The sequence below is a fragment of the Pseudoliparis swirei genome, chromosome 1, assembly GCF_029220125.1.
Source record: "Pseudoliparis swirei isolate HS2019 ecotype Mariana Trench chromosome 1, NWPU_hadal_v1, whole genome shotgun sequence".
Classification (NCBI taxonomy): domain Eukaryota; kingdom Metazoa; phylum Chordata; class Actinopteri; order Perciformes; family Liparidae; genus Pseudoliparis; species Pseudoliparis swirei.
The window spans coordinates 1,590,894-1,728,395 of NC_079388.1; the positions used below are offsets into that span (position 1 = coordinate 1,590,894).

Consider the following 137,502-nt stretch of genomic DNA (forward strand, 5'->3'; position numbering starts at 1 on the left):
GTGTTATGAGATTGACATTTTGTCCCGACGGGGCACTGGGGGAACCCTTTATTATGGTCCAACATGAATATTACAGCTCCGAGGAGGAGGACCGTGAACTAAATGTCAGAGCTGAAAGCTCTGAGATCAGATAAATATATCTGGGATGAATCTTCTGAGGACCATAAAAATCCAGTATTCACTCTGGGAATTTTTTGTTTTTTTAAATCAAAATGTAATATTTTTTTTTATATCAAGGCAATCCCTTCAAGAGTTGTATTTTAGTCTGGATGACGGCTGCAGCCCACAACATGTGGAGAGGGACTACACATATAATGTAGATGAATAAAGAGGTGAAGTAATATGTAAAGTAAACAGAAATTAAAAGTTAAGATGTTTTCTGAAGAGTCTGTGCACTATTTTAGCAATTATAGGGAAATAGATAGAAAGCTCTAAGACTTGTGTTTGATTTGGTTTGAATGTATCAGCAGTTTTAGATTTTCAGAGTATTTCCCTGACAAATAATCTCCGAAACAAACAAGAACAGTTCATAATTGACACTCATTTTGGTATATTGAGTATCATAAATCATAATGATACTCAATATGCAAATTAAAAGACTGTCTGTCTGGTCTTAACTTATTTTAACTGCATGAAAAAGTAACAGCTATTATCACATTAAAGCTGAACGCCTGGTTACGTGTACCGGTGTTTATAGCCGCAGCCTTTCCACTCGGATCACACCAATTCTGTTCACACAGAGAACATAAAAACAGTGAGAGACTAATTACAACTCAAGCATAATCCCGTTGCTCTGATCTACCCCCATTTTGGTTTAATATATACATAACAGGAAGGAATTATTCAAATAAAACTGCTCGGTGGACGGTGGTTCTGTACCTGCAGGCGTTTGGGAGGAGATACAAGGGAGATAACTGGGTGGCGGGGGGGGAGTATTGAAATGGCCTCCAAGCTTTCTTTCGCTCCCCAATATTTTCCTCTCTCTCTCTCTCTTCTTACTTTCTCCCCCTGTCTGCTCTCAGTCTCTCTGCCTTTCTGTTTCCCGCTGTTGGCGGACATCTTAGTGACGTTAGCTAGTATCCGAGCTAAGCCTTGTAATTGACTCTGGGCTGTTTGGGTTGATCACCTAAATCAGACGCTGGAGCCGAGACCTTCAGCTCGCACTCCGGCTTTGGAGTAATAACTGATGGGGCGGCCGATAGTCGGTCAGTGTGGGTTAGCATTCATCTGTGAGAGCGTTGAACATGGTGGAGGACTCGTGCATGTAAACAGAGATAAGTAGCTAAACATGCAGGTGTGTGTATTACACGGGGAGTCTGCCCCGACAGGGATACGAGCTAGTTTAATGTGTTATCACCCACACATACGCCCTATAATAATGTGCCATCTAACCTAAATCATATGCGTAGTCTATAGATCGGTATAATCCCTGATGTGCATGTGCAGGCTTTAGATGCTCTCATTTACTTAGCATAGCGACAGACTCTGTTTACGGTACCCGGAGACATCCGCCGCTCCCCAGTCCTTCAGAAGTCTGGCAGTGTGAGCCTCGGAGGAGGGGCGAGCTCGTGTGTCATGGCCCTCGTGCACCCGGACAAGAGGGTGACCCAAAAGTGACCTCACTAAGTTACCTAAGTTATTTAACTATTTCACTTTCATGAATTGAAAACACTGTGAAAGGGTTAAAGTTCTAAGGAGAACACACGGACGACGTCGTGACGACGACTTCAGTCTGTTTGACTCTAAATGACCATCATGTACTGAATGAACATCACGCTGTATTGAAGAAGACTTGAAAATAAAGATTGAGACATAAATGTTTACAATGTTTACTGAACTAATTTTATTGTATACTTCTATACAACCAGAGGAGTCGCCCCCTGGTGGTCAGTAGAGAGAATGCAGCTGTAACACATGAAGCATAGATTTCTATACAACCAGAACATTCACCCCCTGGTGGTCAGGTGAGAGAATGCAGTTTTAACACATGAAGCATAGACTTCTATGCAACCAGAGGAGTCGCCCCCTGGTGATCAGTAGAGAGAATGCAGTATTAACATATGAAGCATTGACTTCTATACAACCAGAGGGCCCCTGGTGATCCAGAGAGAGAATGCAACTTTAACACATGAAGCATAGACTTCTATACAACCAGAGGAGTCGCCCCCTGGTGGTCAGGAGACAGAATGCAGCTTTAACACATGAAGCATAGACTTCTATACAACCAGACTTATTTTTACAACCAGATGAGTTGCTCCTTGCTGGCCATTAGTAATATTGCAGGCTCAAGGCACTGCGTTGGTTTCACTTTTGATAACTGGAGATTTGTACAGACCAACAGTAACATGTTCACACACACACACACACAGCCACACACTGCTACTGCACACACAGATAATGACGTTGCTGTACAGAAGCTAACTGATCATTTAAAAGCAGCAGTCTGTTGGTGCAGCTGTGTGAACCTGGTGGAATGTTGATGCTGCTGGGTGCGTGAGGAGGATGCTGGCAGTCAGGTGCAGCACAGGGATGGTACAGCTGGAGAGGCCCGCATAATCCCTCCTGTGGAAAGCCCCGCCACTGGCAGCTCATTGTGCTTGTGCTACAGTCTAAATCATAAAACTGTCCCTCCAAAGCTGTTTATACCGGTTAGGCAAGTCACAACACATCCAGACCAGGCCAGGATTATTGCAACCTAGCTAACGGGAATGCTACAATCTTTTGATCATGTTTTATGTTGTTCAACTAGGTGAGCAGGTCTCAACATTTTTTCCGGTATTTCTTTTAAGTAATTCCTAGGGAAAGTGGTACACTTGATTTATTTAATAACTTGACATTATCTCAGTGTTTTATTATGGAATTCGTTTTTTTCAAACTACCTGAAAGCCACGTAAATCACTTTTCACATGTCTGACCTCAATGCCCCGGGTATTGTGGCTAACGCATTTCATTTAGCTCTGAATAAGTTTATCAGTTGCTTTTGTGAGTGAGAGCCACGTCTGGATTTAATCAGAGGCTCTTTCTCTTTTGTTGGGGGCTCTCTGCTTGAGTGGAAGTCTATGATTATGACTCGCAGCAGGACAGGAATGCAGTTGTGTTTGTCTCTCAGCCTTTATCACATGTGCAGCAACACAATTCAGTAATTGTGTAGTGCGTTGCATGAATATTTCATGAAACGAGGCATTTTCCCCTGAAAGAAAATTCAATTTAAACACTATAATTATTTATTGATTGCTAATGTAGTGCATGCTTTCCCTCAGACACATTTCACCTTTCTCCATGTGTAGCTGTGCAGGTTACTCTGGTAATTAACTGGAAATGATAAACTGAAGTTTAATTGTCTGTTTTCTACCAATTACATTCATACACAGTTCTTTCCAGTAAATCATATGTTTAGCATGTACCACTGAGGCTCAACCTGCAGCAATATTCCTGTGCATTGCGTGATAATAATGATTAATGTTTACAACATGTAGTTTGGATGATAATTGTTTCATAAGCCTTCCAAATAAATTGTATGGGTACCAACCTGAAGGCTAGCTGACGAGCTGGAGTATTTGGGCAGCACGGTGGCTCAGTGGTTAGCACTGTCACCTCACAGCAAGAAGGCCCTGGGTTCGAATCCCGGTCGTCCCGGTTGTTCCAGGTCCTTTCTGTGTGGAGTTTGCATGTTCTCCTCATGTTCTCCTCGTGTCTGCGTGGGTTTACTCCGGGTACTCCGGTTTCCCCCACCATCATAAAGACATGCACCGCAGCCTCACCCCGGTTTGTATGGATGTGAATGAATGTTGGTGGTGGGGGAGGGGCCGTAGGCGCTGATTGGCTGCCACGCTTCTGTCAGTCTGCCCCAGGGCAGCTGTGGCTACTGATGTAGCTTACCACCACCGGGATGACTGTGTGTGTGTGTGACTACTGGACTCTGGACTGTAAAGCGACTTCGGGTGTTTAGAGAAGCGCTATATAAAATTTAAGGATATTTTATTATTATTATTACTATGGGGAGCCCAGCTGCAGCTGGTGACGGTCCTCGTGGACCGGCGTAATGAGCAGGCAGGAACAATAGTCTCTATTGTTTGGCAGTGCTTTTTTAACTGGCACGCGTTCATGAAATCTTCCCATTGTCGGTTTCATTAGCTGCAGCCCTGACCGCGGACACGGCACCACCTCAACTGTATATCAACCCCAGATAACTGTTCATTCAGTGTGATAATTACTTTATTAATAACACTGCTGCTGCCATCTACAGCTGCGGCAACCAAGAGAAGAACTATCAGACGACTTTCACATGAACGGAGCACGATGTTACCAAAAGCGAGAGTTTACTCGCTTGACCGTTTGTGGCTTATTTGCTTCATTCGCGGCTCAGAGGGGGCGGGGCTTATCTCTGTGGCTTTACTCCGTGGAAACAGTTATTGTATATATGTATATATTTATACATGACATCACCCGTAGGCTCACACAGCTCGGTGACCTTCACCTCTAGTCTGAATGTCTCTTCAGCTCCACTAGAGCAGCAGTTAGATTAACCACCGGAGGAGCAGCTCAACACTTTTGCAACTCGGCGAAGTTTTTTAACAAAGTTTAACTATTTCATCTTGAGGTGAATGAGGTGCATTTTTCACACCTCGTAATTCGCGGAAAACGCCACCGCTCGTGTCAGGACGTAGACTGCCTTTAGGATCAACTGGTGCAGAAGATTCTCAACACTTTTGGTGTGAACGCAGCGTCACGTGTCACATCGCCCAGGAAGGAGGTGGCGGTCATGTGACTATTGAAGGGTGTGGATGGAAAGATGTAATTCACTGAAGTAATTAAGGTGATTTTAGAACCAATACAACAGAAACAGAAGGGGGTAAGTTGATTGCGAAGAAAAACAAGGAATTAACTTCCTTTGCAAAGAGCTGTCTCACTGTCAATAAATAAAGAGACAACAAAGCTGAGGCTCCACCTGCTGCCAGCGCTCGTCTTTACTCAAACAGCCAATTACTGGATTGTGGGCGAGTGATCAGCGGGGCCTGGCACCGCCACCACGTCCAGCTCTTCCATCCCAGAGCTGGCTCCATTCTGTCCGTCTCTCTTCACCTACTGGTCAAACTCCACTTCACACCCATTGGCCTTTTTATTTCAGGGCATATGCCGACGCTGCTGTTCTCATCGAGATCAACTCACCAGTCCTTTGTTACTTGAGCATGAATGAGCCCATGAAAGATACACATTGGAAAGGAAAACATTGCAAGTAGATTACAAATTAAAAGCAGGATGGGAGCCAAAGCCTTCAGGTATCAAGCTCCTCCTCTTTTATGGAACCAGCTCCACCTTCAGTCCTGGAGGCAGACACCGTCACCTCATGGAGACTGAAGACTTTCCTCTTGATGGTCTTATAGTTAGACCTGAACCAGGTTCACCTGGTCTAGACCTAGAGATGCTGCTATAGGCTGAGAGGCTGAGGGGGACGTTAGGATACACTGAGCTCCTCTCTCCTCTAGGATACACTGAGCACCTCTCTCCTCTAGGATACACTGAGCACCTCTCTCCTCTAGGATACACTGAGCTCCTCTCTCATCTAGGACAGGGGTCCACAACCCCCGGGCCGTGGAAAAAAAGTGAATAAATAAAGTTTAAAATTTTTTTTTTTTTCATCAGTCGGAAAAATATATTATTTTGAAAAAGGGCCGGATACCCGTGTGTACGTCTGAGCCGCGTTCAGGAGTGTTAAAGTTCGGGTTTATCGCTGCAGGCGAGTCTCACGCGCCGAACCCTCTGCTGGCGGCACAGTGACAAAGAATCTTAAAACATATTCAACCTGCTCAATGAATTCTGTCACTTCAGGGAAATGACAACTGTTTTCAAGTTGGCCGATAAAGTCGCTGCTGTGTGGGCGAGTGAACAGCGGAATATTCTACATGTTTCAGACGTTGACCGGGTGGAAGAGGCTTTTCAAAGAGTTTGAGCGGTACTCCAACCACAAAAGACCCGACTGCAACAGAATAGACCTGCAACCCATTTGTAAACAAACCCACCCGGTGAATCGAGCCCGTCCGAGCTAGAAGAACATGTGTTGGAGATGCAAATGACGGTGGCCTTAAGGGACATTTCACACAACTCTGCCGGTGTTCTAATGACAGCGACCAGAACTCGGTTAGGAGCAGCGGACCAATCACACGTCTGTGTCTCCGTCTCCATCAGCGGCTCGTTGCAGGTCAACAAGCACGGCTCACACTCATTCGGCGTCATGAGGAGTTGTAGTTTTGGCACTTTATGCCCTTCGTATAATTGTATGACGTCATATTTATTACGTCATTTATATTGCCGGTCCGTGAAATATAATTTCTGACACGGAACCGGTCCGTGGCTCAAAAATGGGTGGGGACCGCTGCTCTAGGATACACTGAGCTTGTCTCTCCTCTAGGATACACTGAGCTCCTCTCTCCTCTAGGAGACACTGAGCACCTCTCTCCTCTAGGATACACTGAGCTCCTCTCCTCTAGGATACACTGAGCTCCTCTCTCCTCTAGGATACACTGAGCACCTCTCTCCTCTAGGATACACTGAGCTCCTCTCTCCTCTAGGATACAGTGAACACCTCTCTCCTCTAGGATACACTGAGCTCCTCTCTCCTCTAGGATACACTGAGCACCTCTCTCCTCTAGGATACACTGAGCTCCTCTCTCCTCTAGGATACACTGAGCACCTCTCTCCTCTAGGATACACTGAGGTCCTCTCTCCTCTAGGATACACTGAGCTCCTCTCTCCTCTAGGATACAGTGAACACCTCTCTCCTCTAGGATACACTGAGCTCCTCTCCTCTAGGATACACTGAGCTCCTCTCTCCTCTAGGATACAGTGAACACCTCTCTCCTCTAGGATACACTGAGCTCCTCTCCTCTAGGATACACTGAGCACCTCTCTCCTCTAGGATACACTGAGCACCTCTCTCCTCTAGGATACACTGAGCACCTCTCCTCTAGGATACACTGAGCACCTCTCTCCTCTTCTCTCTCTTCTTATGGATGAATGTTCATCTCTCCATCACACATTACTAACTCTGCTTCCTCCCCGGAGTCCTTGTGACTCCACGTCTCATTGGGTCCATTGGACCTGCTGATGCATTTTGTAGAGATGCATGTGTCCTGTGCTAAGAAGCATGTGCAGCTCCAGCCCTGCTGGCTCACCTGAGGCCGGCCTGTTTTAAACAGGTTTCTGGATACGAGCACAAATGTTGCTGTTCAGAAAATAAATTTCGTCACACGTGATATGTTTCCTCCGTTTGGCCTCCTCTGCCTTGCTGGCTGCCGACCAGCCAGACCGCCTGCCGCAGAGGTCGGAGAGATTGCATCGAGAAGAGGGGGGAAGAGAGCCGGGATTAGAGCTGTGCATGCCCAGTTTGGATTTAAGGCTGTTCCACTACCCAGCATGCACCTGGCTGGTGTCCACTCGCAGGAAAGGGAGAGGGATGAAAAGGGACTGTGGGTCACAGACTGCTGGGTTCCAGGCCGACGGTGCACAGGACTCTGGGAGCTGGACTCTGTGTTTGCGTCGGGAAGACTTGGTGCTCAAACACAGATTATTCAGATTATTCCCCAGGGTTTGTGTTGCTGCTGTTTACATTCCTCCTGATGGAAAGGATTCTTTCAAATGCAATACAGGTATGCAGTACTGTACCTTTATTTCTTGTGTAGCATAAAATGACCATGATTGCATTTAGTTGTGGAACCCGTGTTTCATAATGACATTAAATGAACCCTGAACCTTGAATCATCAACACACAATGATAAACCACAGATTAGAGTCGTGTATGTACCACCTGATGATCAATATGCTCCTCCTGAAATATCTGGTTCTTTGCTATGTTCACCGGCTCGGCCCGGACTGTGTGTGTACTATGGGTTCATCAGAACTTCTACACTAAAAACAGCTCTGCTGCTGGAGGTGAGGTTGAGAGTGGAATTGAAGGCCTGAAAAACATTTTAAAAGGACTTTAATGTGTCTAAAAAGCTCCGGAGAGCTGAAAGGACATTGAGTTGTTGTTGTGTATTTTATTCAGTCAATCATTGCATTACAATACAATATTATTCCATGTAATATACAAAACAGAAAGAATGGAAAGGTATAGGTAGAAGCAAAAAAAATGCTTATATATTCCTATCCTAAATTATTATCAAATAAATCAGAAAATTAATATAAAATAAAGAAAAATGACAAAGAAAGTACAAAATTATATATATATATATATACATCCACATACATCTTCCATATAACCCTCAAGAATTGTTTTCTAAATAATTCCTTTGAAAACCAAAAATGAGTTGACCATTCTTATATCCACATTTAGTGACAAATCCTCGGGTTGACGTCTTGATTATCTGAGATGACATTTTTACAAATTTGTCAAGTTTTCATATTTGCACCTTTCATAAGAAATACACTTTGCTGAAGGGAAACTGAAACCAGGGCCGACCACGGAGGACACTGATCCTGAGCTGTGACCAGTGCGATGGTTCAGTTCCCCTCATCTGAGGAACTCGTGAGGTACCCGTTCAGGTCTAGCACATCCGGAGCAGGCCGGCTGTCTGGCTGCCGGTGTTGCTGATTGCAGCCGTGACTCGGGGCGTCGCCCGCTCAGAGCGCCGTGCCAGTTGGACGGCGTCCTCATCCGGAGCCCGTGAGGCCGCCTGAGGCGCTCTCCGCTCAATGTGTTGTGAAATCCAGGGAAGCGCTGCAGAGTTTTGTTTGTAAAGGTGAATTCAGCATCCAGCAGTGAAAAGGTAACCGCAGCCAATGAGCCACGGCGCTGAAGCCCCGCCCCCGCTCAGCTTAGTGTAGCTTATTCAAAGTCGGGTGATATATTTTAACGTATCGCTGTCATCAAGGCCACAATGTGGGGAGATGCAATTTACAAAGGATTTTATGATTTAAAAATAAATCAGCAGAGTTTCTCATGTTGGTGATGTTTGGGCATTTAGGAGTCATATTTTAAAATAAAGTAAATATTCTTCCTACAACTCAGCTCAGACAGGTTCAGTCTGTTTCTTCTGAGTTATGCTAAACATTTACGTATTGCTCAGGTAATGTGTCTTTCAAGGCAGCGACTCCTCTGGTTGTATAGAAGTATATGCTTCACGTCTTAAAGCTGCATTCTGTCTCCTGACCACCAGGGGGTGACTTCTCCGGTTGTATAGAAGTCTATGCTTCATGTGTTAAAGCTGCATTCTCTCTCCTGACCACCAGGGGGCGACTCCTCTGGTTGTATAGAAGTCTATGCTTCATGTGTTAAAGCTGCATTCTCTCTCCTGACCACCAGGGGGCTCTGGTTGTATAGAAGTCTATATAGTGACTCTACTTCTCTCTTGATGTATTCCCTCAGTAAACTTTGTAAACATGTGTTTATGTCTCAGTCTCTAGTTTCAAGTCTTCTTCTATACAGCATGATGTCATAATTTAGTACATTATGGTCATGGAGAGTCACACAGACCATGAAGCAGGGGATGCTTTAGGGGGCGGGGCTACTGTGATTGACAGGTCGCTGCCACTAGCAAAACCATATCCGGCGTCTCTTCTTCACGCCTATGCCTTCCAAATATGGTAAAATGTGTTCATCGGTTACTAATAGGCCCAGGTGGCGAGGGCCGTATTCCCACATTGCCGAACTCGTACCATACCTGCATGTGACAAACCAACCGGCGCCGTCACGATGAACACGTCCACCGGTCGGTCATGTTGGGTGAAAACCACAACGGCTTCAAGGCTCCTGGTCACAAGACAGCGAGATGGGGAGCGTCATCGGTGAGTCAGGCCGTGTGTCGGCAGCGTGAGGGAACCAAAAAGACTGAAGCTGCGTTCACAGCAAAAGCGAGGAGAATGTTTCACGTGCGTAGATCCCATCAGCAAAGTCAACGTACAGACGCCAATGGCGGCAAAAGACGCACATTTTCACCGGGCGGCGCTAATGACGTGACTCGCGCGAATTGAGCAAAGCGAAAAATTCTCCTCTTTCGCCTCAAGTTATATAATATTTAAATGTTGGCAAAAAATTGGCCCGACGGCGAGTTGTGAGAGCCAATGAGAGTTGAGCTGCTCCTCCGTTGGTGAATCTAACTGCTGCTCTAGTGGAGCTGAAGAGACATTCAGACTAGAGGGGAAGGTCACCGAACTGTGAGAGCCTACGGGTGATGTCATGTATTAATATATATATGTATATATATTAACATATATATATATTACGATATGTATATATATATTAATATATATATATATTACTATATATTAATATATATATTACTATATGTTTTATATTAATATATATATGTATATATATTAATATATATATATATATATATATTAAAACATACATAACTATATATATATATATATAGTTAGCGTTACATGTTCAGATGTTTGTGGGACGTCCTCAACAAGTATAAAGCAGAACTAGTGGTTAGTTCTTCATGGTGGATGAAGGAGATGATAACTGTTTCCACGGAGACAAGCCCCGCCCCCTTTAGTGAACGCAGCATCAGGGACCTAAAGAAGACTCCACCCACCTTGTGTGAGTTGGGAGCCGTTAGAGGAACAGGTTTCTGAGTATTGATTCAGCAGAGAGAGTTTCGCTCTGCTTGCCTCCACCTCTGTGTTCGCCGGTCGTGTCGCTGCCCCCTGCAGGCCATCTGGACACATGCATCACGCCACACACACACACACACACACACATGTAACCCTTGACCTTTCACAGCGACACAGCAGACACACAGATTAATAGATTAATAAAGCAATAGATTAATAAATAAATAGATCAATAAACCATTCAACAGAACCAGTAACTTCACTCACAACACTCTCATTTCAACTTCTTCACACAGACATGATAATTAATCACACGCTGCAACACGGCGCTCCCCGCGTGGCGCTCCTTGGGCCTCTAAATGGGCTAAATAACCCCGCCGCTCACCCGGCAGGGAGACATGTCGTCAAACAAATATGATCAAAACAAAACTAATGATGTGTAAATTGTTTATGATGTATTCTGGAACGAGCGAGCCCGGCGTGCCGCCTGGGAGTAATCATAGCCACGAGAAAGACGTAATCAGGAGGAAATGAGTAAGAACGCTGACGCTCGCCGCCGTGTGCCGGCCGGTCGGAGAGGAGCGCGATGTGAGGAGCGGCGTGGCCTCTGCCGGTCTGGGCGAGCCACGGAGACGGAGAGCGTTCCTCCGGTTCATCACAGAGCGATCACCAGACCGAGCGTTGTTGTGAGGGAGCGGCGTCTATTGAATTCCATGAACCGGCTGCTGTTGAAAAACTCATTCAGTAAATGATCTGCGAGGGCGTCATTACACCACGGCTCAATTAGCAACACAGGCCGCCACATGTCAATATTACAGGACGCAATGACGGCAGATCTAATGCATCATAATGGTTCTTTATTAAAGGAGCAATATATACACACGACATTCACAACATCAATATTGGAACAAACTACTTGTGTAACGACATCGTGGGAGAAGCTTCTCTATGTGTGTGTGTTGTAACCAGGGCTTCTCACGAGTCCATGTGAGTGCACGGGAGTGCACCTGCGTGCATGTGAGTGCATGTGTGTGCCTGTGAATTCATGTGAGTGCATGTGCGTGCATGTGAGTGCACGTGAGTGCATGTAAGTGCATGTGTGTGCATGTGAGTGCATGTGCGTGCACGTGAGTGCATGTGTGTGCATGTGAGTGCATGGGACTACATGTGTGTGTGTGCATGTGAGTGCACGTGCGTGCATGTGAGTGCACGTGAGTGCATGTGAGTGCATGGGACTACATGTGTGTGTGCACGTGAGTGCATGGGACTACATGTGTGCGTGCATGTGAGTGCATGTGAGTGCATGGGACTACATGTGTGAGTGCACGTGAGTGCACGTGAGTGCACGTGAGTGCATGGGACTACATGTGTGCATGCATGTGTGTGCATGTGAGTGCATGGGACTACATGTGTGAGTGCATGTGAGTGCACGTGAGTGCACGTGAGTGCATGGGACTACATGTGTGCGTGCATGTATGTGCACGTGAGTGCATGGGACTACATGTGTGATGTAAAGTATCATTGAGTACCTTGAAAAGCGCTATATACATTTAATAGATTAATTTGATTATATTTAACTGATAATATAAGGTTTCATTTTTTATTTTTTTAGAACCAACCAGTCAACAACTAACAAATAAGGAACACATTCATATTGAGCTGTGTTGTAAGGAGCTGTCCTCTGAGGTTCAGGTACCAGGACACTTCAAGTTGGGCAGGAGTTAAAGAAACTTGACCGGCTCACAAAAACAAAACAACAGTGATATGGCCAGTGATTTAACGTCACTTTATAATTTAAACATCTTCCTCCTGGCTGCAACGCGGTAACGACAATGTGCCACTGTAGAGACCTGTCACATATAGTCATGTTGTTATTTACCGCTGAGCCTCGATGGCCACCTCCCGCTGGCGATCGGCTTGAGTCCCAGTGGTTGGGTGGTCCTGGTCCATTGAAGTGGTCCTGGTCCATTGAAGTGGTCTTGGTCAAGGCCATAGACAGGAGTTTAGAAATAAGGAGTTCTGGAGTCCCCAATTAGAACCTGACCCAGAGAAAGTAATTGCAGAACGAAATTTTCGGATATCAGTCAGTCACGCGCAATTCCAGGATGCTTTATTTTCATTGGTTGCTGGATTAAATCTTACCCAGATACAACAGATACGGGGGGTTTTCTGATTGGCTATTGTGTAGCCCATTTCTTTTTTTTGATTGGCTGATAAGTGGCACCTCACAGCAGAACTCCAGGGGAGCGCTTGATTCCTCCACGGTGAGGGCAGCGCGGCCAGCTCATGTTTGCGCGCTGCGGCACATTAAAACATTAAATAGCCGAGAGTTTTTTTCAGCATGAGAAATACGATGTGTGGCGGGAGTGCGTGACTTAAGACCGAAATGCGTGAGTCTCACGCTCAATGCGTGACACTTGAGAGCCCTGTGTTACTGTGTTTTGATTTGTGTAAAATGATTCATTCTGGTCACATGACATCTATTGTTCTGTCCCTCCTGGAGAGGGATCCTCATCTGTTGCTCTCCTGAAGGTTTCTTACCTTTTTCCCCCTGAAGGGTTATTTGGGAGTTGTTCCTGATCCGATGTGAGGTCAAAGGTCAGGGATGTCTATATGTACAGATTGTAAAGCACTCTGAGGCAAATTTCTAATTTGTGAAAATGGGCTATACAAATAAACTGAATTGAATTAAATTAAATTGAATTAATCATAAATAGTAGGAATGTATATATATTTAAACATTAAGATATATTTTGTGTAGGTTCCTAAACTCCCTTCACAATGCCAGAAATATGATTCATCACATTTAATTTAGCTGACTATTTAATCCAAAAAGATTTACAATCATGTTACATTGATACACCGTAGACACAGCTACAGGGAGCAACTCAGTATGTATCATGATACAGGGATCACAATTCAATATATATTCGATATATTGCAATTTCTTTGACAATATTTTTGGGTGATTGGATTGACTTAATTCTGGAAACTGCGCCGACACTACCTCATCGTCAATATACCTTGAAACGCCGCACATCCTCCGAGGCCTCGAGTTCTCGTTGGGACATTCTCATAATTCTGTGATCACAACACGTCATTTTATTAACAATATTAAAATACACCCTTTTTAGAAAATGCTGAAGGAACACATTCATACCTGCAAACAACCTGCATGGGTTTGACCCAACACTGCATGGGATTATCTGTACTGGGAGATTTGTGGGTACCCGTAAAACTCGGATTATCTGTGCTGGAGAGACTTGTGGGTACCCGTAGAACTCGGATTATCTATACTGGGAGACTTGTGGGTACCCGTAGAACTCGGATTATCTGTACTGGGAGACTTCTGGGTACCCGTAGAACTCGGATTATCTGGACTGGGAGACTTCTGGGTACTCATAGAACTCGGATTATCTGGACTGGGGAGATTTGTGGGTAACCGTAGAACTCGGATTATCTGTACTGGGAGACTAGTGGGTACCCGTAGAACTCAGATTATCTGTAATGGACGATTTGTGAGTACCCGTAAAACTCAGATTATCTGTACTGGGAGATTTGTGGGCACCCGTAAAACTCGGATTGTCTGTACTGGGAGACTTGTGGGTACCCGTAGAACTCGGATTATTTTTGCTGGAGAGACTTGTGGGTACCCGTAGAACTCGGATTATCTGTGCTGGAGAGACTTGTGGGTACCCGTGGAACTCGTCAAAGGCCCCTTTAATTAAAAAAGGCTGTGCTAGTTTTCCCATTGATACATTGGAGCCTGTCACTGTCCCAGCATGCATTGCAAGGTTAGTGCCATTGGATGGTGAATGTCGTCTAGTTCAAATCAAGCCAGTTACAGCCTCTTAAAGACGTGGTTTGGATCGCTACGATCGGGTCTCACAGTTAAACGAATAGAACCTTTAGGGAAAAGTACTAAAATGCTGTCATTGCAAGAGTGAGAGAAGATCTACGTCATGTTCATGTTGGATTGTGGAGTCCAGAGCTGGAGTCGGAACGTGATCTCACAGAAACACCACCAGTGCTTTATGTGGTGGTGGCTGCTATTGGGTTAAAATGACGTTGGGCTTTCTTGGAGACGTTATATAGTTACTAATTCTGCTTCCTCCCGGAGTCCTTGTGGCTTCGGTCTCATAGGGTCCATTGGACCTGGTCCATGCTGACTACCAACTATTCATACACTCTGTCATACTCATTGAATGTGTTGTTACTCTGTAACGATTCCTTCTGGTCACATGACATCTATTGTTCATCTGGTCACATGACATCTTTTGTTCTGTCCATCCTGGAGAGGGATCCTCCTCTTTTGCTCTCCTGAAGGGTTCTTCACCTTTTTTCCCACTGGAAGGTTTTTTTTTTTATTTCTTGGGAGTTGTTCCTGATCCGATATGAGGTCAAAGGTCAGGGATGTCTATATGTACAGATTGTAAAGCCCAATGAGGGGAATTCGAAATTTGTGATATTGGGCTGTACACAATAAACTGAATTGAATGAGGTTATATTCATTGCTGGGCTTAAAGCCCGTGTGTAAACAGACGCATCAGTGTTCTGGTTGAAGGTCCTGTGTCCGTTGACCCATCAACACTCTTTGCACTACGTCAACATCTCTGTCCCATAGTGGAGCACATTGATAATAATAACTGTGGTTATATTTCTGTTTCCCAAATCCAGCAAACATGTTGCTTTCCTTCTCTTCTTCACGCCTACCTCTCTCTCCCCGGCCTGGAACAGGATGGCGGCCGTGTTTCTTAAAGGTTCTCAGACCCAACGCCGGTCTTCCTATTACATGATATGTGTGTGTGTTTCTTTCATCTCTCTATAATAGCACACCCTCCTTATTTCACAGGAAATATACATCACGCGCGGCGTCGCCAGGAGTTAATTTACCACGCCGCAGATCCCCCGCACCGCTCTACCTGTTTTGATATCGATGTAAATGGTTGTGTTCGAGGGCTTCGGGAAACATGACTTCTCCATACAATCTCTGGCTGTAACAGATGGATTTTCTCCTCCAGCAGCCGAGTGAAGAAAAAGGACATTCGATATGTAATTACCTTCCGTAGACATCGTCACGCTGTTGTCAGGGAATTCAATATGCAGCCACGACACAGGCGGTGCCACGCAGAGGAAATACATGTTGGTTTGGTTTGGTGGAGGCGGGGCCAAGGGCCACCTGGTCTGTTCATCACGAGGAGCCTCTGATCCTGGGAGATGTCTCACACACACACACATACAGCCCGCCAGCTACGTCTATGTAGTATTTGTAATGGTTGTGTGAGACTTGGCCGCGGTATGTTTTTTGATTCTTATTAACTGCGAGGGGGTGCAATTTATTTTTGCTCCGAGGCGATGGAGGTGGATGGAGTGAGGCGAACTCTGGTCAGAGCTGATAAGCTGCTCACACACACACACACACACACACACACGGCCTGCTGGAGGGAGCCCATGTACCAGGAAGACAATGTCCACCAGGTCAGACAGACACACACACACACTCATGTATATGTTTATACTTGTGAGGACGTACATTCCTATTTCAACGTCTCACCTTTCCCTTTAATAAAATTGGAGATACTTGGAGGAACTTGATTGGGTGAAAGTAAACAGAAGTTAGCATAACTGTATATGATTATTAAATTGCAGATGAAGGCCCAGTAACTTGGATTCGCTCCTTTTCTTTATTATTTGTATCTGTACGACTTTGAAATAGCAGTTTAATAACGTAAAGTACAACAGGCCTCACGCTACAGACTCATATAGGTGTAAACTTTGTTCTGTAAAAGTCTCCCAAAAACCCCAAAGCTTCAAGATTTAATTCAAAATATTGTCAGTGTTTCATATCTTTGTTTCGTCATTTGAATTGTCTCTACTTTTATTATGTTGGTTATTCTATTCACACATCATCGATCGCATGCCATGTCCTTCCAGGAAGAGGAATCGCTCCTCACTTCTCCTGAGGTTTCTTCCATCTTTCCCTGTTGGTGTTTTTGGGGAGAGCCCCCCCCCCTCTTCCTCCTTCTGTCTCATGGATCATGGAGGTCTGGATCGTGGTCCTACGACTCATCATTTCTGTCATATTCATTGAATGTTTATGTAACTCTGTTCATCTGGTCACATGACATCTATTGTTCTTCTGGTCACATGACATCTATTGTTCATCTGGTCACATGACATCTATTGTTCATTTGGTCACATTTCATCTATTGTTCATCTGGTCACATGACATCTATTGTTCATCTGGTCACATGACATCTATTGTTCATCTGGTCACATGACATCTATTGTTCATCTGGTCACATGACATCTAGTGTTCATCTGGTCACATGACATCTATTGTTCATCTGGTCACCTGACATCTATTGTTCATCTGGTCACATGACATCTATTGTCCTTCTGGTCACATGACATCTATTGTTTATCTGGTCACATGACATCTATTGTTCATCTGGTCACATGACATCTATTGTTCATCTGGTCACATGACATCTATTGTTCATCTGGTCACATGACATCTATTGTTCATCTGGTCACATGACATCTGTTGTTCATCTGGTCACATGACATCTATTGTTCTGTCCATCCTGGAGAGGGATCCTCCTCTGTTCTCTCCTGAAGGGTTCGTCACCTTTTTCCCCATGAAGGGTTTTTTCTATTTTATGGGAGTTTTTTCTGATTCAATGTTAAAGGTCAAAATGTGTCATTTGAGCTATTGGGCTATATGAAATAAACTGAATTGAATTGTAATTGAGTCTGTCTCTATTTGAATGGAGGTTATAGACTCAGGGGATGTACAGAGGGTAACGCCCCTGGAGGCTGATGTGTGATTTGTGACATTACGCTGTACAAGTAAAATTAACTTAGCTTTAATATTAACATCTGACTCAATCTGAAAACTACTGGGCTACTCTTGCAAATCAATTTTTAAAAAGGCATAAGAGACGGTTTGCTAAGCGGTGGCTAATGTGGCCACAAGTTGTAATTACGGTAATGAAGTGTAACAATAGCACAACGTTGAGTGGAGTCGCTATTGTCAGCCAAACAGCACAAATGACATAAGCAAACTTTAGATAGATATTCCAAGCATGAGTCGTGATGAGGTTCTGCTGAGGTCACGGCGTCAGAACCTCTGAATGTTTGTTTATGAGTTCAGAGGATGAATGTGTTCATTTATTCTCACTTTAAATGTGTGAGTGTGACACGCACACGCGTACATGTAATAATAAATATGATAGCAAACTACAGAATATGAAGTGCTTTCTCAAGGGCAGAGAATTAGCTGCCTACTGATGGCCCGGATGCACCGGTACCCCCTTCAGACTGTGTGTGTGTGGTGTGTTGAATCTTCAATCACACTTTTTTAATTTCCCAGGCAGTGTGATTCCTATCGGAGGGGTGGCGGTGGGGATTGATGGGATCGTCGCACCAAACGAGGCTTAATTATGTGCGACGTCTTCACGCGTTGGATCATATTTTAATTTGTTTTTCAGGATCAAAATGACCCATTGTCAGATATTCATGATGAATAAAGCGTTGGTAACCGAGGAGACCGGGTCACCCAGGTTCTACAGGGATACCAGCAGTACGGGTGATTTACATCCGCCGTTTCAAAATGACCGAAATGCATCCCCTCGATGTGAGGTCAAAGGTCAGGGAGGTCTATGTGTACAGATTGTAAAGCACTCTGAGGATAATTTGTAATTTGTGATAATGGGCTCTACAAAATAAACTGAATTGAATTGAACATACGACACGTGCACACCGCTCCCCGTGACATCACGAACATGGAAGTCATGAACGCGTCCGATGAGGTCAGGGAGTGACGATGACGATGACCGTACATGGCACATGAGCTCCATCACCGGAGTTCCACCCTCCCAGAGTCGTGATTATTCAGAAAGTGTGGCTTGTTTGTTTACTGGAGGAGGCCCAGAGAGATAAGGGAGAAGGGCCCCGGCTCAGAGTGCACCGCCAGGAGCACCGACACGTCTATAAAGTGGAAGAAGCGCCGCGCCGTCGGAAGATGACAGCCGATCCGTCAGGGAAATGGAGGCTGTGTCTAAAACGCTGAGGAGAGAGTGCCTGGAAGTTTTATTAATAGTCGCGCCTTTTAAAAGAAATTGGAAGTTGTCAGACATTTGCCATCTGCATTTTTTTCGGGAGAATATCTCCAATCGAGGCAGTCTTTAAACATGACTGAAGCGTCATAACACACAAAGTGGCAGAGCCGAGAGCCTCGATGGGAGCGATTGGATCTCCCGCTGCACTGAGAGCGGCCTATTCATGGCCCAGTAACACGTCAAGGGCTAATGAATAGAGCCTCCGTGACATCTATTAACCTTGCTTATACTTACGCCGTCTATGTGCTTCTGTGGCTGAGCGTGAACATCTATCTTCATGAGGACAGCTGACGGAAATCCTCGCCTCTGATTTTTCTTCTTAGAAGGGGTCCAGTTAACCTCACGGCCACACACGAGGTCGGGAGGTCTTTAACGTGGTTTGCAGAGTCTGATGAAGCCTGTTAGCTGTCTGGGACCGTAACACACGGCCAATGCACCGGGATTTGTGTTTCTCTTTTCTAGTCTACCGACCACTCAAAGTGCTTCACCACTACTTGTGATCAGTCACCCATTCACACCTTGATAACAAGAGCAAGGTGCCACCTCCAACTAACCAGTCATACCCGTTCATAGCAACGTTGTGCTCCAATCATATTGTCAGTTGGTACAGAGCCCTAGCCAGAAGGACCCTGTACCTCAATGGACCCCTGTGTCTGAGGGGGAAGGACCTTTTGTTAGGGTGGTCATAGATTGTGTGGGTTCTTTGCCTAAAAGTTTGATTCTTTTGTGGAAGAAAAGGAACGTTACTTCCCGTTTGAGAACCATTAAGGTTAGAACCATCATAGAGGTGCCAGTAGGATGAGAACCATTAAGGTTAGAACCATCATAGAGGTGCCAGTAGGATGAGAACCATGAAGGTCAGAACCATCATAGAGGTGCCAGTAGGATGAGAACCATTAAGGTCAGAACCATCATAGAGGTGCCAGTAGGATGAGAACCATTAAGGTTAGAACCATCATAGAGGTGCCAGTAGGATGAGAACCATTAAGGTTAGAACCATCATAGAGGTGCCAGTAGGATGAGAACCAATAAGGTTAGAACCATCATAGAGGTGCCAGTAGGATGAGAACCATTAAGGTTAGAACCATCATAGAGGTGCCAGTAGGATGTGTCGACATGGACCAGAGAAGCCAGGTATCGAACGGACGATCTTCTGATTATTTGCTTCGGTAACCCAAACAGAGAAAAGAAACCTACTGGCACCTCGATGATGGTTCTAACCTCAATGTTTCTCTAACGGGAAGGTGCGACCTCGAACTAACCATTCATACCCGTTCATAGCAATGTTGTGCTCCTATCACCATTGTCAGTTGATATGGAACCCTAGTCAGAAAGACCCTGTAGCTCAATGGAGCCCCCTGGGGTGGAAAGGTCTTTTATTAGAGTGGTCACAGATTGTGTGGGTCCTTTTGCTAAAACTAATACTTCCCGTTTGAGAAACATTGAGGTTAGAACCATCATCGAGGTGCAAGTAGGTTTCTTTTCTCTGTTTGGGTTACCGAAGCAAATAATCAGAAGATCGTCCGTTCGATACCTGGCTTCTCTGGTCCATGTCGACGCATCCTACTGGCACCTCTATGATGGTTCTAACCTTAATGGTTCTCATCCTACTGGCACCTCTATGATGGTTCTAACCTTAATGGTTCTCATCCTACTGGCACCTCTATGATGGTTCTAACCTGAATGGTTCTCATCCTACTGGCACCTCTATGATGGTTCTAACCTTAATGGTTCTCATCCTACTGGCACCTCTATGATGGTTCTAACCTTATTGGTTCTCAAACGGGAAGTAACGTTCAGTTTCCTCAACAAACGAATCAAAACTTTTCGTAGGTTTAGGCAAAGGCCCCACACAGTCTGTGACCACTCTAAGAAAAGGTCCTTCCACGCCGGGCACAGGGGTCCATTGAGCCACAGGGTCTTTCTAATTTGGTTCCATACCAACTGACAATGTGATAGGAGCACAACAATCGTTCCCATCTAAATGCCAATAAAAGTGTTTCCTGTTGCCTAATCGGCCCTCAAGTCGTCTCCTATTGGCCAAACAGAGCACTTACAATAACACGCTCAGTTCCATAATTAAATCACACAGAGAGCTTCTGACAACAACACTGCACCCTCTTCACATTCTGTTAATAACATTCGCTTATCTTTTTTAATGTTTCAAACCAGATTCAGCATATTGCACCATGTTACGTCATCCTTAGTATGACCAGTACTCAAACAGCCCTAGTCTTGTTTTAATCCAGGCCAAAGACGACCCACAGTTATCTCTGCTCTCTACACACAGAAATGAAAGTTATTAGTCGTGTCATTCTGTTTAGAGTAAATATGAGTCCGGACTAACTTTAAGAACATTTTAAAGTCAACGATAGTACAATCCCTTGAGGTGTCCCATCCATTGGGACTCCAGAAGCCCCCTGGAGGAGCCATATGAACTCTGAGCAACCACTGCATTAAAGATGAATACATTAAAACATGTCCTTTTATCTTCATCAAATTGCATGAACAGATTGATTTGACAACGATACTTCTTAAGATATCATTTGTTCAGCACGCATCAGAAGTCATGGCGTCAGCGTTTCATCGCCTCACATCGGCCTGCACCGCCAGCCGGCTGGAAACACGACTCACGTCCTCCAGATCTAGAAAGGAATGTAAAGGCAGCCTCATGAAAGATAAATGAAGAATATGGCGTCACATGATTTACACCGTACGAATAGATAGATATTCCAATTTAAATGCAAAATCCTGAAGTGGAGGGAGGCGGTACGTGTAGATCAACACAGACATTCTGGTACATTTTACCTTTAGTATTCATAAATAACATCCAATGCAATTACTCCTCTTCAAATGAGGTTTTAAACCTTCCTTGTCATGGTGCGTCCTTACAGTAATGTTTTTATTTCCTAAACCCAGTGTTATTCTTGCTCTCACTGTAATTGCTTCTGTCCTCTGGCTCATCGAGCTGACTGATATCTGTGTTGGGACACTTCCTCAGCTCTCTGCGCCGCCTTTTCTATCCCGCTCCTCTAAAGTTGCAACTATCTTAGTTTTATCGTCCGCCGCATTTCATCCTACCGCTTCAGCGTAATGGATCGAGGGCGATTCTCAACGTGTACTGTATGTGTGTGCAGCTCATTTGTCTCCTTTAAATGACTCCAGCCTCTCTGCGCTCTCAAACCACAAGATAGGAGATAAACAGTGGAGTCCATGTGTGATCATTCAGGATGGGATTTTCAAATTCAAACCCTTAAATACGTCTCCCTTCTGTTACCTTTAGGGTCAATTTGAACCCATTCAATGTTTAATGTCAGTGTTCTTTCGGGTCAATTTGACCCCAGGCTGTTTTTCACTGTGTCAAACATATAAGAAATATCAACTTTTTCATATATTTAAAGGGCTATTTAGGTAGTCAACAAACAAACATAAAGTACCTCACACTTAAACTTGGAAAACAATATTAATTCTAATAATTTTCTGGAGGTTTTAATTGCTGGGGTCAAATTGACCCCAAGGATAAAATATGTCAGTAAATATAAAGGCAACAGGAGGGTTAAACATTGAATGGGGTCAAATTGACCCTAAGGTAACAGGAGGGTTAAAACGTGATCGTATTGGCACGTCCTCACCAGTCTGTTCTTTCTGAACCAATGAGAGTGCAGCTTCATGGACCCCATTTCATTTTCATTTTGATATTTCATAACCACCTGTGATGCTGCGTTCACACCAAAAGCAACGTCAATGCACAGATGTGCGACGGGTTGCGATAGACGCAAATTTTCGGCGTGCGGAGCGAATGACGAGAATTGAGCGAAGCGAAAAATTCGCCTCATTCACAACAAGGGCAGCACGGTGGCTCAGTGGTTAGCACTGTCGCCTCACAGCAAGAAGGCCCTGGGTTCGAATCCCGGTCGTCCCAGGTCCTGTGTGGAGTTTGCATGTTCTCCTCGTGTCTGCGTGGGTTTACTCCGGGTCCTCCGGTTTCCCCCACCATCATAAAGACATGCTCCGCAGCCTCACCCCGGTCGTATGGATGTGAATGAATGTTGGTGGTGGTCGGAGGGGCCGTAGGCGCTGATTGGCTGCCACGCTTCCGTCAGTCTGCCCCAGGGCAGCTGTGGCTACTGATGTAGCTTACCACCACCGGTATGACTGTGTGTGTGTTTGACTACTGGACTCTGTAAAGCGACTTCGGGTGCCTTGAGAAGCGCTATATGAAATAAATGATTATTATTATTATTATTAAGTTGAAATATTTAAATTTTGGAGAAAAATTTGCCCGACGCTGAGTTGCGAAAGCTGCTGCTACTCTAAAACCACTGGAAGAGATGTCATTCAGACTAGAGGTGAAGGTCATCGAGCTGTGTGAGCCTACGGGTGATGTCATGTATATATATATTAGTGCTGTGAAAAATAACGCGTTAACTCAGTTAATTAAATTACAGGTTTAACTAGTTTTTTGTTTTTTACGCATTTAACGCATGTGCAGAATGAGCTTCCAATCCATCTGTTGTTGGTGGTCTCGAACCAGCAGCATGTCATTCTGTCTCTACGTGTCGCGTTAACACGACTCCGATCTCCGTCTCGCGCGCCGCAGAGCTCGGATGCCGGCGTGTGCGCGCACATCGGGACGGAAAAAAGTCACTTGCACCCCCCCGTCAACAACTCTTCTCGGAGCTCTTGCCTGTCTTGAGAGCCCTGTAAATGTATATACAGGACTGTCTCAGAAAATTAGAATATTGTGATGAAGTTCTTTATTTTCTGTAATGCAATTAAAAAAACAAAAATGTCATGCATTCTGGATTCATTACAAATCAACTGAAATATTGCAAGCCTTTTATTCTGATTTATTGCTGATTATGGCTTACAGCTTAAGAAAACTCAAATATCCTATCTCTAAATATTAGAATATCATGAAAAAGTATACTAGTAGGGTATTAAACAAATCACTTGAATTGTCTAATTAACTCGAAACACCTGCAAGGGTTTCCTGAGCCTTGACAAACACTCAGCTGTTATAAATCTTTTTTTTACTTGGTCTGAGGAAATATTAAAATTTTATGAGATAGGATTTTAGAGTTTTCTTAAGCTGTAAGCCATAATCAGCAATATTAAAAGAATAAAAGGCTTGCAATATTTCAGTTGATTTGTAATGAATCCAGAATGCATGACATTTTTGTTTTTTTAATTGCATTACAGAAAATAAAGAACTTTATCACAATATTCTAATTTTCTGAGACAGTCCTGTATGTGATTAATCATGATTAATCCACAGATACCTGTGATTAACCTGATTAAAAATGTTAATCGTTTCACAGCCCTAATATATATACATGACATCACCACGGCCTCCGTAGCATCATTACACTTAATTTGAGATTTTTGTTTTTTAAGCTGTAAACTATTTTTGCCGATATCTTTTCTTTATATATTTTCTTTTAATATTTTTGTGAACATCTATAATAAGTTACGTCCTAATGTTTGCTCATGTTTTAAGGTAATACGTGTATAAATGCTTTATGAGTTCTACCTAAACTCCATCTGTATTAGTAATTAGAGTAAGACTAATTTCATTTAACTTTAATTTTGTTGTTGCGCTGCGTTTACATTATATTTGTATTTTATTTGCATGAAAAACATGATAATCATCTCTCATCCAAAATGTTGGCATCTTTTATATATATATATAAATATATATATATATATATATTAATGTTATGAACCCAAACACGAGGGCGTTAGATGTTCAGACGCTTGTGGGACGTCCTCAACAAGTATGAAGCAGAACTCGTGGTTAGTTCTTCATGGTGGATGAAGGACATGATAACTGTTTCCACGGAGTAAAGCCAAAGAGATAAGCCCCGCCCCCTCTACGCCCCGCCCCCTCTAAGGCGAGAATGAAGCGAATAAACCACAAATCGTCCAGCGAGTGAAGCGGTGTGAACGCAGCACCAGAGGAGCTGCTGAGGGGATGTTTTCTCCTGGTTGATCTGGTTGACGCGCTTTTCTTTCAACCTCAACTTCCTCGATTTCAGACGTGATCCACCGATGTCCCACGTGGTATGAATGTGTGTTTATTGGTACATAATCCGGTCCCTTGGTTCAACAGAGCGATGGAGGCAGCTAACCCGCTCACTAAAGCCCTTTCTCTTTCCGTGGTCCAACACCTGATGTCAAGACTCATCGAATTGACTATACAGGCAAGCACGGGAGCCCAGAACAGCGCCACCCAGTGTAACACAATCTAATTACCACATTTGGCTCTTACACCATCCGTTTCACAGGATTTCAATTCCTCTAAACATGCACCACTTTTCTCCCCCTAACAAGTCTTTTATACACTGCAGACAAACACATTTACCATCTGTATTCTGGACAAAGATGTTTTCAGCCTAGCTCGGGGGTTTGAGAGGACAGCACATCAAATATAAGATGGAGGAGTACAAAGAGCAAAGTGTTGACACTGGAGTGGGAAAAATTATTCGTCCATTTACTGAAATCACAATAACAACTTCCTGTATGCTTTGGTAGTTATTGTACCGTCCACATTAAAGTGCCCAGACCACATACAAGGTAAACAGCAGCAGCAACAGACTATTCTCTGGGCACATAACATGGCCTAGAGAATAGTCTTATGACATGGCACAGAGAATAGTCTTATGACATGGCCTAGAGAATAGTCTTATGACATGGCACAGAGAATAGTCTTATGACATGGCCTAGAGAATAGTCTTATGACATGGCACAGAGAATAGTCTTATGACATGGCACAGAGAATAGTCTTATGACATGGCACAGAGAATAGTCTTATGACATGGCACAGAGAATAGTCTTATAACATGGCACAGAGAATAGTCTTATGACATGGCCTAGAGAATAGTCTTATAACATGGCACAGAGAATAGTCTTATGACATGGCCGAGAGAATAGTCTTATGACATGGCACAGAGAATAGTCTTATGACATGGCCTAGAGAATATTCTTATAACATGGCACAGAGAATAGTCTTATGACATGGCACAGAGAATAGTCTTATGACATGGCCTAGAGAATAGTCTTATGACATGGCCTCGAGAATAGTCTTATAACATGGCACAGAGAATAGTCTTATGACATGGCACAGCGAATAGTCTTATAACATGGCACAGAGAATAGTCTTATGACATGGCACAGAGAATAGTCTTATGACATGGCACAGCGAATAGTCTTATAACATGGCACAGAGAATAGTCTTATGACATGGCCTAGAGAATAGTCTTATGACATGGCACAGAGAATAGTCTTATGACATGGCCTAGAGAATAGTCTTATGACATGGCCTAGAGAATAGTCTTATGACATGGCCTAGAGAATAGTCTTATGACATGGCACAGAGAATAGTCTTATGACATGGCCTAGAGAATAGTCTTATGACATGGCCTAGAGAATAGTCTTATGACATGGCCTAGAGAATAGTCTTATAACATGGCACAGAGAATAGTCTTATGACATGGCCTAAAGAATAGTCTTATGACATGGCACAGAGAATAGTCTTATGACATGGCCTAGAGAATAGTCTTATGACATGGCCTAGAGAATAGTCTTATGACATGGCCTAGAGAATAGTCTTATGACATGGCCTAGAGAATAGTCTTATAACATGGCACAGAGAATAGTCTTATAACATGGCACAGAGAATAGTCTTATGACATGGCCTAGAGAATAGTCTTATGACATGGCCTAGAGAATAGTCTTACAACATGGCACAGAGAATAGTCTTATAACATGGCACAGAGAATAGTCTTATGACATGGCCTAGAGAATAGTCTTATGACATGGCCTAGAGAATAGTTTTATAACATGGCACAGAGAATAGTCTTATGACATGGCACAGAGAATAGTCTTATAACATGGCACAGAGAATAGTCTTATGACATGGCACAGAGAATAGTCTTATAACATGGCACAGAGAATAGTCTTATAACATGGCACAGAGAATAGTCTTATGACATGGCCTAGAGAATAGTCTTATGACATGGCACAGAGAATAGTCTTATGACATGGCACAGAGAATAGTCTTATGACATGGCACAGCGAATAGTCTTATAACATGGCACAGAGAATAGTCTTATGACATGGCACAGAGAATAGTCTTATGACATGGCACAGCGAATAGTCTTATAACATGGCACAGAGAATAGTCTTATGACATGGCACAGAGAATAGTCTTATAACATGGCACAGAGAATAGTCTTATGACATGGCACAGAGAATAGTCTTATGACATGGCCTAGAGAATAGTCTTATGACATGGCCTAGAGAATAGTCTTATAACATGGCACAGAGAATAGTCTTATGACATGACCCAGAGAATAGTCTTATGACATGGCCGACATTTCTGGTTCCACAAAGAACCTTTCAAACCAGGGTTCTGTAAAGAACCATGTCCTTAAATAGTTCTTTAAAGAACCTATAAAGGTGCCTCAAAGAACCTTAAATAAATAGTTCTTGAAGGAACCATTTCTGGTTCCATAAGGAACCTTTCAAACCAGGGTTCTTTAAAGAATCCTTCAAAACAAGGTTATTTAAAGAACCATTTCCTTAAAGAGTTCTTCGGATAACCTATGAAGGGTTCTCAAACAACCTTAAAAAAAAAGTTCTCTTAAGGCACCATTTCCTAAATGGTTCTTCAGTATTGATGGTTCTTAGTAGAACCACCAAGCCGTATAAAGAACCATGAAAGAACATCATGACATGTGGGTGTAAAGGTGTAATATCAGACCTCTATTTGTCACCTCGCTATCGGCTCATCACAGGCTCCGTGCTGAGGAAGTCAGCGCAGGACAGGAGACGATGAAAGCGCTGATAGCGATGATGACAACGATGGCCACCGTGATACGACCACCGTGTTATGACCACCGTGTTACCTCCAGCGCGGCGCAGAGACATTCGTCATCAAGCGAGAACGGCTGTAATCATCCCTTCTGCTCGCCTCCGCCATCTGTCTTCCCCTTTCCGTGTATCAGGATCAATCTACGCTCGTTTATTGTAATCGTCTCTTATTTGCTCAACGGCCAAAGTCAGTGGAGGGCAAAGGAAACAAAAGCTCATTGTTTTGAAAATGAGCTAAAGTACGTTTGTACGTTTAGTGCAGCGGCGTCCTTTAAAAGGAACGTTCCGGGTTCTTCCCGAGTACCCAAAGAAAGTGTGAATGCAGTGAGAGCGTGACTCCTCAATAGAAAGATTTTTGAAAGAAGAAAAAATTGCAGCAATTAAGGAAACTAATTCGGGGAAAATAATTATAGCCATTTTTGGCACTCAGGATAATCTAATAGAAGCAATTTAGGCAATTTTAGTGGCAAGCTGTTCCAAACATTCAAACAGAATCAAGGGGTCTGCTGTAGTCTCATGAATGTTACGCAATCGCATCGCAGACAACAAAACGAAAACACAATTCAAAACAGATATAGTTGCAATACAAAATTAGAAATTAAAATTAATAAATACACACCCCTATCCTCAAAACACCAAGTGAGGGCTATAGTCTGTGAGAATGCAGTTCACTCCTTCCAGAAGACTCTTACACACTTAATCCATGACGAGGAGCACTGAAGCTCTTCTGGTTTCCAGGTGGAAGAACCTGACTCAGACGCTTCAATTCAATTACGTTCATTTTATACAGACCAACATCACAAATTCTGAATTTACCTCAGAGGGCTTTACAATCTGTACACATAGACATCCTGACCTTTGACCTCACATTGGATCAGGAGCAACTCCCAAGAAATAGAAAAAAAACTTTCAGGTGGAAAAAAAGGTGAAGAACCCTTCAGGAGAGAACAGAGGAGGATCCCTCTCTAGGATGGACAGAACTATATATGTCATGTGACCAGAAGAAAATATTACAGAGTTACATAAACACTTACAGTGTACCTTCACGTCCAGGTCTAACTCCATCCACTGCATACATGATATACTTTTTTCTAAATGAATGAAATTTCACAAGATGAGTCCTAAACGGTCCCCTCTATGTCAGTATTGGCCTTTTAAGGTTCAGGGCTTACTTACAGCAGATAACACACATATGGCATGTGAAGCCATTTTCAACCCATGAAATGTGTATAGCTCAAACACATGTGTGTGTGTGTGTTAAATGAATTAGTTTCCTCTTGAAGGCTGGCTTCAGTTTACTGTCCACCATACCGTGAGCACACATAACAGAGATGTTCTTACGTCTCATGTAGAGCTGCAGCTCTATCAGCACTTTAAAATATAATCTCAAAAATCAGTTGAAAGCTGGTCAGCGGTGTGCTCATTGAGAGAGATTAATATGGCTCGTATTACTTACTTATAATGTTTTTTATTACTTACTTTTAATATTACTGTAGCTTTGCATTGTGTGTATTTTGTGTTCTTCTTACCACATATACTGTTGTAGTGTGTCTCATCCTGGACTGTTTGTTATTGTTTGATGTGTGCTATTGTTTTATGTTTATTATGGTCTGTCAAGGGACTACAGATGCCAATGAGCTGTAGCTACAATCTGGTACAGCGCATCACATGGTGACATTTATGTTTTAACTGTAAATGGCCCCTTTAAAATATATATATATATATATATATATATATATATAACATGTTTGGGTTTTGAATGCTTTATAAATGGTCTTAACTTGAGGTGTTATTGCAGTGTCACTGTTTGGGTTCAGCTCTGCTTATGCTGTGCATGTGTTTCCAAAAATAGAAAAAAGTACATGCATATATGGCAGACCGGCATTTCATCTCTAAAATCTTGGATTTATTCATTTGAGGTTTAAAAAAATAAAATAAAAATTCCTTTGGGCATCGTTCTGTCTTCATGTGTCCGTAACGTAACGGTCCTCCTCGCCTGTCCCGTAGGCTACGTATCCCCATGGCAACATCCTCCGGTCGGCATACGTCACAGCGGCTGTGTTTCCCATTGTCCACATAACATGCTGCTAAAAGGAGAGCCGCCTTGTTCCTTGTAGTAAAATAACGAACAACAAAGTGAGTGCTGCTTTCCCACGTTGTCGTTTCCCTCTGCGAGTCAGCGCGATGTCGTTTAGGTGGATTTAACAACGCGTTGTATCGCCTCGAACTCCTAATTATCAGCTAGCCGGCTAAGCTAGCTAGCCCAGCTGTGCTTTGTGACGAGCGCCCGGTGTTGCTAACGATGCTAACGCTAATTTTCTCTGCGCAGAGTTGTGCCTCTTCTCTCGGTGTTTCGTCGTCAGGCCGGTGGGACGCTCTCACACTTCTCGGTCATACTTGTGTCTGCGTGGAGCCCGATGGAGCGGTGTGTGTGTGACAATATATATCGTAATATGACGCGAGTGGCCGCAGCTAATGCTAGCCACCGTTTGCTCCTCCGCTTGGCAGACGAGAGGACGTGGTAGGCTCATACGCGCTCGCGCACCGGTTGTTGTCCGCGAGGCGTTGGTGTGCACGCGGGGACGAGAGAGAGAAGCTGCGTGGAGGACAGACGGCGCGTTGTGTGCTAACACCAAGCTAACAGGCTAACGCGCGGTGTGTGCGCGCGAGGTTCGTGGCACCGAGCGAACTTCTGTCGGAGCTGCTGGGCCGAACTCGACTCGCGCGTGTTCTGCTGTTCGCTGCTGTGACTTTAGAGGTGTGCAGAATGTCAACAAACACCCGTCGTTGGGCCTGTTTCCTCCACAGAAGGAGCAGAACCAGAACCCCCCCCCCCCCCACACACACACACACACACACACACACACCTGAAACGGGGACGTGACGTACCGGGAGCCCGTGTGGTTTTTAGTCAGCGAACCTGCTTCCTGAACAGGCGAACAAGGCGTTTTATTCAGCAGCTTCCGGTCCTTGTGGACCTAAAGACAAAGACAGAGTGATGCTCAGCCTTGTATTACTGTCATATGGATCATGGTCACTATTGGCGTGTGTCTTCCACTGACATGGCGCTCTGAAACAATACAGTATTTCCTGCTTTACTGGCAAATAGCACGTCCCACTGTCCAGGTACTGGTTCTGACTGACGTGTCGCTCCTGATGCGGGTCCAGCCCACTGTGGGCCACTCACGAATCGCACGCCACTCGTGTTCAGCTGGCCGTACTGAGGCCGTGCCTCTCTTGTTTTCGTGTGTGCGGCTCTGACACGTTTCCGATGGGGAGGACGTTAAAGAAAGACCGCTCCCTGCTTCCCGAACACGTCCATCTTCTCTAGAACCTCTCTACGTAAAAGACACGTCGGGCGAACCAGTAACTCAAAAAGTCCAATGGACGTCTGGACAAACGTGCACACGTGGTCGAGGTATTCCTTTTGTCACAGGACTGTGACGTGTCGTGTGTTAGGTTTTTCCATTCAGCCGGGACACACATCTGATATTCCTTTGAAAGTGTTTTGATATCACCACCCGATGGGGGCTGTATCTTCTCATAATGCGTTGTCGTCATCGTCTTAAGGCAACACTTTAATAACGGGTGTTATGGGGTTGACGTTTCTCCGACGACCGGCTCACTCAAACTCTGCCTCCGTGTGTTTCCGTCCCGTCTCCCAGTGGACCGCAGCCTGAAGCGCCGGCAGGTGAAGCGCCGGCAGGTGAAGCCCCTCGCCACCTCTCTCCTCGACGCCTTGGATTACGACAGCTCGGATGACAGCGACTTCGAAGTGGGAGATGCTTCAGGTAAGCTCGGGCCTAACGTCGGGCCGCCGTGTGTAATATCTCATCATCGAAGAGCCAAAAAGATTCTCACAGGTAGGATGTGTACTGGAGCTCCCATGATTGTGTCCAACCCCCCCCCCCCCCCAGGATCGGACGGCACGGGCAACAACAGCGACGAGGACGGGTCCAAAGCGAGCGCCGCGGGTTCGGGCAGCGACTCGGACAACGACGCCGGCTCTGCAGACGACGGCATCGACGAAGAGGAGGCCAAAGACCTGGCCGCCGACGACAGCGTCACCGGGGACGAAGGGAAGGCCAAGCGGCAGGCCTCCTCGGACAGCTCCGCCAAAGACACCGCCGCCGCCCCCCCGCCCAAGAGCCGACGCAGGAGCAAGAAGAGGGCGGCGCCCGAGCTGGAGGCGGAGCTAAAAACGGAGCCGAAGCTGGAGGCGGAGCCGGAGACGGCTGCAGGGGCCGGCGCCGACTCGACCTCGACGTCCGGGGACGGCGGTGCGAGCGCGGAGGAGTCTCAGGCCGAGCCCAAGAAATGGAACTTCCGGCGGAACCGCCCGCTTCTGGACTTCACCACGATGGAGGAGCTGAACGAGATGGACGACTACGACAGCGAGGACGACAACGACTGGAGGCCGACGGCGGGGAAGAAGAAAGGCAAAGCGGCGGCTCAGAAAAGGGGGCCCGAGGGGGAGGGGGGCAGCGCCAGCGAGGACGATGACGATAACGACGATGACGACAAGGAGGACAGCGACGGCGAGAAAAATAACAACAACAACAGCAACAACAGTAGCAGTGAAAGTGACAAAGATATGAAGAAGCTCAAGAAGAAGACGACGACGAAGAGCAGCAACGCCTTCGATGAAGAGCTGACCAACGACAGCATGTCCCAGGGGAAAGGCAACGAGGTGAGCGCCATTCTCCACGCCAGCTGAGGCTGTAGAGAGCGATGTTCAGCCCCGTGGGACGACTCCGATATCTCCCACGCTTTAGTTTAGGGCTCGACCGAAGAGTTGGAGGCTCCACTCATAACGTGGGCATTCCCATTATAAATCATTAGGATAGGACTCTATCACTTCTCTCGTCTTAGGATAGGACTCTATCACTTCTCTTATCTTAGGATAGGACTCTATCACTTCTCTTATCTTAGGATAGGACTCTATCACTTCTCTTCTTAGGATAGGACTCTATCACTTCTCTCGTCTTAGGATAGGACTCTATCACTTCTCTTATCTTAGGATAGGACTCTATCACTTCTCTTATCTTAGGATAGGACTCTATCACTTCTCTTGTCTTAGGATAGGACTCTCACTTCTCTTGTCTTAGGATAGGACTCTATCACTTCTCTTGTCTTAGGATAGGACTCTATCACTTCTCTTGTCTTAGGATAGGACTCCATCACTTCTCTTGTGTTAGGATAGGACTCTATCACTTCTCTTGACTTAGGATAGGACTCTATCACTTCTCTTGACTCTATCACTTCTCTTGCGTTAGGATAGGACTCTATCACTTCTCTTGCATTAGGATAGGACTATCTCTTTCAATTCAATTCAATTCAGTTTATTTGTATAGCCCAATTTCACAAATTACAAATTTGTTTCGGAGTGCTTTACAATCTGTACACATAGACATCCCTGCCCCAAAACCTCACATCGGACCAGGAAAAACTCCCAAATAACCCTTCAGGGGGAAAAAAGGGAAGAAACCTTCAGGAGAGCAACAGAGGAGGATCCCTCTCCAGGATGGACAGAACAATAGATGTAATGTGACCAGAAGGACAGATTTAGAGTTAAAATACATTCAATGAATATGACAGAGTGTATGAATAGTTCATAGTAGGCATATTCCACGATGGAGACCTCCACGATCCATCAGGCAGATGGCGGTGGGGAGGAGGAGTGGGCGGAGTCTCAACAGTGGGCGGAGTCTCAACAGGACAGTGGCGTAGTCAGGAGCAGGAATTCCACGACCCAGACCTCGATGATCCATCAGGCAGATAGGATCTATGCCGTCTCATAGGGTCCGATGACCCCATGAGACGTGAAGTCAAAAGGACTCCGGGGAGAAAGCAGAGTTGGTAATGTGTGATGGAGAGATGAAAATTCATCCTTAAGGAGAGAAAAAAGAGGAGATAGGTACTCAGTGCATCCTAAAACGTCCCCCGGCAGCTATAAGCCTATAGCAGCATATCAAGGGGCTGGACCAGGTGAACCTGATTCAGCCCTAACTATAAGCTCTGTCAAAGAGGAAGGTCTTAAGTCTACTCTTAAACGAGGTGACTGTGTCTGCCTCCCGGACTGAAATTGGAAGCTGGTTCCATAAAAGAGGAGCTTGATAACTAAAGGCTCTGGCTCCCATTCTACTTTTTAAGACTCTAGGAACTACAAGTAGTCCCGCATTTAGTGAGCGTAGCTCTCTAGTGGGCAATATGGTACTACAAGCTCCTTAAGATATGATGGTGCATCACCAATCAAGGCTTTGTACGTTAAGAGAAGAATTTTAAAAGTGATTCTTGATTTTACTGGGAGCCAGTGCAGAGCAGCTAGTGCAGGAGTGATGTGATCTCTTTTCTTAGTTTTAGTGAGAACACGAGCTGCAGCATTCTGGATCAACTGGAGGGACCTAAGAGATTTATTAGAGCAGCCTGATAATAAGGAGTTGCAGTAATCCAGTCTCAAGTAACGAACGCGTGAACCAATTTTTCTGCATCTTTTGAGACAAGATGTGCCTGATTTTTGAAATATTACGTAGATGAAAGAATGCAGTCCTTGAGATTTGCTTTACGTGGGAGTTAAAGGACAAGTCCCGATCAAAGATAACGCCAAGATTCTTTACAGTGGTGTTGGATGCCAGGGCAATGCCGTCTACAGAATCCACATCACCAGATAATTGATCTCTGAGGTGCTCAGGGCCGATTAAAATTACTTCGGTTTTGTCTGAGTTTAACATCAAGAAGTTGCAGGTCATCCATGTTTTTATGTCTTTAAGACATGCTTGAATTTCACCGAGTTGGTTGCTCTCCTCTGGTTTTATCGATAAATATAGTTGAGTATCATCTGCATAACAATGAAAGTTTATGGAGTGTTTCCTGATAATATTGCCCTTCTCTTGCGTTAGGATAGGACTATCACTTCTCTTGACTCTATCACTTCTCTTGACTTAGGATAGGACTCTATCACTTCTCTTGACTTAGGATAGGACTCTATCACTTCTCTTGACTCTATCACTTCTCTTGTGTTAGGATAGGACTATCACTTCTCTTGACTCTATCACTTCTCTTGCCTCGTCAGTTCGGTTCTTTAGCGCACATTTGTCTTTTTCTCTTTTTTATGTTTTGCGAAATATTTGCTTTTAACTATAGTATAAAAAAAAGTATTCCGAGCAGGATGACAATTTACATTTAAACTTTATTCAAATTAAGGATTTTGTTGGAAGATTTGAACTTGTTCTGGGGGTGGACCAACCGACTTGGTGCTGATGGAGAGCAGCTCTGCTGAGCATTGAAGCAGATGCAGTCTTCATTGTCCTGGTCCTGTAACCGCTGCGGTTGAGTTGGCACATTGCCTACTCTGTTTGTCTGGAGCTCTATAATACAAACAACAACTAGAACGGGCACTCGGTAGAGCGCATACCTTCGCATATCACAAGATTGGGCATTGAATTATGAACATTTTGGCATTAGGTATGGGCGTGATTGCAGGATCGTGTCTTTGTTCTCACGGCCTCAGCACCGTGTCCGTGAGCACGGTGTGTACGGATCTATGCTCCGATCGGAGGAGGACGACCCGGGACGCCGCTAAGTGGCTTTGCTGTGCCTCTGTTTCCCCATGACCCAGGATGCCTTGCTGGACCGGTCCCAGACCTGGAGCACGCAGCACATCCTCATCTGCTGCGTCTGCCTGGGAGACAACAGCGAGGACGCCGACGAGATCATCCAGTGTGACAACTGCGGGGTGACGGTGCACGAAGGTAGGCCGCTGAGTGTCCAGGTGTTGTCCCTGTCGACGCCTCTCTGTGATTGGTTCATCGGACCATGCGGGGTGGATCAACGTGACCCTGACCATCTCCAATGACCTCATTTATGACTTCACTTCCCCTTGTTGTGCCAATCTAAAGGCGCCAAGAGCCGCTGAACCAAACGCTGATTTTAAGCTCAACACGAATACGAATAAGACCAGATTAATTATACATTCTAATTAAATGTCCACTCGACAGGTAATGATTTGAATGATTATCAGTTAATGAAGACAAAAACAAAACAACAGTGCCAGACATCACTGAATCCAGCCTCTCAGAAGCTGTGAGCGTCTTTGAAAATATTAATAAAAGAATAACGCCACACACACACACACACACACACACACACACTGGACATGCATGCAGAAGGACATGGTAAAGGCATGTTGGTCCTAGGAAATGGGACGTGTCATTTGATGACGTACAGATTGCAAAATGTGTATATTCTTTTATTTTGAGCTCCATTAATGTGAGTATTCTGATTAGGGCTTGAGTCGTGAAAGCAGCGTCCTCGTTTTAGGTGAGGCGCTCATGCATCGCACACTTGTCTCATTGCACTGCGTCGCCATCTTTCCCGTCACTTTACTTTGAAAGGGTCTTTTCTGTTGAGTTTTTCTTCCTGATCCGACGTGATTCTGGCCTAAAAAAACGTGAAAACAAAGATTTTCAAATGTGATGAAATCGTGAGCACTGAATGATCCTTGGGTGACACGTGAGCCCATGTTCACACGCCTGTGACCTCATCCACACACGGAACACACGACATCACGGTCCACCATCACGGCGTCAGGGCTCAGGCAGCGGACACCTCTGAGGACTTGTTGGATGATCTCAGACACTCTAACGCACCCTCGTGTGTGTGTGTGTGTGTGTGTGTGGGTCAGCACACACACACACACACACACACACGTGTGCACACTGTTGTGTGGGAATCGCCCTAATCACACATTCTCCATAGGCAGACAGGAGATAATACTCGCAGTAGGTCTTAACTTTTATCTTGTTCTCTGGCGTGGTTGATATATTCTTCCTCTGAGACGCGTTTAATCTCCCTGGAAACGACCCGGAGGGGACACTAAGTGGTCTGAGAGCGAGGAGGCAGCCTCCCATCTCCTCTCCAAGGACACGGGCGGTCCGGCCAGCAGAATACAGAACTTCATTCTGCTGTCATTTAGTGGCACCGCTGTTTGTTGTTGTTGTTGTTGTGTCGAGACATCAGATCTTCTCCTTGAGGTTTACAGCACGGAATCTACCAGCCAATTAATGAGTTCTTTACAAAAGAAGACGGTCGTCAGCGACGTCCAATCACGGTGGAGCTCTTCCTCTGATCTCATTGGATGGCTGCGTCTGCTCCTTCCCTAAACAGACTAGATTGGGCCTCAAATTTCACAAATTTGAGTTTTAAATAGTTTTTTATTTGAGAGCGGATGGATGAAAATCTACTAAATTGTTTTTTATTTCTGGGAAAACATGTGAAATGATGGTCAGGGCGGTAGATTCCGTAACTTTCGTAAAATTCTATGACTTTTCCAGGTTTTCCATGACCCTGTTTTGAATAAAGTGTTGAAAATGAAAGTTTTTTAGTTTTTTTATCTGATTAATCGATTAATCGGAAAAATAATCAACCGATTAATCGATTATCAAAATAATCGTTAGTTGCAGCCCTATACTGTATGCTTTGGAATCCTCATTGTTAGTTTAAATTAGGGCTGTCAATCGATAAAAAAATTTTAACTAATTAATCGCACATTTTGAAATTCATTAATCGCGATTAAACGTTTTTTTTTCTTCTAAAGACTAAATCTTCTAAATGAACGAGTAATCCCTTCAGACAGCGTGAATTTTAGACACTTGTTTAATTGTATTCTTTTTTAAAGACAAAACTTCCCACAGAGCTGTGTTTTCAAAGAGGCTTCTACCTATAAAGTGCCAGAGAGGTATTTAATATCGTGGATGATAAATTGTTTCTTAAGTGAAACATCCAGATTAGTAAGAAAAGGTGTATTAGAGACCCCATTGATCCTGTCATCCTTAACACTGAACAGCAGAACCAGTGGCCTTGGGAAACTGACAAATATGTCACGTTAACCCTCTGGAGTCTGGGCTCATTTTCTCGATTTTACAAAAAAATGTAAATTCACCTTTTAAAGTCTTTTGCATGTGACACATCCCAGTGTTTCCCCCACCAATCTATCAGGGTGAGGCCCCGCCCCCCTGTCATGTTCTCTATCGCACCAGATTACATCAGAAGTAATGTACGGTTCTTTCCTTAAAGAACACGTCTTTGTTCTTTATTAAACTAAACGTCTGTTGTTGGTCGTCTCTACAGTAGCATGTCATTCTGTCTCGACATGTCGTTCACTCTTCTCCGTCTCGCCGCAGAGCTCCATGCCGGCGTGTCTGCGCGCGCATCGGGCGGAGAAAAAAAAGAAAGTCCCCTGCACCTTCCGCCCCGCGTCACCGACACGTCGCCCTCTGCTTCTCTGTGAATATCGAGGAGCAGACGGGAGGAAGGAGGCGGACTGCCGCGGCTTGACACTCAGAGGAGTGCAACAACTTCAACGACACCGGAAGTAAACAAAGTTGCGTTAATTGCGTTACAATATTTTAGTGCGTTAATCGCGGCCAAATTAATCACATAGATTAACGCGTTAATGCTGACAGCCCTAGTTTAAATACGACATTTTCTCAATTTCAGGTCGACACTGAGATTTCACAAAATGTTTGGTCATGGAAATTTGATTTATAGTCATGGAAAGGTCATGGAAAGGTCATGGAAATCCACGATTGCCAACTTTATCACTTATATCTACATCTTATGGGAACACCACCCATGGGAACACAACCCATTGGAACACCACTAATTGGAACACCATCCATTGGAACATCACCCACTAGAACACCATCCATGGTAGCACCACCCATGGGAACACAACCCATTGGAACGCCACCCATTGGAACACCACCCATGGGAATGCCGTCCATTGAAACACCACCCATGGGAACACCACCCATGGGAATGCTATCTATTGGAACACCACACATGGGAACACCACCCATTGGAACACCAACCATTGGAACACCAACCATTGGAACACCACCCATGGTAGCACCACCCATGGGAACACAACCCATTGGAATGCCACCCATTGGAACACCACCCATGGGAATGCCGTCCATTGAAACACCACCCATGGGAATGCTGTCTATTGGAACACCACCCATGGGAACACCACACATTGGAACACCACCCATTGGAACACCACCCATTGAAACACCACTCATTGGAACACCAACCATGGGAACACCACCCATTGGAACACCACCCATGGGAACACCACCCATGGGAACGCCCCTACATTGTCTTTAAATCCATCCTCACTGCTGGAGGCAACCGCTCCACGGTGGCTTTAGTCAAACAGTTCTTTCTATTAAAGCTCAATAAAGTTGACGGTAGCGTTGCTGTTTCGGCCAACTCTTACCTGGACCCCTTTTTCTCTTTTTTCTCTCTTTTCTTGCCAATCTTGTCATTCCTGACGAGGATAATCTTTTCCCTTCGGGGATTACGAAGATATCCAGCAGTCATCACTTTTGGTCAGCTTAGCTGCTATTAGCCAGCCACCCAGTGGCTTAACAGGCTGAGCTTTGTGTCTCAGTTCAAAGGGAACACCCAAGATTTGTGCCACGGTTCAGCCGTAAGTCGGTTAAACCGGGCATAGTGGTCGTCCACAGCCCCCAGTTCCACGGTTCAAAGCCCAATCAGCGAGGATGATGGGGCCCAACCGTTGCCACAGTTAAACCAGTAATGCCTCCTTCTTTAAGAGAATAAACGTCGAGGAGAGTTACTTGGAGCTGGCAGGATTTAGCCTCCTGTCCTCACCACCCGCTGTGGAGGAAAATGGAGGCAGAGAACTAGGCGGCGGTTACGGTGACATCTTGGGTCGTTAGATTCTCAGTCGTTCGCCCGTTTTTGAAGGTCAGGACCAGTTCCAGCTGTGACTTAATTGCACCAGTGTAATAATCAGAAGCTCGACTGGTGTGTCCGGCCTCTGGAAACCAAAACCCGGTGGTCTGTAGAGCAGAATTCAAAATGAGTGATTCATCCCTCGATCAGAAAAAGGACGAGCACCCACCAAACGAAGTGCGGGGCCGAGCACGCGGCGTTGGCCCGGCTCCCCGGTGTGGCGCCGCACAGTGACGGGCATGCAGAGCGCTGAGCTTCTGATTTGCGAGTCTTTCCCTTTGCTCCGAAAAGCCCGAAGGCTGCTCGACTGAATTAGGAGTTGGCGTTATCTCCCCAGCGGAGGCGGAGCGCTGATTGCTGGGCCTCATTGGTAGCGACGAGCACGTCCGCCGGTGTAATAGCCGCCATAGAAACCACATCAGCCACGTAATTGTTTAGGCAACCTCCGGAAGAAAAAAAATTAAGAGGACGCTATTCAAATTCTTTCGCTTCGGCTTCTCCGGGGCACATTTTGATATCGGATGTTCAATTTGTGGCGCTGCAGAGTCCCAGTAGATTGACAGCGTTGAGACCAGGTCCTGTGAGTGTTTGTCATTTCATCACTTTTTGTCTTTTGAATTGGTTCCCAGACAAGACGAGAGCAAACCACAGGAGAACTTCTATTACGCAATCACTGACCAGAAGCAGAACTAACCTATAGCAGACCACGGTGCAGACCCATGTGACATCTTTTCCATTCGGCTCGATGAACGATGGATTACGCCTTCAGTTTCAGGAGTTTCTTGAACATTTAACCTCCAGAGAGGATATTAGTCGGCTCTGATTGCGATACATAATTACATAATGTTCTTGCTCCATACGCGTTGTGATAGAGAAACTTCTAACAACATAATGTTTTTTTGATCCTATATTTCGGTTGTAGAGGTCGTAGAGGTTGTAGAAGTCGGAGAGGTCGTAGAGGTCGTAGAAGTTGGAGAGGTCGTAGAGGTTGTGGAAGTCGGAGAGGTCGTAGAGGTTGTAGAAGTTGGAGAGGTTGTAGAGGTTGTAGAAGTTGGAGAGGTCATAGAGGTTGTAGAAGTTGGAGAGGTCGTAGAGGTTGTAGAAGTTGGAGAGGTCGTAGAGGTTGTAGAAGTTGGAGAGGTCGTAGAAGTTGGAGAGGTCGTAGAGGTCGTAGAGGTTGTAGAAGTTGGAGAGGTCGGAGAGGTTGTAGAAGTTGGAGAGGTCGTAGAGGTTGTAGAAGTTGGAGAGGTCGGAGAGGTTGTAGAAGTTGGAGAGGTCGGAGAGGTTGTAGAAGTTGGAGAGGTCGGAGAGGTTGTAGAAGTTGGAGAGGTTGTAGAAGTTGGAGAGGTCGTAGAGGTTGTAGAAGTTGGAGAGGTCGGAGAGGTTGTAGAAGTTGGAGAGGTCGGAGAGGTTGTAGAAGTTGGAGAGGTCGGAGATGTTGTAAGTCTTCAGGTTCAACTAACATGACTACCCCTCTTTCTTTATGGAACACAATCATCACAGTTTACCTTCTTATTTAGACTCACTTCCTCTTTTATCTTTGACCTACCGTCTTGTTTTTCTTTTTTGTACCAGGAGGGGTTAATACCAACCGTTCATTGCCTGTGTTACCTCAGGATAAAGAGGTTTTAATGATATGGATCACAGGTGTCAAACACAAGGCCCGCTAGCCGAATGCGGCCCACCACGTCATTTTATGCGGCCCCTGACGGCTCGAAAGGCACATGATCACCTTTTATATCCTGTGCTTTTATTTTGAAGGTTTCAAATTAAATGGATTTGTGTTATAATATGAGAGAAATGTCCTTGTGTACATTATCTCTACACTTGAATGAACAATAATCAAATGCAAAGAGAGTTATTTTACAATATGTTCGGGAGTAGTTTATACAGCGCTTCAGATACACCGGCCCTTTAGGAGGCGGCCATGATGCTGATGATGAGTAGGGATGGGTATGGTTTGTGTTTTTTCTGATACCGGTGACTAAACGGTGCCTGAACCGATACTTTAAAAAAAAAAAGAAGCACAATGAGGACATTAAAAACCTCTTCGGCCAGATTCCCTGTAAAAGCCGTTATCATGGAGCTCTGACAAACAACGGATATCAGACTGTCACGCTCGAGCTAGCGCTAGCTACCAGCTAGCTTAAACATGGTTATAATGGCTAATTTATTATTTGTTGGCCTACTTTTATGAATGCAAGACTTGCGATCAACGTTCCGGTACTACTCTGAGTTACGGCTGCTCGTCATCATCGGTCTCCTCGTGTTCAAGGGGACCGGTGATGCAGGCTATCGTAACCTGCTGACAGGGCGGAGTCACCAGAGAAGTGCAAAATAATTGTTTTTTTTTCAATTTCAATCGGCTCAGGCACCGAAAGGAAGCACCGAAATGTGCGTTGCGTCTCGTTCCGGGTGGCGCCCGTTGTGTAGGAACCCAACGGTACCCAACCCTAAAGACGGGCGTGTTCTCGATGAACCCTCGCCTTCTTCCATTGGTCTTCCAGCCACTGCGCGTCCTCATGGACGCAGCAGTGACATCACGAATGCCGCCATATGCCGACGGTCCCGTCCTGTGTTCCCAGGGTGTTACGGCGTGGACGGCGAGAGCGACTCCATCATGAGCTCCGCCTCGGAGAACTCCACCGAGCCGTGGTTCTGCGACGCCTGCAAGAACGGCGTGATGCCCAGCTGCGAGCTGTGCCCCAACCTGGACGGCATCTTCAAGGAGACGGACGCCGGGAGGTGGGAGTCGCCGACGGCACGTTGACCCCGGTGGTCGGCGGCCATATTCAAATTTTTAACCCCCGATGACCCTCAGCTGCTTGAGAAAGGCTGACGTTCGATACGCGTAGAGCTAAAATTGTACGTACAGTATAGTCGGCAGTGGGGAGGGAAAGCGGTTGGATTAAGGAGGCGGCAGAGAGAGAACTGGCAGAGGAGCGAGAGGATGGAGGGAGGAGAGGAGATAGAGAAAGAGAAGAGTGTGTTCTGTGAAGCGTGGAGGCTTCAGCCACGTTATCGCTGAGAGTGCTCCTCAGCCAGGCTGCACCCGAATTTACTACTTCACTAGAGCATGAAAAACACAGCAAATTAAACTGTGGAGCGGCTGCTTGCTGGAGATGGATATCTTTATATTGGACTTTGGATTCTCTTCGCCGAAGTCCGCATTTGAAATTGTGTCACAGCAGCCGACAACATATTTTAAATGATGACATTTTTAGAACTACTAATGTGTTTTGGTTGTTTCTCCGTTCGATTGGACCAGTCGATCAACCAATCGGATTGCTTCCCTCCTCGTCTCTAGGTGGGTGCACGTGGTCTGCGCGCTGTACGTTCCCGGCGTCGCGTTCGGAGACATCGATAAACTCCGACCGGTGACGCTCACGGAGATGAATTATTCAAAATACGGGGCCAAGGCAAGTACTCTGAGATGCATTCATGCAGGTGGGGTCACATGTTTCACACTTTAGTTCTTTACAGGGTCCGTACGGTCATCGAAAACCTGGAAAAGTCATGGAATTGTAAAATGGTCATTTCCAGGCCTGGAAAAGTCATGGAAAAAACTTAAATCATAAAAGTTTTGGAAAAGTTATGGACATGTGTTATATCACATGTTCATTTACGCGGATTTTAAAATAATTCATATGTATTTTCAAGAAAGACGCTCAAAATATAAGCCGGCGTACGCAATCAATACGCTACATTTTCTAAATTGTTCGTGTTTATACCGAGATTTCAGTTTGTTCATGGAAATTTGGTTTAAAGTCCTGGAAATCCATTGGTCAAAATGTGTAAGAACCTGTCTTTAGTTTGAGCACTAAAAGAGGTTCAAGAGTTCAACTCAGTTTATTTCTTACAGCCCAATGTCACAAATGATGAATTTGCCTCCGAGGGCTTTAAAGTGGAGGTTTAAAGGAAAGTGTCAGCGGCTGTATAAGCAATGACATCATCTGGAGCCTCAGATGTGGGAACCCAAGAAAGATGACGCAAGTTATTATAAATATATGTATGTACTCGTTTTTAGATATTAGGTTTGTGTCTTGAGAAGTTCTGACCACGTCATTATTTTGAGTGTTCCTCGTTGCTGTGAGATACAAAGTCAGTTTCATGACGTACAGGATCCATTTCCTTTTGCATCACATTGTCAGAAATGTGTCTTCTGGGTGAAGCAGAAGTTCTAAAAACACCTCAAATCACCGAATGAGCGAGATGAAGTTAAAGAGTAAAAGATGAAGGCCGTTGGCATGTCTGTTTATTTGTGAGCGATGGGAAAACAACGCCGTCTTTCCCTGTCGATTGAAGTGTAAGAGTTGTAGATGGTTGTGTCCATTAAGACACACGTCAGTGAGTGTAGAAGGCTTTTCTCACAGAGGACATGTGGACTCATTGTAGGACATCCCTGCTGTTACTAATATCTAATGATGGCCTGTCCGTTGTCCCTTGTGAGTGAATGACCGATACCTGAACCCTGAAATCAGAGCAGCTCAACTGGAATTCAGCCGTCGTTCATGTCATCAGTTACATCAGCGTTCACATTTAAAGCGTCGCGAATAATACACTTTACTCGGGTGAGTTTACTCGCTTGACTGTTTGTGGCTTTTCGTTTCATTCCCTTCACTTGTGCCTTGGAGGGGGCGGGGCCTATCTCTGTGGCTTTACTCCGTGGAAACAGTTATTATCTCCTTCATCCACCATGAAGAACTAACCACGAGTTCTGCTTCATATCATACTTGTTGAGGACGTCCCACAAACGTGTGAACATCTAACGCCCTCGTGTTTGGGTTCATAACATTAATATATATATATATATATATTTATACACTACCGTTCAAAAGTTTGTGGTCACTTAGAAATGTCTTTATTTTTCAAAGAAAAGCACTGTTTTTTCAATAAAGATAACATTAATCAAAAATACACACTATACATTGTTAATGTGGTAAATGACTATTCTAGGTGGAAACGTCTGGTTTCTAATGAAATATCTCCAGAGGTGTATAGAGGCCCATTTCCATCAACTATCACTCCAGTGTTCTAATGGTACATTGTGTTTGCTAATCGCCTTAGAAGACTAATGTCTGATTAGAAAACCCTTGTGCAATTATGTTAGCACAGCTGAAAACAGTTATGCTGGTGATATAAGCTATACAACTGGCCTTCCTTTGAGCTTGAAGTTTGAAGAACAAAATTAATACTTCAAATATTAATCATTATTTCTAACCTTGTCAGTGTCTTGACTATATTTTCTATTCAATTTTCAATTCATTTGATAAATAAAAGTGAGTTTTCATGGAAGACACGAAATTGCCTGGATGACCCCAAACTTTTGAACGGAAGTGTATATGAAAAAAGATGCCAACATTTTGGATGAGAGATGATTATCATGTTTTTAATTCAAATAAAATACAAATTAAAGCTGCAAGCAGCGATGAACGGGTCCTCTCCCTGCTTCGCACGTCGGGGGTGCTGGCCGGACGCCGGCCCCCTCGGCCGAGAGCGCACGCATGGCGTTCGGGCGTTTGACCGTTCGTCACGCGACACTGATTTTACTTTGCTAGTCGGTGGCGCTTTGACTCTGAGTGAAAAAAGACTTGTTGATATCCTCAGGCCTTGAATTCTACGAAGCATGAGAAGTTTGGAGCAGATTTGAGCGAGTCCAGGGTTGCCAGCAGGGGGCGCTGTGACAATTTGAACATATACATGCATCACGTGTATCCATGTGAAGTCTAGACCTTGTCATGTAAATTAAATGTGAATGTGATTCAACGTGCGCCACGAGCTCCACAGGAAGCATCATCGAGGTCTTAGGTCTATTCTGGTATATTTTGAGAGCGATCTGAATAATCTGCGAGGAGCAGTGTATAAAAGTAAAAAACATGTAACTTCCTAGTGCCACTAGTTGGCGCCAAGTCCAGAAAAAAAATTAGCATATGGATGTCTTCAGGGTCATTATGTCATGATGTATGAGAAATATGGAGCAGATTCCATTATGTATGGCTGAGTTACAACAACGTCAATTTTCATGGCGAATGGCGTTTCTTTCCGCAAAAAAAAATTAGCATATGGAAAAATTAGCATATGGATGTCTTCAGGGTCATTATGTCATGATGTATGAGAAATATGGAGCAGATTCCATTATGTATGGCTGAGTTACAACAACGGCAATTTTCATGGCGAATGGCGTTTCTTTGCCGGTCCGGCAAACGCACAAAGTTTAATATTATTGAAATCTTTTAAGGCCATTTCAAGACAAAGGTCTCAAGACCATATAGGCCAAGTTTGGAATGTATCAGGTTTAAGCTCTAGGAGTAGTTAACCCCTAAAATCATGAAAAAGGCATATTTTGAGGGATTGATTATAGCGCCCCCTAATGTTCAAACGTTATGAAAAATTAAGGTAGGTTAAAGGTGTCCTTGTGGACATAGGCTACCAATTTGGTGAGGATAGTCCAAGTGATTTGGAAGTTAGGTGTCTTTACAAATAAGGCCACACCCCTTGGATGTTCATTGGTCCATATCTTCTGAACGCAATGACATATTAACTATCTTTCGAAGATTTATGATGGCATTGAATCAATAATGAACCACAACAAGTTGTGTATGATTCGGACAAAGCGTTTAGGAGAAGTTGGAAAAAAACAGTTTTTAAAGAAATTCAAAATGGCGGAAAATCTAAGTAGGCGGAGCTTAGGGGTCTGAGAGGCTTTTTTGTAGAGCTGGTCAATTCTGACCTCTGGACCAAATCTCAAGTCAATCGGTCATCGGGGGAAGAAAACTATTGCTACTGAAAAAAGAAGTTTGTAGGGGGCGCTAGAGAGCCATTTCTTTATGTACGAATACGAAAACTCAATAATATGAAAATTTTCACCAGTCTGCTTCTGCATGTGGAATTTAAGTCTGCTGGGGCGTACGGGGTGCGGACAGTCGACGTTTGTTTTACGAGAAAAAATAATAATAATAATAATTAAAGCTGCAAGCAGCGATGAACGGGTCCTCTTCCTGCTTCGCACGTCGGGGGTGCTGGCCGGACGCCGGCCCCCTCGGCCGAGAGCATACGCACGGCGTTCGGGCGTTTGACCGTTCGTCACGCGACACCGATTTTACTTTGCTAGTCGGTGGCGCTTTGACTGAGTGAAAAAAGGCTTGTTGATATCGTCAGGCCTTGAATTCTACGAAGCATGAGAAGTTTGGAGCAGATTTGAGCGAGTCCAGGGTTAGCAGCAGGGGACGCTGTGACAATGTGAACATATACATGCATCATGTGTATCCATGTGAAGTCTAGACCTTGTCATGTAAATTACATGTGAATGTGATTCAACGTGTCGCCTGAGCTCCACAGGGTAAGCATCATCGAGGTCTTAGGTCTATTCTGGTATATTTTGAGAGCGATCTGAATAATCTGCGAGGAGCAGTGTATAAAAGTAAAAAACATGTAACTTCCTAGTGCCACTAGTTGGCGCTAAGTCCAGAAAAAAAATTAGCATATGGATGTCTTCAGGGTCATTATGTCATGATGTATGAGAAATATGGAGCAGATTCCATTATGTATGGCTGAGTTACAACTACGTCAATTTTCATGGCGAATGGCGTTTCTTTCCAGAAAAAAAAATTAGCATATGAAAAAATTTGCATATGGATGTCTTCAGGGTCATTATGTCATGATGTATGAGAAATATGGAGCAGATTCCATTATGTATGGCTGAGTTACAACAACGTCAATTTTCATGGCGAATGGCGTTTCTTTCCAGGAAAAAAAATTAGCATATGGGGAAATTAGCATATGGATGTCTTCAGGGTCATTATGTCATGATGTATGAGAAATATGGAGCAGATTCCATTATGTATGGCTGAGTTACAACAACGTCAATTTTCATGGCGAATGGCGTTTCTTTCCAGGAAAAAAAATTAGCATATGGGAAATTAGCATATGGATGTCTTCAGGGTCATTATGTCATGATGTATGAGAAATATGGAGCAGATTCCATTATGTATGGCTGAAGTTAGGTGTCTTTACAAATAAGGCCACACCCCTTGGATGTTCATTGGTCCATATCTTCTGAACGCAATGACATATTAACTATCTTTCAAAGATTTATGATGGCATTGAATCAATAATGAACCACAACAAGTTGTGTATGATTCGGACGAAGCGTTTAGGAGAAGTTGAAAAAAAACAGTTTTTAAAGAAATTCAAAATGGCGGAAAATCTAAGTAGGCGGAGCTTAGGGGTCTGAGAGGCTTTTTTGTAGAGCTGGTCAATTCTGACCTGTGGACCAAATCTCAAGTCAATCGGTCATCGGGGGAAGAAAACTATTGCTACTGAAAAAGAAAGTTTGTAGGGGGCGCCATAGAGCCATTTCTTTATGTACTAATACGAAAACTCAATAATATGAAAATTTTCACCGGTCTGCTTGTGCATGTGGAATTTCACTCTGCTGGGGCGTACAGTGTGCGGGCAGACGACGTTTAAACACGGAAGAATAATAATAAGCGTTACAATAACAATAGGTTCCTCTTCGACGAAGTCACCGAGGACCCTAATTAAAGCTGCAAGCAGCGATGAGCGGGTCCTCTTCCTGCTTCGCATGTCGGGGTGCTGGCCCCTCGCCGAGAGCCGAGCGCCGCGGCGTTGACCGTTAAATCACGCGACACTGATTTTACTTTGCTAGTCGGTGGCGCTTTGACTCTGAGTGAAAAAGGCTTGTTGATATCCTCAGGCCTTGAATTCTACGATGCATGAGAAAGTTGAGCAGATTTGAGTTCCAGGGTTACCAGCAGGGGCAGCTGTGACAATTTGAACATATACATGCATCATCATGTGTCCATGTGAAGTCTAGACCTTGTCAAATTACATGTGAATGTGATTCAACGTGTCGCTATGGCAGCGTGTTCGCATCACAGGGAATCATCATCGAGGTCTTAGGTCTATTCTGGTATATTTTGAGAGCGATCTGAATAATCTGCGAGCAGTGTATAAAAGTAAAAAACATGTAACTTCCTAGTGCCACTAGTTGGCGCTAAGTCCAGAAAAAAATTAGCATATGGATGTCTTCAGGGTCATTATGTCATGATGTATGAGAAATATGGAGCAGATTCCATTATGTATGGCTGAGTTACAACAACGTCAATTTTCATGGCGAATGGCGTTTCTTTCCAGAAAAAAATTAGCATATGGAAAAATTAGCATATGGATGTCTTCAGGGTCATTATGTCATGATGTATGAGAAATATGGAGCAGATTCCATTATGTATGGCTGAGTTACAACAACGTCAATTTTCATGGCGAATGGCGTTTCTTTCCAGAAAGAAAAATTAGCATATGGAAAAATTAGCATATGGATGTCTTCAGGGTCATTATGTCATGATGTATGAGAAATATGGAGCAGATTCCATTATGTATGGCTGAGTTACAACAACGTCAATTTTCATGGCGAATGGCGTTTCTTTCCTGAAAAAAAATTTAGCATATGGAAAAATTAGCATATGGATGTCTTCAGGGTCATTATGTCATGATGTATGAGAAATATGGAGCAGATTCCATTATGTATGGCTGAGTTACAACAACGTCAATTTTCATGGCGAATGGCGTTTCTTTCCTGAAAAAAAAATTAGCATATGGAAAAATTAGCATATGGATGTCTTCAGGGTCATTATGTCATGATGTATGAGAAATATGGAGCAGATTCCATTATGTATGGCTGAGTTACAACAACGTCAATTTTCATGGCGAATGGCGTTTCTTTGCCGGCAAACGCACAAAGTTTAATATTATTGAAATATTTTAAGGCCATTTCAAGACAAAGGTCTCAAGACCATATAGGCCAAGTTTGGAATGTATCGGGTTTAAGCTCTAGGAGTAGTTAACCCCTAAAATCTTGAAAAAAGGCCAAAAAGGCATATTTTGAGGGATTGATTATGGCGCCCCCTAATGTTCAAACGTTATGAAAAAATTAAGGTAGGTTAAAGGTGTCCTTGTGGACATAGGCTACCAATTTGGTGAGGATAGTCCAAGTGATTTGGAAGTTAGGTGTCTTTACAAATAAGGCCACACCCCTTGGATGTTCATTGGTCCATATCTTCTGAACGCAATGACATATTAACTATCTTTCAAGATTTATGATGGCATTGAATCAATAATGAACCACAACAAGTTGTGTATGATTGGGACAAGCGTTTAGGAGAAGTTGGAAAAAACTGTTTTTAAAGAAATTCAAAATGGCGGAAATCTAAGTAGGCGGAGCTTAGGGTCTGAGAGGCTTTTTGTAGAGCTGGTCAATTCTGACCTCTGGACCTCTCAAGTCAATCGGTTTACAGGGAAGAAAATTGCTACTGAAAAAAGAAGTTTGTGGGCGCTAGAGAATTTTTTATGTACTAATACGAAACTCAATAATATGAAAATTTTCACCTGCTTCTGCATGCATGGGAATTTAAGTCTGCTGGGGCGTGCGAGTGCGGACAGTCTCGTGTTTGTTTGAGAAAAAAAAAATAAATATAATTAAAGCTGCAAGCAGCGTCGAGCAGGTCCTCGCCACACCCGCGAGGAGCGGGGCGGCGTATGCCCTGCCGGCGCTGGCGGCGCGGTCGGGGGAGACGCGTCACCGACGCGCGACAAAGTTGGGGCAGATTTGACAAACAAAGTCAGTTTCGCCACTAGGTGGCGCTTTTAACTAACATATTCATCGTCGTGTGTGTGATGTCCTAGTAGATCACACCTCATCAATTAAATGAAAAAAAGAAAAAAAAAAAAAAGCTGCTGTCTTGTTGTGGAACCAGATCTCTCAGGTGTCAGACAGACCAACATCATGGTGATGGTAGGCCAGCTAGGCTGTTTGGCAGCCGTGACAGCACATTATTATTTTGGGCAGAATTATTTACTTCTCAATAGGTGATCAATAGGTGTTCCTCCAAGAAATGTGCTTGTTTCTCGTGTGAATGTGTTCAGGCCTTGACTGGCATCACACATGATTTTTGCATTAGTATTGGATGAGTTTAAGCAATAGTTTTAACATAAAGAAATCACAGAAAGTAAAAATTATTGGCAGTAAAACCGAAAATTTCCTACCGACGAAAAGTCCGTTTTTTTCACAGTGTTCATTATGCAAGTCTTGAGATTCTATAAAACTGATTTTAGCCGATTCTGTTGGCGTGTTGTGGGAGAAATAATCGAAGGGAAAAGTGGAAACTGGCCAAATGAAGCTAAAACGCCAAAAGCCCAAAACGCCAACTTTGGTGAATTATTGTAGCGCCCCCTACGGTTCAAATTGCACGAAATTTGCTGTGAATGTTTCAGGCATCCTTCTGCACATATCCTGACAGTCTGTTATTTTTTTCTCCCAATAGTGTAGATGTTATGAGCATTACAAAACAGGACACGCCCTAAAATGTTCGTTGGGCCATAGATCCTTACCACAATAATATATTTGGAAAAGGATGATAGATCTTAGATGATATAGCTTCCATGATCATTATCTCCAATAGGTTTGGTTTGAATTGGACCCCGTATGTCGGAGCAAACGCCACTGATGTGTTTTCACCAAAAAATATGGCGGGAAATTTAAGTAGGCGGAGCTTAGGGTCCTGAGAGGCTTTTTGTAGAGCAGGTCAAAGTGAACATGGAAAAAAAAAAAGCTAGTCATTTGAAAAAACTGGGTGAGGCGTCGCCGGTCAAACTTCCAGGTGGCGCTAGAGAGCAATTTTTGAAAGCCGAATTTCGAAGTCGGTGTCATCCGTCTATTTTCACCAAGCCTGACAAGCTTGCCAAATTTGGTGAGTTTTGGGATATGATACATACCCCCAATATGCCCCCAATGTTCTAAAATAAAAATCCAGAAGAAGAATAATAATACCCCTAACAATTTCAATAGGTTCCTCTCGGTCAGACTTCGTCTGTCGCTCGGACCCTAATAACTCTTAGAAAAACAATAGGTTCCTCTACGACGAAGTCGACGAGGACCCTAATAACTCTTAGAAAAACAATAGGTTCCTCTACGACGAAGTCGACGAGGACCCTAATAAAATGTAAATGCAGCGCAACAACAAAATTAAAATTAAATGAAATTAGTCTTACTCTAATTACTAATACAGATGGACATGAAGTTCAGGTAAAACTCATAACTAATTTATACACGTATTACCTTAAAACATGAGCAAACATTAGTACGTAACTTATTATATATGTTCACAAAAATATTAAAAGAAAATATATCAAGAAAAGACATCGGCAAAAATCGTTTACAGATTAAAAACAAAAATCTCAAATTAAGTGTAATGATGCTACGGAGGCCGTGGTGATGTCATGTCTATATATATTTATACATGACATCACCCGTAGGCTGACCCAGCTCGGTGACCTTCCCCTCTAGTCTGAATGTCTCTTCAGCTCCACTAGAGCAGCAGTTAGATTCACCATCGGAGGAGCAGCTCAACTCTGATTGGCTCTCACAACTCGGCTTCGGGCGAATTTTTCACCGAAGTATAAATTTTCCGCGTCACGCAATTCCCAACCACTCACGCCTGTGCGTTGACTTTGCCTTTAGGATCTACTCACGGAAACAATTCTGAACGCTTCTGGTGTGAACGCAGCTTTAGTGCGCAGTGCAAAAGGCCGTTAGCTGAATGTCGTATAGCGGCGTTCGCGGTGTCGTCTCCTCCTCGCTGACGCCTCCTCGCTGCCTCCCGTCTCAGGAATGTAGTTTCTGTGAGGACGCACGCTTCGCCCGGACCGGCGTGTGCATCAGCTGCGACGCAGGCATGTGTCGCTCCTACTTCCACGTCACCTGCGCCCAGAGGGAGGGGCTTCTTTCCGAGGCGGCAGCGGAGGAGGTAAGCTCATTTAAGGTATTATGTTGCTTGGCAACCGCTTAGCGAACCGAATGGAAGCAATATTTAAAGAGTTGAGGTTTTATAAGGCGAGCACAACACGACAAACACAAGTGCATGTTGCACACCACATGGTCACGGGTAAGTTACTCTACATTCAATTCACGAGTTTACGAACAACACTCAGCTTTACAGAACTATGAAGATGCTCTAATTATTCGTATGATCAACTCATCAGAGGTCTTTTCTGTGCAGGTTGACTGAAGGAGATGGGGCTCTACCCAATAGTTCAAAGCTTTGATGCTTCATTCATAACGTTGATGTTGAAATTCTCAATCACATCTGAATGCGGCGCAGTCTCTCTCTTTTTCTTTGCACGTCTATTTATAGTTTATAAACCTGGTATTTCTGCACAGAGGCAGAGAAAGAGCAGACTACACAGATATTGTTTTAGTATTATACTAAATCATAACATTAGATTCCAGTGGTGGTTGCATAGGTGTGATCCCTTTCCTGTAGAGCGTTGGGAGGTCTGTTGAAAACCAAGGTAACTGGTAGATGGACCTGTACTGTAGACACCTGTTCTAGTCTTCTGACCAGTCAGAGCGCTGCAACACCACATGACATCATCCACCCATTCACACCCTGATGGGAGGAGCTACGGTTCACCTGCACATCAGGACTAACTAACTTTCACTAATGGGAGGAGCTACGGTTCACCTGCACATCAGGACTAACTAACTTTCACTAATGGGAGGAGCTACGGTTCACCTGCACATCAGGACTAACTAACATTCACACGCCGTAGTCACAGCTCCGGGAGGTTCATTTGGGGTTAGGCGTCTCGCCCACATGGACGTGGGCTAGTGGAGCCGGGAATCGAACCGACGATCACCAGAGCCGCTGTGGCCCAATATCGGTGTTTCTTAAATTCGGGTGTTAATCCAACCTCCATCCGTGTGTGTTGGCGTTTGGCCGTTCACAGAACATCCCCACTGTGACCAGAACCGCAATGGAAGCTCTCAATGTGGCAGCTGGTTGGTACTGATGGGGGTGACGGCCCCAACGTGTGTCTGCCTCCTCAGGATATCGCCGATCCCTTTTTTGCGTACTGCAATCAGCACGCTGACCGCTTTGACCGCAAGTGGAAGAGGAAGAATTATATGGCGCTGCAGTCGTACTGCAAAGTGTCCCTGCAGGAGAGAGAGAAGCAGCTGACTCCTGAAGCCCAGGTACTGTGTGTGTGTGTGTGTGCCTCTGGGTGCCTTTACAAAGAAAAGAAGGCGTGTACTTCCTCAGTGGGGTCGTGAAGACCAGGTCTGGATTCTGATTGGTGTGTGTGTGAACACGTGTCCATCCCGCCCACCGCAGGCCCGGATCACGACCCGCCTGCAGCAGTACCGGGCCAAGGCGGAGCTGTCCAGGAACACCCGGCCTCAGGCCTGGGTGCCCCGGGAGAAGCTGCCGCGACCCCTGACCTCCAGCGCCTCGGCCATCAGGAAGCTGATGAGGAAGGCGGAGCTGATGGGCATCAGCACCGACATCTTCCCCGTGGACACGTCGGACGCCAACGCCAGCCTGGACGGACGCAGGAAGCACAAGCAGCCCGCCCTCACGGCCGACTTCGTCAACTACTACCTGGGTGAGGAAGGAGAACTCGTTGAAGACGAGCGACTCCGTCCACCAGTTATCTGAGTTTTAGAATCATTTCAGAGCGCTCCCTGAGGAAGAGCTGTTAGATATGTCCATATGTATTGTCTTTGCTTTTATTTATGTATTTTTTTGTGTGGAAATATTGACAGGTACATCACACTGTTTCATAGCTTCTCTCACCAGCATAATTGTTTTCAGCTGCGCTCACATAAAAAGGGTTCTCAAGGGTTTAATAACATGTACTTTAACTGATATTTCCATTGTTTTTCTTTTTTTATTGTTAACATATACAGACAACAAAGCCCCCCCTCCACTGGTACGCCCGCCGAGAGGAACAGGGAAATAAATACATACAAATAGAGAAAAAGAGCTCACCTCATTTTACAGAGCCAGACATCAACACACCTGCACGACCGTTCAGAAGTTTGGGCTCACCCAGACAATCTGGTGTTTTCCATGAAAACTGACACTTTTATTCATCAAATGAATATAAAATCTAGTCAAGACATTGACGAGGTTATAAATAATTATTTTTATAGTAAATATTAATGTAGTTATTCTTGTGGCTCAAAGGAAGGCCAGTTTTATAGCTTCTCTCAGCAGCATAACTGTTTTCAGCTGCGCTCACATTAAAAAGGGTTTAACGGGTTTTCTACCCCTCCGCTAGTCTTCTAAGGCGATAACACGATGTACCATTAGAACACTGGAGATGGGCCTCTACACACCCCTGTAGAGACTTCACTAAACACCAGAGAATAGTCATGTACACATTAACTATGTAGAGAGTATTTAATGATTCATTTAATGTTAAGTGACTCCAAACTTTTGAACGGTAGTGTACGGGTACCTTACAACACTCACATATCTGATACTCAACAACATTTGAAAGTAGGAAACTTCTAAATCTTCTAATTCTCTTATCTTTAGATCCAAAGTTTCAACATGAAGTCCCGTGTCACGATTGTATTTTGATCTCCGTATTGTGCACAGGATGGTTAGAGGCTTAGTCAGGGTGTGTAAGTGAGGTTCATATACAGAGTCAGTGGATAACCTACAGTAGACCCCCCCCCCCCCCCCACAGTTTGGATAAACAACCTCTGACTGGATAACAACCTCGTACAACCCCCTCTTCAAAACACCCAAACTATCCCTCATATTTATTGTCAAAGCTCCCCCCCCCCCCCCTCTCAGAAGTGATTGTGAAGCCAGGTGTGTGAGCGGCCGTGCCGGTTAACCTTCAGAGAGCATCCTCCATCAGCCTATCTGCCATCGGAGCACTCGCTCACTCATTCTCCTGTACCTGTAGATTGTGATCGTGCTATTGACTTTTTTTTTTTCCCGTCCCATTGATATTCAGAGCGAAACATGCGAATGATCCAGATCCAGGACAACATCTCTGAGCAGAAGAACCTCAAAGACAAGCTGGAGAGCGAGCAGGAGAAGCTCCACGTGGAGTACAACAAGGTGAGAGGGCGTCTCACTCAGCGGCTCCCCTCCTTTTTTCACTCTTTGCTAAGCCCCGCCCCCTGTGGAATACTGCTTCAGCCAGGTGACCCCTAGTTCGACAGTGTTGGTTAAATACGCAGCGCTGTGCCCTCAGGGTCTGATTTAATACAGAATATATACAATTTAGTTCATGAACTTACACTTGGATTCTGTTTTGAAATGATTTTTTAATGGATGCTAATTTAAAATATATATTTTTATGAATCTCGTGAAGGTATTGCAGTGAAATATGCAGAGTACTCCACAAACTAGACCCCATCACACACGGGTAGTGGGGGAATAGGCTCCACCCACCAGGGTCATTCAAAATAATCAAGCTCAAGAAAAGGTCTCTCGGTTATTTTTCAGGTGTTTTATTTTAGATTATCTATAAACGGGTTTTAATGTTCATTTAGGAAGATATGATTAAAAGACATGATACAAATGATGTGGTGAGCACATGGTGTTAACGTTTGAAAAACAAAGTTTAACCCGATGATGGAGGATGTGTGACGGCTCATCCTGAGGGGAATACGCCTCTCCCGACCGATGTGACTCTTTGCTAAGCCCCGCCCCCTCGCCGCGACTTCTTCGAGCCGTCCGAGCTGCCTCGGAGCCCACGCCGTCGCTGACTGCACACCTGCCGGCGGGAATATCGCACGGCACAGCTGTCGTTGCTCGGCGCCCCCCGGATGCACCTGGTCGTGTTGGCCTGAAAGGGGGCGTGGCCAAGATCCTCATTGACGGACAAAAAGCTGCTCCACGGTCATGGCGCAGTGCTTTGTTCATAGAGAGATATGTGTAAATAAATAAATAGACTTATATAATATATATATACTACGAGTCTTTAATGGTGTTGCTGCTCTCTGCAGCAGCTATGGCTGCTCAGTCAATGAGTGAATTTCAAGCGGCGTTTGGTAATTAATTTACCAAGTCGGCGGCCATGTGACCTCCAGTCGTCGTGGATACGGTTCAGCTTACGCGCATCAGACACGGCGTGGTCACCGCGCCGCGTGGCGAGACCCCGCCTGAGTCTTTCCCGTCTGCTCCACTTTAAACACGTGACCTCTGCGGAGGCTGCCGGCCCATCTGTCAACGCGGGGGAGGGAGTTAAAAGTCACCGGAGTTAATGCGGCGCTCAGTCGGCCGCCGTGCGTGTTACACGTTATTAATGGAGTGTGTGTTGCTAATTGCGTCGACTGAGCCGCTCTCACGAGACTTTGGCCTTGGAGGAGATGCCGGTGGAGGAATGTCACTACGAGTCTCTGACTGACGTATAGAAGCAGAGCCAGTGCAAGGTTGACTCTGTGACACGGCTCAGCTCTTACAGATAAGTCTATGCTTCATGTGTTAAAGCTGCATTCTGTCTCCTGATCACCAGGGGGCCACTCCTCTGGTTGTATAGAAGTCTATGCTTCATGTGTTAAAGCTGCATTCTGTCTCCTGATCACCAGGGGGCCACTCCTCTGGTTGTATAGAAGTCTCTGCTTCATGTGTTAAAGCTGCATTCTCTCTCCTGATCACCAGGGAGCCACTCCTCTGGTTGTATAGAAGTCTCTGCTTCATGTGTTAAAGCTGCATTCTCTCTCCTGATCACCAGGGGGCCACTCCTCTGGTTGTATAGAAGTCTATGCTTCATGTGTTAAAGCTGCATTCTGTCTCCTGATCACCAGGGGGCCACTCCTCTGGTTGTATAGAAGTCTCTGTTTCATGTGTTAAAGCTGCATTCTCTCTCCTGATCACCAGGGGGCGACTCCTCTGGTTGTATAGAAGTCTCTGTTTCATGTGTTAAAGCTGCATTCTCTCTCCTGATCACCAGGGGGCCACTCCTCTGGTTGTATAGAAGTATCTGCTTCATGTGTTAAAGCTGCATTCTCTCTCCTGATCACCAGGGGGCGACTCCTCTGGTTGTATAGAAGTCGATGCTTCGTGTGTTAAAGCTGCATTCTCTCTACTGTCCGTCAGGGGGCGACTCCTCTGGTTGTATAGAAGTCTATATAGTGACTCTACTTCTCTCTTGATGTATTCCCTCAGTAAACAATGTAAACATGAGTTTATGTCTCAGTCTCTAGTTTCAAGTCTTCTTCTATACAGCACGATGTCATAATTTATACTTTATGGTCATTTAGAGTATGTGTTTAGTGTGTAGTGTGTTTGAATGTGTGTGTGTTTGTCTATAGTGTGTGTGTGTCTACTGTGTAGTGTGTGTGTGTGTGTGTGTGTCTAGCGTGTAGTGTGTGTGTGTCTAGTGTGTGTGTGTGTGTCTAGCGTGTAGTGTGTGTGTGTGTGTGGACACCTCGACTAACTGAAGCCACACAAACATTCTGTGATGTTTTTGGACCAATCATAGGAATGGGAGGTCCTGTTTGCTGAGGCAGCAGTTAACCCTTCCAGCTACTGTGTGTGTATATATATATATATATATATGTGTGTGTGTGTGTGTGTGTGTGTACAATGATCTGCTTTGATGTGCTGAGTGTGTGTTGCTGAGTGTGTGTTTTCCTCTCCTGCTGCAGCTGTGTGAGTCCCTGAAGGAGCTGCTCAACGTGAACGGAGAGCTGCGGAGCGACGGCCAGGCCGTGTGGACTCTGCTGGGGGGCATCCTGGGTCAGGTAACCCCCCCCCCCTCTGTCCTGCCCTCCACACACACACATCAGCTGTGGAGCACCTTTACAGAACACTGCCGTGTGTGGAATTCATTTCTCCAGCGTAGCGGCGATTTGTGACTGAGAGTTAATGAAATTGGGTGGAGCAGCCCACCCAGCGGGGCGCCTGCTCTCTGTAGCGACCCGCTTCTCATAGCAACCGCTCACTCTGCACTAAGTGACCCGTCACCCGCCGGGTAGTCGGGGCGGTCAGCGCCGACTTCCCGCGTCCCGTCCCTGTGGCGCCCGGTCGGCGAGCCGCGATGGCTGACGGGTTCTTTAATGCACGTGAACGGAATCCACAGAAATAGACTGAAAGCTTTGTGTGTGTGTGTGTGTGTGTGTGTGTGTGTGTGTGGGGGGGGGTGGTGTTACATACAGCAGCACTCAGGTACATATGGTGATAACACGGCAGCATCTGTGTGTGAGGGAAGTCAGTTTTTGGTGAACACAAATATGGTTTAATGGGAAATAGGAATTATGAAATATATGATCAGATGAATCCCATTAGAATATATATCAACGATATAGTTTAGTTATGTATGTGTATATATTTTCTTTTTATTATTTGTATTTACTTGTGTATATATATATATATATACATACATAAGTTAATTAAATCATAAAAATAAATTTAAATAACATTTAAATATATATATTTTTGTATATTATATTATATATATTATTATATTTATATATATTCATACATTAGTGAATAAATCCAAAATGTAATGTTCTTATATATATATATTTATCCATATACATACATAAGTAAATGTAAATGTAAAAAAAAAATTATATATATATATATATTAGTGCTGTGAAAAATAACGCGTTAACTCAGTTAATCCAATTACAGGTTTAACTAGTTTTTTTTTTTTTTACGCATTTAACGCATGCGCAGAATGAGCTTCCAATCCGTCTGTTGTTGGTCGTTGGGACGAAAAAAAAGTCACTTGCAAAATGAGCTTCCAAAACACCACTTCAATCTGAACTCTGTCCGCTCTCATGCAGACGGTCTGTTCATCGCTAATGATCCTTCCGCAGGTTCACCTCCGGAAACCTTGTTACGACTTTTACTTCCTGTAGATCCGGGTCTCAACACGTCGATCGCGACCTGCCAGTCGATCGCGGCGTAGTGTCGGTAGATCACATGACATTAAAAAGATTGGCCCGCCCCCTGACATGTTCTCTATAGCACGTCTTTGTTCTTTTATTAAACTAAACGTCTGTTGTTGATCGTATCTCCACAGCAGCATGTCATCTCTGTCTCTACGCGTTGCGTTAACACTTATCGATCTCCGTCTGGCGCGCCACAGAGCTCCGTGCGCGCATCGGGACCGAGCAAAAAAAAGTCACTTGTCAATCTGTCCACCTTTAGATTGTATCATGGTGGAGTTAATGGTTGACAAACAAGAGAAAAATGCTCTGTTTAACCCTCCTGTTACCTTTACATTTACTAACATATTTTACCCTCGGGTCAATTTGACCCCAGCAATTAAAACCTCCAGAAAATTATTAGAATTAATATTGTTTCCCAAGTTTAAGTGTGAGGTACTTTATGTTTGTTTGTTGACTACCTAAATAGCCCTTTAAATAAATAAAAAAGTTGATATTTCTGATATGTTTGACACAGTGAAAAACAGCCTGGGGTCAAATTGACCCCAAAGAACACCGACATTAAACATTGAATGGGGTCAAATTGACCCGAAAGGTAACAGGAGGGTTAAACATTCTGTTTAGGATGAAGATGTATTAATGTTCCATATGGAAGAAAACTGCTAAATAACTGCTGAGTTGCAGCACCATTGTATAGAAGAATGTATAAATGTATATATCCGTCTTTTGTCATAAATCTCTATGTTCTCACAAAATATACCGAGAATATCGGTAATATGTGATTAATCATGATTAATCCACAAAAACCTGTGATTAACCCGATTAAAAAATTTAATCGTTTCACAGCCCTAATATATATATATCAAATCAACAACAGTCATGTCCTTTCCCACAAGTCACTTTTCAACATCTCAAAGCTGTTTTTAATGCAAAACAGGTCGTCGTCCCCCCCCTCCCACACACACACACACACACACACACCTACACACACACACACACGGCAAAGCAAATAACAGACCGTTTCTCATAACACCTTTTAATTGTTCATGGCTATTTAAATATTGGTAAATACATATATATATATATATATATATATATATATATTAACACTTTGTAAAATGACAGCAAAAAAACAGTAAAACATAAATGTGTGCAGAAAGCAGCAGTGACACCAACAGTGTCGATGTTCACCGGCTCCCTATCAGCTGAGACCTGGCCCTGACTGACCTGTGCTGTGACCCCTCACCCCCTCCCTCCCTTGACCTCTGAGACCAGAGGAGGCCGTTACCTCTGACCCCTCGGCCTCCACCTGTCGTCCATCATGTCCACCGGAGTGCACTCCTTCAGGGCCGTTATGTGTATGAATACCGGCTGAAGCCGTAAAGCGCCTTGTTAAAAGTCCGGCGCCGCGTGGATGGATGGTTAAGCGATGCTAATGCGGCGGCGAGGCGGCGGGATGGACGGCGGCGAGGAGGAGACTGGCAGTGAATCTGCAACGACCGCCATAAATCACCTAATTATGAACACGTAGGATTTAAGTAGCAACATCAGTCAGGCCGCCGCGCGCTCCGGTGTCGGCCGTCTGACACGTTCTCATCTCCTATTTGTCATCCGCCGGGGCATCGGCAGGAATTATTGATGTCCCCGACCGGGACGCCCATCCCTCTTCCAGTCCACGGGGGCAGCTCTTTGTCCCCGGCGCTCCGGGAAACTTCCCAGGAGAACTCTCCCGGGACGCTTCACACAGAGAGTATAACTGGGATGAGTGGGCAGGGCAGTCCACTGGTCACCACCGGGGATCAGCCTGAAGCTGGTCAGCCTCTATCACACAACCTGGACCACATGAGAGGAGAGATGGACAGCAGCAGAATAATAATAGAACACATACATTATTATTAATTTAGTAACATTAACAGCAGCAGTAGATGTAATAGAATAATAATAACAAAAACAGCACGAGTAATGTGACTTCTAATAATTATAGTAATAATAGCAGAAGGTTTCAGGTAGAGCTACTACAGGAGGCACGCCCACTTGGAAGTCTAGGCCTAACTATAAACCTGAGCCAGACCTAGCTATAAACCTGAGTCTGCCCTAACTATAAACCTGAGTCAGACCTAACTATAAACCTGAGTCAGACCTAACTAGAAACCTGAGCCAGACCTAACTAGAAACCTGAGTCAGACCTAACTATAAACCTGAGTCAGACCTAACTATAAACCTGAGTCAGACCTAACTATAAACCTGAGTCAGACCTAACTATAAACCTGAGTCAGACCTAACTATAAACCTGAGCCAGACCTAACTATAAACCTGAGTCAGACCTAACTATAAACCTGAGTCTGCCCTAACTATAAACCTGAGCCAGACCTAACTATAAACCTGAGTCAGACCTAACTATAAACCTGAGTCAGACCTAACTATAAACCTGAGTCAGACCTAACTATAAACCTGAGTCAGACCTAACTATAAACCTGAGTCAGACCTAACTATAAACCTGAGTCAGACCTAACTATAAACCTGAGTCAGACCTAACTATAAACCTGAGCCAGACCTAACTATAAACCTGAGCCAGACCTAACTATAAACCTGAGCCAGACCTAACTATAAACCTGAGCCAGACCTAACTATAAACCTGAGTCAGACCTAACTATAAACCTGAGTCAGACCTAACTATAAACCTGAGCCAGACCTAACTATAAACCTGAGTCAGACCTAACTATAAACCTGAGTCTGCCCTAACTATAAACCTGAGCCAGACCTAACTATAAACCTGAGTCAGACCTAACTATAAACCTGAGTCAGACCTAACTATAACCCTGAGTCAGACCTAACTATAACCCTGAGTCAGACCTAACTATAACCCTGAGTCAGACCTAACTATAACCCTGAGTCAGACCTAACTATAAACCTGAGTCAGACCTAACTATAAACCTGAGTCAGACCTAACTATAAACCTGAGTCAGACCTAACTATAAACCTGAGTCAGACCTAACTATAAACCTGAGTCAGACCTAACTATAAACCTGAGTCAGACCTAACTATAAACCTGAACCAGACCTAACTATAAACCTGAGTCAGACCTAACTATAAACCTGAGTCAGACCTAACTATAAACCTGAGCCAGACCTAACTATAAACCTGAGCCAGACCTAACTATAAACCTGAGCCAGACCTAACTATAAACCTGAGTCAGACCTAACTATAAACCTGAGTCAGACCTAACTATAAACCTGAACCAGACCTAACTATAAACCTGAACCAGACCTAACTATAAACCTGAACCAGACCTAACTATAAACCTGAGTCAGACCTAACTATGAACCTGAGTCAGACCTAACTATAAACCTGAGTCAGACCTAACTATAAACCTGAGTCAGACCTAACTATAAACCTGAACCAGACCTAACTATAAACCTGAACCAGACCTAACTATAAACCTGAGTCATTATGTGTGATGAGTAAAGTGTGAGGCCTAGTCTTCGTTGTTGTGACTGAAGCTGGTTCCAGAGCAGTGATGCCACCAAGAGGCCCAGACGACCACTGGAACCATGGATCTTGTGTGTATGTGTGTGTGATTAACCATTAATGTTAACACATATATATATATATATATATATATATAGTTAGCACCTGACAATATATACATGTGCATCAATTGATATGGGGCCACACGGGGTCACACAGGGCCACACGAGGCCATACGGGGTCACACGGGTGTAACCTGAACACACGTGTGCATCTTCTCTTTGGCAGAAGCTGAACACGCCCGCCGTCCTGAAAGCTGCCAAAGAGAGGAAGCCCAGCAAGAAGGAGGGCGGCTCCCCGGGGAAGTCCTCCAGCCTGCCGGCCATCCTCTACAGGTGAGGGACGCCGAGCAGCCAATGGGAGGCTCAGAGAGAGGTTCAATGATCGAGTAAATGTAGTGAAACTAGACGCCAGTTGTTTTACATATCATCAAATGCCAGAGGCAGAAGCGCCCATCATTGGATCATTCAGGGTTAAGTGTGTGTGTTTAAATCTGTATCATCTCTTTAACTGAATTGGGTTTTTCTGCCAAATGTCCAATAACCGACGTCTTTCTCACGCATTATTTCATGTGTTTTCCTGCAGCTGTGGCATCTGTAAGAAGAACCAGGACCAGCACCTGCTGGTTCTGTGTGACACCTGCAAGCTCTACTACCACCTGGGCTGCCTGGAGCCGCCGCTCACCCGCATGCCCAAGAAGACCAAGAACAGCTACTGGTGAGAGGCGCCGGGGGAACGGGGCCATCAGGCGCCAGGGGGGGCCATCGGGCGCCAGGGCCATCGGGGGCGCCGGGGACGGGCCATCAGGCGCCAGGGGACGGGCCATCGGGCGCCAGGGACGGGGCCATCGGGCGCCAGGACGGGCCATCGGGCGCCAGGGACGGGCCATTGGGCCAGAACGGCAGGCGCCGGGGGAACGGGGCCATCGGGGCGCCGGGGAACGGGGCCATCGGGGCGCCGGGGGACGGGGCCATCGGGGCGCCAGGGGACGGGGCCATCGGGGCGCCGGGGGAACGGGGCGCCAGGGGACGGGGCCATTGGGACGCCGGGGGAACGGGGCCATCGGGGCGCCAGGGGACGGGGCCATTGGGACGCCGGGGGAACGGGGCCATCGGGGCGCCGGGGGACGAGGCCATCGGGGCGCCAGGGGACGGGGCCGCCGGGGGAACGCGGCCATCGGGGCGCCGGGGCATCGGGATTTGCAACGCTTTACTCGCTTGACCATTTGTGGTTTATTCGCTTCATTCGTGCCTTAGAGGGGGTGGGGCTTAGATGGGGGCGGGGCTTATCTCTGTGGCTTGACTCCGTGGAAACAGTTATCATGTCCTTCATCCAGCATGAAGAACTAACCTCTAGTTCTGCTTCATACTTGTTGAGGACGTCCCACAAACGTCTGAACATGTAACGCCCTCGTGTTTGGGTTCATAACATTAATATATATATATATATATATTTATACATGACCTCCCCCGTAGGCTCTCACAGCTCGGTGACCTTCACCTCTAGTCTGAATGTCTCTTCAGCTCCACTAGAGCAGCAGTTAGATTCACCAACGGAGGAGCAGCTCAACTCTGATTGGCTCTCACAACTCGGCGTCGGGCGAATCATTCGCCAAAGTTTAAATATTTCAACTTGAGGCGAATTCTTCGCGCCGCTCAACTCACGTCAATCGTAAACCACTTTCGCGCTAAGAATTCTCACCGCTTTTGGTGTGAATGCAGCGTTAGGGCCCTGAACGCCACATATTAAGGTCTTAACGGTTTGACATGTTGTTCCTCTGACTCCAGACCAACTCCTTCCCCACAGTCAGAATAAACCTTTAGACATTCTAAATACGTTTTACTCTCATCTTTACTTTCCAAATGATTCGTACATATACAACTGTATTTAAAATAAAACCTAAATTGGCTTTAGATGATGCATCATAAGCTCAGGAGTGTCGGGAAGTTAAACCGCTCGCGATGATATTCCTGTAAAAACATCTCCGGTCTGGCCAACAACCTTCATTTTACAAGATTGTACTTGAACACATCACGACGGCGTTATGACCTCGAACACACCATCGTGCACGCTAAGCGTCCTCCAGTCGGACCTAGAGGGGGACTTCCTGTTGCTAGTGGGCCATCTCTGCTGAGCGTGTACAGACTCCCCCTGTGGATCTCTCACACCAGACTGCACTACCACACTGGACCAGCAGGGGACTCTGATCCGGCGTTGGATATTGATATTGATATTTTCAAGAGGGATCTATACTTTTGATAACCCCGACATCATAAAGCATCTCCAGCGCTTTACATACTCACTATCTGTCCGCTGGCGGCAGCGCTCTGGGATCCAGAGGAAGTTTAGTCCCATCAGCTGTGACATTCAAGGCCAGTCGGGATTATCAGATGTCGGATGCTGATCTGGTGGAAATGTCACAGTCGCCTCTCTCCGATACTGCGCCTCCTTATCGAGACGGGAGATTGAGTGCAGATGACGGCTCTGAGACGTTCCGTTGTGAGGACGGAGAGAGACTCTCTGAGCGGAGGACGCGAGGAGACGCGGCGCGGGACAAAAGGAGTTAGAGTTGGCGTGAGGAGGCCGAGGCGTGAGGAGGCGCTCCGCTGCATCGGAGGGGGCCGGTGCCTTCAGGACCGCCGCGTACGTCTCGGTGTCGTCTCACGGGGACGTCCACCTCCACTCCTCTGCTGCGTGTGATCCATCAGCAGCAGCAAAGCACAGCGATAACACACTCACACACACACACACACACACACCACACACTCCATAACTCGGTGTGTTTGCAGTGTCCCTTCAATGCAGGTTTCATGCCGCTCTATTGATGTGTGAAAGGAACCGTGAACACGGATCAAACATAAAGCTTTGTGGACACGTTATTAACTTGAGTTTAGTTCCACTAAATACCATGACTGACATTACTCAAGTCAGTTTATTTTATATATATATATATTAACGTTGTATATACACAATATCACACATTTGCCTCAGTGGGCTTTTACAGTCTCTACACATACGACATCCCTTTAGATTGTCAGGTACATTTTTGAAATAATGTCACAAACAAAAACAACAACAACAACAGCGTCAACACAACACAATGTCTCATCTAGCAGCTGTACTAACTAACATTAGCCAATCAGCAGCCAGCACAGTGGTCAGATGACGTGAACATGTACACATGGAGGGGAAGAGAGGAGGAGAGGAGAGGAGCATCAAAGGAGGAGGAGGAGGAGGAGGATGAGAGATTGGCATCAATTCAATATCAGTCCAGATATTTGTTGATTGATTTTCTTTTTCTCACTCGTCTCTTTTGATGAGAAGAAGCTGTTAAGTTGTTGTTGTTTTGTTTAGTGTGTGTGTGTGTGTGTGATGATGACCATCAACACGGTTCTTCTCCCCTCTTCCTCAGGCAATGCTCCGAATGCGACCAGGCCAGCAGCGACGAGGCCGACATCGCCATGGAGACGCTGCCGGACGGCACCAAGCGGTCCAGGAGGCAGATTAAAGGACCGATCAAATTCATCCCTCAGGAGATGTCCCCGGAGCCCAAGAAGCACCAGGTGAGCGGCCGGGAGGTGATCGGCGGTGATCGGAGCGCGGCCGATCGATCGACCGGCATCGATCACCGATGATTACCCGGAGCGGTCTTTGAGGTCATCAGAGAGGTGAACAAGGCGGCGCTGGGTTCCCCGTGGGCGCAGGATAAACATCTGGAACACAATACGCCGTCGGAGGGAAGCAGCTGTTCTCACTTCACCTGATTACCAGAGCCCGCTGGGAAATAATGTCAACAAGCGATTTCAAACCATTCTGTGAGGTCACACAGTCCAGGAAGCCCGTTTCTACGATATGTGACTCTAAGCCCAGCTCAGACTTGGTCAGGTGTCTGGAGGGGGGGGGGGGGGGCAAGCATGCGTCAGTGAGCGAGTGAGCACCTCGATGCTCCAGGCTCCCTCGTGGTTGCCGTGCCTCCCACTTCCTCAAAGCCCCTTTTAATGGCCTGTTTGACTCTGAGCCCCCCGACCGGCGCCCACAGAGCGCCGGTGGTCTTGTTTGGGTTTGGCAAGAGCCTCAAAATGTTCTGAAAACATGATGATGATAAAGGATCAATAACAGAGTGACGCGAGGGTGTCGTGTGGTCTTAAAGACTCGTGTTGCGAGTTGCCTTCTGTCTTTCGAGCGGAGCGGCGGCTCGGGGGTGAAACGTGTTCTGACAGCACCGTCCCTCACTGGCTCCCACTTATCTATACCCAGCATGCACTCTGATCCTGCGATACGGAGCCACTCCCTCAAGAAACAAAGAAACACTCCAGATTGATATCTGACAGCTCGGTGGGGGGGGTGGCGCTCCCCGTGGGCCCTGCAGTGAGCGTCCCCTCCCGTGAGTCCATTCCACTGAAGGCCGTCTCTGTTGCCTCGCCGCTCCTCCGCTCTCCGTATGGGTGGAGGGGAAGCAGCACAGCGGCATTCTGGGTCAATGTGTTCCTCTGTTCAGGCCCGGATACCCCGGACCCAGACATGTGCCAAGGAGCCCGCTGGAGCTCTGTCTGCAGATGTAGAGCGTCTGTCTTCACATGCAGAGCGTTTGTCTTCAGATGTAGAGCGTTTGTCTTCCGATGCAGAGCGTTTGTTGTTTGTCTTTAGATGTAGAGCGTTTGTCTTCATATGCAGAGCGTTTGTCTTCATATGCGGAGCGTTTGTCTTCCGATGTTGAGCGTTTGTCTTCCGATGCAGAGCGTTTGTTGTTTGTCTTTAGATGTAGAGCGTTTGTCTTCATATGCAGAGCGTTTGTCGTTTGTCTTCCGATGTAGAGCATTTGTTGTTTGTCTTTAGATGTAGAGCGTTTGTCTTCATATGCAGAGCGTTTGTCTTCATATGCAGAGTGTTTGTCTTCATATGCAGAGCGTTTGTTGTTTGTCTTTAGATGTAGAGCGTTTGTCTTCATATGCAGAGCGTTTGTCTTCATATGTAGAGCGTTTGTCGTGTGTCTTCCGATGTAGAGCGTTTGTTGTTTGTCTTTAGATGTAGAGCGTTTGTCTTCATATGCAGAGCGTTTGTCTTCATATGCAGAGCGTTTGTTGTTTGTCTTCCGATGTAGAGCGTTTGTCTTCATATGCAGCGCGTTTGTTGTTTGTCTTCATATGCAGAGCGTTTGTTGTTTGTCTTCCGATGTAGAGCGTTTGTCGTTTGTCTTCATATGCAGAGCGTTTGTCTTTAGATGTAGAGCGTTTGTCTTCATATGCAGAGTGTTGGTCTTCATATGCAGAGCGTTGGTCTTCATATGCAGAGCGTTTGTTGTTTGTCTTTAGATGTAGAGCGTTTGTCTTCATATGCAGAGCGTTTGTCTTCATATGTAGAGCGTTTGTCGTGTGTCTTCCGATGATTTAGATGTAGAGCGTTTGTCTTCCTATGCAGAGCGTTTGTCTTCATATGTAGAGCGTTTGTTTTCCTATGTAGAGCGTTTGTTGTTTGTCTTTAGATGTAGAGCGTTTGTTGTTTGTCTTTAGATGTAGAGTGTTTGTCTTCCGATGTAGAGCGTTTGTTGTTTGTCTTCCTATGCAGAGCGTTTGTCTTCCGATGTAGAGCGTTTGTCGTTTGTCTTCATATGCAGAGCGTTTGTCTTCATATGCAGAGCGTTTGTTGTTTGTCTTTAGATGTAGAGCGTTTGTCTTCATATGCAGAGCGTTTGTCTTCAGATGTAGAGCGTTTGTCTTCATATGCAGAGCATTTGTCTTCATATGCAGAGCGTTTGTTGTTTGTCTTTAGATGTAGAGCGTTTGTCTTCATATGCAGAGCGTTTGTCTTCCGATGCAGAGCGGTTGTCTTCCGATGCAGAGCGTTTGTCTTCCGATGCAGAACGTTTGTCTTCCGATGCAGAGCGTTTGTCTTCATATGCAGAGCGTTTGTCTTCATGTGTAGAGCGTTTGTCTTCCGATGCAGAGCATTTGTCTTCCGATGTAGAGCGTTTGTCTTCATATGCAGAGCGTTTGTCGTTTGTCTTCCGATGCAGAGCGTTTGTCTTCATGTGCAGAGCGTTTGTCTTCATGTGCAGAGCGTTTGTCTTCCGATGTAGAGCGTTTGTCTTCATATGCAGAGCGTTTGTCTTCATATGCAGAGCGTTTGTCTTCATATGCAGAGCGTTTGTCTTCCGATGCAGAGCGTTTGTCTTCATATGCAGAGCGTTTGTCTTCCGATGTAGAGCGTTTGTATTCCGATGCAGAGCGTTTGTCTTCCGATGTAGAGCGTTTGTCTTCCGATGCAGAGCGTTTGTCTTCATATGCAGAGCGTTTGTCTTCCGATGCAGAGCGTTTGTCTTCATATGCAGAGCGTTTGTCTTCCGATGCAGAGCGTTTGTCTTCCGATGTAGAGCGTTTGTATTCCGATGCAGAGCGTTTGTCTTCCGATGTAGAGCGTTTGTCTTCCGATGCAGAGCGTTTGTCTTCATATGCAGAGCGTTTGTCTTCCGATGCAGAGCGTTTGTCTTCATATGCAGAGTGTTTGTCTTCCGATGCAGAGCGTTTGTCTTCATATGCAGAGCGTTTGTCTTCCGATGCAGAGCGTTTGTCTTCATGTGCACAGCGTTTGTCTTCATGTGTAGAGCGTTTGTCTTCCGATGCAGAGCGTTTGTCTTCAGATGTAGAGCGTTTGTCTTCCGATGCAGAGCGGTTGTCGTTTGTCTTCCGATGTAGAGCGTTTGTCTTCATATGTAGAGCGTTTGTCTTCATATGCAGAGCGTTTGTCTTCCGATGTAGAGCGTTTGTCTTCATATGTAGAGCGTTTGTCTTCCGATGCAGCGCGTTTGTCTTCTGATGCAGAGCGTTTGTCTTCATATGTAGAGCGTTTGTCTTCTGATGCAGAGCGTTTGTCTTCCGATGTAGAGCGTTTGTCTTCTGATACAGAGCGTTTTTCTTCATATGTAGAGCGTTTGTCATTTGTCTTCCGATGCAGAGCGTTTGTCTTCAGATGTAGAGCATTTGTCTTCAGATGCAGAGCGTTTGTCTTCAGATGCAGAGTGTTTGTCTTCATATGCAGAGCGTTTGTCTTCATATGTAGAGCGTTTGTCGTTTGTCTTCTGATGTAGAGCGTTTGTCTTCATATTCAATTCAATTCAATTCAGTTTATTTGTATAGCCCAATTTCACAAATTACAAATTTGTCTCGGAGTTTACAATCTGTACACATAGACATCCCTGTCCCAAAACCTCACATCGGACCAGGAAAAACTCCCCTTCAGGGGGAAAAAAAGGGAAGAAACCTTCAGGAGAGAACAGAGGAGGATCCCTCTCCAGGATGGACAGAACAATAGATGTCATGTGTACAGAAGGACAGATTTAGAGTTAAAATACATTCAATGAATATGACAGAGTGTATGAATAGTTCATAGTAGGCATATTCCACGATGGAGACCTCCACGATCCATCAGGTAGATGGCGGTGGGGAGGAGGAGTGGGCGGAGTCTCAACAGTGGGCGGAGTCTCAACAGGACAGTGGCGTAGTCAGGAGCAGGAATTCCACGACCCAGACCTCGATGATCCATCAGGCAGATAGGATCTATGCCGTCTCATAGGGTCCGATGACCCCATGAGACGTGAAGTCAAAAGGACTCCGGGGAGAAAGCAGAGTTAGTAACGTGTGATTGAGAGATGAAAATTCATCCCTAAGGAGAGAGAAAAGAGGAGATAGGTACTCAGTGCATCCTAAACGTCCCCCGGCAGCTATAAGCCTATAGCAGCATATCAAGGGGCTGGACCAGGGCAAACCTGATTCAGCCCTAACTATAAGCTCTGTCAAAGAGGAAGGTCTTAAGTCTACTCTTAAACGAGGTGACTGTGTCTGCCTCCCGGACTGAAATTGGAAGCTGGTTCCATAAAAGAGGAGCTTGATAACTAAAGGCTCTGGCTCCCATTCTACTTTTTAAGACTCTAGGAACTACAAGTAGTCCCGCATTTAGTGAGCGTAGCTCTCTAGTGGGGCAATATGGTACTACAAGCTCCTTAAGATATGATGGTGCATCACCAATCAAGGCTTGCAGAGCGTTTGTCTTCATATGCAGAGCGTTTGTCATTTGTCTTCCGATGTAGAGCATTTGTTGTTTGTCTTTAGATGTAGAGCGTTTGTCTTCATATGCAGAGCGTTTGTCTTCATATGCAGAGCGTTTGTTGTTTGTCTTTAGATGTAGAGCGTTTGTCTTCATATGCAGAGCGTTTGTCTTCATATGTAGAGCGTTTGTCGTGTCTTCCGATGTAGAGCGTTTGCTGTTTGTCTTTAGATGTAGAGCGTTTGTCTTCCGATGTAGAGCGTTTGTCGTGTGTCTTCATATGCACAGCGTTTGTTGTTTGTCTTTAGATGCAGAGCGTTTGTCTTCATATGCAGAGCGTTTGTCTTCATATGCAGAGCGTTTGTTGTTTGTCTTTAGATGTAGAGCGTTTGTCTTCCGATGTAAAGCGTTTGTCGTTTGTCTTCATATGCAGAGTGTTTGTCTTCATATGTAGAGCATTTGTCTTCATATGTTGAGCGTTTGTCTTCCGATGTAGAGCGTTTGTTTGTCTTTAGATGTAGAGTGTTTGTCTTCCGATGTAGAGCATTTGTCTTCCGATGTAGAGCGTTTGTTGTTTGTCTTCATATGCAGAGCGTTTGTCTTCCGATGTAGAGCATTTGTCGTTTGTCTTCATATGCAGAGCGTTTGTCTTCATATGCAGAGCGTTTGTCATTTGTCTTCATATGCAGAGCGTTTGTCTGCCGATGCAGAGTGTTTGTCTTCAGATGTAGAGCATTTGTCTTCCGATGCAGAGCGGTTGTCTTCAGATGTAGAGCGTTTGTCTTCCGATGCAGAGCGGTTGTCTTCCGATGCAGAACATTTGTCTTCAGATGTAGAGCGTTTGTCTTCCGATGCAGAGCGTTTGTCTTCCGATGTAGAGCGTTTGTCTTCCGATGTAGAGCGCTTGTCTTCCGATGCAGAGCGTTTGTCTTCATATGTAGAGCGCTTGTCTTCAAATGTAGAGCGTTTGTCGTTTGTCTTCCGATGTAGAGCGTTTGTCGTTTGTCTTCCGATGCAGAGCGTTTGTCTTCAGATGTAGAGCGGTTGTCTTCATATGCAGAGCGTTTGTCTTCCGATGTAGAGCATTTGTCTTCATATGTAGAGCGTTTGTCTTCCGATGCAGAGCGTTTGTCTTCCGATGTAGAGCATTTGTCTTCATATGTAGAGCGTTTGTCTTCCGATGCAGAGCGTTTGTCTTCCGATGTAGAGCGTTTGTCTTCATATGTAGAGCGCTTGTCTTCATATGTAGAGCGTTTGTCTTCCGATGCAGAGCGTTTGTCTTCATATGCAGAGCGTTTGTCTTCATATGTAGAGCGTTTGTCTTCCGATGCAGAGCGTTTGTCTTCCGATGTAGAGCGTTTGTCTTCATATGTAGAGCGCTTGTCTTCATATGTAGAGCGTTTGTCTTCCGATGCAGAGCGTTTGTCTTCATATGCAGAGCGTTTGTCTTCATATGTAGAGCGTTTGTCTTCCGATGCAGAGCGTTTGTCTTCATATGTAGAGCGTTTGTCTTCCGATGCAGAGCGTTTGTCTTCCGATGTAGAGCGTTTGTCTTCATATGTAGAGCGCTTGTCTTCATATGTAGAGCGTTTGTCTTCCGATGCAGAGCGTTTGTCTTCATATGCAGAGCGTTTGTCTTCATATGTAGAGCGTTTGTCTTCATATGCAGAGCGTTTGTCTTCATATGCAGAGCATTTGTCTTCATATGTTGAGCGTTTGTCTTCCGATGTAGAGCGTTTGTTGTTTGTCTTTAGATGTAGAGCGTTTGTCTTCATATGCAGAGCGTTTGTCTTCATATGCAGAGCGTTTGTCTTTAGATGTAGAGCGTTTGTTGTTTGTCTTCCGATGTAAAGCGTTTGTCGTTTGTCTTCATATGCAGAGTGTTTGTCTTCATATGTAGAGCATTTGTCTTCATATGTTGAGCGTTTGTCTTCCGATGTAGAGCGTTTGTTTGTCTTTAGATGTAGAGCGTTTGTTGTTTGTCTTTAGATGTAGAGTGTTTGTCTTCCGATGTAGAGCATTTGTCTTCCGATGTAGAGCGTTTGTTGTTTGTCTTCATATGCAGAGCGTTTGTCTTCCGATGTAGAGCATTTGTCGTTTGTCTTCATATGCAGAGCGTTTGTCTTCATATGCAGAGCGTTTGTTGTTTGTCTTTAGATGTAGAGCGTTTGTCATTTGTCTTCATATGCAGAGCATTTGTCTGCCGATGCAGAGCGGTTGTCTTCAGATGTAGAGCGTTTGTCTTCCGATGCAGAGCGGTTGTCTTCCGATGCAGAACATTTGTCTTCAGATGTAGAGCGTTTGTCTTCCGATGCAGAGCGTTTGTCTTCCGATGTAGAGCGCTTGTCTTCCGATGTAGAGCGCTTGTCTTCCGATGCAGAGCGTTTGTCTTCCGATGTCGAGCGCTTGTCTTCATATGTAGAGCGTTTGTCTTCATATGCAGAGCGTTTGTCTTCATATGTAGAGCGTTTGTCTTCATATGCAGAGCATTTGTCTTCATATGTAGAGCGTTTGTCTTCCGATGCAGAGCGTTTGTCTTCCGATGTAGAGCGTTTGTCTTCTGATGCAGAGCGTTTGTCTTCATATGCAGAGCGTTTGTCTTCATATGTAGAGCGTTTGTCTTCATATGCAGAGCGTTTGTCTTCATATGTAGAGCGTTTGTCTTCCGATGCAGAGCGGTTGTCTTCCGATGTAGAGCGTTTGTCTTCATATGCAGATCGTTTGTCTTCAGATGTAGAGCGTTTGTCGTTTGTCTTCCGATGTAGAGCGTTTGTCTTCAGATGTAGAGCATTTGTCTTCAGATGCAGAGCGTTTGTCTTCATATGTAGAGCGTTTGTCTTCATATGCAGAGCGTTTGTCTTCATATGTAGAGCGCTTGTCTTCATATGTAGAGCGTTTGTCTTCCGATGCAGAGCGTTTGTCTTCATATGCAGAGCATTTGTCTTCATATGTAGAGCGTTTGTCTTCCGATGCAGAGCGTTTGTCTTCCGATGTAGAGCGTTTGTCTTCTGATGCAGAGCGTTTGTCTTCATATGCAGAGCGTTTGTCTTCAGATGCAGAGCGTTTGTCTTCATATGTAGAGCGTTTGTCTTCATATGCAGAGCGTTTGTCTTCATATGTAGAGCGGTTGTCTTCCGATGTAGAGCGTTTGTCTTCATATGCAGATCGTTTGTCTTCAGATGTAGAGCGTTTGTCGTTTGTCTTCCGATGTAGAGCGTTTGTCTTCAGATGTAGAGCATTTGTCTTCAGATGCAGAGCGTTTGTCTTCATATGTAGAGCGTTTGTCTTCATATGCAGAGCGTTTGTCTTCATATGCAGAGCGTTTGTCTTCATATGTAGAGCGTTTGTCTTCCGATGCAGAGCGGTTGTCTTCCGATGTAGAGCGTTTGTCTTCATATGCAGATCGTTTGTCTTCAGATGTAGAGCGTTTGTCGTTTGTCTTCCGATGTAGAGCGTTTGTCTTCTGATGCAGAGCGTTTGTCTTCATATGCAGAGCGTTTGTCTTCAGATGCAGATCGTTTGTCTTCAGATGTAGAGCGACCTCTGACCCCCACTAGCCTCTGACCCCTGATGGGTACATCTGGACGGGAGGTCTCAACATTTGATTCTAAGCGAGGCCTCGTGACAACGTGATCGGATTAATCACTGGTCTTATATTCAAGCACCGACTCCTGCAGAGAGCAATGCATTGTGGGTTATTGGTAGCGGCAGTTTTTATTTATTGTAATCTTTGTGACGCTAATTAAAATCAAGGTGTCGAGGGCTTGTTTCCACCGTGCCGTTGAGGATTGTTTTTTATCGTCAAAAAAAATAAAATAATAAATCCTGCAATGTAATTACATGTTCTTAAAGTATGAAGTGCGTTGATTTGATGGGATGATAATCCAGAGGAGGTCTAGGGGGGAGGCGACGGTTCCCGGAGGCTAACGGGAGGTGGCAATGAAATCCTCCTAATGCGACGTGATTTACTGCAGCAGCGACATTAAAAGCTCCGATACGAACATATGCCATCAATCAGTTTGAAATTATGAGAATTAAGTTAATACATCTGGTAACGACCGCTTCCCGACGCTCTGTTAATTTCTCTCATCCCGTGTGAAATGATTCATGCTTGTTAAAGACGCGCCGATGTACTTAATTAAAAGATTGATTTTTTTTCTTCCTTCTCCCGCCGTTTTAATGTGCTCACCTGAGCCGAGAGGAGCGCTCCTCTTTGTGCGGCCGGCTTCACGGACGTCACGCGGCGAGGGCCGCGGTAATCTCTTTTGTTCGGGGGGGGAAACCCCGCGAAGGGTCCACGGGAGCCAGTTGGCAGCGCGCTCTCCGTTAGCCGTCTTAGCGATAAGCGCCCCCATCTGGCTCTCCCCGGGGCCACAGATGGCGTTGTTTTCACAATCTGGTTAAATATGTTGTCGATTCTTCTTCTTCTTCTTTTTTAAACCTCGCTAGCAAACAAGAAGGGGGTGTTTGATTTGGTATTTCCCATCATGCTTTGTGTCCCGTGAGGACCCGAGCACACGGCAGACCAGAGGAGACGTTAGCTTCCACGGGACCAATGGGATCGGTGCTGAGGCATGCTGGGAAAGAACGTGTTGTTGACATGGAGGGAGCTCTGATGTCCATCTTTACCATGAACTGACTGGACTGAGGGTAGCGGAGCCCAGCCGGACCACAGAGAAGACTACGGATGGTTCCAGAATTTCCTTTATTCCTGTTCAGCCATGAGCCGTGTTCACGAACATACATTTAAGAGTTTCTCCTTTTCCATTTAATTTACAGAAATCAGCGTAAGAGCTAATGGAAGAAATAAAACAGAAATGAGCTCTTAAACATGAATTAGATGACATTCATATGTACATGTGGACATTAGTCACAACATGTTATCTTTCTTATATACATGTATACTGAAATCTAGCTACATTCTAGCGTTAACATCTCATCACAATTTATTTTACAAGTTAATTGTAGAATAAAGTCACTAAACATGAAGTCAAAGACCAAATAAAACACAAAGTACCGTGTTCCGGTCCCAGCTCAGTGCTCAGCGGTTCAGAGAGTAAGAACAATACTCATGAACACCTTTTCCTTCGGTACGCCAAGCTAACGTACTTTTTGCAAAGTCATGTTAGGAGATGTACATCTACTTCCTGTCTCGCCGAAAGAGCTTCAAAATCAAAGGATCTAAAACCTACAAAGGTACTTACAAAACTAGAACGGGCACTCGGTAGAGCGCATACCCTCGCATATCACAAGATTGGGCATTGAATTATGAACATTTTGGCATTAGTTGCATGCAAATTGGATAAAAAATTAGAGTTTGACCTTTCATGGCCTTGACCTTTGACCCGATCGATCCCAAAATCGAATCAAATGGTCCCCGGATAATCAATCATCCCACCAAATTTCATGCGATTCGCTTTAATACTTTTTGACTTATGCGAATAACACACAAACACGCACGCATACAAATAAATACACAGCGATCAAAACATTACCTTCCGCATTTTCAATGCGAAGGTAATGAAGGCGTGTGGGAGATCGTCACCGTGTTACCAGAACCTTTTCAGAGTCCTCTGCAATGAGTCCTTCTGGAAAAGCAGCATTGGAGGTCCAGTGAAGTGTCTTCACACGGTTCGTACGGTCATTGAAAACCTGGAAAAAAATATATTATTTCCAGGCCTGGAAAAAACATGAAATCCCAAAAGTTTTGGGAAAATCATGTAAATGTGTTATTCAGATGTTCATTTAAGACGAGTTTTTAATAATTAATATGCGTTTTAAAAGAAAGACGCTCAAAATATAAACCGGCGTACGCTCTCACACTCTCGGATCGGATTAAAGAATAAACATTTATAGACTATAAATGTTTATTCTTTTAATCAAACTATTGTCTCTCATTGTTAGTTTAAATACTACGTTTTCTCACTTTTTGGTCATGTAAATTTGGTTTGAAATCATGAAAAGTGTTCCTGGAAAGTCACTGGCCAACATGTGATGAGCTCAGCTCCTGCACTCTGACGTATTCCCACGTGGAAATTAAGAGCTGAGGCTTGAAATCCACCCCTTTCAAAATATGAAGAGAGGACCGAGACGACGAGGATCGTGACCTAATTTCTGTTTCCATCCACTTTTAGTTGTTTATTGATGAGTTGACTGTTTGTGTTTTGCAGAGGACCCGAGGGCAGAAGAGGAAGAGGGTTCCCACCGGGGACGACCGGGAAGACAAGATGGAGGTGTGTCCTCGTTTCTGCTTATGACTCATTCACGTTCTCCGTTGTACTTTAATAATCCAGGTATATTTGAGTTGCAAGGATCAACGTATCTCGTCATATTATTGATTTCTGACCCTCATGTATGTGATTGGTCGAGAGGTCGGTTGTTTTTGAGAGAAAGACAATCGAATGATACGTTTATTTCACAACTGCACGTCAATAAATGGATTTTAGACCATTTTAAAACTTATTTTCCTTGAATCATGTAAACCCCAAAAGTTCAATATAATAGGAAATGCCTCCAACATTCAAAATGGCGTTCTCTTTTCCACCAGCAGCTCCTGTTCACGGGGAAAAGGAAGCAACTTTTTAAACTTTTCTAAGCAAATGTTTGATAAATACTTCCAATGGAACGCTGCTGCCAGACGACCGAGGGAAGAAGGAGTTTAACCGTTCGTACTTGAACGATTACAGAAGTCACCGCGACGCTCGTGTGCCGACTGGGTGGAACAGGAAGTGGTCATCTCGGCTCAGACGGACAGTTTGTGTTTTAAGGGGACGGCTTGCTCCAGTGAGACTGTTACAGGGTTCGTACGGGCATGGAAAACCTGGAAAAGTCATGGAATTTTATAATGGTAATTTCCAGGCCTGGAAAAGTCATGGAAAAAACTTAAATCATAAAAGTTTTGGAAAAGTCATGGAAATGTGTTATAATCACGTGTTCATTTGAGTTTGAAATAATTAATGTTTTTTCAAGAAAGACGCTCAAAATATAAGCCGGCGTACGCTCTCAATACGCTAAGTTTTCAACATTTTTCATGTTTATACCGAGATTTCAGTTTGGTCATGGACATTTGGTTTAAAGTCCTGGAAAAGTCCTGGAAATCCACTGGTCTAAATGTGTAGGAACCCTGCTGTCAGCGTTGGGGCGAGCCCCGGATGAATGGCTGCTCTGCCGCCTGTCAGGAAAGAGATCGAGTCGGGTTGTTTCCCTTAAACCGGTTTGAAAATGTTCACACCGGCCCGACCTAAAAGGCACACATGGACGTGTTTCCAGTTCTGCTTGCTTGGAGCTTAAACCCACGAGATCCACGGAGTTGACGCTCCACGTCTTTATGCTAAGCTAGGCTAACTGGAAGTCTCTCTCAAAGAATCCACAAAAAAAACGACAAAAAGCTGACGTCGTGAAAACAAAGTGGACGATGTTACCACGTGAACCTCCAGCGCGTGTGCACACAGGGTTACTTAATCACCGGTGTTTCCATAGGAACCGCTGCCACGGGAACGGCGCCAGCGTCAGTCCGCGGCGCTGCAGAAGAAACCCAAAGCGGACGACAGGAGGACCGAGTGCACGAGCTGCAGAGGGCCGGGCGACAACGAGAACCTCGTGAGGTGAGGAGGCAGTGTGTGTGTGTGTGTGTGTGAAGGGGGCGGGGTTAATTGGGACGCTGTGTGTGTGTGTGTGTGTGGGGGTCTCGTGAGGCAGCCGTATCCTCCTGATGATTAAAGTTCAGTCTTCATTAGGCTGCGGCCGCGCCGGGCTGAGGGTATCTGGTCCGCGGGCCCCTCTCGTATTGACCTGCCACACACATTTGCACAGTTCATTACGGAGTAATGAATAGCACAATTTATTCTGCTCCTTTCTGGGCGATTCAGGTGTCGGGTAATAAGCAGCTTTTCTTTTTTTCATTCCTTTGACATTGGAATTGTGCGAGGAAGCGTATTAAAAACCAGCCGATCACAACGCGTGGCATCATGTGACGGAGGTCTTCTCCGGTCCCACCAGACTCCGGGTGTCTCAGCGCCGGTAGTGCCGTGTGTCGCGGCTGGAGCCAGTTTCTCGCTTCTGAGATGTTCTGTTGAGACTTAACTTCCTTTTGTTCTTGTTTCAAAGCTCGTTTTAGGATTCATCATTTTCTGTCATTTGTTCTCAATTCTGTTATTTTCTGTCGATGCAAGTGAAACATCCCGTTGTCTTCACACGGTGACGTGATGCACTTTCTACAGCACTGATTCCACCAATGTTCCCATACTCGGCATTCTAATGCTATTTATTAATGTTTTATAGAAATACTTCGGTCACTCACTACTTATATACAATCACTTATTTTACTGTTTTATAATCCAGCGTCTCAAAGAACGTAATCCCTCTGGAGTTTAGGTCCACCAGAAAAAAGATTACTTGCCAATATTTTGAGAGGGGGGGGGGGGTTACATTTTCGGCTATTTTGCTTCCATATGATGTCTTTTTCATGATTGGTTAAAAGAAAAATCAAAAATTAACATGTAGGTGTTCATTTGACTACTTTGTGTATTTGTATCTACATTTCTCCTACACGGCCAAAACATGTTATATATATAAATAAAAAATAGCCGAATGTAAATCATCAACTGGGGAAGTTTCATGAATTAGATTTGACCCTTTTCTATATGACGTGTCTTCAAAATGTCATTTTACAAAACATAAGCCATAAATCTCACTTCCATCCACTAAATGTTCCAGTGTCTGTATTCTGAAGATTTTTACATCCATTCAACAACAATAAGACATATTAAAACCTCCATTCTAACATTCCAACAAAATGAAACAAGGATTGTGAACCCGGCTTCATCTGATGTTCAAGTTGATGTTTTCAGCAGCTATTTAAGTTAACGCCTCTTTTACACATTTAAGCGGCAAAAAATAATCGTCTCAATGTTAGAGGTATAATATTTTAACCCATTCATCAGGGGTCAACAACACCGCATTACGGGGGGTAATGCGGTGTTGTTGACTCCTCAACACTGATGAGTACTGATGACTAGTGCTGAATTTAAGTTGCTAGCGGTCCCCCGCTAACCCACAGTATTTCACCGCTATGAGTGGGTGCATGCTTATTATTTGAGACGCAGCCATTTCTTAAAAACTGGCTTTTATCCGAGAGTTTGTTTACGGAGCCGTGTAGACCCAACCCAACAGGAAAAAGCCAAAGTAGAGTAGAAACCTGCACAATCCATGTCGTAACCTCTTGCATTGAGAAGATACGTAGACGCGTCCGCGGAGAGAGATGCAACTCGTGCGGGTCGGGTTGTGAGGTGTGCTGCCCTGACTCTTTCTATCTTTGCATTGCACAGGTTGTGAGAGCCGGGGCAGCCAGCTCGCCTCCCGTAGAAAGTCGGGACCGATGACCAGTTGGCTTAGAGACAGAGAGAGAGGCTAATTGAATAGCGCTCGATTCAGGCTGAAGAGTGAGACCGTCACGCCGCCCGCTACCACCTCTGACCCAAACTGGACCAACAACTGTCCAATGAAAACATTGAGCGGGACTGTGTCCGAATCCAAAAACATGGGAGTCGGTACTTTTTTTGTTTAATGTTGGACTCTTTACTGTTTTTTACACTCCACGAGCAACTGGGTTGATTCTTTTTTGTGACCGATTGTGGCTCAAGTTGCATCTATGCAATTTTTCTGCATCTTCAAAGCTTTTGACCAAGTAAGGAAAAAGTTATGTTTTTTTTATACAATTCATGTATTAAACTATTCTGGTGAATAACCACAACACCTCTCTTGTGCTAGTCAGGTAGCATTCAACACAAATACGAAGAAAAGGACTGAGGAGGTCCTCTGGGAGCAGACTGTTGGTCGGACTGCCCCGAGTTCAGTGTGTAAGACATTGAGTCATTGGTTCTTTAAAGATCCCATGAAACGGTGTCATTACTCCTTTAATGTGAAGACTTTACTCCAGACAGTGGTACACAGTGAGGGATTTATCAACCATGAATGGGAAATCAGTTTGATTTGATGCACTCTTATATAATAATTGTTATAGAATGATAATGGTTCTTTCTGAAGAGCAGACACACAGAGTTCTTGGTAGAACCCTTCTTGGAAATTAATAAAGCTTCAAGGATTATTGGAAGCATAAGTGTTTAAAGATTCTACCAGCCAACCCTTTATGTTGTGTTTTAGGTAGAACGCTCTGAAAAGGTTCCAGGTAGAACCTTTGTGAAAGGTACTACCTTTATGAAAGTTCTACTTTTCTGAAAGGTACTACCGTAATGAAAAGTACTGCTTTTCTGAAAGGTAGTACCTTTATGAAGGTTATTCTTTTCAGAAAGGTACTACCGTAATGAAGGTTCTTTTTTTCTGAAAGGTACTACCTTTATGAAGGTTCTTCTTTTCTGAAAGGTACTACCGTAATGAAGGTTCTTTTTTTCTGAAAGGTACTACCTTTATGAAGGTTCCTCTTTTTTGAATGGTACTACCTTTATGAAGGTTCTTTTCTGAAAGATACTACCGTAATGAAAAGTACTGCTTTTCTGAAAGGTAGTACCTTTATGAAGGTTCCTCTTTTTTGAAAGGTACTACCTTTATGAAGGTTCTTTTCTGAAAGATACTACCTTTATGAATGTTCTTCTTTTCTGAAAGGTACTACCTTTATGAAGGTTATTCTTTTCTGAAAGGTACTACCTTAATGAAGGTTCTTCTTTTCTGAAAGGTACTACCGTAATGAAGGTTCTTTTTTTCTGGAAGGTACTACCTTTATGAAGGTTCTTCTTTTCTGAAAGGTACTACCGTAATGAAAGGTTCTACCGGGATAGACATGGTTCTCTTCTCTGGGTCAAACCTTATATAGTTCTAGTTGGCACCTTTCTTTATAGGAGTATTAGATGAGCATACAGTGTTTTTTATGATAACGGTCTACTCATGAACCACGGAGACCACTGATGAGCCACTGTTTTCCACGACGAAGCAGAAGAGAAGAAAAAGCTACTTTCATGGGATCTTAAAGATTGTGTTCACATCTGGCAGAAGAGTGCAATAAGTTTGCTTCCAGAGCTGCTGGCATGGCAGCTTCCTCTCTGGAGACGGGAGGTCAGGACTCTGGGCTTGTTGGCCGAGTCGCTCTCAGCGAGGAGGATCAACGCCGTTGCCTCTTCTGACTTTGGACTTCCTCTCTTTGCCTCTTGGTGCTCACCTGCACCCAACATGTGTTTGAGTTATTTCAGGTCCCTCTCAATACCACTGCTCATCAGCACCGATCAGTATTATTGAGGATCTCCCACACTCTAATGTTATGTTGTGTTTTTTTCTCCGTACATAGAGGACCCGAAGTGTTAAACGTCCGTGTTGTGAATAGAAAGCCAACTGTTCCCGGTTCATGAATGCTACTGTATAGCATCTGTCGTAGAAACCAACTAGTTTAGTTAGCGGTGATAGCACCTAAATATTAGTCCACATATCTTCATTGTCTTCAGGCATTAGGTCTTCCTCTGGCTCCATGTCTTGACAGTTGAAGTGACACTTCCTCGGGAAGGAGCCCAGCTTTGTCTCCGTGTCCCTGGCGGCTCGTAGTCAGCGCTGTCAAAACAACAGCCATCACGGCGAGTCCCTCGCCCACAGGCGTCACTCTGCTGCCCGTTCAGGGCCACATGCATGCTTTTGTAGGCAGTTTGTGGCGACCCAGACCCACACCGGGTCTTTAGAGACGAGACCTGGTGCAGGTCCCCCGACCGGTCCTTTCCCATCATCGCTCTCTGGCCGCCTCAGTCAGTTCTTCAATGCATGGCTGTATCTAATTATCCAGATCTATACAGGAATTACACAAATAAGTGATGTGGTCTTGTTGAATCTGAATGCCAGGTAGCTCATCGGTGTGACAATGTGTACAGTATTTATTGAAGAGGCCAATCGTACGTGTCTGTGCCGACATACTTGATTATACTTCATACGCTCGTGTTGTGAAGAGTTGATCTTCTGATAGAGTCTTGAAGCGACTACCATGTTTCCGTCGGCTCGCCAAACATCGGTTGTTTACACCCGTTGCTTTTTTTTTCCGGGGAATATTTCTGATTCATTGTATTGTGCTAGTGTATGAAGTAAGAATGTGAATGTCGCTGCTCTTGTGTACGTGCAGTGTGTCCGGCTCTGGGCCTTACGCGGAGCTTTAATAAACTCTTGACTTTTTCACCTTATTGCCGTGGTGATGAATGAGTGTCAGCCAGATAATTAATTGTTCCAGAGGTGCGGCGGCTCGTTTGTGCGTGTAATGCCCTCTGTCATCTGTGATTTATCACCTGGGAAGTGGCATTCTGTCTGAGAATCTGGCTGCTCAGCCCACATGCAATACAAGTCTTGAGCTGCTCTGCTGGGTTCTCTAGTCTGACCAGCCAGACTACTTTTAAAACCAGTGAACTCTGAAGTACAATATGAGTGTTGAAGCTGCTGATTGGGAATACCTCAGCCTTTTACTTTTGGCCATTTCGCGTCGAAGCATAAACGTACTTCTAAGTTCTCACATCTGAAAAAGACCCAGGACCATTATGGAGCCTGGAGCTCTGAAGCTGACAACCAATGATCATCGAGCTGGACTGTGATGCTGCGTTCAAACCCAAAGTGTTGAGAATTTTTCCGCGTGAGTAGATCCCATGAGCAAAGTCAACATACGCGAATGTTTGGGATTGGCGCACATTTTCGCCGGGCGGCGTGAATAAAGCGAAGCGAACAATTTGCCTCAACTTGCAATATTTCAACTTTGCTGAAAAACTCGCCCGACGACAGTTGAGACGAGAGATGAGCCCCGCCCCCCCCCCCTAAGGCAATCAAATGAAGCGAATGACGCAAACACCACAACTTGTCGGGCGAGTGAACTCACGCAGGTAAACGGGTGGGAATATTTGCAACGCTTTTTGGTGTGACCGCAGCATTACGGCCATCGCACCTCTATTTATTCTGTTTAAAACCGTTTTTTCTGCATAGCAAGAAAGACTCGGCTCCACCAGGGACGGGCGACCTGGGACACGCGTGCCAATGGTGGCATGTGGTGGACCAATGGCACACTGGCAATAAGTGGGCAGGAGATCAACAACCTGTCATGTGCATGGCCAGTGACCTCGTTCTGAGGCCTTTCAGGTAGTCTAACCCGATGCTCACACCTCATGATTTATCAAATTATTTCAGGTGATGACTCAAAAAAATAATGCAGACAGACATTGCACGTCTATAGAAGATTCAATACGGCTGAAATAATATTTAATGTCGATCACATCGGAATTTAACCCCATTGATGGTTTTTCATGAAATGATTAAAGTAAAAATAAAAAAAGATAAAGTCCATTGAAGATAAAACAGAAGGGTTCATCACTCATGAATGTGGTTGATGGCGGTTTGTCTGTGACTTCATGGCCTGAGGTTGATATATCTCAGAGTTAAAAACTCCAACGTTGTGTTGGTAGAAATAATCGATAGTGTAAAGGAGGTCCCTGTTCTGAATCGTCAGCATCATGTTTCATGGCAGGAGTGGATCTTTGAGGCTCATGGCTGACCTGAAATGCTTTAGGACAACATTCTTAGCACAGGGTCTACCTCGTGGAATTTTCCTGGAGCGGTCAGAGGAGCTGTTGCTGAGATTTTCTTTGTGTCAAAAGTTCTAGACTGGATCAGTGTAACCCAACATGTCAACTTCTAATGGACCTGAATCCCAAAAGAATGTAACTATGGCAACAATGAAAGGAAACAAACTAACCGAGATCTGCGGCTTTAGAAAGTAGTCATCAGAGAGAAGAACGGGCAATAAAATAATCAGATCCAGCTCGTCCATCGCTCAGTCGCCGGCCCAATCAGAGCGCAGCTGGACGCCTGAGACTCCCACCGGGGTGGCAGCGTGTCAGCCTCTGTGAACAAGGTGAGACACGCATGTATAGAAATGATATTTCATGATTCATACTGGAGAAATAATTAGTAAAATAGTCAAATTCTGTTTATTTTATACAGCCAATATCATAAATTACGAATTTGCCTCCGAGGGCGTTACAGTCTGTACACATAGACATCCCTGACCTTTGACCTCACATCGGATCAGCAACAACTCACAAGAAATAGAAAAATACAGTTAAGCAGGTCAATTCAACATAATAAATAATAGAATATCATAGAATAATATTATTCTCCCGAAAGGAAACGTCTACATATGTGTTTAGGACTCCAGGCTCAGCGCTTGTTCCTTCAACAACGATGGCAGAAGACAGAGACATGTTGGTGTTTGGCATCTCTGAGATGGAATCATCTAACCGTGGTGACCTGTGCCCCCCCCCCCCCTCATCCTCCACCCCGGGGATCTTTAGGGACCCGGCAGCAACCGGCAAACTGGGGAGACGGGCTTGGCCACAGCTGGTTTCTGTTTGGGGATGAGACCGGGGGCCAGGAGGGGGAGGGGCCAAGACAGACAAAGCTAGCAGTAGGAAGAGGGGGGGGGGGGGTTCTGGAAAGCAGTAACCTTCCAGATGATGAGTGCGCTTCCCATTACTGCTCTGACACCAGATCCGGGGAGATGATTTAATGGCAGCATTTTGTTTTTGCTGACTTCCCCCTCCCCCCCCCTCCCCTATTGAAACCCCAAACCCCAGAGCCGGGCCCGGCTGTGTGGGGAGGGTGGCCAAGCAGCTCAAATCTATTACCGCCCAGCTTCTCCTCCGTCTCTTCATCCCAGCGCCTCCTCCACAGCGTGGGTCCGCTCCAATGCTTCCTGATGCTCTCTCTCTCTCCTCCTCCTTCTTTCTCTCCTAACCTCTTTCCACTGCACTGGGTTGCCTCCTACCTCCTTTTTTGATCATTCCATACTCAACATGAGCCACGCAACCCTGTGGGTGCCTTAATATCTTAATTGATAAGCTCATCCTAGACTTGTGTTCATGGAGTTGCCTCGAGCTGTGTGCGATCCCCAGAGGTCCCGATCGAGAAGACTCAAGTTTGGACTCTCCGCGGCTCGGGTTTGCCCCGCAGAGGCGAGGCCGCGGCCTTCTCCGGGGTTGTAGCCAGCTCACTGGGGACCCCTGCTGGAATTAGAAAGAAGCGCGCCTTCAGTGGAATGCAGGCGAGCATCGTGGACGTCCTCCCATCTGTGAATGAGTTGTGTCCGGAGGAGCTCATAAAGGCAGAGGGGCCACGTCAGCACTCCCTTCACCCCCTCGCCCCTCTTGTTAAACAATGGCTCTTTTCTAATGTTGGAGCGACCCACCAGTAAATCAAAAGGGCTCCGGTCCGATAATCCACTCCTTTCTATGGAGAGGCTGCGGCGGCGCACTCCGTCACGGAGGAGAGTCGATGGCCGGGGCCTTTGTGTGGTATTGATCTCTGGCCCGTGGACACGCCCGAGGTAATTGCATCGCCCACTCGTGATAAATTCCTCGCCTTGTTTCAGCCGCTCGGTGCTCCGGATGTTTCTGAGGCCACAAACGCACCGTCGATACATGGAGCCACGATGGGACAAAGCCGGGGGAGGAGCCATCAATAACTGACTGGCCTCATCCTCCAGCCTCCTCAGCTCAGGGAGCACCCGGGGTTCACATGTGTGTCCCCTTGTGTAGCTAGGTGTGGGGCAGGAGACGGTTAGTTATAGCAGGTTAGTGGGTAGTTAAAGGAGGTTAGTGGGTAGTTATAGGAGGTTAGTGGGTAGTTATAGCAGGTTAGTGGGTAGTTATAGGAGGTTAGTGGGTAGTTATAGGAGGTTAGTGGGTAGTTATAGGAGGTTAGTGGTTAGTTATAGGAGAAGGGTAGTTATAGGAGGTTAGTGGGTAGTTATAGGAGAAGGTTAGTGGTTAGTTATAGAATAAGGTTAGTGGGGAGTTATAGGAGGTTAGTGGGTAGTTATAGGAGAAGGTTAGTTATAGGAAGTTAGTGGGTACTTATAGGAGAAGGGTAGTTATAGGAGGTTAGTGGGTAGTTATAGCAGGTTAGTGGGTAGTTATAGCAGGTTAGTGGGTAGTTATCGGAGAAGGTTAGTGGGGAGTTATAGGAGGTTAGTGGGTAGTTATAGGAGAAGGTTAGTTATAGGAAGTTAGTGGGTACTTATAGGAGGTTAGTTATAGGAGAAGGTTAGTGGGTACTTATAGGAGAAGGTTAGTTTTCTGAGAATGTTAGTGGGTAGTTTTCTGAGAAGGTTAGTGGCTAGTTATAGAAGAAGGTTATTGGGTAGTTATAGGAGAAGTCGCCATCCTGGGTTATCTCGGCTTGAATCATCTCACTACATTCCAAAGAAGTCATCGTTTGATATCGCATCCAGCTGACTCAGCATCAATGTCCTCATCAGTCCAACTTCATTTAGTTGTGGCGATGCTTCTCACAACATTCTGCAGCGTTTGTGGAAGAAGGACGGGATGCTCGCGGCTCCTCGAGCGATGGCGCCTCCTCTTCATGACCGCAATGTGACAGCTGTTTTAAAGAGATCAAATGAAGCCCGCTCAGATTGGTGGGCCCTGAGCATCACTCGACGAGGACGGGGGCCGTGGGAGAGGGGGGGGGGGGGTCTTAGAACTTCACACAGAGATTAAATACCAGATGAAAGTGGACACGAATCGCCAACCGAGAGCAACATGTGTAGCAGACAAAAGCAATCAATCATGTCCCCTCCACCACCTCACCTCCAATAAGATTACATCAATCAATAACCTCTCTTATGAGTGATTGGATCTTGTCTACTTCTAAAGTGTGTGTGTGAGGGGGGGGGGGCCTGCTCAATTTTCCCAATGATTAAAGCAGGGCCAAATTGCTTAGATAACATCAAGGACCTTGCTGTGGCTGGGTGTGTAAGGGCAAGTGTTGGGAGCAGATAGGCTGCTGGTGGCAGGTGACTGGGTCACTACCTCGGTAGTTAATCAGCCTATCACTGGCCAAAGGCACAGAGAACACGGGTGGTCTGTGGTATCACCCATAGTTTCTCAATGGATGTGTTGAGGGTTGACATGTTGGTTATCCCGGTAGTTACCACGGCGATGGTGTGCAATATGGTTCTCAAGGGAAAACCCTCAGCAGAATTATTACAATCTCACACACTGTCAGTGGTTGTGACCAACACTGTGTGTGATTTCTGGTACAGTCTGAATAGATTTCTTTAAAGTCAGAGATTTCTGGAATCTCCATCTAGTGGCGACGTGTGGTACTTCATCTTAAGGCACTGTGGCGTAACCTTCAGAATTTACAGCGTGGCTTTAACCTCTTTCCTGAACAAACATCAATCTGACCAAAACAAGTGTATTGCCAATAAAGATATTGTTGCCAGGCAATTTATTTAGTAAAAGAGCCTCTGTCAGGTGAGACCACATACAATCCAGCCAGCTGGCAGATCAAAGTTGCCAGACAGAAAAAAACAGATAACTGTTGGATGGCTGAGTGATGGTATGATTGGAATTTCTTCTTTTTTCTGTTGGCCGTTCCTCCCAGCTGGCAGGCAACCTCCCATTTTTCAGAGTGTAGCCAATGTCTGTGTCTAGAATTGGCATTCTCTCTACTGACCAGCAGGGGGCGACTCTATCGGTTGCTGAATTTACTGTGAGAAAATGACTCCTCGCTTGATTCGTTACCTCAGTAAACATTATAAACATCTCAATCTCTAGTTTAAAGTCTTCTACAATACAGCATGATGTCATTCTATCAACTAATGTTCAACAACATGTGGACGGTCGTGATCCAAGATGGCGACGCAGAATCGTCGAACTCAAGGCTTCATAGCGTCCAATGGGTGTCATCACCATGCCTACATCCACTACATAGAGACGGTCCATGGGTTCCCCTGCTTATGGTCTTTTAGCTACGCTAAACAAAACATGTCACGTGTCTGTTGTTTCTACAAAACATACAGATGAGCATAGAACAAAGGTTGATGGCGATCGACAAAACTTCACCAAAATGGTCCTTTTCTTGTCGTGCTAGCTAGCTGGACACAGCTAATGCTATCACAGCTTGGGGGTTGTACCTTTCCCTTCTCTCAAGTCAGCAGATGTTTTGCTATCGGTCAACAACTCAAAGGACATGAAAACGTAACATAAGATCTCCTTGTGCGATTCCTCCGACCGCGTTAGCATGTATCTCTGTCCGTGCGTTACCAGGGCGACCGTGGCTCGGTGGTGAGCAGGGTCGTCCTTCAATCAGAGGATCGGCGGTTCGATCCCACTTAACCCCACCATTGCTCCCGTGGCTGTGACTACGGTGTGTGTATGTTAGTCCTGATGGGCAGGTAGAACCGTAGCTCCTCCCACCAGTCGATGAATGGGTGAATGATGTCATGTCGTCTTAAAGAGCTCGCAGTGGTCGTAAGACTAGCTAACGCTATACAGGTCCATTTACCCTCAGCAGGGGACTGGTTGTGGAACTCTCCCAATGTCTAGCTCGCTGTAGCTCATTCGATGCCACCTTTCGCGGATAAATGAAGATTAAAAACCACATTATCACAAAAAAATAAACCCTGCATCGGCATCAGTGAGCAGTGCTTTAATTCAAAGATGTTCCCCACGATCCACAGCACACATTAAACAAGGGTTCATTAAGGTAGAGTAATTAGGGAAGCATGCGTGCAGCCGCCGCCGCCGCAGTCTCGCCAAATCAAACGAGCCCTCCTGTGAGTTTGGAAGGTCTTCAAGAGTCTCCAGCAGCGAAACTGAGGAGTTTGCTGCTTCCCTTTTTTGTGTGTGTCTTGGTTAGAGATCCGTGTGAAATCCATCGGGTGGTTGGTGTGCAACTCTGGGAGAGTGCTCATTAGTGGAGCGCACACGCTTTGGTCATTTGTCTTCTATTCACTAGGTGGCCGGAGGGCACTTAAAATTCCCATCGTTTGCGAGGCACATATGCCTGCTCAGCCCATCCAAGAGTATTGTGTGTGTGTGTGTTGAGTGTGTGTGTGTGTGTGTGTGAGAGAGAGATCCACTTGCCTCTGCACATTTGTGCTAATGTGCAGCAGCTGTTAGCTTATGCCCCTACAACTCATAAGATGCCAATTATCTACGCTAATTAAATTCCAACTCTGATTTTAGTAAATCCGCTGGACTTAATACGTAAACACTACAGGTAGATATCATTAGAACTACTCACAGCTTCTTCTTCTTCTTGAGGCCAGTGCCAGAAGGCTTCCTTCCATAACTTTATGTTTATTAGAGTTTGGCTTGTCCCGGTCATAATGGAGGTCCTCACCATGGTTACCTCAAGGAACATTCTAGATTATTACCACTTGGGCTTTGCCATCATCCTTAGTGATGAGCCCAGCCAGTTAAACGCTGACATCAGGGGTCACGTTAGTCTCATATATGCGTGATAGTTGTTTTGTTTATCATAGAACTGCAGACGTTTCCCCCTGTGACGGCTTAGACTGCTACTTCTATTATCAGAACTCATATGAGCATGTCCACACTGGTCTGCTTTTAGCATGCAAGTATAATGCAATTAGGTAAGAAAAATAATTGAATATGCAGCAAATAGCGTTTACTGTTGATATATAATGAATTAACAACACCAGGCACAGAGCACGGTGGCCGATGAAGTTGATGGATTCTAGAGAGAGATATTAGCCTCAAACAGACATGTTGCTACCTTACAGTGTCACTATCAAAACATGTTGTCTATATTACAGTTGGGTTCAATATTTTCATATTACGGCATTTACCACCAGGTGCCGCACTTAAAAATTTGGTAAGGTTCAAACCAGGGTACGAACCCTTTAGGAGAGAACAGATGAGGATCCCTCTGCAGGATGGACAGAACAATAGATGTCATGTGACCAGATGAACACTAGATGTCATGTGACCAGATGAACAATAGATGTCATGTGACCAAATGAACAATAGATGTCATGTGACCAAATGAACAATAGATGTCATGTGACCAGATGAACAATAGATGTCATGTGACCAGATGAACACTAGATGTCATGTGACCAGATGAACAATAGATGTCATGTGACCAAATGAACAATAGATGTCATGTGACCAGATGAACAATAGATGTCATGTGACTAGATGAACAATAGATGTCATGTGACCAGATGAACAGAGTTACATAAACATTCAATGAATATGATAGAAATTATGGATAGACCCAGCCAGGTCCAATGAGGCGAAAAGTCACAAAGAATCTGGGGAGAAAGCAGAGTTAAAAATGTGAAATGGAGAGATGAACATTCATCCATAAGGAGAGAGAGAAGAGGAGAGAGGTGCTCAGTGTATCCTAGAGGAGAGAGGGGCTCAGTTTAGTGTATCCTAGAGGAGAGAGGAGCTCAGTGTATCCTAGAGGAGAGAGGAGCTCAGTGTATCCTAACGTCCCCCTCAGCCTCTCAGCCTATAGCAGCATCTCTAGGTCTGGACCAGGTGAACCTGGTTCAGGTCTAACTATAAGACCATCAAGAGGAAAGTCTTCAGTCTCCACTACAAGCTCTCTAGTGGGGCAATGTGGTACGACAAGCTCTCTAGTGGGGCAATATGGTACTACAAGCTCTCTAGTGGAGTAATATGGCACTACGAGCTCTCTAGTGGGGCAATATGGTACTACAAGCTCTCTAGTGGAGTAATATGGCACTACGAGCTCTCTAGTGGGGCAATATGGTACTACAAGCTCTCTAGTGGGGTAATATGGTGCTACAAGCTCTCTAGTGGGGTAACATGGTACTACAAGCTCTCTAGTGGGGCAATATGGTACTACAAGCTCTCTAGTGGGGCAATATGGTGCTACAAGCTCTCTAGTGGGGTAACATGGTACTACAAGCTCTCCAGTGGAGTAATATGGCACTACGAGCTCTCTAGTGGGGCAATATGGTACTACAAGCTCTCTAGTGGGGTAATATGGTACTACAAGCTCTCTAGTGGGGTAACATGGTACTATGAGCTCTCTAGTGGGGCAATATGGTACTACAAGCTCTTTAGTGGGGTAATATGGTACTACAAGCTCTCTAGTGGGGTAACATGGTACTATGAGCTCTCTAGTGGGGTAACATGGTACTACAAGCTCTCTAGTGGGGCAATATGGTACTACAAGCTTTCTAGTGGGGTAACATGGTTCTATGAGCTCTCTAGTGGGGTAACATGGTACTACAAGCTCTCTAGTGGAGTAATATGGTACTACAAGCTCTCTAGTGGGGCAATGTGGTACTACAAGCTCTCTAGTGGGGTAATATGGTACTATGAGCTCTCTAGTGGGGTAACATGGTACTACAAGCTCTCTAGTGGAGTAATGTGGTACTACAAGCTCTCTAGTGGGGCAATGTGGTACTACAAGCTCTCTAGTGGGGTAACATGGTACTACGAGTTCTCTAGTGGGGTAACATGGTACTAGAAGCTCTCTAGTGGAGTAATATGGTACTACGAGCTCTCTAGTGGGGTAACATGGTACTACAAGCTCTCTAGTGGAGTAATATGGCACTACAAGCTCTCTAGTGGGGCAATATGGTACTGCAAGCTCTCTAGTGGGGTAACATGGTTCTATGAGCTCTCTAGTGGAGTAATGTGATACTACAAGCTCTCTAGTGGGGTAACATGGTTCTATGAGCTCTCTAGTGGAGTAATATGGTACTACAAGCTCTCTAGTGGGGTAATATGGTACTACAAGCTCTCTAGTGGGGTAACATGGTACTACGAGCTCTCTAGTGGGGCAATATGGTACTACAAGCTCTCTAGTGGGGCAATATGGTGCTACAAGCTCTCTAGTGGGGTAACATGGTACTATGAGCTCTCTAGTGGGGTAACATGGTACTACAAGCTCTCTAGTGGAGTAATATGGCACTACGAGCTCTCTAGTGGGGCAATATGGTACTACGAGCTCTCTAGTTGGGTAATATGGTACTACAAGCTCTCTAGTGGGGTAACATGGTACTATGAGCTCTCTAGTGGGGTAACATGGTTCTATGAGCTCTCTAGTGGAGTAATATGGTACTACAAGCTCTCTAGTGGGGCAATGTGGTACTACAAGCTCTCTAGTGGGGTAATATGGTACTGCAAGCTCTCTAGTGGGGTAATATGGCACTACAAGCTCTCTAGTGGGGCAATATGGTACTACAAGCTCTCTAGTGGGGTAATATGGTACTACAAGCTCTCTAGTGGGGTAATATGGCACTACAAGCTCTCTAGTGGGGCAATATGGTACTGCAAGCTCTCTCGTGGGGTAATATGGTACTATGAGCTCTCTAGTGGGGTAATATGGTACTATGAGCTCTCTAGTGGAGTAATATGGTACTATGAGCTCTCTAGTGGGGTAATATGGTACTATGAGCTCTCTAGTGGGGTAATATGGTACTATGAGCTCTCTAGTGGGGTAACATGGTACTACAAGCTCTCTAGTGGAGTAATATGGCACTACAAGCTCTCTAGTGGGGTAACATGGTTCTATGAGCTCTCTAGTGGAGTAATGTGGTACTACAAGCTCTCTAGTGGGGCAATGTGGTACTACAAGCTCTCTAGTGGGGTAATATGGTACTATGAGCTCTCTAGTGGGGTAACATGGTACTACAAGCTCTCTAGTGGAGTAATGTGGTACTACAAGCTCTCTAGTGGGGTAACATGGTACTACAAGCTCTCTAGTGGGGTAACATGGTACTACAAGCTCTCTAGTGGGGTAACATGTTACTATGAGCTCTCTAGTGGGGTAACATGGTACTAGAAGCTCTCTAGTGGAGTAATATGGCACTACAAGCTCTCTAGTGGGGTAATATGGTACTGCAAGCTCTCTAGTGGGGTAACATGGTACTACAAGCTCTCTAGTGGAGTAATATGGCACTACAAGCTCTCTAGTGGGGCAATATGGTACTACAAGCTCTCTAGTGGAGTAATATGGTACTACAAGCTCTCTAGTGGAGTAATGTGGTACTACAAGCTCTCTAGTGGGGCAATGTGGTACTACAAGCTCTCTAGTGGGGCAATGTGGTACTACAAGCTCTCTAGTGGAGTGATATGGTACTACAAGCTCTCTAGTGGGGTAACATGGTTCTATGAGCTCTCTAGTGGAGTAATATGGTACTACAAGCTCTCTAGTGGAGTAATATGGTACTACAAGCTCTCTAGTGGGGCAATGTGGTACTACAAGCTCTCTAGTGGGCCAATATGGTACTACAAGCTCTCTAGTGGAGTAATATGGTACTACAAGCTCTCTAGTGGGGCAATGTGGTACTACAAGCTCTCTAGTGGAGTAATATGATACTACAAGCGCTCTAGTGGGGCAATGTGGTACTACAAGCTCCTTAAGTTATGATGGTGCATGTTCTCAGCTCTTCCTGTGGCCCGTCGGCCCCCCCTCGAGGCCTGAGGCACTGTCCTCTCACCATATTGAACACGCCTGGCGAGCCATCCGATCTGACGGCGTCAAACTGCCTAATTCCTTTTAGCGCACACGTCCAACACAAAGCTGGCTTCAATTGTGAGGGCTAGTAATTGATATCCAAACACCAGCTGCCATAAATCACGTAGAAGACAGCCTCTTGGACGGAACGTGTAATGTGATTTTGTGATATTCATCCTGCAACCACAGGAACATCCCAACAGGAAGAAACAGAGTCGGTGTGGAGCAGCAATTCAATAGTTCCTGTTCTTTTTATTCACTCGGGAGAGGAGAGCGGATCAGCAGCTTCTTGAACATTGATGAAGGAAATATATGTGGATCCTTAAAACAGTGGAATGTTTATATTTATACTCGTTTCTCATTGGCTGGCAGATTTCCTTTAAAATAAGCTATCGGAATGTGTCTGATACAGTTTGTCAAACGTTTAACCAGCAGGTAACCGCAGACAGGTATCATTCTCACAACTGAAAACCGTTGCTGGATGCATTATCCTACCTAAAATCATATTATTTGCATCTTTGAGACAAAGAGTATTGTGGTTACTTAAAAGATGTTCAATACCAGCGTTGTTTTAAGAGAATATTATCTGTAAAAACAAAATGTCACTTATATGATAATTTTTTAAAGCCCCTTGGTAAGTGTCTGCAGATCTTCCTGTCAGTCTCCATACAGATCCCTCACCCTTGAGCTGAAGGGTGGGGTACGCTGTATAAGAAGATAACGCCGCCCAGAACCATCTGGGAAGCCGTCGTTGGGAACTGTTTGCCACAGAATACTTGGCAGCCAATTGGACGACCCCTTTGTCAGTCGGTGAAATCCCTTCAGTGCCATCTTCTGCTCGTCTTTCAGTCCCCTCCAGTTCCGATACACAGTAACCGATGCTATAGCGGCCTCTACGCTGACTTCTTCCGGATCCGCCATTGTTCGTTTGAACCATCGGGCGCCTTTCCATGTCGTCTCAACCACGCCAGCAGCTCCTCGCTGGAGGCTCATCGGTCTGGACACAAACTCAACGCTCGAAGCCGGAGTAGATGGATCTCTCGATTCCGGAGTGATTTTTAGGGCTGTGGCTCAGGGCCCTCCAATCATAAGATCGATGGTTCAATCCCAGTTCCGCTAGTCCACGTCAATGCGTCCTTAGGCAAGACACTTAACCCTAAATTGCCCCTGCAGGCCGTTCATGTAGTGTATGAATGTCCTGATGGGCAGGGGGCACCTTACATGGTGGCTCCTCCCATCAGTGTATGAATGGGTGTGAAGCGCCGTCAGTGGTGGGAAGACTAGGAAAGCGTTCTACGAGGACAAGTCTATCAAACCTTTACCATATCGTGATATCATGAGACTCCATGGAATGGACGTCTGAGAACATAACAGCCTGAGCAAGACTCAGTGTATCAGTCTTATTGTCATCCTTTGAAACAATTGCAGAGAGAGAAACCGTTGCTGTGAAATACAGACGTTTCCGACGTGGAGTGGATCGGCTCGTCTACAGTAGACGGGTTTGCGTGGTTTGGACTGAAAAGGCTGCTCGGCCACCAGAACGCCTTCATATTCAGAGTTTAACAAGTACATTACCATCTTTCTTTTTCATAACTATTCCCTCAAATCTCATGCACGGTCAGCAGAGCTAGTAAAACACCTAACATCAAGAAAGACCTCAGGGAAGCTGATGCAAACTCCATTAACCCTCTGGGGTCCAAGGTCTCACATTTCTTAAATTCACTTTTTAAAAGGCACTTGCATGTGATGCCTACCCGTGTGCTATGCAGAACAATCTCAGCTATCTGTATAATGAAGCACTATCGCCTTCAGGCAAAGTGTAAGAGGTAATTTGGCCTCTGAGCTAAAAAGTCCAATTTATGATTGGTGATGGAAATTGGTTTACCAAAGCCTTAGGTTCACAAATATTGATGGAAATTAATGAATAAAATAGTCTAAAACCAAATTTAGTAATATATTTTTTGTAAAAGTGTTGTCTGTCAGTCTTTCACCAAATGGAACTGAGAGACGACTTCATACTTCAGATCAAGCATCATGGGATGTGTGCAAATAAAAAAATAACATGACAAAGGTTTTTTGTTTTCAAACAAAATATTTACGATATTTTAGTCAATTTTCCAAACAAGAACATAATATGTCCTATATATATATCTATATATATGTATGTATATATGTATATATAAATAAAAACAAACTATTTACCAACTGAAAACTGGAAAGGGCGGTGTTTTACCAAAGCGTAAAGTGGGAGGTCCTAAGTGACTTACTAAGTGTTCATTGGTTAGTTTCACATACAATATTGACGGACGCACGATTCGACACAAACGCCACACGTACGATCTCGTGAGAAGACGGAGAAGGAAGTCGACCGTCTACAGATTACGGCAACATCCAAACCATATGTATGTGTCTTTTTACCGCAGAGATATTAATACAACACCGAGCCGGCCGGTCCGAGGACGCCAGAGGGTTAATAGCATGCAGACTGACCTGTGACTTCTCCTTTAATCATGATGAGGCGGACTGCCCTTCAAAAACACACACACACACACACACACACAATCACACTCCACAATTAGAGCCAATTATGTCCGAATCAATGAAGGACATTCACGTTCTCCAATGAGAATCTGATAACAGCCTAACAGCCAGAGGGAGGTCGGCCCCACCCTCTCCATTCGTCTCCATTACAGCGTGGGGCCTTCAAAGACCGGCGGAGGAACGGCTGTCTGCAGCTTTCACAGAGACTGTTCAAGCCCCGCGCTACCTTCAGAGCTTCAGGTCGATGTGTAACCTGAGGAATCAGCAAAGCCCCTTTTGGGAAGTGAATGGTTCCCTGTGGTTCTCTGTACATGGAGAGCATCATTCCAAATGATAGATACAAACTAAAGTGAATAGCATTACCTGTAGCTGACCTTACGGAACAACAGCACATTTAACAAGCTTTTTCTGGCTCTTACTTTCTTACTTAAATGTGTTGTCATCGTTGTATAGATCTGTTTAAAGCTTGCAATAACTATGCGAGGGGATTAACTAAAAGTGGTTGAAAATGCAACCTATGCAGCTTGACCATCTAGACCTGTATGCTATGAGTGAGTGAGTAGAATACATTAGCAAGTGGCCCAGTAGGTAGTGGCCATATATATATATGTATATATATTATATATATTTTTTAATATAATATATATATTATATAAAAATATATTTAAAAATCATTAAATGTGTATCTATAATTTTCTATATATATACTTTTTTATAGACAGTATATATTTATATATATATATATAATTGTATTGTTTTATTTATTTATTTTATATATATATATATAAATACAAATATATATATTTAAAAAAATATATATATATAAATATTGGATATTGTGCCAAAACAAAGTGGTTGTTCGTAAGATTTCATGATGAGGATACGTTGATTACTTTTTATGCCCCAGAGCACTAGAGATGTTGGGAGGATCTTGTGATCCTTGGAAGGAGCCAGGCTATTTCCTGTCTTTAAGCTAAGCTACATTAGCCACATCCCGCATACGAGCATGTTTCCGAAAATGTGAAACTAATCCTTCAATATCCTGTGAAGACTATATAAATCTTGACATAAATGATTGTACTCCAGACAGAGTATCAGGCTGCTGATTGGTTGATTGATTTGTTCACTTTGCTGATCGACTTGTACGATTGGCTCCTTGGTGGCTTGCTCCAGCGTGTGATTGGTTCCACACTCATATCGAGTAGTTTCAGCCTTTAAACAGATCAGGAGCATCGCTCTGGACTCGTCTGTCGGGGCTTTGATAATTCAAGCCTTCAGTCATCTTCTGAGGGCATAATCTCTCTCTAGTCCATTGTTACGGAACCTCGCCGTCATATATCTGACACTAACAAGGCCTCCATTCATCTGGCCACTCATAGGAACCGTCGGGACATCAATGTCTGTGTAAGGTCACGGGGTCGGGAGTGATAAGAGGGACGTTGCACTCCATTAACAACGAGTCTCATGACTGACAACTAGCCGCCTTGTCCTCATCCATCACTGCTCCGTGAGCCGGCCTCGTCGTTGTTAGAGGCCGGGGTGGGGGGGGGGGGGGGGTCTTCGTGCCAGGCGTGTAACACGTGCCCTCCCTGTCCAGGTGTGACGAGTGCCGGCTCTGCTATCACTTTGGCTGTCTGGACCCCCCGCTGAAGAAATCCCCCAAGCAGACGGGGTACGGCTGGATCTGCCAGGAGTGTGACACCTCCTCCTCCAAGGTGAGTGGAAGCAACGGACGGGGGGGGGGACTAAATAAATTGCCTGAATTAGCTCCTGAACTATAGCTGCAAACCGTGTGTAGCCTCCCCTCTTCTAATCTGAACTAACTGAATTACAATAGATATTGGATTTCATTCCAATGTGTCTGTGGTGGCTTCCTGTTCTGTTGCTGTGTCTGTGGTTCTCCTCCCCGAAGGTATCGTATCACTCACAGATTGGCAATATCTAAATTAACTCTGAATTACAACCGCCAGACTGACATGAACAGGTTCATCCAAATGACCAATGAACAGGTTCATCCACATGACCAATGAACAGGGTTCATCCACATAGTGACCAATGAACAGGGTTCATCCACATGACCAATAAACAGGGTTCCTCCACATGACCAATGAACAGGGTTCATCCACATAGTGACCAATGAACAGGGTTCATCCACATGACCAATGAACAGGTTCATACTCATGTTGACCAATGAACAGGGTTCATCCACATGACCAATGAACAGGTTCATCCACATGACCAATGAACAGGGTTCATCCACGGTTCATCCACATGAACAGGGTTCATCCACATGACCAATGAGCAGGTTCATCACATGACCAATGAACAGGTTCATCCTCATGACCAATGAACAGGTTCATCCTCATGACCAATGAACAGGTTCATCCACATGACCATTGAACAGGTTCATCCACATGACCAATGAACAGGTTCATCCACATGACCAATGAACAGGTTCATCCTCATGACCAATGAACAGGTTCATCCACATGACCAATGAACAGGTTCATCCACATGACCAATGAACAGGTTCATCCTCATGACCAATGAACAGGTTCATCCACATGACCAATGGACAGGTTCATCCACATGACCAATGAACAGGTTCATCCACATGACCAATGAACAGGTTCATCCTCATGACCAATGAACAGGTTCATCCACATGACCAATGAACAGGTTCATCCACATGACCAATGGATCTCCAGGACTTTTCCATGTATTTAAACCAAACTTCCATGACCTAACCTTTTGTGAAATCTCCGTGTATACACGAGTATAGACCTTAAATGAGACAATAGTTTGATTAAAGGAATACATATTTAGATAAATGTTTATTCTTTTAATCAAACTGTGTAAATTAACATATGAATATAACATAATTTCCATGACTTTTCCCAAACAATTTGGGATTACATTTTTTTCAAGGACTTTTCCAGGCCAGGAAAATAATCATTTTTAAATTCGATGACTTTTCCAGGTTTTCCATGACCGTACGAACCCTGATAACGTATTTCTTTTTTCTGGCTACTAAGTGCTGACGTCATGCCTGTTTTTTTTCTTCTTCCTATTAATGAAACTGGACTCGGCTAATGCTGGTTAGTCTTTCTGTGGCAGCTGTTGGGGTGGAGTCTCCAATTTGGCCTCGGTTGCTGGCTGATTGGCAATCAGTCAGCAGCCGACGCTGCTCTCTTAAAAGGAGCAGTTGAGAGTGGAGTGGGAAGGGTGAGTCTTGCGGTCTGCTGAGTGAAGTGTGAATTGAATGAAGCATGTTCCGAAAACCTCGTTGTTGGCGACTCCTTGGCGCTTTGGGGGGAAACCCACGGTTGACGACCCGGAAGCCGTCACACTTTCCTTTTCGTCAGGCGAGGCGTAGCACAGCGCCGGGCCGAGGAGCCGCTCAGCAGGTGTTGAACAGCACCAACACAAAGCAACGCCGGTGGGACTCGGTGATAATGTTAGGCTGACTAGAGGAATACAGGCGATCGGCACAACGGGCTCTAATGGTCACTAAAACCCAATAGAGTGGGTCAGACCATTTAAAGAGGCTCAGTTCAACCAAACCACAGTGTGAGGTCAGAATGTGTTCATTAACAGCTGAGAAAACCGTGTTGAATAGATATAGAGTTTCACAGTGCAGCGCTCGTTATGTGAAGCAATGTGTGTGTTAATGTTTTTGTACGGTGAAACATTGGACCGTACCAAACCGTAACAAAAGAACTTCCCCCACTTTCTCAGTTGTGGATAACAGCTTGTGGACTGATTTATATGTCTCTGGATAGTGTGTTAAAATATGCATTCTCTCTCGCGACTCCTCTGGTTGTATAGAAGTCCATGCTTCATGTGTTAAAGCTGCATTCTCTCTACTGACCACCAGGGGAAGACTCCTCTGGTTGTATAGAAGTCTATGCTTCACATCCTAAAGCTGCATTCTCTCTCCTGGCCACCAGGGGGCGACTCCTCTGGTTGTATAGAAGTCTAATCTAACACCTGTGTTGTATGTACACATAAAGCAGACACACCTCATGGTCTGATGTGTGAGTCATGAATAAAGAACATGTGCACATCTGTCCTCTGATAACAAGAACAGGGTTCTGGATTGTTCCGGTTGGGATCTCTCTGTAACTCCGAGGAACCTCAGCTCGGTTCCTCTGCGTGTTCAGGCCTCTCCAGGAACTCAGATCCTCGCTGGGTTAGTTTCTGTTTGATCTTCGTCACAACGCGGGATCCATTTCATTCAGTCGGTAAATTATATTTCATTATAGTTATACATAAAACGACCTGCTTGCTTTGAAGTCCTAGAGGCTGCAGTGTTAAAACTCCACAGTGAAATAGTGTTGTTTGTTCTGGGAAATAAACTCAATGATTCATCCTCTCAGAGGTCAGACCGTCACGTCCCTAAACTTCAGGCTCAAACACACGACGCCACCGCCTTCCAAAACGATGCCGACGGCTTCCATTAGGACCCCTGTGCCCGTCACCGTGTGACAGTTCAACCGTCAGATGAAACTTGTTCCGGGCGGTCTTTTCCTCTTTTATCGTCCGGCTTCATATATTGTAACTTTTACGCTGCAGACGTACAGCAGTAAAGACCAGCAGCGAGCGTCCAGCCGGCGGCGCTCTCTCCGTGTCATCTCCCTCGTTCTGCCGCCTCTTGGACTTCCCTCTGCGGTCCCTGGTCCCTGTGAAGTGGCTCCCATCCCCCTCCCCCGCCCTCCCACGTGGGAGAGGCTCTTGCCTCCAGCTCTCTCGCTCCGGGGCGACGGTGTTTGCTGTGTTGACGTGATCAATTAGTGCGGACGTCTTTTTCCCCCCCCCCCGCCTCCATTCCTTTAAGCCAGAGGTGTCCAAACTTTTTTCAAAGAGGGCCAGATTTGATAATGTGAAGATGCTCGGGGACCAATCGTCCCTTCGGATATTTTTTAACCATAAAAGTTACATGCAAATAATACACCATTTTCATTGTCACAATTATCTTTATTTTTCAAATGGCAATGTAACCAAATATAAGCCACTCAGGCAGGCGTGAACAACTTTAAAAACACAATTCTGCCTTTCATTCATATCTGGAGTCAGAAAACATTGAACAAACTACATGAAATACCTTTAACTTTCATGAACTTGATTTTAAACAGGAGTAATAAGTAATGCTGTCTGTTGTCTGTTAAAACATGTAAAAGACAGAGCAAAATTCAGAAGATCATTCAGACAGTAATAGTTTGTGTCACATCTATAGGTACATAACATCAAAAGTTATAGCCAAATCTTATTCAAGAGTTTAATAAAATAAGTGCCATAAGTCCAAGTGCATATATTAGTGCTTTTGGGATTCAGTGTTAATAGTGACAGATGTTTCCCTTCAAAACACACATGTCAGATTGACCAAGAAACAGATAACTTGCTGACACTAATGAGAAGGGTGATACTGAGATCTGGATTTCAGTAAACAGACCAGGTCGGGTTTGACGGCACTGGTTGAGATGCGTAATATGTCACGTAAGTGGGAGTCACTTAGTGTTGACCTCAATCGGCTCTTGTTTACATTCATGACAGAGAATGTCTGCTCACACAAATATGTGGAGCCGAATAAACTCAGCATTTTCTTTGCAAGTGTTTGCATTTCTGGAAACCTGCCTTTATCCGGCTGCCGGCAAAAGTCACCAAGAGAAAGCTGCTGGTGTCTGCCGCGCCACTCATCGTCACACTGCAGCTGGAGGAGCATCATCAGGGTCCACGGAGAGGGGAGAAGAGAAAAGCAACATCTCCTTTTCAATAGCTGCAAAATCCCGAAAGCGTTTGTTTAATTCCACAGAAAGAGATGTGACGTCTGCTGCATATTTCTCCATTTGCGCACCGATGTGGTCCTGTGGAAAACTGTCAATGACCTCTTTCAAAGCTGGGAAATGTGCAGTGCAGGGTTCCGATTGTGACAAGTGTCTTCGGAAAAGTTGCAGCTTGCTTCCAAAGGCCTTGATGTGTGCATATAGCTGGCTCACCACTGCGTCTCGTCCTTGAAGATTAACATTCAGTGCATTCAGATGCTTCGTTATGTCAACCAAAAAAGCCAAATCTGCCAGCCATACAGGATCTGACAGTTCTTGCATTGGTTGCCCCTTTTCATCCAAAAAATGTCCGATTTCCCCTCTGAGAGAGAAAAATCGCTTCAATGCAGACCCCCGACTGAGCCACCTCACATCGTTGTGATATATTACGTCTCCGTATTCAGCCTGGATGTCAAGCAAGAACGGCTGAAACTGGCGGTGGTATAGAGCTTTAGATCGAATGGAATTTATTGCCTTTACCGCCGGTGTCATAACGTGCTCAAATTTGAGAATTTTTGCGCAGAGAGCCTGCTGGTGAATTATACAGTGGAGTTTTATAGCGTTACCTCCTTCTTCGCTGACTTTATTGCAGATCAGTGTGGACAATCCACTTCGTTCACCAGTCATGGCAGGCGCACCATCGGTAATAATCCCACAAACTTTACTCCATGGTAGTTTCATATCCTCAACAGCTGCACAAACAGCAGCGAATAAATCTGTTCCTCTTGTTTGGCCTTTGAGGCTTCGGAGGTCAAGCAGCTCCTCTGTTACGTTCATGTCGTCATCAATTCCTCTTCAAAAAATCAGTAGCTGTGCAGTGTCAGATGCATCTGTGCTTTCATCGCAGGCTAATGAAAAATAATCAAAAGTCACTCCCCTGTCCCTCAATTGTCTATGAATATCTGACGATATGTCCTCAATTCTCCGTGCCACAGTGTTACGAGCCAGGCAAACGTTCATAAATTCTTGCTTCTTCTCGGGGCAAATGTTCTCCACCATTTTCATGACACAGTCCTTGATAAACGTACCCTCTGTCAAAGGTTTGCCATGTTTAGCTATTAACATCGCCACTTCGTAGCTTGCTTTGGTCACGTTTTCATTTGAATCATTGGCCCGCGTGAAGAATCGCTGTTGTGAAGCCAGAGCGGCTTTGAGTTGCTTCACTTTTTCAGCGCGGTCACTCGCCGTTAGCTTGTCAAATGTGTTGGCATGTTTTGTCTCGTAGTGTCTCTTTTCATTAAATTCCTTAAACGAGGCAACCGTCTCTTGACAAATTAGGCAAACACAATTGCCTCGAGTGTCAGTGAAGAAATACTGTAATTCCCATTTCTCCTGAAAACGGCGGCCCTCACTGTCAACTTTCCTCTTTTTACTTGCCATGGTAGAAATGATCGGAGAAGAATTCGCGGCACCGTGTGCTTGACAGTAGGTTGGACAAGTGTGTGCAACAGTAAAGCTGTACTAACTATCACACGGTTGCCTTGTTCTCGCGAGACGAACATTTGAACGATGCCAAAGTATAAGTCCAATACCGTAGCCTAGCGGTTGAAGGAGGAATTGCATTTGAAAGTTTTATTATATAATTAACAGTGCTGGCGGGCCATAGATAATACATTATAAGACCGAAGCTGCGGGCCATATGAAATCTGACCGCGTGCCACGATTGGCTCGCGGGCCGGACTTTGGACACCCCTGCTTTAAGCAAAGATCAGTCGCGTTGAAGAACTTCAAAGAGCTCCGGAGCCTCCGCTCTACCCATCTGTTCACGCTCTACTCTGGAGTTCTGTGAAAGAGTCGATGCTTTTTACCGATTGTGAAGGATCTTAAATATTCGCTCTGAGTTCTTCCGGCACATTGAAGAGGCATATTTAAGCAACAAGTGGGTGAAAGCAGCCGGGCCGCGTGTTGCAGGGTCCACATCCTGAGAGGCGGTGAGGAATGTGACATTTGTGAGCGCCCGTGGTGTACGGACCTGTTTAAGGCGCGAGGTGCTCCGAGTGGCTCGGTAATAGCGAGTGTAGGGAGATAATTGACTCCACTAAGGGCATCTAAAAAGCACTCTGAGATGAGAGCTGTATTTAAGGAGCGTTTTATTATCTGCTTTTTAAATGCCAAGTCGTGCACTGTTTTTTCTGCCTGTGGGGGGGGGGGGGGGGATGTTTTGTTAAATGCCAGCATTAAGTGCACAGTGGTACCTGATCATTGCGACTGAGATATAGCTGCTGGCAGAGATAGTGGACGGTCAACCCCTCTGCCTGGAAGTCTGTTACAAAGAATTATACAGGAAGTGATTGGAGCTCCCCGCGGACACTCTCTTATCTGAGAGGACGTCTGAAGGGAGAGAGAGAGGGATGAAGGGAGATAGAGGGGGATGAAGGGAGAGGGATGAAATGTCTGACAGTATGTGATGCTGAGCAAATATACGTGTATATATATATATATACATATATGTATGTGTATGTATATGTATATATTAGAGATGCACCGATCAGGTTTTTTGTGCCGATCACTGAAATCAGTACCTGCCGATCCGATAATACCGATCACCGATCACGGTGTCGATTGAAGCATTCTATTTATTGTGTAGCATTATTTCCTAGGACTATGAGGAAATACATATATAAAGCACCTCAAACATTAAAGAAATTACCGATTTCTTTAAACATTTAGGACTTTTACTTTGAAAAATGTCCTAATTGATACATTAAAATGGTTTGATTGCTATTGTAGGGGATTTCAGATATGTATGGAACACATCTGCATTATTCATTTCCTGGAACTCTTGGGGAAATCTATTTCCAGGACTTTTTTTAACATACAAAAGTCTGACTTATTTTTATAAACTCTTCCTTGGTACAGTAAACATGTTTTAATGTTAGCATAATTTAAGCTAAATCTCAGAAACGATCTATAAAGATACAAAATCAGTTCATTGTTTACTTTTATATGTTCGTGTATGATTTGTCGACATCTTATTTCAATAAACGGATGTTGTTTCACGTGGTTCTTTCCGCTAACTTTGCAAAACCGGATGTTGTCACATAAATCCTTCCGCTAACTTTATCAAAACCCTCGCGCTCCCGATCGAATGTGTTTACCGTGAGCATCAGTCTCTAGAGGCTCAGACATGTGAGAGTCGGCTGAGTCGACCCAGAGATTCAACTCGGGGGACGGGGACGCCGCTCGGTGGTGAGGATCCCCTCTGACCTCTCACTCTGCGGCCCTCGCCGGGCGCGTCGTCTCCGTTGCGGTGCGCGGCGATTGAAACGTCTCTGATTGTTCTCGCAGATGTTACGTCATCTGATCGGCCGTTTTGAGAACGCCGATCAAAACCGATAATGGGAAAATCAGCCGATATGGATCGTCGCCGATCAGATCGGTGCATCCCTAGTATATATATATATATTTTGCGTTTTTTATTTTTTATTCTTGTGTGTTGCTGCTACTGTCACGACAAATTTCCCCATGGGGATTAATAAAGTATATATCTATCTATCTATCTATATATATATATACATATACGGTATATATATATATGTTTATGTATATATCTACATATATATGGAGATATATACATATATCTCCATATATATGTATATGTAGATATATACATATATATATACATATATTTATACATATATATGTATATATATATATATACATATATAGCTACATATATATGTGTATATATACATGCATATATATAAACATTTGTATATATACATCTACACTTATATATGTATATGTCTGTATATTTATGTATGTATATAAGATATATATATATATATGTGTAGATGTATATATATATATAATAAATATATAAGATATATATATATGTGTAGATGTATATATATATATATAAATATATTGACGGCATACTTCTTCAAACATTACGGTCTCAGTCATATTAAGAGTCATCCATCCACATAATCAACCCAAATTAAAACCGGTTCCAAGCGGCCGACTCAAACGTACGACGGTGAGATTGCAGCCGTAAAAAGAGGCGAGACGCAACGATTCGAGCAGAGGACATAAGGGCTCGCTAGGGATATGCTAATCTAATATCCGTCAAGTCAAAGTACAACCTCACATGCACAAACCGTACAACAGGACTAAGTTCACAGCAGCCACGTTCAGTCCGGTTGAATCAAACCCGGGAGCCATTTCATCGGTTAATAACGACTGCTTGCCCTGTTTTGGTGAACTAGCAGCTTATTTGCATGTGAACTAACTGTTTATTCGAGAAAAAGAGACAGTAATTAGCTCGCCAGTGCACCATGCGGTTCCTCCACCTCGAGACCAATTTAGCGGTACAAGAGCAGCCGACACTCCGTCGTCTCCTAGCAGCAGAAACAGTGACGGACGAACCGTTTAGAGGCAGTTCAGCCGCCGGCAACACGTTCTGTAAGCGGTGTCGCGTGAACGCACCAAGGAATTAGAGAGCTAGTTAGCTAACTAGCCAGCCCCCTAATTGAGTAAAAATGTACCAACGTAATACTTTATCCGGACACTATTGTCACAGCACATTGCTAAAGCCAGAGGAGTAACAATGGGCCTTTTTCTCATCTTCTGTATGATAACCAGTTTAGCATGAAAGCTGCTAAACAACTCTGATTTAAAAACAATATGCTTCTTCCACACAGTCTTATCAGACGTGTGGAGGCTGGAAACGAGGAGCCGTTTGACTGATAATCGTATTACATTATCACCACCTAATTTTGTTTAAAGTTTATGGACCGTTTCAGTTTTTTTACATTGGCATATCAAACCTCAATACTCTTTGACCCCTGAGTTACATGTCTGGTTTGTATTGTAGCGTTTAGTATAGTAAAACTCACAGTATTCAAAGGTTAGCACTGTCTGCCATGTCAGCTTGTTAGTCTTGCTGCTCTTTAATATAGTTCCTATTTGCTTCACCGTGCTATCTAAGCCTCATCGTATGGCATGGATGTAGCTCCGTAGCTAGCTAGCTATGTGAAGATGACATAGCTAGACAATCGTGATTGGCCGATTGTTTCTCCAACAATGGGAAACGGATATCAATGAATACCAAGTCTATTTGAATCATTGGACAAATCCCAGGTTTAGTCGTTTCCTCAAACTTCTAAAACCGTGTTATTCAAATCTAGCACAACCCAAACACACAACAAAGACGATGCTATACCACTGTATGCTTTAGAAAACAAGCCAAGGGGGTGCTGAGCGATTAAACATCTCTCTTGTTCTGCCTGTTTTGTGATATACATGCCTAAAAGGTGCCTAATAGTTCTAGACTGAAATAATATCGGCATTATAATTATTATAACTATGAGGATTTTTTTAGTTGCCTATTTTGTGGAGCCCCCTCAGGACTTGGTGCCCTACGCACAGCGCGTAGTGCGCTATGGGAGCGGCGGCGCTGGTAGTAGTTTATAGCACAAACAACAATGAACTAGTGGAGGCGGCAAGGTGCTCAGTGTTGCCAGATTGGAGATGGTGAAGTATCGTACCAAAGGCTCACAATGGTCGTATTTGGAGGATAATTATCGTGTATCTGGCAACCCTGAGATCGGTCGACCAATGACTGTTCTCTATACCGTCAGAGCTCGCGCAGGAAGGTGGAACGTAAGGGAGATACCATTTCCAAAACTTGTAAGGGGTAATAACTAGTTTGTGAAAACCCAGAGAAACACAAATATCCGACGAAGCAAAATCCCGGACGTTTTTGGAATCCCTGCCAGACGCATTTTATAGGTCTCAAAAAGAGGACGTGTCCGGGGAAAAGAGGACGTCTGGTCGGCCTAAAGTAACCCTCTACTTTCTTGAGTTTCCGTTTGTAGCTTCTGTATCTGCTCCCTTATGTCCTCCATTTTGAAGTTTTCCTGACCGCGTCCGTTGACCGCCAAGCTAGCTGCTGACTCACTGTTCTGTGGCCGTCTTTCTTCCACAGGCGTTGTAGTAGGTGAAGGTGAAGCTCTACCCCTCCGACAGATGGTCCTGCACTTGACTGGTGATTTGAGTCCTTATTAATAATTCCCAAAACCAACGTAAGCGCTGTGTACAAAGGCACAAAACGATAATTATGCATTAGGTTGTTCTTCGTTTGCATTCATATAATACACACATAAATCCAACAGTTACGCAAATATCCTTAAAACATACACAGTTATTACATTCAATACAACTGAAATAACCTTGTTCCTCTTCTCAATGTCCGTACCTAACTTTCATGGTATTCCGTCCAACAGCTGTGGAGATATTTCACTCAATCTGCTTCTAGCGCTATGAAATAAAGGAGATCCAAAGTCTTCGGGATTCACCCTCTGGGTACCATGCATGTCACACCAATTGTAGCATACCCCCCTCCGACAGATCGTCTTGCACTGGTGATTTTAGTTTCATTAATAATTCCCAAAACCAACGTAAGAGCTGTGAACAAAGGCACAAAACGATAACTATGCGTTAGCTTGATCTTCGTTAGCATTAATATAATACACACCTAAATGACTAAATGTCTCCTTGCTGATGATTCGTCGCTTTCGATGTGCTCGTATTGTTGAGATGTTTGCTCAGCGCTAGTCATTACAGAGGAGCCGCTGCGCTGCCATTGCAGCCGTAGTTTATAGACGGGCCGGAGTTCATTACGGACGCCGTGTTTCTCCGGGCCTGCTCGGCTGAGATAAACCCGCTCTGACCGAGGCCACGTCCCTCCTGCTGTCGCCGCAGGCCCTTCGCCGAATTGATTTCAGTCGTAAAGTGACAGTGTCGCCTTAATATACGGATGGACTTTAATTTAAGCCTGTTACAGTGCCAAGGGGCGCTTGTTTAAGGCCTTTATTTACACCCTTGCAGCGCCGCTCCACGGTGAATCAGACCAGAAGATGCGGATAAAAGGTTTGAAATGCCAAAAGCTCTTAAAGTTGCCCAGGCAGTGTTTAAAGTACTCAACTGTGAACTCGTGTGTGGGATGCACTACTTTAGCTGCACTCAGACTTGTTGTCATCAAAAGGATTGCAACTGTTGGAATTACTGTCCGTAAAAGTTTAATCTCCCTGCCTCCCCCCACTCCCACGCCGCCGTGGCTTCGCAATAGAAGTTCTTTTACGACCTCGAGGTACACGCAGCTCCTTTTATGTGCGCGTGGCACTTGTGTGTTTACGGAAAAGCCCATTTTCCCATTTTCCGCCGGTGTTTGTCTGTTTTTATGTCCCTTCAGATGAACGTTTCCACGTCATTCTCGATTCCGAGGGAGATTACCTTCACACCGCCGCGCCATCAATCAGGAGCTGCGTCGCTTGACCTGCGAACGGCTGTAATTAAGTTAGCCTAATTAACTTAATGAAGCGGCGCGCTCGGCCGCCTTGACTGTATCGGGCAAATTGAAAGAGAAATCGGCGTCATTACTCATCAGACGTTGTGGTATTTAGAGGGAGACGGAGATAATGCACTTTGTTACCAACTCCTCCGCCAGCGGGGGTCTTATCTCGCGTTCCACTGCTTTTATTTCCTCCGCGAGGCCGTCGTCATTAGCGGTCCGATCGGTTTACTCCGTATCGCCGGCGCCTTTTGAGGAACGGAGGAGAATCCCGGAGAGCGATCTGAATGCGCGGCTCGCTCCGCGTCCTCTTATCTGTGTTGGACCGTAACGCCGCAAAGGACCGCGCGATCGATACGCCGGGGGGCTCTCACTCAGGCGTCCCGAGTGCCGAGAGCCGGAGAAGCTCATCAATGACGGTTGTCTTTTAGTCGCGGCCAAAGTTTAACCACAGTTTAATGTGATTTAAAGGCGAGCCGGGGGCGGCTAAATGAGCCTGCGGGGAGCGCGGGACGCGGTCAAGGGTGGCCGGGCGGGGACGGCGAAGACGAAGAGAAAATCGATGGCGGGGAGTCACCTCAATCACTTTAACGAGGCGCTGCAGCCGCCCGCCGCCCCCTCTCAGGGGCCAATTAGGAGTGTGTGATTGCTGCCGGGGGTCCCCAGCGGCCCCCGGATGTCCATTCCTCTGGCCCGGGCTCGTCCTAACAACCCTCTTAGCGGTGAGCGGACGCCGGGACGCTCTCCGGACCCCCCTCAGTATTTCACGGTAAACAGCGTAGCGGGCGGTTTTGTTCTTTACGGCCCTTCGTTAAGACGGCGGTCCGACGGGCCCCGGGCTCCTGCTGTGTGGGCACAACGCGACGCATCCGATACATATTCAGCATAAACTTTACTTTCGCATCTTTCTGAACAAAGCGGCGAGCCGAGGCCTTCGCTCGGGCGAAGTAACGAGCGTCGCACTGACGGCCGCGAGGCTGGAAAGACGGCGCTGTGCGTTAACACGCATTCATCTCCATGAGCCCGACCGCCCCGCGGCGAGGTCGGGCCGTGGCGCGTCGACCAGGCGAGAGCTCGTCATTCTGCAGCCGGTCCGATCGGACGTCGGCCACATTTACATATTTATCACATTAACCATCAAAAAGTGACGGGTGAGCAAATAAAAACAAGAGTCGTGTTGTAATTAAATCTTTTGTTCACAATAGAGACTCAGGAGGAACTCCTGGTCCCAGATGTGTCGGAGCTTAGCATATGCTGGGTATTTTACCAGAGTGGGATTGGCATGGCAGGTTATTATTATGGAGAGTGGCGGTTAACCTCTGCACACGCTCGCAGCTCATGAACGCCCTTCTGTTGCCTGTGAGTGATTTCGACGCGTGCTCTTGTATATCAGGTGTGGAACTCACGAAGCCGTGCGGAGTACATTTAATGAGACGTATTGTTCCTCACGCCGAGACGCAGCAGCACTTATCCCACAGGGCCCGAGCACTCGGGCCTCTTTATGACGCCCGCTTCGTTGTAAACGACTCAGATTGGAATGGAAGTGGAGGGAGAGCAGCGGGGGGATCCTCTTCCGGGGGAAGTTGGTCTGCAGCTCTGACGGGGCAATAAAAAAGAGAAACCTGCTTTAAAGTAGGCGCCGCATGGCTCCTCGGTGTCGGTCACGCCTCACTAAAAGAGAGAGAGAGAGAGAGAGAGAGCAAAAAGGGGCATTAAAGAATGCCCTTTGTAATAAATGAAACGGGAATTGCAAATATGAGCAGTCATGAAATGTAATGGTGCTCTCTGGTGGTGCTGGTGGTGCTGGTGGTGGTGATGGTGGAGCAGCGCTCGGGGCGGAGGTGGTTAAATGCGCCGCCTGAACGGCTAATGAAGCGTCTGTTTATGACCGACTGAAACGGTGTCATCTCGTGAATGGCAACAAGATGCACACACACACACGGTGGTATTGGCTTCGTTAAAATGTATTAATATGTTAATGAATATTGTTGGTGCTGAGAAGAAGCCTCATACCTACAGGACAAGCCAACAGTTTACAATGTTAGTCAGTTGGAACGACTTGATAATACCAAGGAAAAGACGCAGGAAGATAAATACTATATATATTTATTTATATATATTTTTATTTTTTTATTATTTTTATTATTTATATAATATATATGTATAGTAATTTTACAAATACAATATTTGTCAGTTTGAATGATTTTATAATATCAATGAAAAGAGACGCAGTATGGTAAATACTATATATATTCATATATTTATATTTATACAGCTGATTTATGTATCAAACACGGCCAGTAATAAAAATATAATTCATAACATATTGTGAAATAAGCTGCGGGAGCATTTCCTAATAATGTCTGCATCACTAACGTTAACGCTCATGATTTAAACTGTTTCACCTTGTATTCAAATGTAATTGAAGGGACGCTCACGCTTTATTCTATATAACATATATAACATGGACAGCTGATCAGTCTGTAATTTGGAATTATGAAATATGTGTTTACTGTTTATATAACAGATTTAAATATGTGAGATGTGTTTGTCGAGCTTTGAGGAGAAAAAGGAAATGATCAGTAAATCAATAAGGCAATTATCTTTTTGTTTTTTAGTAATTACAGTTATCAAACCATCTGAAGAAGAAAACATACTTACAAAATTTAAAAAACATGAATATAATTTTTAAAAATTACAAGTTGACATAAACTGTTTAAATAATAATGTATATCATAATTTAATAAGGAATATCTTAAGAAATATATAAATTATGAAATATTAGTAGAATTGGCAACACAAAAAATATTTTTAAATTATAACATCGCTCCAGTGGAAAAACAAATTATGTTTATTAATAAAAATAATGGGAATAAATAGTTGAGTTATAATAAATTATCACATCACTTTAGAGTATTTTGTTCATTATAATTGTTTTATTTATTATTATTTTTAGTCGTCTTATTTTAATTCTGTATTCCCGTCGTGTTTGAGAAACATAACCCTAAAGAATATGCCAACATGTCATTGTTCCTCTCTGTTTGCCAACAGTGCTTTAAACTCAGCACAATATTTTGCATAAACAATATTATATTAGTCATTGAACTGAACTTTGGTTTCATTAATTGTGCAACATGACAAAGTTTGATGGGATTCTTGTTTGTGGGGTTTGTGCTGAGATGAAGATGAAGAACACTCACCTCCCTGAGACCCTCCGAGGGGAGAGGACCACGCCAAGCGGGAATGCATACATAAATAAATAGATAAATGAATGAATAGGACGGAAGCAGAAAACAAGATGAGGGAATCAGTCACGCTAATTAACTGCTAATTTGTTTGAGGACTGCGAACGTTTGATAAAGAAAAGAGAAGCTTCTGGGAATATCAACGCTCACGCTGCGTCCTGCATGAGGGGCGTGTGTGTGTGTGTGGTGTGTGTGCGTGCATGTCTAGTTTGTGCGTGTGTGTGGCAGTGTGTGTGGGGGTGGGGTTGCCGTGTTGTGTGTGTGGCGTGTTGTGTGGGGGTGGGGTGTTGTGCGTACGTGCGTAGATGTCTAGTATGTGCGTGCGTGTGTGTGTGCGTGCATGTCTAGTATGTGTGTGTGTGCGTACGTGCATGTCGTGTGTGGGTGTATGTGTGTGTGCATGTCTTGTGTGGGTGTGTGTATGCGTGCATGTCTAGTGTGGGGGTGTGTGTGTGTGTGCGTGCATTTCTTGTGTGGGTGTGTGTGTGCGTGCATGTCTAGTGTGGGGTGTGTGTGTGTGTGTGTGCGTGCATGTCTAGTGTGGGTGTGTGTGTGCGTGCATGTCTAGTGTGGGGGTGTGTGTGGGTGTGTGCGTGCGTGCATGTCTAGTGTGGGGGTGTGTGTGGCGTGTTGTGTGTGTGTGTGCATGTCTAGTATGTGTGTGGCGTGTGTGTGTGTGGCGTGTGGTGTGTGTGTGAGTCCATGTCTAGTGTGTGTGTGTGGGTGTGTGTGTGGCGTGTTGTGTGTGTGTGCATGTCTAGTGTGTGTGGCGTGTTGTGTGTGTGTGTGCATGTCTAGTGTGGGTGTGTGTGTGGCGTGTTGTGTGTGTGTGCATGTCTAGTATGTGTGCGGCGTGTGTGTGCGTGCATGTCTAGGATGTGTGTGTGGCGTGTTGTGTGTGTGCGTGCATGTCTAGTGTGGGTGTGTGTGTGGCATGTTGTGTGTGTGCATGTCTAGTATGTGTGTGGCGTGTGTGTGTGTGGCGTGTGTGTGCATGCATGTCTAGTATGTGTGTGTGTGTGTGGCGTTTTGTGTGTGTGCGTGCATGTCTAGTGTGTGTGTGGCGTGTTGTGTGTGTGCGTGCATGTCTAGTGTGTGTGTGTGTGTGCGTGCGTGCATGTCTAGTGTGTGTGTGTGTGTGTGTGGCGTGTGTGTGTGTGTGTGCGTGCATGTCTAGTATGTGTGTGTGGGTGGCGTGTTATGGGTGCGTGTGTGCATGTCTAGTGTGTGTGTGTGGCGTGTTGTGTGTGTGTGTGCGTGCATGTCTAGTGTGTGTGTGTGGGTGTGTGTGTGGCGTGTTGTGTGTGCGTGCGTGCATGTCTAGTATGTGTGTGTGTGTGTGTGTGTGTGTGGCGTGTTGTGTGTGTGTGTGCGTGCATGTCTAGTATGTGTGTGTGGGTGGCGTGTTATGCGTGCGTGTGTGCATGTCTAGTGTGTGTGTGTGTGTGTTTTATTGCGGCGGGGGATGTGAGGCTGAGCAGTGTGAACGCCGGACTGCTCTTCGTAGCCCCTACGGCTGAGCCCTCCTCCTGTTCCTCTTCCTCCTCCAGCTCCTCTTCCTTCTCCTCTTTTTCCTCTTCCTCCTCCAGCTCCTCTTCCTCCTCCTCTTTCTCCTCTTCCTCCTCCTCCTCCTCCTCCTCCTCTCCCCAGCGTCACATGACAGAGGCTCTGCTCAGCTCCTGCCCTTTAAAAAAATGCCCCCCCGACTCGAATGAAAAATGTGTCATTTCATTATCATATATGCTGGTGCCAGGGGGGCTGCCAGCCTATGGAGAGCAGGCGGGGGAAACAATCCCCCCCTCTTCCTCCTCCTCCTCTTCTCCGATCCCTCGTTTCCCCAGAGGGAATGGATGGAGATATCCCACAATGCCAGAGCCCATCAGCTCTTGCAGTTCTGTCAGTGGGGTGGGAGAGGGGGGGGGGGGAGCATCTGCCTGACACAAATCCTCACCACCCCAACAACAGACTGTTTCAGCTGCTGCGGTCAGGCAGGCGCCTCAGTCGCGCTGCAGACAAGAGAGAGAGGAGGGAGTTTCTTTCTCTCAGCCATCCAGGTTGTGAAGACTCGACCCAGGACCCCCCCCCCCCATAGACCCAACTGCCCTGCACACACACACACACACCACACACACACACACACACAAATATTGTGTTGTTTTTGTTGTTTTGTTTTTGTAAATATGTGCACCACATTCCTGCTGAGCATTTCCTGTTGCTCACTGCCTGCACACCCCTGTGTGTGTTGTGTGACAAATAAAAAAATCTTGAATCTTGAATCTTGAATCTTGAAACGACTCGAGATGGAGGGGGGGGGGGGCTGAACCTCTGGAGTCCACCGGACGCTCTGTCCCCGTCTCTGGACCAGTGGAGGAGCAATCTTCAGACAGCAGATAATATTAGGTTTGCCACGATAATTACAGATGATAGCTCGGCTGTGGATATTTGATATGTCACGGGTGTCCTGGACATGCCTGTCAACAATGTCTCCGGAATTTCATCCACGTTTAAGAAGGGGGAAGATGTAAAGGCTGTAAACACATGTTGGTATGGTCTACCTGAATTGTAACATTTTATGTGGATTAGGCTTTGACAATATGTTCAAATGTTCAAAACAGAAATGAAATAGAGATAAAGTTGGACTGTGTGTCAGGCGCACCGGCTGCGGTGGGCCGACACGACCGAGCCGCCATGCATCGGATTCACGTTTTGCCTCATCGTGACAGAGAGGGGTAAATCATAAATTCAGACACAGCGACGATAAAACAACAAAACATCTCTCATGGTGGGTAAGAAGTGCATAGCATAGTCAGAGGTGTGCTGTATAGTGCTATGCTAATAGTAGCATAGTCAGAGGTGTGATGGAACATGGTCCAAAGCCTAAAGTTGTACAGTATGTCAACAACAACAGCAGAAGAACAACGTTAACAACATCAATACACGGCTTTGAGTAAATAAAGTTTCATTGAAGTTAAAGACACAAAGCGCCTCACGAGCTCTGAATAAGCAACACGCTGGTCCTGGATGTTAATGAACCCCAGCAGGACTCCAGATGAATCCTAGTGCTGCGGCGCGTCTGTCGATGTGCAAACAGGGATTTGTTTGCCGACACAATTTCCCACATTCATCAGGCGCCGTGTCACAAAGCGCCGTGTTTTACAGCTTTCTCCGATGCCCTGAAGTGGCCACCGGGAAGTCGGGGAAGGAATGCGTCTTTAAATCACGCTCCCGCTCTCAAAGAGGTGCGCACCGCTTTTTAATTGCAGCGTAGATATTTCAGTTCCAGACTCCTGAAGCCGTGACGCAGCGTGTGCCCCCCCCCCCCCCCTCAGACGCTCCCCCAGGCGGCGGTGAGCAGCTCGTCCTCTCCGTCTCCGTGACATTCTAAATTGCACGCCGCACGGGCAATTTCAGTCGACTCACTCCATAAGCCCGACTTTAGGGGCCGATGAATGAGGAGCGGGGCCCCGACGGAGGGCGAGCTGAAGCTGTGGCATCGCTTTTCAAAGAAACACGGAAAACTGATGAAGATCTGGGGGCCCGGGTGTCCCTCCCACTCAGGGGGGGGGGCTCTGCAGGCGGACAGACAGCAGGGTCATACCAGTGAAGCTGTGGAGCGCCGACAGGTGTGATGGGGGTGGGGGGGGGGGGGTCACCTCGCTCCCAGGGACACACACTATATCAGCGCGGGAGGCACATCTCTGACTTTATGAGATGGTTAGCATGCGCCGGCCCCTCCTCCCTCTCTTGTTCCCCCCCCCTCCCCCCTCACCCCGATAACGGATGGCGCCACAGGTAATTGGAAAATTGGCAGGCTTGTCAGAGAGATTTGGTGGACGGCACCGGGCTGTATCTACGACGGCCGAGTTCACGAGGTGTCACCCCCCCACAGCCCGATTTATGCATCGGCCCGGTGGACCGGCACCAGGAGACAAGCCGGTTCAGGAGGAAGGAGACCATTTTTCTCCGGAGCCTCGGACAAGGTTCCTGTTCGCGAGGAGGAGATATACGAGCCGGCCGGTCCACCGTTCCGACGCGCCGACACGACCACGGAGCTCCGACTGGTCGGGTCCGCATCGTCACGGTTCACAGAACCACAGACGGGTCAGGACTCTGCACCGGTCCAGAGTGTGTCAGGTCATCCGCTGTGAAACGTTATTTTTGCCATTGATTTTTAACAGTGTAGGATCAAGACCTCGTGGGCGTCGGGCACGACGTGCCAACGTCGAACCGACAACCGGCGTTTGCCGACATGTTTCTGCCGATGTTCTTTCGAGGAAGAGCTTCAACGTCATGAAGTCAAACTTCCACATTGACATCAAAGCGTGATTTTGTAAAACGTTTCCGCCAAAGAACTCGAACAAACATCGAAATACCAGTAAATATGTAATATAGGAATTGGGAACGTTTATATAAATATAACGAACAGTCATCATGAAAGTGTGGGAACTGTGATGTCCTGTGTCCTAACCGTGAGATCAAAGAGTTCATATTATGGGATGGAGCAGGCAGGAGACAGCATTATGTATCCATCTCGTTAAAGGAGAGGAATGGACACATGTCCTCTAGCGCCACCTTCAGGTGTCTTCATGCAGACACTGACACCTTTTCTCAGGTGATGACTTTGCATCCAGTGACATCATGAGGTCAAAGGTCAAAGATTATTCTACAACGAAGATGGTGAACAACGATAAGCCTGCAAAGCATCATCACGGTAGCTTTGTCATGTTGGCGTGTTACCATGCTGATGTTAGCGCGCTGATATTAGCATGCTGACGTTAGCATGCTGACGTTAGCATGCTGATGTTAGCACGCTGACGTTAGCATGCTGATGTTAGCGCGCTGACGTTAGCATGCTGATGTTAGCGCGCTGACGTTAGCATGCTGATGTTAGCATGCTGATGTTAGCACGCTGACGTTAGCACGCTGACGTTAGCATGCTGATGTTAGCACGCTGACGTTAGCATGCTGATGTTAGCATGCTGATGTTAGCGCGCTGACGTGAGCACGCTGACGTTAGCACGCTGATGTTAGCATGCTGATGTTAGCATGCTGACGTTAGCGCTCTGATGTTAGCATGCTAGTGTTAGCATAATGATTTTAGCGTACTGATGTTAGCGTGCTGATGTTATCACGCTGATATTAGCATGCTGGTGTTAGCATGCGGATGTTAGCGTGCTGATGTTAGCATGCTGATGTTAGCGCACTGATGTTAGCATGCTAGTGTTAGCATAATGATTTTAGCGTACTGATGTTAGCGTGCTGATGTTACCATACTAATGTTAGCATGCTGATATTAGCGTGCTGGTGTTAGCATGCTGATGTTAGCGTGCTGATGTTAGCGTGCCGATGTTAATGCTCTGATGTTAGCACGCTGATGTTAGCGTGCTGGCTTTAGCGCGCTGACGTTAGCATTCATCTCAAATCACCGCTGTGGCTAAGTACCGCTTCGCGGAGCTCTGGCTCTTTTGTTATCAAGTTGCAAAGATCATTTTACAGATTTAATTAGGACCCAAAGAACCTTCAGACCGAATGCTGGAGCAAGTCTTTGCCCAAGAGTCTAATGCAGTGAAACGAGTCCGCCAGCGAACTTCCTCCCACAACCTTTTGTGAAACGATGAATTCTGCTTTTTTTAATTAGCGAGCGCACTGTGACTGGATCACCTGCTGATTGGCCTCGAGGGGCATGGTTACGGTTTTTACAAAGTACTTTTGAAGTGCTCACATCTCCTGTCGGCCGGCACCAGATTGTATCAGGATGAGTGCGTTTGGAAGAGTTTACAATATTAAAGAAGTGTGAGCGCAAAGAATTCGTGAGGGAGTGAAAAACAACCTGAGAGTGACAGAGAATTAAAACCTCGCCGCTCGTGGATTCACGAGGCGCCGTGGAGGCGGGTCCTCACCTGGCGATGGCTCGCTGTGGGGTGGAGATGTGTTTATTCACCTCTGGAGGGGATCATTGTCTCTGTCAGTCGTTTCATCACCGCTGCAGCTCTGCCCACTGTCACGTTCACTCTGTCTGCTTCACCACATCAGCTCCTCGCTCGGCCCACGGCCACTTCCTGCTCTGCTCGTGTCACTTCCTGCTCTGCTCGTGTCACTTCCTGCTCTGCTCGTGCCACTTCCTGCTCTGCTCGCGTCACTTCCTGCTCTGCTCGTGTCACCTCCTGCTCTGCTCGTGTCACCTCCTGCTCTGCTCGCGTCACTTCCTGCTCTGCTCGTGTCACTTCCTGCTCTGCTCGTGCCACTTCCTGCTCTGCTCGTGTCACTTCCCTTCTCGGTGTCTGTAAAACTCACCTGTACATTTGGGACTTTTTATAATCATTTGTATAAAAACTAAATTGCGTCCGGTCAAATCATATAAGGAAGTAACGGTTTAGAGACACAGTTGTAGGTGAGCAACACGATACGTAGTTAATCATTCATCAATCACACACACTCGATCCAATTGTGATGAAAATGAATCAGAAGCTGCATCTTAACCCTGAGATCCATCACGTTGCCATAAACAGTCCATGAAACGTTGAGGAACAGGAGCTGGACGATGGGGACGTCTTTATGGCCATATTAACCTTTCCTGAAAATGAACTCCTCCACCTGGATACAACGTGTTCCATTCCAGCTGTGAGCTCTGAGCTAATGCTTCACTTTCTTACGAGGCTTTTATTATTCATATTTTTCCGAAAATGTAAGCTCCGGTCGGTCATATTTTTGGACGTCGGGGTTCCGGTTGGCGACGACGCTTCCCGCAAGTCACTCGACGACCTCCTGACCTTCTCCCGCTCGACATAAAGATTTAATTGGTCCTGAAAGTTGGCCCCCTGTGTATATTTTGAGGTGGGGTATTAGCCCCTAAGTCCCGCCCCCTTGAACTCAAACCAGCCAATCACAGTAAAGCATCGTCCAGCTCCAACCAGGCGCCTACATGATGCTCCTCACTCACGTGCTCCCACTGTGGGTCGGTTCTCGGATGGTCTAGTCGAGCTGGTCTCGTTAAACGTGGTCTAACAGTGACAACGTTACCCGGGGAGTTTGACGGGAGGAATACGTCATCAATTTATAAGGCAGAGAGGCGGTACTTTGTGCGGGCATTATCGACCACAAAGTACCGCCTCTCTGCCTTATCGATAAATTAAAGTACACCTCACTCTCAACCAATCAGAATGCTTGATTTCATCCACCCGTGTTATAACTAGCGTTGTGTTGCGTCCTGTGTTTCCAGGAGGAAGACGAGGAGGAGGACGAGGAGCAGGAGCAGCCGGAGGAAGATGCCGCTGTTAAAGAGGAAACGGCGGAGCAGGAGATTCCAAACTGAACCTGAACACACCACCGCTCTGTGGCTCCACCTCCAGTCTTAGAATTTCAGACTATAGAGCACACAGAACTTCCTACTAGCCCCCCAAAGTGTGTAGCCGGCCAGCAGCAGGGAGCCCCCCCCCCCCCCCCACACATAGTTTAGCAAAGCAGAGGAGTATTTTAGAAGAAGAAGAAACACTATTTAAGATTGTGATATCTTTAGATTTAAGGGAAGAGTTTGTACTTTTTAATGAACGAAGACGGACAGACCATGAACGCATCACACACACACACACACACACACACACCACTAGGCTTCTTCTACAGCAGGTCACGAGTCCAGCTGTGGACGGCCGGCCAGCGGACGTGTTCGTGACCCTGTCCACGCGATCTATTTTCATACGCTGATCCGACGTCAGTTTCCTCAGCGTCTACGAGACCGAGCGAGCCGAGCGCCGAGCGCGCCGCCGTCCTCTCGCCGTCTCCGACACGCATCTCACTCGACAGTGCCACATCCTAATCTATTTTGTCATTGGGTTTGTAATAAAGTCGGCCATGTTTGATTGTTGGTTGTCTTTGTTTGAAGACGTGTTTCCCTCTCCTGAGTCTCCGGTGCTCTGACCTGCTCCAGTCTCTGACCATCACGTGTTCACCATCATGTCATTCAAATCAACAACACCTGTGATCTGGTGCTAAATGAGTAAAGTGATGATCACATCTAGCTGACCGCTCATTATATCTGACCAGAGACGACTGTCGGGCCAAAGCACCGTCAATCTGGAATTAACCCTTAAAGTGCCAATGCATTTGAGAGTGTTTTGCTTCTCAAAGCACGTGTTTTACATCGATGCTCACTGTGGCACCACGACACAACATGCATGGTTGAAAAGAACACTTTAAAGGCAGAAAGTTATTTATATTTATTTAGAGAATAACAGTAAACGCTAGAAAATAGGACTCAGATTAAATTGATGCTTGCCAGTGATTGTAATAACCTCTGGTTGTATAGAAGTCTGTGTTCAATGTGTTAACGCTGCATTCTCTCTCCTGACCACCAGGGGGCGACTCCTCTGGTTGTATAGAAGTCTATGCTTCACATGTTAAAAGCTGCATTCTCTCTCCTGACCACCAGGGGTGGGGGGCGACTCCTCTGGTTGTATAGAAGTCTGTTCAATGTGTTAACGCTGTATTCTCTCTCCTGACCACCAGGGGGCGACTCCTCTGGTTGTATAGAAGTCTATGCTTCACATGTTAAAAGCTGCATTCTCTCTCCCGACCACCAGGGGTGGGGGGCGACTCCTCTGGTTGTATAGAAGTCGATGCTTCATGTGCTAAAGCTGCATTCTCTCTCCTGACCACCAGGGGGCGACTCCTCTGGTTGTATAGAAGTCTATGCTTCATGTGTTAAAGCTGCATTCTCTCTCCTGTCCACCAGGGGGCGACTCCTCTGGTTGTATAGACAGCTAACGTCTCGTGGCGTTGAGGAGTCTCAGTGAAGGGTTCCCCCCCTGATGCCCAGGATGAACCGCTCCACCTCCACTCACACCGGAGGACTGTGTGTGTGTGTGTGTGTGTGTGTGTATGGGGGGGGGGGGTCCTGCATACCTCACACCGTCCTCACATCTTCCCACAGCAGTCAACGCTCTGGCGTCTGACATTAAGGCGTCGAGGGGTGTGATTCACAACGAGTTTCCAAAGGAAATTTTCATTTAGCCATTTCAGGCGGGGGGGGGGGGGGGCTGTAAGTGTGCCCAGCCGTGAAAGACATTATCGGGAGGTCTCCGGGTTTATTTCTGCTTTTTCTCGGGGGGGGGACGTAGAGACGTGTAGGATTGATGGCGAGTCGGCGCCTGCAGACGTTTTTGCCGAGCCCCCCCGCGGCCGGCTCCCAGCATGCCGTCTGAGAGCGATGTCATTAGGCGTCTGATAACAGCGCCGGGCCCGTTAATGACGGAGCGGCCCGCTCTGCCACCCGGCGCCACGCCAATCTCCCGTTTACACCCGCGGCACGCCAAACGGCTCCTGATGAGCAGGAGGACGTATACGCAGAGGCGGGAGCGCCGCCCGGCACAGGAAGTGCTGCTGGCTTCGTGGTGGCTCGGCGTCGGCGCCACGTCCTCAACCGTCACGTGACGCGTGTCGCGCAACACGTCCGATGCTGCTGTGTTTGTGTTGTGTAATATAATAATTCAACATGAATTCACCAAAACGCTCGTTAGCATGTGAGCTAGCGTGTGTACGCCTGTAGCTCTGGTTTTATAAGGTGACATCTGTCCTCCAACGACGCGGCGCTGACCACACATGAACCAGGAGGATGTTGGGCATTCATTATTTATGCTCACAGAAACATATGTTGGTGTACTGTCAGTGAGCCGCCATGTTGGAACAAGTTAAAGCTAAAAACCAAGCCCCGCCCACCAAGCGGAGCAGATGTCTGACCATTCTAACAGTTCTAGATTCCCCCGATCTGATTGGTTGATTTCCTCAAACGAGGAGCACTAACAGCTGGCAGAGGAAGCAGATGTTCTGTGTCAAGTAGCAGCAGAACATTGTGACAGAAGACATGATGACTAGACATGATTAGTAGCTCTAATTTTAAAATATATATGAATATATATATATATATATATATATATAAGCAATTGATTCAACCAAAAGCAAATGTGTAATTGTGATTTCACTTCAGTTGTTAAACAGAAGAAGTATACAGAGCCGCTCATGCTCCTCACAGGATGAACTCCTAGCGCCACCTGCTGGTCAAACTTCTCACCACATTTCATCAACTGAGTCATGGAGTCAGAAACTTTACTGAGAGAAGACGGCTGAGCATTTAATGTAACACCAAACGCTTTCATTTGAACTCGACTTTAAATATGTATATATATATACATATATGTATATATATACATCTGTATGTATATATATATACATAAATGTACATGTATATATATAAATATATATATATGTGTAGAAACACATATATATATATGTACATATAAATATATACATATATATATGTGTATACATAGATATATATTTATATACATATATATATATATAGAATATATGTATTTATGTATATATGCATACATATATATATACACACATATTATATATATATGTATATATATATGTATGCATATATATATATACATATATACATATATATACACACATATATTATATATATACATATATTATATATATATATAAATATATATATAGACCTCTGAGCAAACAACTGCCCGTGTGGCTTCTCTCGGTGTTTCCCAGCTGAATGTAAACACTCTTCTTTGGACTCGGGGCAGGTTGGTGACTTGATGCTGGACCAGAGGAGATGAAACCCGCCACACGTCAAACACTCTGAGACCCGCGGTGACGGGTTTGAGGCGGATGTGGACCCCCGTCTGCTCAGGAGCCAATCAGGATGTCTATTTTTAGACGCTGTGAGTGGGCAGCAGATGGTATTTTGAGAGAGTGGGGTGCAATTTCCAGTAAACAGATTTCTTATCCGTGGCAGGTCATGGAGAGCTGCAGCGCTCCGGCCAGCTCACAAGAGCCCTCCAACACACGGGCAGCCTTAAGTGAGACAGACTGACCTCAGCGTGGCTCCCACACCAGACCTGGAGCCACCACGTGGTGCTCTGGCACCATGTGCCTCTTTAGTGGATGAACCACTCTACAGCGTGGAGGATATCCTCAAACAGACAGGAAGTCACACCGGAGGTATAACGAGCAGACATGTATAAGTCCAGAATAAAGAAGAATCTATGTGCTCATCAGATACAAATACGTCTTGACCTGGAGACATGTGAGGCGTTCAATGTGCCTGTAATACAAAGAGCTTTGAGATAATGTCATCATTTAGCATCTGAAGTAGCGTGCTGGCGTTGAACCTACGGCGGTTAATGCTCAAGGTATGAAGAGCTATTTCAAAATGGTGGTTTTAATGCAACATATAAAGTGTGAGTCACTGTAATGACATTAAAGATGCTTTAGAAGTCAAGTCTGAAGGTCTTTAAGTCAAGTCTGAAGGTCTTTAAGTCAAGTCTGAAGGTCTTTAAGTCCAGTCTGAAGGTCTTCAAGTCAAGTCTGAAGGTCTTCAAATCAAGTCTGAAGGTCTTCAAGTCAAGTCTGAAGGTCTTTAAGTCCAGTCTGAAGGTCTTTAAGTCCAGTCTGAAGGTCTTCAAGTCAAGTCTGAAGGTCTTTAAGTCAAGTCTGAAGGTCTTTAAGTCCAGTCTGAAGGTCTTTAAGTCAAGTCTGAAGGTCTTTAAGTCCAGTCTGAAGGTCTTTAAGTCAAGTCTGAAGGTCTTTAAGTCAAGTCTGAAGGTCTTCAAGTCAAGTCTGAAGGTCTTTAAAGGGTACCTGTAGTGCAAAACAACAACGTGCTACATCCATTCGGCGCATCAAATAAATCATATTTACCCCGCCGTTATTGTCAACAAGTCACGCATAGCCCGAGGATTTACATTTCTTTGTCAACATTCCGAGTCCGTGAACGCTTCAGGGCGCAGCCATTTTGCTAGTTATTTACTCATGTCAAAGCTAACTATGACGTTGAGTCGTTGAAAGGAATTCAGCCAATCCGGAGCCACTTCTACACGCGTTGCTTCTTGGGATAGATCGGTGGCCTCAAGAATTACACAATCTATATCAGGGGTGCTCAATACGTCGATCGCGGCGACCTGCCAGTCGATCGCGACGTAGTATTGGTAGATCGCATGTCAGTAAATAAAATTGGCCCGCCACCCTGACACTTTCTCTATAGCGCCACATTACAGCAGAAGCAGGAGATTGCTGTCACAACGTGTTGCGCTGACAGTCCTCTGCGCGCCGTCTCGTGCGCTGGAGCTCCGACACCGGTTTGCGCGCATCGGGACGGACGGAGCAAAGAAAAAGTCACTAGCACCCCCGAACATGTCGGCCGAACATTGCATCAATGAAAGACATCTCCAGCGCTGGCTTATGCGCGATGTAGCTATCAAGCTCACTCTTTTGTGTGAAGCAGATGAGGTCTAATGACACTATATCATCGGACATAAGTTCGTGCTCTTTACAACAAATGCACTCTATGTCTGTTTTTTGTGGCACACATTTCCCACAACTGCACCAAGCGTCCGCCGACTTGCGTGCACGGTCCGCACGGTGAAGCATCTGGACCGGCGGTCCTTCGGCATCAACTTCATCAGAATCATCGCTATCATCGCTGTCACAATTCACTAAATGGGGATAGTCTGCTTTTAAAGGTTCAAACAAGTATCCAGTTGCTGAATCAGACAATCTTTCATCGTCCATATTATCAATCTCTCAGCATTTGTTTGCGAGCGCTCGACGTTGTTTATATTGGTATCTGAACACATCCGCTGTGGCTGGCTGTCGATCTCTCAACGATTTGACGTCACACCACCCGCGACATATTCAAGCTCCAGTGCAATGTCGCATGTCGGAGTTGAGGACTTTGAACAGCCTAAACTACGTATTGTTATTGAATACTGGACCGTCAGTGCATGAATAACCTTTAGAAACACATTATCTTTTGATCTGGCTACATATTCGCTTTCACTACAGGTACCCTTTAAGTCAAGTCTGAAGGTCCTCAAGTCAAGTCTGAAGGTCTTCAAGTCAAGTCTGAAGGTCTTTAAGTAAAGTCTGAAGGTCTTTATGTCAAGTCTGAAGGTCCTTAAGTCAAGTCTGAAGGTCTTTAAGTCAAGTCTGAAGGTCTTTAAGTCAAGTCTCAATGTATTTAAGTCCAGTCTGAAGGTCTTTAAGTCCAGTCTGAAGGTCTTTAAGTCAAGTCTGAAGGTCTTTAAGTCAAGTCTGAAGGTCCTTAAGTCAAGTCTGAAGGTCTTTAAGTCAAGTCTGAAGGTCTTTAAGTCAAGTCTGAAGGTCTTTAAGTCAAGTCTCAATGTATTTAAGTCCAGTCTGAAGGTCTTTAAGTCAAGTTTGAAGGTCTTTAAGTCCAGTCTGAAGGTCTTTAAGTCCAGTCTGAAGGTCTTTAAGTCCAGTCTGAAGGTCTTTAAGTCCAGTCTGAAGGTCTTTAAGTCAAGTCTGAAGGTCTTTAAGTCAAGTCTGAAGGTCTTCAAGTCAAGTCTGAAGGTCTTTAAGTCAAGTCTGAAGGTCTTTAAGTCAAGTCTGAAGGTCTTTAAGTCAAGTCTGAAGGTCTTTAAGTCCAGTCTGAAGCCCCAAATCATTCCGTCTAATGTGCAAAGCAGCCTGAGGAAGGAAGAAACCTGCAGAGAGCAACAGAGGAGGATCCTCTCCTAGGATGGACAGATGCAATAGATGTAATGTGTACAGAAGGACAGATTTAGAGTTAAAATACATTCAATGAATATGACAGAGTGTATGAATAGTTCATAGTAGGCATATTCCACGATGGAGACCTCCACGATCCATCAGGCAGATGGCGGTGGGGAGGAGGAGGGCGGAGTCTCAACAGGACAGTGGCGTAGTCATGAGCAGGAATTCCGACCCAGACGATCCATCAGGCAGATAGGATCTATGCCGTCTCATAGGGTCCGATGACCCCATGAGACGAAAGTCAAAAGGACTTCCGGGAGAAAGCAGAGTTAGTAACGTGATTGAGAGATGAAAATTCATCCTTAAGGAGAGAAAAAGAGGAGATAGGTACTCAGTGCATCCTAAAACGTCCCCGCAGCTATAAGCCTATAGCAGCATATCAAGGGGCTGGACCAGGGCAAACCTGATTCAGCCCTAACTATAAGCTCTGTCAAAGAGGAAGGTCTTAAGTCTACTCTAAACGAGGTGACTGTGTCTGCCTCCCGGACTGAAATTGGAAGCTGGTTCCATAAAAGAGGAGCTTGATAACCAAAGGCTCTGGCTCCCATTCTACTTTTTAAGACTCTAGGAACTACAAGTAGTCCTGCATTTAGTGAGCGAGCTCTAGTGGGGCAATATGGTACTACAAGCTCCTTAAGATATGATGGAGCATCACCAATCAAGGCTTTGTAGGTTAAGAGAAGAATTTTAAAAGTGATTCTTGATTTTACTGGGAGCCAGTGCAGAGCAGCTAGTGCAGGAGTGATGTGATCTCTTTTCTTAGTTTTAGTGAGAACACGAGCTGCAGCATTCTGGATCAACTGGAAGGACCTAAGAGATTTATTAGAGCAGCCTGCTAATAAGGAGTTGCAGTAATCCAGTCTCGAAGTAACGAACGAGTGAACCAGTTTTCTGCATCTTTTTGCGACAAGATGTGCCTGATTTTGAAATATTACGTAGATGAAAGAATGCAGTCCTGAGATTTGCTTTACGTGGGAGTTAAAGGACAAGTCCCGATCAAAGATAACGCCAAGATTCTTTACAGTGCTGTTCGACGCCAGGGCAATGTCTTCCACAGAATCCACATCACCAGATAATTGATCTCTGACGTGCTCAGCGCCGATCAAAATTACTTCGGTTTGTCTGAGTTTAACATCAAGAAGTTGCAGGTCATCCATGTTTTTATGTCTTTAAGACATGCTTGAATTTTACAGAGTTGGTTGCTCTCCTCTGGTTTTATCGATAAATATAGTTGAGTGTCATCTGCATAACAATGAAAGTTTATGGAGTGTTTCCTGATAATATTGCCCAAAGGAAGCATGTATAAGGTAAATAAAATTGGTCCAAGCACAGAACCTTGTGGAACTCCGTGATTAACGTTGGTGGTTATCGAGGCCTGATCGTTTACAAATACAAACTGAGATCGATCTGATAAATAGGATTTAAACCAAATTAGTGCCGTGCCTGAAATGCCAATCGACTGCTCCAGTCTCTGTAACAGGATGTCATGGTCAATGGTGTCGAATGCAGCACTAAGGTCTAACAAGACCAGGACAGAGAGGAGTCCTTTATCTGCTGCCATTAAGAGGTCATTTGTAATTTTCACCAGTGCCGCGTCGGTGCTGTGGTGTTTTCTAAATCCTGATTGAAATTTCTCAAATAAACTATTATGATGTAGAAAGTCGACAACTGATTTGACCACTTTCTCAAGGATCTTGGAGAGGAGGGAGGTTAGAGATCGGTCTGTAGTTAGCCAATACCTCTGGATCCAGAGTGGGCTTCTTCAGGAGAGGTTTAATAACAGCCACCTTGAAGGAGTGTGGTACGTGGCCTGTTAGCAGAGACACATTGATAATATCTAATAGAGAGCCGCTAATTAAAGGCAAAACGTCTTTAAGCAGCCTCGGGATGGGGTCCAAGAGACAGGTAGACGTGTTCAAGTAGAAACCGTTGAAAATAATTGGTCACGGTTGATAGGAGAAAATCCGTCCAAATATACACCAGGGCATACAGCGGTTTCCAAGGCCATTCCACTTGAGGACAGATTGGCACTGGTTATGGGCAAGAGATTATTAATCTTGTCCCTAATAGTTAAAATCTTTTCATTAAAGAAGTTCATAAAGTCATTACCACTAAGGTTTATAGGAATGCTCGGCTCCACAGAGCTGTGACTCTGTCAGCCTGGCTACAGTGCTGAAGAGAAACCTGGGGTTGTTTTTATTTTTTTCTATTATTGATGAGTAATAGGCTGCTCTGGCATTACGGAGGGCCTTCTTATATGTTTTAAGACTATCTCGCCAAACTAAGCGGGATTCTTCGAGATTAGTTGAACGCCATATGCTCAAGCTGTGACGCTTGCTTCAGTTTGCGGGTCTGAGGTTATACCAGAGAGCAAACCTCCTCTTCCTCACTGTCTTCTTCTTCAGAGGGTCTATCGAGTCCAGTGTCATTCTCAGAGAGCCTATGGCACTGTCAACAAGATGATCAATCTGGGACGGACTAAAGTTAGACCAGGAGTCCTCTGTTATATTGAGACGTGGTATCGAATCAAATACAGAAGGAATCGCCTCCTTAAATTTAGCTACAGCACTATCAGTTAGACATCTAGTGTAGAAACTTTTGACTAACGGAGTACACTCCGGTAGTATAAATTCAAAAGTTATGAGGTTGTGGTCTGACAGAAGAGGATTCTGTGGGAAGACGTTCAAATGCTCAATGTCAACGACATAAGTAAGAACAAGATCAAGCGTGTGGCCAAAGCTGTGAGTGGGTTTCTGTACTCTCTGACAGAAGCCAATCGAGTCCAACAAGGAGATGAATGCAGCACTAAGGCAATCATTATCAACATCCACATGGATATTAAAATCTCCAACAATAATAACTTTATCGGTTTTAAGAACCAAACTTGATATAAATTCTGAGAATTCAGATATAAACTCTGAATATGGACCTGGTGGCCGGTACAGAATCACAAATCGAATTGGCTGTAGTGTTTTCCAGGTTGGATGTGAAAGACTAAGAACAAGGCTTTCAAATGAGGTGTAGTGTAATTTTGGTTTAGGATTAATTAATAGGCTCGATTCAAAGATGGCTGTTACTCCACCTCCTCGACCGGTGCCTCGAGGAATGTGAGTATTAATATGACTTGGAGGAGTCGATTCATTCAGGCAGACATATTCTTCATGGCTCAGCCAGGTTTCAGTTAGGCAACATAAATCAATGTGATTATCTGATATTAAATCATTCAGTAACACAGCTTTAGATGACAGAGATCGAATATTTAGGAGACCACATTTAATAGACCTATTTTGTTGCACTGCTGAAATAATTGTGTTAACTTGTATAAGGTTATTGTGTACGACTCCTCTTCTGCTTACTTTTGATTTATTTAATTGAAGTGGCCGTGGGACAGACACAGTCTCTACTCTAAAGTCAAGGGTGGGTAACTGCTCGAATGGAAGAGCAGAGAAGGGTGTTAAACTACAACTCTGCTCCCGGTTCCTGATCTGAACCCTGGGTTGTCATAGATTAAGTCCGGTGATCAACTTGGTCATATTAGCAGAAATGAGACGCGCTCCGTCCAACGTGGGATGAATGCCGTCTCTCCTCATCAGATCAGGTTTTCCCCAGAAAGTCTTCCAGTTGTCTACGTAGCCCACATTATTCGCTGGGCACCACCTCGACAGCCAGCGGTTGATCTCTTTATGAACACTTTCTTTAACTCTGCATTTCTGCAGCCTTTGCCCCGAGGGAATTACCCACAATGCCGTTACCAGGGAAAGCTGGAGACGTAAAAAAAAAAAAAAAGGGTAAACAAAGAGGACGGCTCATGTGTGTTCAGGCTGGAAAGTTACATGTACACAGAAACATTAAGGATTACAAATGGAACATAAAAACACATGAAGGCAGAGGAATGGAAGCAGAGATTCTAAAAAAAAATTATATATATATATATATACATACACTACCGTTCAAAAGTTTGGGGTCACCCAGACAATTTCGTGTCTTCCATGAAAAATCACACTTTTATTTATCAAATGAATATAAAATATAGTCAAGACATTGACAAGGTTAGAAATAATGATTAATATTTGAAGTATTAATTTTGTTCTACAAACTTCAAGCTCAAAGGAAGGCCAGTTGTATAGCTTATATCACCAGCATAACTGTTTTCAGCAGTGCTAGCATAATTGCACGGGTTTTCTAATCAGACATTAGTCTTCTAAGGCGATTAGCAAACACAATGTACCATTAGAACACTGGAGTGATCGTTGATGGAAATGGGCCTCTATACACCTCTGGAGATATTTCATTAGAAACCAGACACTTCCACCTTGAATATTAATTTACCACATTAACAATGTATAAAGTGTATTTTTGATTAATTTAATGTTATCTTTATTGAAAATACAGTGCTTTTCTTTGAAAAATAAAGACATTTCTAAGTGACCCCAAACTTTTGAACGGTAGTGTATGTATATATATACATCCATCCTCCGTCCTCTGTCCTCTCCCAGAGAGGACAGGCTAACTCCAGCCGTGCTAACAAAGCTAATCTCAACATGTGAATACTGGAGCAAATGAATTGAAATGTTACATTTCAGTGTGACTGTGAGGGAAGGTGACACTAAAGGGAACGCCAGCAGTCACTCAAACCATTTGCAGTCATCTCTGGGGACCATGAGTATGAACCATACTGGTAGCTAAGTAACCAACAGCCTTAATTGGTTTGTGAGACGCCTTTAAAGGAGAATCTATTCCATCTCTTCCATCTCACCCTCCTCTTCCTCAATCCGCTATTAAATACGACACACTGTGGCAACTCTAAATGACAAACAGCGTCTTCTGAAGAGGTTAAAAGGAATGTGTTATTTCTTCGTAACCCTTGGAGTCAAACACAGTTGCCCTGAACGATCGCTCTGTTCAGGGGTCGGGGTGCAGTGCTGAGAAATAGACAGAAACTAGAAAATGCCACCTGAAGTGCAGATAACGAGCGTGTAGAATAAAAGGAAGCTGAGGAGTCCGTGATAATCTCCCCGAGGCAGAGCTGAAGGGCCTCTCTTTAAAGGTCACGGTGGGTTTTACAAGTGGAGGCGAGGGCGTTCCTCCATTACCCGGGAAGCGGCTGATCCGTCACTGACCTCTCCAAACCACGGGGCTCATTTCAGCCGCCGTAAAGTTCTCCAAACGCTCAGATTCATTGGCGAATTAGCGAAGAACTTGACGGCACGCGCCGCCGTTCTTCCTTCGGCTGATCCAGGTGCAGCCGCGAGCCATTATTGCATTAATTGATTAGCAGAGACGGACGTTTCCGGTTTCACCATCGGCTGCATTCACGTCACATCAGGCGCTGCGGTGAAAATACAATTAAATTAAATTAAATTAAATTCAGTTTATTTGTATAGTCCATTTTCACAAATTAGAAATTCAATTCAATTCAGTTTATTTGTATAGCCCAATTTCACAAATTACAAATGTGCCTCAGAGGGCTTTACAATCTGAACATATAGACATCCCTGACCTTTGACCTTTGACCTCACATCGGATCAGGAACAACTCCCAAACAACCCTTCATGGGGAAAAAAAAGGTAAGAACACTTCAGGAGAGAAGAGAGGAGGATCCCTCTCCAGGATGGACAGAACAATAGATGTCATGTGACCAGATGAACAATAGATGACATGTGACCAGATGAACAATAGATGTCATGTGACTAGATGAACAATAGATGTCATGTGACCAGATGAACAATCGATGACATGTGACCAGATGAACAATAGATGTCATGTGACCAGGTGAACAATATATGTCATGTGACCAGGTGAACAATAGATGTCATGTGACCAGGTGAACAATAGATGTCATGTGACCAGATGAACACTAGATGTCATGTGACCAGATGAACAATAGATGTCATGTGACCAGGTGAACAATAGATGTCATGTGACGAGATGAACAATAGATGTCATGTGACTAGATGAACAATCGATGACATGTGACCAGATGAACAATAGATGTCATGTGACCAGATGAACAATAGATGTCATGTGACCAGATGAACAATAGATGTCATGTGACCAGGTGAACAATAGATGTCATGTGACCAGGTGAACAATAGATGTCATGTGACCAGATGAACAATAGATGTCATGTGACCAGATGAACAATAGATGTCATGTGAACAGATGAACAATAGATGTCATGTGACCAGAGGAACAATAGATGTCATGTGACCAGATGAACAATATATGTCATGTGACCAGAGAACAATAGATGTCATGTGACCAGATGAACAATAGATGTCATGTGACCAGGTGAACAATAGATGTCATGTGACCAGGTGAAAAATAGATGTCATGTGACCAGATGAACAATAGATGTCATGTGACCAGATGAACAATAGATGTCATGTGACTAGATGAACAATAGATGTCATGTGACCAGAGAACAATAGATGTCATGTGACCAGATGAACAATAGATGTCATGTGACCAGGTGAACAATAGATGTCATGTGACCAGGTGAAAAATAGATGTCATGTGACCAGATGAACAATAGATGTCATGTGACCAGATGAACAATAGATGTCATGTGACCAGGTGAACAATAGATGTCATGTGACCAGATGAACAATAGATGTCATGTGACCAGGTGAACAATAGATGTCATGTGACCAGGTGAACAATAGATGTCATGTGACCAGGTGAACAATAGATGTCATGTGACCAGATGAACAATAGATGTCATGTGACCAGATGAACAATAGATGTCATGTGACCAGATGAACAATAGATGTCATGTGACCAGGTGAACAATAGATGTCATGTGACCAGGTGAACAATAGATGTCATGTGACCAGGTGAACAATAGATGTCATGTGACCAGAACAAATCATTACACACAAATCAAAACACAGGAACAACACAATGAATATGACAGAGTGTATGAAGAGTTGGTAGTCGGCATATTCCACGATCCAGACCTCCATGATCCATCAGGCAGATGGAGGTAGAGGGGAGGAGTGGGCGGAGTCTCAGCAGGGCCAATCCTGACATGCATTTGAATGCGGGTGGTGCGTTCATGGTGCAGCGTGGAGGACGCCGGAAAACACGACAACAACACATTTGGCCCGCGGTGAAAATGTGAAAAACAATCAACGTTTGGCAACAAAAAAAAAGCAACCCGACGTCACGATGCGGCGGCTATTCACACAGCCGGCAACCGAGAGCTTTACGACCCAGCCGTCGTTAATCGCGGCGCGGCTAATGGGCCGCCGCGTGACGCTCCCAACGCGCATAACCCCGCACGGAACGCGTGTGAAGGCGGTCCTCACGCTGTCCGACTGCCTCCAACACCGTTCTGTTGTGTTTCGATGCGTCTCCTGAGAACATCACGAGGACAGCGCTTGAGTGATGGAGATTAATGACGTGGAATGAAGGGGCCTGGTCTCCTAAGAATGACAACACAAGACAACAATACTGCAATTATTATTGTTCCTAGCCCTCTACGAACCCAATGTACAGCCGACGGACACAGCATTCTGTAACGCTTCCTTCTGGTCACATGACATCTAGTGTTCATCTGGTCACATGACATATATTGTTCATCTGGTCACATGACATCTATTCTTCTGTCCATCCTGGAGAGGGATCCTCCTCTGTTCTCTCCTGAAGGGTTCTTACCTTTTTTTCCCCGTGAAGGTTTTTTTTTATTTTTATCTCTGGGGAGTTTTTCCTGATCCGATGTGAGGTCAAAGGTCAGGGATGCTGTATGTGTACAGATTGTACAGCCCTCTGAGGCAAATTTGTATTTTGTGATATTGGGCTATATCAAATAAACTGAATTGAATTGAAGGATTAATACAAAGCTACGTTCACACCAAAAGCGTTGCAAATTATTCACGCGAGTCGATCCGATAAGCAAAGTCGACGTACAGACGCGAGTGATTCACCTCATTCGCCTTGTTGAAGTTGAAAAATTCGTCCGACGCCAAGTTGTGAGAGCCAATCAGAGTTGAGCTGCTCCTCCGGTGGTGAATCTAACTGCTGCTCTAGTGGAGCTGAAGAGACATTCAGACTAGAGGGGAAGGTCACCGAGCTGTGAGAGCCTGCGGGGGATGTCATGTATAAATATATATAAATATGATATATTAATGTTATGAACCCAAACTCGAGGGCGTTAGATGTTCAGACGTTTGTGGGACGTCCTCAACAAGTATGAAGCAGAACTCGTGGTTAGTTCTTCATGGCGGATGAAGGACATGATAACTGTTTCCACGGAGTAAAGCCACAGAGATAAGCCCCGCCCCCTCTAAGGCGCGAATGATGTGAAAAGCCACAAAGAGTCAAGCGAATAAACTCACGCGAGTAAAGGTAGGTGAATATTCGCAACACTTTTGGTGTGACCGCAGCACCAGAAGTGGACGCCGTCTTCATGACATCACCCGTGTTCGTGGACTGAGCTTTCAAAGCCTCCAGTTTGGAGCCATCTGGACTGGTTTCCACCAATGGAGTGGAGGTGAGCTCATTGGAAATGCCAAGGAGCAGTGTGTCTCTACGCCGATGAAACGCCACGTGAATCATGACTCTATAGAGATGTTATTCAAGCCCCTTCAAGTGGATCGGGTGAAGAAGAAAAATAAAACCTCCATCCCCTCGAGACGATGGCTCCAATAATCTCTCATGCAGACGGCCGGATGCTGATTGTTGTTCCCGGCGTCTCTCCGGCTGACATTGAGTGAAAACAGCCATTTAAGGCGAGCGCGGCGCCGAGGACAGATACTGATGCTCGGCTCGCTCCGGCGTCCCGACGCGGTGAGAGGTCGTCGCTCTCTCCTCCTTCGCATCTTCGGCACACTTCTATCTCTCACCTCCAGCCGTCATTCTCCTGCGCCTCGCTCCCTCATCTTTATCTTCCCCCGGCCGGGTCGGGCTCTGTGTGTCCTACACACACCCCGCGGTGTCACCTCACACAGCGGAGCGGGCTTCATTCAAATGAGGCCCTGGACGGGGGGGCGTCACCCCATGTAGCGGAGCCCAGCCGGACCACAGAGAAGACGACGGATGCTTCCAGAATTTCCTTTATTCCTGTTCAGCCATGAGCCGTGTTCACGAACATACATTTAAGAGTTTCTCCTTTTCAATTTAATTTACAGAAATCAGCGTAAGAGCTAATGGAAGAAGTAAAACAGAAATGAGCTCTTAAACATGAATTAGATGACATTCATATGTACATGTGGACATTAGTCACAACATGTTATCTTTCTTATATACATGTATACTGAAATCTAGCTACATTCTAGCGTTAACATCTTATCACAATACATTTTACAAGTTAATTATAGAATAAAGTCACTAAACATGAAGTCAAAGCCCAAATAAAACACAAAGTACCGTGTTCCGGTCCCAGCTCGGTGCTCAGCGGTTCAGAGAGTAAGAACAATACTCATGAACACCTTTTCCTTCAGTACGCCTAGCTAACGTACTTTTTGCAAAGTCATGTTAGGAGATGTACATCTACTTCCTGTCTCGTCGGAAGAGCTTCAAAATAAAAGGACCTAAAACATACAAAGGCACTGACAAAGTAAAGGCGTGCGGGAGATCGTCACCGTGTTACCAGAACCTTTTCAGAGTCCTCTACACCCCCCCACGGAGGTACTCTGGCATCTTCTGTTTCATATTCTCCATGTGAGGCGTTCAGATGTAACGTTCAGGGACACTCAGGTCAACCCGAGGTCGTGGGGTCGATGTGACGCGCACAGCGTAGAACTATATTTCCTGACAGATGGATCGGGATATTAAGTAAACGCTTGTTTGTTTGTCTCTGAGTAGAATGGTCAACAATGCCTCACAGCAAACAACAACAACAGGAGGAAATTGTGCTCGTGTTTGAGTGGCGGATTAATCCTCCAGACTTACTGTCCAACATTATGGATTTGTCTGTTTGGCTTTCATAGCATGTCTTCTTTCAGACGGGTGGAAATAAAACATCTATACACATTTATGTGATTTTATTTTACTACTTTGTCTCTTTGTGTCTAGATTTCTTCTGAATTTACCAAAAATGTACTGTTAGATAAACCTCATTTGCATATTTAAACCCACATCATCAACTGGGTCATATTTAATAATATAAATATTCTTAGTTTTTTTTACAAAACATCTTTTTAAGGGCAGTTTCCTCTAAGTGAGTTTGTTCTCAGACTCTGATACTGAAATCTCCTCCAGACTTTACACATTCATTCATAAATATGAAGCTTTATGCAGAGGGGTTTGTTCACACGGCATTCAGAGACTCATTTATACACATTTGTTAATAAAAACATGGTGAAACGTGTTGTCTTGTGGCAATTGACAGTGTTTTATGAATTATTACATTATTAAAGTGCCACAAAGAGATATCCATAAATCCCTCATTAACAGCCTTTGACTTTCTGTTGGGAATGAATGTACTTTAACACATATTTGATAAGATTATGTGTCCTTTGCACTTTTAAACGTACATTCTTCTGAAAAAAAATTTGTTATCATAAAAAGTAATGAACTGGGGAAATATCTAGTGACACGTGTTACCCTATTGACCAGGGAGTGTCTCCTATTTACTATACATATAGATTAATATTATAAAACATATATGAATATCAGACAAAACCCAGAAACTGAAGGCGAAGAACCAAACACGACATTATCAGTTAATACATTATAAGTATAGTTCATACATTGTAAGTATGGTTCATATATTATCAGTGTGGTTAACACATTATCAGTGTGGTTAATACATTATCAGTGTGGTTCATACATTATCAGTGTGGTTAACACATTATCAGTATGGTTCATACATTATCAGTATAGTTCATACATTATCAGTATGGTTAACACATTATCAGTATAGTTCATACATTATCAGTATGGTTAACACATTATCAGTGTGGTTAACACATTATCAGTGTGGTTAACACATTATCAGTGTGGTTAATACATTATCAGTATAGTTCATACATTATCAGTATGGTTCATACATTATCAGTATAGTTCATACATTATAAGTATAGTTAATACATTATAAGTATGGTTAATACATTATCAGTATGGTTAATACATTATCAGTATGGTTAATACATTATCAATATGGTTAACACATTATCAG

At 45.0% G+C, this 137,502-nt stretch overlaps 1 protein-coding gene across 3 annotated transcripts; it reads left to right on the forward strand.

Annotated features, from left to right (window-relative positions):
* The first annotated feature begins 29,614 nt into the window (after nt 1–29,614).
* Nucleotides 29,615–120,648, forward strand: phf14 (PHD finger protein 14). 3 transcript variants are annotated; one of them, XR_008831999.1, is made up of 18 exons: nt 29,615–29,693; nt 31,223–31,348; nt 31,475–32,247; nt 35,176–35,308; nt 41,906–42,065; nt 42,628–42,739; nt 52,004–52,141; nt 53,224–53,370; nt 53,510–53,780; nt 55,149–55,255; nt 57,793–57,888; nt 62,797–62,903; nt 63,154–63,285; nt 65,981–66,131; nt 76,779–76,841; nt 78,088–78,212; nt 79,935–80,293; nt 80,377–82,775. XR_008831999.1 is itself a non-coding variant. In XM_056416160.1 (18 exons), coding segments are annotated over exons 1-18 (2,853 nt in total). In that variant the 5' UTR covers nt 29,615–29,692; the 3' UTR covers nt 120,100–120,648. The 3 variants fall into 3 exon arrangements, 2 of the variants coding, with proteins under 2 accessions (XP_056272135.1, XP_056272202.1); XM_056416160.1 differs by lacking the exons at nt 79,935–80,293; nt 80,377–82,775 and adding exons at nt 98,024–98,141; nt 120,007–120,648; XM_056416227.1 differs by having other exon boundaries at nt 79,935–82,775.
* Nucleotides 120,649–137,502: the final 16,854 nt, after the last annotated feature.

Bases quoted from the DNA above. Each gene is read 5' to 3' on its own strand.
- phf14 (XM_056416160.1), top strand. The intron at 53,781-55,148 runs GTGAGGAAGGAG...ATTGATATTCAG, and splicing joins CTTCGTCAACTACTACCTGG to AGCGAAACATGCGAATGATC. The intron at 98,142-120,006 runs GTGAGTGGAAGC...CTGTGTTTCCAG, and splicing joins GTGACACCTCCTCCTCCAAG to GAGGAAGACGAGGAGGAGGA.